The following is a 144,179-nucleotide window of genomic DNA, read 5'->3' as shown; positions in this document are numbered from 1 at the left end:
CCATGGCAAATGTAATGCATGCCATCCCTGATGGAATCAAAATTATATATGATTTAAATGATAAGTTTACAGAAGGCAGATTCTTTGTCATACTTTTGGCCCATAATGAACACTTTAATCTTGCTCCATACTACAGCATATCAAAACATTAGCCTTTTGCATGATGTTCAATGACAAACTATTAGGTGCAGGAGTGGTAGTATAGTGTTCTATAGTCAGACTCTGCCTCAAACCACTGCCACAGGCACAACCTCACGCCCAGGCAAGACCTAACGTTTACTGTGAGCAGTTTGAATATAGATTGATTTTTACACAATAGGATTTGTTATCCTCTACCTCTCCTAACATGTCTGGCGTTTCAGCAGCTGATAGATATTAATCTTAATATCTTATTGATATAATAATTGATATAATATAATAATCTTATTGATCCAGTCTTGGCTCTAATGTAGCCTATGCAGTAGCAACGTGGATGTGAAATGCTGTCAGAAGAACCTCAGATACTTTATATGATCTGCTCAGCCCAGATAAGTTGCTATCAAGAGACCCAGGGAGTGCCATCACCACATAAATTCTTCAGCTTCACCATTTACAGGGTTTGAATAAATCTGAACATGTCAAATTTATAAATATACATCCATTCATTTTCAAATTGCTTTTTAATAAAGGTTTACAGGGAGAAGAACCCTCGCCTGGTAAGTAACAGGGTTATGGCAGAATACATCCTGGACAAGACAACGCATCAGTCTATGGCAGGGCGGATAGATGCAGGATCAATTTTCTTAGAAGACAATTTTCCTACTGGTATGTCTTTGGACTGTGGAAGGAAACTGAAGCACCCAAAGGCAGATAGCTTCCTAACTCTGGAATTGAACCCAGGGCTCTAGCACCATGAGGCAGCAATGTTAACCATTGTGCCACCGAGCTGTCCATATAACATGCGTAAATATTATATATTAAAAAAATATATAATTATCCTATATATTAACTATGAATAGTATTTTTTATCATGTTAATGTCCATATTTAAGTTTATTAGTAATGTACCAGTAAATCCTAGCAGAATTATGCATTTTTCAGATATTTATAAAAATAGAAAAACATACTGTATCATCTAGAGGAAAAAAAAATGCAGAACTTGTCATGGAGTTAATAATGAACTATAATGATGTGTGATTTATGATTCTTCTATGTGGTGGTTATGAGGTATTACGAATGAGATGAACTACAATAGATGATTATTTTTTTCCCCATTTCTCAAGAAAACATCTTCTGAGTATATTTAGATAGCGAATAAAAAACAATAAAAGACACAACAGTGCACATTACAAGTCCATTAAGTAAAGTGAAGCAGCTATGATTGTTGTCATGCATGAATGCACCAGCACACAGAGTTAATATAAACTAATTATTTTGCCACATCTGTTTCAGCTAGACGTTGCAATGTTTATGCATTGATTTTTTTTAAAAAGGGAATAAGGCTAATTTAACTGAGGAACTGAGGAAAGTAGAAAACTTAATAAAAACAAAATCTTTCCATTTTAAGATATTTGTGTTTATGATGTTTCCAGGGCAGTATGTAGTATTCCACTTACAGTTCACAGTACACCACTAAAAAAAATAGCAATTCTAAATAAATAATATATTAAATAATATGCACAATATATTGATTGGAATCCACCTGTTTGGTGGTAAGGATAAATAAACCTGTCTGTGTGAGTTCCAACTGTTGGACATTGCATACAAGGCAACAGGAAGACAAAGGAGCTTCTGCAACAACTAAGGAACCAAATCTAAATCTAAAAAGATTTCAAAGGCACTAAGTACACTGTTAAATCAGTTATCAGTAAGTAGGGGACAGAATGTTCAATGACCAGGTCGTCCTCCAAAACTTAGCAGCCAGGCAACCAGAAGTACAGTAGGATATTGGTCAGAAAAGCTGTCAAGAGGCCACACCAACCCTCAAAGACCTCTAATGACTCAAAACTGAGATGGGAGAAACTATGTGAATCAAGAATAGCTCAGGAATATGAGGTTGTCACACAGTAAAATGTGGTGGAGGTTCAAAGGTGGTCAATACTTTCTACATCCACTGTATATACGTATTGTAACGCTTCAGGGTTCTGGCAGGCACCCTTGCCTTCTGCCTACACAGGTCACACCATGGGGGACACAAACCTAAGCCTCTGGCATCACTCAACAGGGACCCAACTTGTTGAGCTGAAGAGAGATCTCTCCACAGCCTAGGGGCTGTGGTCCTGCTATTACAGGGAAGGGCGGTGACGTCACCGCTCTGGTAAGCCGGCTCTTACACACCACTGATGGCTGTATGCGTGACAATATATTTTCTTGACACACACTAAAAACTCCAATACTATTAAACTATTTTCCAATTATTTTGAGGATACATAAAGAATTACTTTTAGATCAGTTACAGGAAAATAAGCACTTAAGTACAACACTATTAGGCTTGTGCGTAATGTTATCTTACATTGATTTCCAGTGCTGTATCTTTATTATTTACAAAGAGAAAGTAGCTTTTTTCTCCTTTGTTCTCTCAGTCTTATTACTTATCAAACACATTTGGTTTCTCAGGTGTCAATCACTAATTTAGCCAAAAATTAATTCATGCAAATATAAATGAAGTAATGTTGCATTGTAGATTCTTTTCAAAACAGTATAATATTGTAAATGCAATGAATTTGACTGAACCACTGAATAATTCCTCACAAAACGTAATATACAGTATGTGTGAAATCAAAGTCTAGTGTGTTGGTAGCAAAAAAAATTTTCTAGTAGTTGGTAGCAACATTTTACGACATCATGGCATGAGATTTTGAAAACATAACCATATCCATAAATATTTCTAGATTCGTATGGAATTTTATATTTTATATTTTGATTGGTAAAATACATGCTCCAACTATTCAAAGCATAGGAGGAGTGTGTTTTCCCGGGGGATTATAAGGTTGCCTGAATGTCACTACAATGTACAGTGAGGAAAACTTTCTGTTGTGTGTGCTTATGTGCCTAACAGCTGTTCAGAGTATTCTTAAAGACAGTGGGTGCAGTGGTTGATTGCTAGGAATGGCCTTCCCTGATGTGGACCTGAGTGAATCTGGTGGATCTCAGGAGGCAGTACCAGAAGTCACTGGTGGGATTAAATCCATTGTTGTGGCTGAGGCCACTGTGGTGATTCAACAGATATGTACTGGTACGGCTGCAGGAGTGAATGATATCCAGTTAGAAATGCAGAAGGTGCTGAACATAGTTAAGGTATCTCTTCTATGTTACATGGATGGTGGGAGCAACGTCTCTAGTTTGGCAGATTGGGGTGGTGGCCCTCATTTTGAAAAAGGGGCATCAAAGGGTGGCAATCTGTTACTTAACACTTACTGTAACTACAATTATGTAGGGGCATAAAGAATAACATATATTTTAATAAGAACAGCAGGCCTTTTTTGCAATACTGTAATTAATTGATTTATTCAATGGCAAGGAAAGATCTGAATTGTTTGTCACTCCATCCTTTTTATTTTGGCAGTTTATTCTGTAATGGAATGGTCTTCCCACAAAACTTGCCACATCCAATATAGCTCTAAAACCGTGGCCACTATTTACCTTTATTTACAATGCAGACTATACAGTATGTGACAATAAATCACAGTATGCAGTATCACAGTATGCAGGAAATGAATAGCTGTAGCCCAGACCATTAGTAAATGAGGAAAAATATGGATATCTAGGATTTGTAATGAGAGTACATTTATTGCATTTTAAAATCTAAGATCAGATGCTAAACATAGATATTGTCAAATTTACTTCATTAATATGAATAATGAATTCTGAATATGATAAAGATGTTTTCATAGATTTCCCAATGAAAGTTCCATATTATTAATATGCTATTAAGCAATTTTGAAACAGTGTTAATATATTTTAAAACGATTTATAAGCCTTTTCATAAATATCTTTAATTTGCAGTATTCTATCTCAGAGTCCTAGACATGTTTGGTTGGTGAGAAAAAAAATCATTCTTCAGCAGGACTCTGCAGTAGCTGTGCTCTATAGTATAGTCATGATTCAACGAAATGTCAGTTTTACTCTTAATAATGTCCCTTATAAAACTATACTACTGTTTAATACTAAAATAAAAATAATGTAGTAAAGCACCGTAAAATCACTTTACATCATAATAGAATAAAGGAATGAAAGACACTACACACTATAGAGGAGCAGTGAAAACTGAGAAAATTATGTGTACTATTCCACTTTTATATAAGGTAATAAAAAAATAAAATGGTGAATGTAACATAACTTCAACAGAAGTCTCACCTATCCTGAATGGAGGTTAAAATAGTCTTTTTAAAACGCATACTCCTGAGACAATAAGAAGACACCATGGAAACTGGCTGATAGAATAATTGCTGATTCTATTCAGACACAGCATGAAGCCTGAGGGCGGCTTATAGCCCTGCACCTACAGAATGCAGCACATTAATGAAAGCTGAAACATTTCAAGTTTATTTTAAATCATATTTCTAGCTTTACAATATCAATGTATGTTAATGCTTTTACATCAAAAGTAAAACTAAAGACACTGCCACTGATTACGCAGAACATTATAGTTCTAAGATCACAGGAACCCCCCCCATGAAAAACATGCATCTTACTGTTATTTTGAATATCATGTCCTTGAAAAGTAACTATCCCATAAGTTTAAACAAAAAAGGGTATAGACTATGTCCAACAAGAGAATTCAGTGGCATATTGCTTTTATCCAGAACAATTTTTTTTATTATTCTTCGGCTGAGGGATTGATTTTTAACTAAATTGGTTAAAGTGGTAGGAGTGTGGACTAGTTGTTAAGGCTCAGGATTTTTAACTAGAGGGCTGTGTGATCAAATCCCAGGAGGGAACACTACTGCTGTACACTTCAACGTGGTTCTTTAGTAAGCCCAGCCCTATAAATGGGTATCACAAATTGTAAGTACAGAAATAGGTCATGGACATTTTTGTAAGCTGCTTTAAATAAAAGCATCAACCAAAGACAATATTTGTTAATCATAAAAAATAATGATCTGATCTTTCATATGCTGTGCCACATATAATATTAATCAAATATGAATTAATTAATCTTTTGTAGAACTTTTGTTCACATTTTTCATAAGTAATGCGTATGTTATTTACTTGTGAATCTAATTTTTTTAAATGCAAGTAAATTGTTATGTGGCTTCACAAAAGAAAGGAAAAACTATTTCCGTGACAGCTGATTGTCAGTCAGTACAATGAAAAGAGTATATTATTTCATTCACTAAGTAACAAGATCCCTTATCAGAGATAGAAAGCTACTTTGCATGAAAACAACTTAGTTATAGTATCATATAACCAGTACTGGTTATTGAAAGCAATGTGATGATGTGGTTTTCGAGTTTAGTGGCATAGTGGGTCCTTGGTATCAGTTTAGACCCAATGCCTTCTGTATGGTGTTTAAATGTTCACAATCCTGTTTTTTTCTACCTTCCAAACACATGCTGACTTGGTTAATTTGTCTGTAAAATGTGTGTGTGTTTTCTCTGAGGTGGATGGGCATCCTTTGCTGGAGTACAGTCCTGCCTTGTACCCTATGCATCTCGGTTATTATGATGTTCCCAAGAATAATTAGCTTTAGGATAATGGGTGATTATATTTTGAGATGATTTTTTTCTTTAGCTATTAAATCTAAAACATTGTCATCGTTTTGTATTCATGCACACTTAGATATAACAGAGTAACACAAATGACTGGTACAGTATGATATTTCTAAAACATAATGAATAGTGCCACTCAATGTCATCTGCAACATCTTTCCTTGAAAATATCTGTAAAGTGCATTAATGCATTTAAAGGTGAGAGTTGACCTTCTTCCTTGGATTTTTTTAATAAGGCTAATTGGTGTTCTTTGATTTTTGCACAATGTTTGCAGAAGTAATTAAAATTTAATTTATACTCCTTTCCGGTTTAACTGCAATTATAGGCCGTTTAAATTAGCTTGCTTAGAAAGAGCCTGATTTTACAAAGTCCATAGATACAAAGTTAGTTTAGCAACAAATATGTGTCTGTATATACATGGTATATGTTGACTGCTGTGAAAGGCAGTTCTTTGCACCTTTTTGTGGTCTTCTTAATTGGTTGCTGCCAAGCAGCCCTTAATCCTTAAAGAACAATGCTAATGTTTTGAACAGACAGAAATTGACACCAAGATTGAGTTCAGTGGATCCCCTGCAGACAGAAGCAAGACAGACAGCAAAATAGAAAGGTCAAACTGTATGGATGGTTAAAAGCAATAATGATATTACTGCCATAATTTTGTTATGGTCTTTTATTTGTTTTTCCTTATTTTCAAAGGCTTTCGGAAACCATCTGTTGGACCACAGCAGACTGCTTGTAAATGAGCGACTAGCACATAAACAAAGATCATGTTTTCTTTTTGTTATAGCAGAAAATTAATTTAAAAGGTTTGCTGGAAGTGGGGATTTGCTTCTCTTTTAATGGGATAGTGATCCAATTTTATAAAAAAAAACAGGAGTGGTGTAATGTATTGTACAAGAAAATATTTAATTGGAGGGTTCATAAAATATTTTGTGGTGCTTTAAATTATTAGAATTTGGAATTTGGATTGTTACCTTGTAATTTCCTTGTAAAAAATATTCAGTAAAGATATTATAATTTATTAATACAAATAAAAAGTTGAGAAAATCATTAATATTTAATATGGCAAACATAACTTTATTACTGAGTGCACTTTTATGGTTATTGTCGTCTATCTTTTTCTCAGTCTTTATTTAAATTAATGAATCTTGATTATATGAGTTTAAGAAAGTACTATCTTACTATATGAGAGCACACATAAAAATAAAAATAAATAAAAATGACACAGACTACCTGCTAATGCCAATGTTATGCATTATATTCCTGCCTACAGTGTATCTCTCAGTCAGTTCTGCAGAAAGTCCTGTGCAGCGTGTTAGGCATCATATTATGTTGTAAAGGCTTTTATAACATTGTGAAGTTTCATTGAAAATGTTAATTTTTGTGTGTGTCAGACAAGATCATTTGTATAAGCTCATGCAGATTGGTCGAAAAACTTTTGATGTCACAAAAGCACCTCATGTATTTTAATAGGATCCTTTCTGCAGGTCAATCATAGTACGGTCAGCTATTAAACATAGATTTGGATGACTTTTGCTTATTTGTTTTTAACACACCTTTATGTATCTTACTACATGGTACCATGGTAATATAATATACCAGATATATGGTATATACTGTACCTATACAATATATGTCATACACTGTATATCACACCATTTATGTATTTCTGTAGGGTAATATTAATTGGCTTGTTTCTGTGGTGTCAGTTCAAACAGTGAAAATGATTTTTCCTATGGTGTTTCATAGGTGTTTTTAAGGAATGGTTTGCTCATGGTTCAATATACTAATTACAGTAAGGCCATTACAGTAATTGAAACTCTAGGAAACAATATCTAAGGTTAGGTAAAGCCATGATAAGAGTGCATAAATACTTTAATAAAATCATTATTGCTTAACTTTCAAATGGGGGTTCATGGTAAATATCTTAGATAAGACATAAAGTATTTTCATACCTTAACTAAATTCTGTTTAATCAAATTCTAAATTCTTTAATTTTTAAAGAAGTAAAAATTATGAATGTGCATCTTGCCAAAATGTAGCATGGTTGCCATATTTTTTTATCTTTTGATAGAAGGGAAATTATTCTGATCATTCCACGCAAACCTATTTTTACCCGTGACTTGCCTGTCATACTGATTAACCTTTTCATTTAGTCCACACACCATGTGGAGCACCTTGCATGTCCTGCACATCTGTCAATCTTCCTTTGTGTATGGTGAGACTCTTTGCTCATTACACTGGAGCTAATCAGAAATTTCACAGACCCCTAAGTGTCATTTTAACTGCATTAGCTTTGAGGCACAGTCTTTATAAGCCTCCCATACACACAGCATTGAAAACAAAAATAACTAATTACTTGGATCCATGATAATGCTCTAGTCATCTGGTGGAGACTTCCATGGCAATTCTAGCATGATTAATATGTGACATCTGTGCACAGTAAACTGGGTAGTGCTCAGACCAGAAGCCCCATTCAGAATCAAAGTCAGTGAATTCACCAACAATGTGTTTCATTTGCAATAAAATAGAATGCAAATGCATCTAGACTTTAACAGCTTGTGAACTTTTGGGCGGTGCCATCACTCGTCCTTGACAACAACCTTCAATGGAGCAGATAGTCTGCAATCTGGTTTGCTTCAAAGGCATTCTGTATCCTTCAGTAAGAGTGATATGTATACCAAAATGGGAAATGCTTGCTCCTGGTAGCTAAACAATTCTGATAGACCTAGACAAACATATGGAAAACAGAATTAACTGTGACGGCTTGTGGACAACAATGCAGCTTTTGATTCCTTTTGTCACTAAGACACAAGTAATTATATTTGAAACCCATGCAGCACCAGGCTCATACAGCAAGTAGGAATATTAGAAGCCCTTATTTCAATCTTCAATTTCCCATGTTTAGGGTATCTACAATCTGTAAACATTCTTATAGAACTAGTTTCCTACAGATTTCAAGTTGATGTATTTCTGATTTGGAACAGCTGGATTTCTGTGTCAATTTAAATTTAATTTTAAATGTAATCTGAAAGATCTGAGCAAATCTGAGAAAACTGTTGAAGAAAAAAGGAGAGACATACCATAAATGAATAGCACAATAAAAATGAAAAAGGGTTAAAATTATTTTTAATTGTATTAAATTATTGTGGATTATGTATTATTTGTTTCTCGAAGTATTCATTACTGAGCTCTGTTGACACATGGCCAGTGTATAACAGTAATCCCATATTGGCAAACAAAATATTTAGCTTTCCTTATCTCATATGGAGATGAGCATTGCAACGTCACAAACATAACATTTTATTATGTTGTTCATTTATGTTGAATTTAGTTTAACAAGTAGAGTGTGGCAAATATAATGCTTGCAGTGAGATTGACATTAGCAATAACAAGCTTACTTTACCAAGTCTACCAAGCTCATAATAATGCCCCTCACCACACCACCATTTTACTCTACCAGAACAATATCTTTCCTTTGCACCGAAGTCTGGTTTGGTGGGTTCTCCTTCTACATGTGTTCAACCATCACCATGTTAGGCAGATTAGAGATTCATATGAAAACTGTATCCTTTGCAAATATTCAGGGGATGTAAACTGCATCACTTTCTGCTATTACTTCTTTGAGGTATTGGCATCACTGAGTCATGTTAGATGTAATTTGATTAATACTGTACATCTTCATCACACACAGTTGTGATTTTAGTTATAGCTCCTGTTGTGTAAAAGAGATTCTTCAGGTGGTTGTCCTGCAACTCACAACTCTTTGGTTGGAACTTCACACATGGGTGACCTGGTCTGAGTTGGTAAAGAGAGTCCTTGTTGGTTGGTAGTGTTGCTAGAGTCTAGTGAGGGAGGAATGATCTATTGTCTTCATATTGCTATTTTCCTGCAATATTCACAACACACATTCCCTGATTTGTTTAATTACCTCTGTGATTAAAATGAATAATCACCCTGGAATAGACGACCTTACTATCATCTTGTTCATCTAACGTCTGTTATTTCCTGTAATTTCCCACTCAGAACATAATAAGGTATATGAGCAGTTTTATCATTTAATATAATGAAAGCATTATGAAACAATTACATTGCATTTTTTGCAGTATTATACAGTTTGTTGAAAAACAGAGCGCAGTATACTGTAGAGATTTCATAAATAATATATTTCAATTTATAATTCAGAACATAAAAGCCACAATTGACAGACGACCATTTGCTAATTCCAACTAATTGTTACTAGAAAGTGATAAAATGTCATCCAGTTATTTCTTGGGGGTCGTCATCAGTAATGTGGCCGGGTTGCTTGCTCCAAATTCCCCTTGTATAAATCAATTTCAGTCTTAAACTTATGCTCTGTTTCACTCATGTCCTATGGTTCTTATTTAACTGTTGACCTTGAAAGAGTCTGTTAAATTGACTATGTGAATACTTTGAAAGTTGGAATAAACTGCTTTCACAGTCTTCTTTGTTTAAGACTAAAGGGATTCAATTATTTTCGTCTTCACAAAACAATCTCTTAAAATCAGGAACTAGCCTTTTTGTCCTTCTTTGGAGAGATTCCAGAATAGAAATGACCCTTTTGAAAAGAGGCAACCAAACTTGTACACAAACCGTCTTAACGTAATTTAATATACATATACCACTGTTTAAGAACTTTAGGTATACAAATTTTAGCTTATCTGAACATGAAGAATTTGTAACTTGTAATTCATTATAAGAACAAGTTTCCCTAATCCAAACTTTGAAGTTCGAAAGTGACTGATTTTATCCGAGAACCTTATGTGAACATTTGAATTCAGTGCCACCGAACAGCTGTTAGTTTCTGTGCATGTGACGGGCATTGTGGTCAAGGATGCCGTGAGGCAGCAGTGCTTTGATTATGATCACAGAGAAAGCTTCTGCTCTCATTTTCAAAGTGTTTTGATCTGTGTTTGTTTTGTAGTTGCTGTTCATTATGGGGTATTAAGGAAGAGAAAAAGATTATTTTGCACATCGTTTTAGCCTTTCCCTTGGATAGCAATCTATTACAAAGAATGACAAATGTAAATATATAATTAATTATTTTACAGCTATTGTTAGCTTATTAAAGTAAAATTGTATTGTTCACTAAACTTGCTATGATGGTCTGTTTGGCATTATATGTTAAGCGTGGTTTTTGAGTGAACTTGTTTTGAAAGGTACTGTACTTGAAGGATTGATCCATCAACAAGAAAGAAGAATAAAGTGGAAATATGAATGAATGATAACCTTAATTGTTCCACTTTTAAACCTTGGTACTGTACTGTAACAATAAAATAAACAGCTGTAAACAGGAACTTTCAAAAGATGTTTGTGGCCATGGATTTCTATTGAGTAAAGTGAATTGAACAGGTCAATGGTAAGGTTTATATTATAATGTGCAAAGAATGCATGTCTGCATGTGGAGCAGATTGTTTTTTATTTTGAACTTGTTGAACCTAAAATATTCAGAATGAGTCTCTTCTTGTTTTTTATCTGAGAGATCGTTTTTAAAAAAGAGCGTCAGATAGTCATTAGTGACAGGACTAATCAGCCCAGGGCTGTGTGCTCTCCTGGCTCCAGTGAGGAAGTCACTTAGTGGCTGAAAATAATCTGCACTCTAGGGAGGAAACTACTCAGAGACTTCCAAGGAAGCTCCTGGGATAAACACACTGGAGCACAGTGAAGGCATATGAATCCTTAGGCACAAAAAATATCATTTTTTTAAAAGAAAAATATAAAATGAACTAGAACTAAAAAGCCACCTCTGTGTAGCAGCCTTTATTATTCTCATAATTTCTGTCCTCTTTTACTTTTCATAGGATTTTTACAAATACCGTATTGTTCTGAATGTCCTAAAAATGTATGCACTCTTCAGGGTTTCAAAAACAGTAGTCTTTACTGGAAGCCCCATCATGCTCCAGGTTTCTGTGTTAAATTAGGTTTTTCTGTCAAGCTAGTGGCTCCACCAGCACCAGTGGGCTCTGACCTGGGCATATCTAGTTCCAGTCTGGGTATAGCATTAGCTGATCGTGACCAGGTTTTCTTTAGAAGCACACAATTAACCAATTACCTCCCAGGCTGGATTGGCAGGAGTATTTTTAGTTTATTTGAGCGGATTATCACTTTTTCACTCTGTGTTAAACCACTTGTAGGTACTATTGCGCACAATACTATACGTCAAATGGTGAATGGCTTGACAGCAGGTGTGTTGGGCTTGAGCATGTTCATTCTCTGGTAAGAGTGCATGAGCTGAAGCACTAAACCATGATTATAAACAATTTGAAATTTGAAATAAGTAGCATATACAGTATAGATAGAAAAAATCGATTATTTGTTTTGCACCTTTTATCTAAAAGCAGTTTATAATGAGTCATATTACTGCAGGGCATACAGTATTAAAAGCACAGTAGAAGAGTTCTCCCTGCCAGCTGTAGGGCTGGGATTGATTTGACCAGGCTCTTATGGCTCCAAGTGAAGCAGAGACTCCTACACCTTCCTGGGTGCCTGGAGGCTGGTGGTGACTCGACTCCAATTGGTGCCAATCCCCCTGTAGGTCCCTGCAAAGCTTGTGTGTCATGGTAAATGGATTGATAGCCGAAGAGGAGTCTATCTGCCCTTTTCTGTTTTCCCAGTGCAGCACAAGCTTTGCTGCTATAAGTCAAAGAAATAACAAGCAAGTATAAATTGTGTTGGTAAACAATAACCAATAAATGGAATAGCAATAATAATTAGAAAATACAAAACACCAAACCTTTTCTCTGTGCAATTTACATTTATTTTACATTATCATCTGGACATGAACCTTAATCATGTTATAGCAAAATGATAGCCAAACCCCTTGAGCTGCTTCAAAAATGTATTTGTTTCATACAAACGTGTCCTGTATACATTTAAAATTTATATTTTGAGATTTACTCTAAACACTTAAAAACAAGCAACCTATCTAAATATTTTAAAAATAAAGTATACATTTGCTTGGACAGCCTCAATTATACACTCAAAGGATGGAGATGCAATTCTGAAGAAACTACCATAACCTAGACAGTTACTGTAACTATGTCTAAAGCAGGGGTCTCCAACCTTGTTTCCTTGAGGGCCACATTTGCTTCGGTAGAAAGGCTGGAGGGCCAGACAGTGGGAGGGTAGGTAGACAGGGAGATTTTATGATGGAGGAATAAATAATAAACAACACAATTTACACTTACTGTATAATACATTTAATGAATATGCTGTAATATTTAAATGAAAAAATAGAACTAAAATAAATATTCACATACTGTACATGTGTACAAATTTAATGCGATATTTGGAATTGCTTCTGTGACAGAATGTCCTCAAATTCTGGTTCAAACTTTGTCACCCCAGAATAAAAAATCAGAGAGTGATGTTCGATATTTAGATTTTACATATTTCATATTTGAAAATGTTTGTTCACACAATTATATGGAGGCAAAAACAGAAAACATTCCACAAACAAATGTTTTTTAATGTTCTTAAAACTCTCTTGTGATTTATAGAAATTAACAAATCCTTTTCCTTAAACTGATCCCTATACAAGTCATTCACAGCAAGGTCAATTACTTTGATCTGCAGCTCAGGCTAAAGATCTTCATTTCACTTGCAAAAGGTTTCTGGAACAATCTTGTGTTCTCTGAGATACTGTCAAAATCTTAAACGATCCTGAAATTGCTGCTTCAAATGTGAAATCATGTTTAAAGCGAATGGAATAGGAAAAGGTTTGGTACATTGATTTATGTACTTTTCACAAGCTGTAAAATGAACAGAATTGTTAGCTGCCACCTGTTTTTCAAAAAGAATACATTTTGTCTGAAGGATTTTACATGTTAAAACAAATCTGAAATGATTTCACTGAATCCCTGAAGTTTCACATTCAGTTCACTTATATGTGCAGTCAAATCCACAAGACAGGCAAGCTTCCATAACCAAACACTGTCAGAGAAGGCATTAATAGGTCATTTCTTCTGAGTCATGAAAAATTGATTTCTGTGCGTAATTAAAAAAATATCTTTAGTACTTTAGCTTTGCTGATCCAGCAAACCTCACAGTGGTACGGAACATGCAAATATTCAATCTCAATTTCAGAAAGGAAGTTTTTAAACTGAGGATGATTAAGGGAGGACGATTGTATAAAATTTACTGCATTCACAACTATATCCACATTTTCTTCAACTGCAGAGAGATGTTATTTCCCAGGTCTTCTGTGTGATGAGCAATTGTATAAGCTGACAGACTTATTTCCTCAAACAAAGCAACTTTTCCTGGACAAAGTTCTTCAGCAGATTTCATAATACAATTTTTTATATACTGCCCATCAGTTACTGGTTTCCCTGACATTGAAACTCGCCCTTACAATGGATTCTGATTGTTGTGATTGTTTTGTGAATATTTCACACTGATAAATGTAGTTTTCTTTCAACATTTCTGTTTTATCTGAACGCATTTTGCCAGTCAAGTCTGAGTACTTCTGTGCTGTGTATCGAAATGCCTTCGGATAATATCCTCGTTGAGAACAGCAATGGTTTATCTGCATATTAAGCACAATGCTTTGTTATTGCTTTCAATCACGAAATAGTTTTCAGTCCGCTTCTCATTAAAACCATTGCATTCTTCGTCAACTTTTCTCCTCTTAGCTCCTGACATTTAAATGTAAAAAAAATAAACAAACAATGCAAGAAACAAACAAGTGAACCTGAGGTAAAGGTTATTTGACTTCTTTACCACTTGTGCGTAAGGATGCAGTGGTGGCACTATCCTCTGTTCTCGGGCTGGATAAAAATACATGCAGTTGGAGACCCTTGGTCTAAAGGATGCAAAAGGTGTTCAAAGCACAATTTATAAACACTGTGTGTTAAATCATTGATGATATCATGCTGTTAACTTGAACAGATTATTTCATTCTGCACAAAAGAGAGGAACTGAAGAACTGTTCTTTCACAAAAATGAAGTCTGCTTTTTCGGGTCCAGGCCTAGTTATCTGAGCATCTATAGATTTGCTGCTTGAGGAACAGAGAGCTGGATGGAGAATCCAGAGTGAAAGATTTTTTAAAATATAATGCACTATAAAGCAGATGAACAACAATGTGTAATCAAAGCAGAAACTGCTATTGCAAAAAAAAAAAATACACTTATGCTGTGTTTAAGCTGTTTAAGGTCTTCTTTATAGCAAGAAGTAATGCTGAAGTTAAGAAAATAGAAACTATTAATTTAGTTAAAATGTGACTTCAAACATAAAAATTGTTAGAAATGACAGATTAACCAAATTATTTGCTAAATTCAATCTTAAAATGTTGTGTTACTTATTCAGGAATGCAATGCATTTTGTGCTATCTTTGAAGTCTTTATTGATGTATCACAGGTTGCCAAACAGACTACAGACATTAAATTATCATCATGGATTTCAAGAAATGCTTACATTGAGATAGTATGCTGTTTTCTATAAAAAGCTGTTCTATTTTAGAAAGTGTCTAGAAATATTTTTATAACTTTAAAAGGGTTACTGGATAATCAACTAACACTGTCTGTCAACAATAGGGAAAAGGAATGCTCTTCCAGATTGCTAAAATTAAATATAATAATATATTATTGGGTTCCGCTCTGAAAGAAAATCAAAAGAATTGTGCTGGAAAGGGGAAAAGGGGGAATTTACTGAAATTCAGCACTAAATATGAAGATTTTTGAGAAGTATTCCCATATTTTGTAATTTTCAAACTTTCTGCTTTGGAATGCTTGGAGGCCTCAGCAGCTAAACAGTCCACTTCTCTTGGAATTTTTGTGTGATGGCTCAATGTAGACTCAAATGTTCAACTCACTTGAATGCAATTCAGCAACAGTAAAGTGTATATTAGTAGAATATTCTGCTGAAGAGGAGGAGACTAAGAGCATCATCTGCAATTATGTATTCAGGAGAACAGAAAACAATGCCACTGTAGCAGTCATTACAATGCAGAATTCCCTCTGTTTTGCATCATAGTTACTATATACAGTAGGATTGGTATATTTTCCAGTTCTTTGCATATATAATTATGTTTGTGTAAATTACTTCCAATATGTTAGTGAGATTTAAAAGACAACATACCGCAAACACATTGTTCACTCATACAAATTCCATATTGCTAATGGATAGAATACAAGAATTACAAGAGATTATATATGATTTGATGTTCATGAATTTGTATTATTTGTCTTTCTATAAATGCTCAAACTCTGCCACTTTTACTGCCATGATTTTACAAAATTTCATACATTTGTAAGTTTTTACAGAAACGTCTGAGTGAAAAGTGCATTGGAGGAAACAATAAGCAGTAGATTTTTTTTGTAAGAGATGGATCAATGGGCAGTCTTTGCTGGTAACTAGTATTCAAAACGATGACTCCATGAAATATTCCATAGCTGAATCTCTCATGGTTTCAGTTTCACAAGGATCTGAAAACAAAGCATTTGTTCTTGTTATTTTTCAGAGTTTTTCATATTTAACATTATAGGTAAAGTGCATACTACAGTATATACTGTATAACTAGCTTAATGACTGTAGTGATATTTTTTTTCAAAGACAAACAGTTTAATGAGATTGCTATGAAATACTGTTCCACTGGGTCTATTTTTATTCCCTTTACTGTGGTGCTTTATGGTTTCATTAATTAAAGGAAACTCCCGACAACTAAACTGCCATGTAAGAGTAAATACATTTGCTTTTACAGGCTCCCTGCACTGGCTGTAGGAAAGCCTATTGTTAGAGAGAGATGCTTCAGATTTGATTGTGTTTCTATTTTAGAAAGAAGTGCCAATGCACCTTTTTGGATCAAGCAATACAATTTGAATCCTCTTACACATCCTCTATTTTTTACTCTTTAATTAGATAAAGGGTTTGCAAAAGAGACCAGTGGTGTCATGACAAGAATGCCCAAAGTGCTGAGGCTCTAACTTTATGAGTTTAGGGTAACATAATTTTCCTAGATTCCGAAGAATGTTAAAATCCCCTCATAAAAGACAAGTCGTTGAGTAAGTTTAATGTTTGTTTGGCTTGTGCTGCTCAGGCATTTAACAATTTGATTTAAATGTTAGTGGTTGAAATCCAAATGATTGTGCAATATTACTGTTAAGAGGCAACCAACTCCCTCTTTCTTCTTGTGAAACTGTTAAATTCAATTGAATTTCCTTTAAGATCATTTAAAAATCACAGTCCTTGGCAAGTGTATCATTTAAAACCAAGTTAAAACCATTATTATGTCCTCTAGAAATCTCAGTCTCAAATGTAATTGTCATTTGTTATCATTTCACACTTCATTTAACAGTTTCTATTTGTACATTGTTCACTCTGGATGATATCATAGTTTTCCTAGTATCTTGATGATGCAAAGTCTATTTAACATAGAGTATTTGGAAGCATCCCTGGTCAATATGCATTTTCACAAGTAAGAGGGTTGGAATTACTTGAGGGACATCACAGCCTCAGATTTTTCTTGCAGATTTTACAATCACATGGATGCCCTGGCAGCTTTCATAAAGCTCTGTTTCCAGTTTTGCAGTCTTACTGTAAATTACGACCATTGTCAAACATCCATTCTTTACTGCAAGGTGATGTAAAACAACAATTACGTTTTAAATTTAAAATCCATCCATCCATTTTCTAACTGCTTTATCCAATATTGGGTCGCTGAGGAGCCGGTGCCAGTCAGGATACACCCTGGATGGAATGCCTATTCATCACAAAACATACATAGACACAAACATGCACATACTCAAACCAGGGCCAATTTCACAGTCTATGTAGGCAGAACCCCAGGTCCAACATAGATCCCAGGGATCCAGCACTGTGAGGCAGCTTACCTATAATCACCAATTATTTTTGTTATTCACTATTTTTTATTACTAATTGTGTTTTTCATGTCTCAGTACATGGCTTTGAACCTTAAAATCAGACACAAGATAGAATTATATTATTATTATTAGAGACAAGTATAGGCAGACACTTTAACCCACAAAACATTAATCATCTTTTAACACATTACAAGCATTTCTGAACTGAAGGTTTTTGGCCAACTGAAAGAGGGGCACCTTCCTCTCTGACATCACTGTAAGCCTGCAAGCATTAGGAAAGCCTCCAGGGGGTCATGCCATCCTTGTCTAATTAGCACCTCTTCACCCCTCGCAACATTCAACCAGTTCCTCTATATATCACTGCTTGGGAAGTTCAATCACACAATGCATGACCGGAACCTACAGGTATGTTACCAGGACCATAAAGCTCCTGTGAGCAGGCAAGCAGGCACCTTAACAGATTGAGCCATCCCAGAATCCATATGACAACAAATATAACTCAGAAATCTTGACAGAAATTGAGTCAGGACTTAATTACTCCATGTAGTACTGTAGTACAGATGTGAAGGACCTTTATATGATTTGAAAGTAAAGCAAATTTGCTTGTTCATATTCAATTATTGTTTTGCTTAACCATGTCCATCCACCCAGTGCTAGAAAGCTACTTTCTACCACTGGAGAAGATTATCAAAATCCAATGCTTATGCTAGAAGCTTAGGTGTCAACGATGTGAGATCATTACAGAGTCATGGAGACATAGAAAATGTAGAATGTCCAATGAAAACCAAATATGAACCTAGAGAGAACATGCAATTCCGAAGTAAAGAAGTTGCAGTCCACAATAGAACCCAAAACCTGAAGACTGCAAAGCTACAGTATGAAGCTGCAGCACTACTCATCACACCTTTTTCAGTGTCTTTTATTAAACTGATATACAGTATTGTATAATCAAACCATTTTACATTACATTACATTTAAAATCTATTTATAATTGATTGGGTTTGTAAATTGAAATAAGTATTAGTAAAAAAAACAAAAAGATACAACATAAGGATACTGATACTTTTTAATCATTTAGGTATTTGTGGAAGAGCTCACACAGCTTAATTATGATGAGTGTTTTTGCCTGTATCTCTGTCAGATTCTTGCTAATTCCATTTGGTAATGGCAACAAAACATATGGTTTCTTTTTTATTTTCTCCAAAACCAGTGCAGTTGGCAGTCTTTCTTCCTTTAGCTTTTCCTTCCAAGATTAAACTGCAAATTGACACTTGTGTAGTGTGTAGAGCTCAAGTCATCCACCTCCTCACAGCAGGAGAGGCAGGATATGGACGGTTTGCTTCAGGGACAGATTAATAAGCATCTGTGGTCAGGAAGTCAAAATATCTTTACAAAACTGTATTTTAAAAAAAACATACAGCAGTTAGGTACTGTAGATGACCTACAGACAATAACAGCATACAAAGCTTTCTCTTCACTGTTGGCACTCCAATCTGCTTAATGGTTATCATTTTCTAACAAGCTGTTTAAACATTACAGCTGATACACTGAGAGGCATTAAAACGTGACAAATCCTATTGGTTTCAATACCAACTTCTTGCATTTTAATGCCTCTCAGTATGCATGACAAATATCAAGACAGCCCGTTTCTGTGCAAGTCAAACACTGCTTAAGGTTTTAGTCCTGTATTCCCTAGTGCATTACGTCCATAGCAAAAAAGATTTGAGCCCTTCTTATCTGTTTATTTCAGTAAAGCCAGCAGTGTACAGTACTCCTCAGTGAACCTTAGTACAAGCATGTACCACAAGAGAAATTGTTTCATTCTACATCTAATTAATCAAGGAAAGCAGAAATATTTTTTTCTGAATGAAACCATGCATCTCGAACAATGTAATGTGCGAATGAAAAACTAAAATGAGGTTGCAAACTATTCATTCAAAATCAATGTTAGATTTTTTAAAACATTACATACAGAAAACATACATATTTGGACGATGGACATACCAATAGAATTACTATTAGGATTGAGAAAGCATTTAAAATAGCTTTTTTTTTTAGAAAAAGTAATATGTGTTCTGTTGTGTTGATAATGTTATCATTACGTCTTATGTTAATAATGTAAGATGTGGCTATCTTACAATATTTCTTAACTGTATTAAGTTTGAACCAATATTGCACCAGCTAGAAATACGACACAACTCTAGATATTTATGTTAACCAATGGTCACTGTTGACTTTTCATAGAAGATAATTGAGTTCACTTGTGTTTAAAAATGATTATTTCCTAATTGCATTGTTTCACAAGTTGTTTTCCATGTTCTGCTTTTATTCATGATGTCCGGCCAAATACAGTCTTGAAGGGCTACTTTCCATGGAAATTCTGATCAGTCTTCAGTGAGGAACAGAAAGTTTATATCTACAGTATCAAGAAAGTTCCCTGGAATTCACACTGTAGAATTCTAATTTCCTCCATTATGCATTTTTAAGCAATAGAGTATTAATCAGATACACAATTATATTTAAGAAAAATGTAATAAGGCTTTAGTACTGCATATTTTATTATATTAGGTTATATTTTTGATACCAGAAACATATTTAGGAAAAGGCCTCATTAATGAAATACAGTGAAAATACATCTATTTTTTATTTATTTTTTATTTTCATTGCATTTTCTTCCATCTTCTGAGTCTTTAAAAGGGAGATTTGGGTTTTACAATTATGTATGCTCCAGTGCCCCACCTGCTACCTCGCTGACTGACACTCGATAGAAACCTACAGTATCCAACAATGATGAAAACTTTTTCAAAACTATAAATGCTCTCAGAAATACAATTTTGAGAGATGACTATGTAACTGATGGAAGAACACAGGAATTAATTGTTTGCTCAGTGACAGAAAAGCTCCAACATGTTACTAGAGAATTCATTTATTGATAAAAATAATCATATTTGATTGGCTCTGGCTCACATACTAGATACAATGGATGGATATACTGTATATATATTTAAAGTCAATTATTGTACTTCTGGCTTTGAATTATATATATTTTTTTGTCTTGACAAAACAGAAAAAATACTGACCTTAATATCAGTAATGACATGTTTTATACTGGAGACTGCACCATATTGAAAGTTTTGGTGGAGAACAATAAATATTGAGGCAAAATGATAATAGACTAGTGTTACAACCAGTCCATATATTATTGTTATAAACATTTAACATTTTTGAAAACAGCTTGTATTTCCTGCATACATAATATACATTATCATGATTGATAAGAAGTTTGTGGCTGTTGGGAATCCCTGGTGGGAAGATACAAGGATCCTGTGCAGACGCAGGCACGGGTAATAGATGAGGCAGGCGAACAAACCAAAATGAGAGGCAAGGTCGTAGTCAAAAGACGAAAGGCAAATCGTAATCCAAGAAGATCTCTGGTAGCAAACAGTCCGAGGCGAGAGGCGAGGTGCAAAGTCGAAAAGGCAGAAGGGGAATCCAAAATCCAGAATAAACGAGGTACGGGGAAAACCGCCAGGTAGAGCTCCCAAGGAGTAGACTCAATACCGAGCAGCGGGAAGCAGGTGAAGATGGTATAAATACAGTGCCTTGCGAAAGTATTCGGCCCCCTTGAACTTTTCAACCTTTTGCCACATTTCAGGCTTCAAACATAAAGATATAATTTTTTTATTTTATGTGAAGAATCACCAACAAGTGGGACACAATTGTGAAGTGGAACGAAATCTATTGGATTTTTGAAACTTTTTTAACTAATAAAAAAATGAAAAGTGGGGCGTGCAAAATTATTCGGCCCCCTTGCGTTAATACTTTGTAGAGCCACCTTTTGCTGCGATTACAGCTGCAAGTCGCTTGGGGTATGTCTCTATCAGTTTTGCACATCGAGAGACTGAAATTCTTGCCCATTCTTCCTTGCAAAACAGCTCGAGCTCAGTGAGGTTGGATGGAGACCGTTTGTGAACAGCAGTTTTCAGCTCTTTCCACAGATTCTCGATTGGATTCAGGTCTGGACTTTGACTTGGCCATTCAAACACCTGGATACGTTTATTTGTGAACCATTCCTTTGTAGATTTTGCTGTATGTTTGGGATCATTGTCTTGTTGGAAGATAAATCTCCGTCCCAGTTTCAGGTCTTTTGCAGACTCCAACAGGTTTTCATCCAGAATGGTCCTGTATTTGGCTGCATCCATCTTCCCCTCAATTTTAACCATCTTCCCTGTCCCTGCTGAAGAAAAGCAGGCCCAAACCATGATGCTGCCACCACCATGTTTGACAGTGGGGATGGTGTGTTGAGGGTGATGAGCTGTGTTGCTTTTACGCCAAACATATCGTTTTGCATTGTGGCCAAAAAGTTCGATTTTGGTTTCATCTGACCAGAGCACCTTCTTCCACATGTTTGGGGTGTCTCCCAGGTGGCTTGTGGCAAACTTTAGACGAGACTTTTTATGGATATCTTTGAGAAATGGCTTTCTTCTTGCCACTCTTCCATAAAGGCCAGATTTGTGCAGTGTAAGACTGATTGTTGTCCTATGGACAGACTCTCCCACCTCAGCTGTAGTTCTCTGCAGTTCATCCAGACTGATCATGGGCCTCTTGGCTGCATCTCTGATCAGTCTTCTCCTTGTCTGAGCTGAAAGTTTAGAGGGACGGCCAGGTCTTGGTAGATTTGCAGTGGTCTGATACTCCTTCCATTTCAAGATGATCGCTTGAACAGTGCTCCTTGGGATGTTTGAAGCTTGGGAAATCTTTTTGTATCCAAATCCGGCTTTAAACTTCTCCACAACAGTATTACGGACCTGCCTGGTGTGTTCCTTGGTCTTCATGATGCTCTCTGCGCTTTCAACAGAACCTTGAGACTATCACAGAGCAGGTGCATTTATACAGAGACTTGATTACACACAGGTGGATTCTATTTATCACCATCAGTCATTTAGGACAACATTGGATCATTCAGAGATCCTCGCTGAACTTCTGGAGTGAGTTTGCTGCACTGAAAGTAAAGGGGCCGAATAATTTTGCACGCCCCACTTTTCATTTTTTTATTAGTTAAAAAAGTTTCAAAAATCCAATAGATTTCGTTCCACTTCACAATTGTGTCCCACTTGTTGGTGATTCTTCACATAAAATAAAAAATTTATATCTTTATGTTTGAAGCCTGAAATGTGGCAAAAGGTTGAAAAGTTCAAGGGGGCCGAATACTTTCGCAAGGCACTGTAGCTATGCGCACCGCACGGTGAGTGTGCGCAGGTGGTTTAACTCGTGCGGCGGCGTTTGTTAATAATCACCCGCTGCTGGGGCTGATTAGCTCGCTTACGAGTTGGTCTTGACTGCCTGGTGGTCGTGACAGCATCTCAACGTACTGTACACCATCTATGAGATCTCATAAGTTAACTAATTACCACAGCATTATTAATGATTAAATAAATCAAAATAACACAATATGCCTTTGTGATACCACATCTGTTTTCTTGTAAATTTAGTTGTGAGCCCTTTGCATTTATGTCCAACTTGTATCAATTGTTTGGTAGAATCTATACAAATTATCACATAGAGCTGAGCTTACTGAGTTTGGAGGATCAAGTATCCAGAACTCATTATTTTTTCATATTGTATTTTAACACTGAAGATGAAGGTAGTATAAGGACTGAACTTTGCATCGCAAAAGGTCTACCACTGGGAAAGACAGTAATTGGTTACTTTGTGCATGGGTGGAATACTAATAGAGGACACTCTGATTTGAAGGCCCTCCATCCCACATCTAACCCCATTGTATTGCTGGAGGGGAATATAGGCTCATTCAAGCCAGATTTGAATAACATGTGTAGCTACTGCAGATATTTCCAAAAAAGACCAAAAGAGGTGCCCAGCAAAGAATTAATTACTATAGGTGCTATGAATATCCTTGGAACTGTTCTAAGGGGCTAGCATGTCACAGTATATTTCTACAAAATAATTTTATATTTTACTTTGCTCATTCTTTACTCATGGTTGCATGTAAGTATGTACTCCATACATATCTCCACTGAGAATCTGGTAGCTTTTGAATACATTCCTCTTTTACAATGATATTTTAAATGGTTTTGATTATCATGTCATTGACATTTAACTAACAACACTATCTTCAGACTAAACAAATAAAAAAATCAATATTACGGTTCTCTAGCTGGTCCTTGTGCTGCAATAACTAAATATTTAGGTGTGTGTGTAATTCTTCAGATTCAAATTGACGAAGTAGGAAATGCTACAAGCTGATAGATTGCATGGCATAAAACCTTAGGCAACTACTGCACATAAACTGTAACTGCCTGTGATTCATTGTAAAATTCTGGTGATATTTCACAGTCAATGAAAAGAAATGTTGAGTGATTAAGGACAATATAGTACACGATTTAACATAAAAATGTAGTCAGATGATTAAGTCAGATAAAAACGGGTGTCCCCTCATACTGTAGCTATGCATGAAATCAAGTTATTTCAGACAGAACTGTCTTCCTATGGGTATAAAATGTGCAAAAACCCAGAACACCTCTAGAAAGGGAAGGAACATTACCTTCTTATGCAGCTTTTAATTCAGCAGACTGAACCGCTGGTCTTGTGTTCTTTATCTTTTCATGTACTCCTTTTTCTCAATTTCCATTGTAGACTGTTGCTTGATAAATATATTTGAGAAGCTTTACGCTCCATATAGCTGACAGCCACAAGACACACACACCCCAGGTGTATTGGATTCTTTTCTCACTAGTAATTCTGATTCCGGCAGAGCACAATTCCCTGCCTGGTGTCTTATCTCTTTGCAGGTATTGCTCTTTGCAAAAGAGTACAGTCTTATCTGAATAATCACTTGCTCTGACACTATCCCACTGTGCAGCTTCTGCCTCTGTACTGTAACTTTAGCCACTGAAGAATATCAATGAGCCTGCTGATTTGGATCACATCATACATTTTCCCCAAATTAGCATGCCATATCTACAGACCTTGCATAAACCTGTCTTTAGGCAAGGCATTAATACAAACCAGTCACAAAGTGTGAAAAACAAGCCTTATTTATGCAGCTGCTTGCTTAGATGGAAAGGGCTATGAGCAACTTTCAGCATAGATCATCCATACGACTTGATATGATCAGCAGCTTGTCAGTAATTTTTAATGGTCTTGTGTTTCCTTCACCCATGTCACATGTTGCCTTTATTGAACTGTCCTTGATGACTTTCACTTCATTTTTGCCCCTTGCCTTTGCTCACATTTGTCACAGATTCATGTAACATGAAAGCTTATACCCTTCCATGAATACAGCCCAAAAGCCTTTTATCAAAAGTTGTCTTTCACCCTTGCATCTCTCAAAAGAAATTTAGGATGAGTAATTTGCTGATCATAGTGAAATATATTTCAATGCTACAGGTATTTCTTATAAACTTCAGAAATTCTGAAAAGAATTTTAACATAATTCTACACGTTTTTGATAAAACAAATTGGTATCTTCCTTTGTTCATCTACATGACATAATGAAAATAAATATTTGGAAGTTTTTTGCTTCTTATTCTGGTTGTGAGGTATGAGAGAAAAATCGAATATTGAATACCATGATCATATCAAAGGCTGTGTACCAAATTAGCCCTCTGATACCTACTGTATATACTTCCTATTTGCATGAAATAGACACAATTTAAAATGTGGCCTTTCATTTAGCCAATTTTTTTTTTAAATATTTGTAATTAAAACATAACAAGACTTACAGATGAGATTAGGTATTTAACCCAACATGCTTATCTCACATTACACAATGAAAATTAAACATTTAACATGTCAAAAGCAGATTCTAGAAGTAAAACGAGGTGTTTGATATTGAGGCATATATTTATTGTCATTTTGAACAGAAACAATGCTCAGTAATTGTGAAGGGCTGAATTAACTGTTAAGGGTTGAATTGCTGTGATGAAACAAAAGATAGCTTTACTATCTTTTGTATCTTTTGTATATACACATTTACTTAAGGACTTAGGAGGCTGATTATGTGTTGTAACGGGAGAAAAAAAACAATTAAGACCTAAAAATCATCAATATGTTTTTGAAAAGGGGCTTGATGTTAAATGAGATAATTAAAAGAAAAGGAAACATGTCAGACAGTGTATACTTGTCTTCTCTGAAGTTTATTAATTCATTGGTTGTCACACGGTCCCCAGGGTATTGGAGGGATTGGGTGTATAATTTTTCTGCATGCTATCTTGCATTGTGAGAAACAGCCTCGACATCCCATGGGATCCTGTCAATCCTGCGACTGTTAGGACATCTGTGAAAGCAGACAGATACGTGTATGCATGCGCGTATGTGTGTATGTGTGCGCAAGAGAGGAACTGAGAGAGAGGTGGGGGAGAGAGTATATGGAAGACCCAGCTGCTAAGGGGAGAGGGTTGTTGGTTGCCGCCTTCCTCTGCTAAGCTGATTTACTTGTTTAAGGTCTGACCTCATCATCCTGTCAGTACGGTCCCCCACCTCCACAGTTAGAAGCAGCACAGCATCATCGCAGAGTGGAAACAGGCACACAGCTCTAGGAGCACTGCTTGTTCCTTTAGGCTTCTCTGTGTGCTGTGCATGTGTGTTAGCTGAGCTCTGAGAGAAGCTGAGAGCGAGAGGCAGAAGAATTGTGTTCGAGAGCAGCATAGGCAAAAGAGCAGAGACTGTTCTTTTCCCAACAGCACAGAGAGAGAGGAGAAACAGGAAAAGAGAGAGAGGCTCTTTGCCTTCTTTTTATTTTTTGGACTCCTTTTTTATTGCCTTCAGAAAAAAAAAACATGTCAGTGTCGGGGAAGAAAGAGTTTGATGTGAAACAGATCCTCAGACTGCGCTGGAGGTGGTTTAGTCATTCCTCACAGAGTTCGGCAAACAGTGGGAGCTACATCCAGCAGGAGGGGTTTGAGCACCGGGGCACACCAGTTCAGAACAGGTTAAAGAGTCATTCTCGGGACAGAAGCGGGCTTCGAAAGACTGGAAGCCCAGTGCACAGCATTCTGGCACCAACTCCAGGACCCATACCAGTCTACGCCAGACCTCCTAATCAGTCATGGCACCAGCAGAACATCATCGAGCACTTGCAGGTGAACGATGAACTGCCCAAAATCGGTTCGCCAGAAAATTACAGGAAAGAAGATGGAAAACTTGGGAAAGAGGATGTAAAGGCAACCTCTGAGGATCCTTCAGAAGAGGAGGCGAGAGAAAGGTATGGTTTCAGGGGCTTGTGCGAATTTAGAGATCCTAAGAAGCCATATGGGATTCCATGCAGCATTGCTATCTCTCTGGTATTCTCAAACTGAAGTGATGTTGATGGGGTTTAATTACAAGGGATGTTTTATAAAGTGTGTGCAATCTACATTTTTTAATGCTATTTTGCACCATTACATATGTGTTGCATAGTTTTAAGTGTGCTTTATATTAAATATTGTCCAAGAATATGAAATAAAGCATCTATGTTGATATGCAGCAGTGTACTGTCAAAATTGTATTTTCTCCTATTGGGAAGGTTGTTTTAGCTTATTAAATGATAAATAATAAAATTAGAGAGCATATGCTAATGCCATATAGTACAATTAATTGATTTATTTTCTTTGCAGTTATATTGAATGACACAGTTACATTGCATCATAACCAAGCTTCCAAATCAAGAAGAAAGGCATTAATTCACTTAACCTAATAATCTGATCTGATGTCTTTGTCATATTTTCGTATCAGGCATACTTTGTATACATGTCAAAAAGATAGAATCACATGAATGCTATATTACAGATTACAGTCTTCTAAAAATAATTTAGTAGAACTACTGACTTTTGGTAGCTTACTCCAACAGCTGAAAAACATAAAAGCTGTCAGCATTATCTTTCTGTAAAAACTAATTCTGTATTCAATTATCACACACAAAATATTTTTTTCTTAAATTTAAGTTTCTTTAATCATATCACATTTTCGGGTATCTAAGATATCTATTCCACATGTGCATTGTGAAGAAGGGATTTTGGTGCATATTCCCTGTGTTATAAATATGACACTAAGTACACTGGTATAGCAGAAAACTCTTTGCTACTGGAACTACAAAAAAGGCATTTAAATTAATTGTTTATTATACAGCTGACATTTAGAAACGTAGTTCAAATGAAGGAGGGAATGTTAATTTGTTCATCTGCAACAGCTCCAATTAATCAGGCTCATCCCCATTCTCATTAGAGGAGGCTAATTATAAAGTACTAGTTGGTTTATTGTGCTTGCAATTTGTTTCCTTATCTTTAGGGTCTCTAAAGGGATCTGAATAGCAAACTGTAAGCAGGAAAATGCTCAGTTTGTGTAATGTGTACTATTGTTTTCTATAGCGTCATCCTGTACTGCAGGAAGTAAACTGTGTCTGAAGGAAAGACAAAACCTGCATAAAGTGAAAATAACAGCTTTTTGAAATACTGTAGTTGTTTGAAGACATGATTTAATTCTAGAAGAAATCATTAAATAAACTCTTCATTACATGTAGTTTGTTGTGCTTACCGTTATTTTCAAATTATAGCATCCAGTTCATTAGCATTTTTCATTTGCATTGTGCTTTGGATTATATTTTTAGAACATTTGTATGCTTTAAAATGTGTACTTACAGCAGGTAGCTAGATGTCTAGAATTCTGTGTAATTGTAATCCTTGTGCTGAGTTTTGGAATATTTATTCCAAATAAATATTTATTTTTGAAAAACATTAGTATCTACTTCCTATTGCAAAATGCACAAAAGTAAAAATGGTATTTTCCCCCAAAACTTTTAAATGGCAATAAACATTCTAAAATTGCAAATTCAGCTAGTTTTTTTGTTTCTATTAAGAACAGAAAAAAACAAACAGTATATTTTCTATGACAAAATCTAGTTAAATCTTCTAATCATGTTACTCAAATATCAGTTTATCTATCTTATTGCAATAAAAAATAATCATACATTGTGTACCATAATTAAAAGTTTATTAATCACTAAGAAATGTTATAATACATTGAGTTTTATGGATATATGATTTACACACAGAGCAACATAAAACCACCAGAGGGAAAAAAAAGACTCCATTACAAAAAAATATTGCTGGTAGATAGCTTTGTGTTTTGATCAATACTTGATCAATAAAACTTTCGCATGATGCAGAAATGTAAGTAGTATGATAGAACAATTCAAGAGCTGCAGAGGACAGGTCTGTAACTTAATCCATCTTTTTTATGATACTTTTTATCCCTCTGTCACATAGACTGTCATTGATGATCTGTTTGCCTTTGAATCTACATTGTCTGTGAGGGTTGACCTTATAACTTTAGTGTTGGTCTCAAAAGGTGATATTACCGAGCTATTTTAAAATGCTTTTTGTGCATGGAAGAATATTTTAAAAAATATTTTACAATATCTCTCGGAACAACAACACAATTCCATTAATACAAATCTAGAAAGCTTTACACCCTGAGTTTGTTAGTGGTTAAAGTGATCTACTAGAGTTTTTTTATGAAATAGCTGTTGTGGTACACATGGTTATTTAACTCCTATCCCTATGTTTCAAACACCTTGATTCCATAATCAACAAGTGATTTTAGTAGGAAGTCCTTTTATATTTGCTATTTCCATTGTTTCACAGGCTTTTTTTATGATTCTGTAAAACTCACGACCTGTCTATGATGTTTATTGAATCAATAGACGATGATTCTGACAGGTGGTCAGGATTTATTTCACTAGCTTTTGTGTTTCAGATGAAGATTCTGAAAAGGAATAGGTATCAGTAAAGGGTACCTCTTTTCAAATAGATGTGGATGACCAGTGAAGTCCATCTGGATTTATGCATGGTCAGACAAACTAGAAATATAATACTTTTTATCTCTCTGTCACACAGACTGTCATTCATGTTCCTTGTTTGCCTTTGATTCCACATTGTGTGTGAGGGTTTGTAAGGTTACACCTTGTAACCTTAGTGTTGGTCCCAAAAGTTGATATTCCCAAGCTTTTTAAAATGATTTTTTTGCATAGTAGCGGGATCCAACCTTCCAAATGTTACACACCTTTTACTCTCAGTTTAGTAGGAATAATCTGAAAATGTAAAGCCATTTATTTAAAAAACTGATTGTGTAAATTTTAAATGAGTTATATATAAGCTAAATAATAATAAAGTTCCAATGTGTTCCATTTTGGTGAGTGAGTGTGCTTTAAAATATTCCACTGCAGCTTTATTATCTAAAAGCTACAAAATAAGCAGCATTGGTACCTTTTCAACATCTGCAATATAAATCTTCTTACATGGGTGTCTAAAGTGAAGGAACCTTTTGAATAAAAATTTACTGACTATGAGAAGCCCCTAATAAAAGTTCTGAATATCAAAAACACTTGAATATTTTTTGTATTGCAAAAATAGTGGTAGCATCGAAAGGGAAGCTCAAAACTGGATTATTGTTTTCTTGAAATACATGGTGTTTTAGTGTGGCTATCTAGGTCATGTTGTTTGAGGATGGAATTGATATCTCCAAGGTTCATTCCTATCCAATCTTGTGAGGAAGAGAACTGAGAATCCCACCAGTTTACTTGCCTCTGCAAAAAGTAAGCACAGCACCTAAACCTGTTACATGAACTGCTTAGGGAGGTGCTAATCTAACTCTAAACAATGGATTTGGATGTACATAGATCATATTTTAAATGTCAGCATTTGAAAGCAAATCCTGTTAGTCCTGCAGTCTGTCAATGTGTTCATTCTAGGTTGTGGTGGGCTTTCTAGAAATTGTTTGGTGAAGCCTTGTTGATCAGTACTTATTTACTTAAAAGAGTCCAACTTTTAATTTTAGTTTGCCATAGAGTTAGGACCAAGTGAACCATGACCTTTAGATCTTGTGAACAGTAGACTATTATTAAAACTGAACCAGAGGGAGTTTACTTAATGACAAGTTCTCCAAGTACTGTAGGTTCAATGCACAGTGGTTTAGTAGGTCCTCATCAATATTCAGAGATTGCTCTCTGACCTTTCTCAGCTCCTTTCTGTTCTAGGAGCCATTTACTAATCCACTAACTAGTAAAAATCGTACTAAGGTCACCTGTCACAGTCTGTAGTGATCTAAGTATCAATAATTCATTGGGATCTTGACCTGAATTTCCTTTAATGTGTCATGGGGCTCTTTGCCTTCACAGGGACAATTTAAGTGTTCCGGTGCTGTTCTAGCTAAGTCACATGCTTCAGAGAGTGAATGTGTCCTTCAGGAGCCAGAGGTTTAAAAGCTTCTATGTTTCTTCTTAATCAATAACTTTCACCGAACTTAGCACATAATAACAATCAGCTCAAAAAGGTCACTCCATATAATCAACTGAACTCTAACTCCTCATATTATTCTACCATTGCTGCACTTCTTTATCTTTGAGTCTCACCTTGCTTTTCTATAATGGTTTTTAGCACCTTGGTTTCTTCGGGTTCAATGGTTCCTTAAGCATGTAATATCAGTTTAAATGTAAGCAATGCTGTATTTAATTATTTGCTTAGCAGATGTTCTTATCCAGGGGATCTTACAGTGTTTACAAAGTTTTACATGTGAAAATATATTAAAAGGAGGTTCCTAAAGCTTGTCCGAGAGCAGTGATTTTTTAATCCTGGTCCTGGAGGAACACTGTGTTTACTGTTTTGTTTTTGCTGTAGCTTAAGTCTTAATCACAGGGTAATTGATTTCAGTGTTCTGTTTGAGGTATGTTTGTTAATTTACTTTTAGCTCTTGAAAGGTCAAATGGGATTTGTAATTAGTATCAATACTGTACTAATTTTTGTGTTTCAAAACTGCTCTCATTCAGGTGTGTTGCCTGACATGTAGCCAATTGTACCACTGCAGAAGGAAAATAAACACAGTCATCAAAACCACTCAGGAGTGTGTGGTATAGTGTCATTCCCTCATATGTCTGTTTGTCATAAAGCAGTTTAGACCAAATGACAAACAAAAAGAAGCTACACAAAGATCTGTATTTTATAGTACCTTTGAATTAAGTGTTTGAGTGTTTGTGACACTGAGGACCAAAGTACTGAAAAATAAGTTAACATGCTATCTCACAGGCGCAGTGTTCTTTTGGGAATAGGGTTGGGTACCAGAGTCCTAGAGGACCTCTGTCTTGCTGGTTTTCATTCCAGGACAGGTCTTGATGATCTCATTGAACTAATTATTTGCTTGCTTGGAGCAGTGATTTTAAAAAAACCTACAGGCTTTTTATTTTGTGTTACTGTTGTTTTATTGACTATCATTGTCTTTTGGATGTAATTCTGTCATGGTGTTGAATACAATGGCACTGCAGAATGGTTTCTGGTGGTATCATTCAAATTTAAGAGCAAGACAACATAAAAATGGTTTTAAAATATAGATTTTTCCCAGTTATGATGGATAACTATTAAGCCATTACTATGAATACCTCATTGACTATAATAGCCATGAGGATGGCACTAATAATTATAGTAGTCACTGTTTTTGAAATGGGTATAAAAGAAAAGTTTTGGAATTGATTGTTAAAAGTGAGCTGAATAAAATTTGATCTAGTAAACCAACAATTCACATCAGATAGATAAGACTTTATTGATCCTGAAAGGAAATTGATGTGTTACAGCAGCCCAAGAGAAGCAAAAAAAAAAAAAAACAGACATCAGGATAGACAAAAAAATAGAATACATACAGTAATACAAAATAAATATAAAATAAAATAAAAATAAATACATAGGTGTGTGCAAAATATGATCATAGTCACTGTTAAAACAATAAAATATGTGCATAGGTATATACAGATTGAGTGTCCAAAAAGTACAATGGAGCAACATGCTGTCCATAGACGAGCAAATGAAGGGCTAACAGTCCTAGCCTAGGGCAGCCTTATACACCCTGACAGCTGCCGGAAGGAAAGACCTGTGGAAACGTTCCCTTGAACACTGTAGTTGGAGCAGTCTGTTGCTAAAAGTGCTCCACTGCCCAATAGCAGTCCCATGAAGCAGATGAGAGGTGCTGTTCATGATGGCTGTGAGCTTGGTCAGCATTCTCCTCTCAGCCACCACCTCCAGGGGGTCAAGGTTCAGCCCCAATACAGAACCAGCCTTCTTGATAAGTTTATTGAGCCTATTAGCATCTCTTGTCATGATGTTGCTGCCCCAGCACACAACAGCGTAGATAATGGCCGCTGCCACCAGTGATTTCTAAAAAATGTGTAGCAGTGTTCCACACACACCAAAGGACCTGAGCCTCCTAAGTAAATAGAGTCGGCTCTGACCTTTCTTGTACAGGGCGTCAGAGTTACCAGACCACTCCACCTTATCATCCAGGTGTACCCCTAAGTACTTGTAGGACTGCACCTCCTTTATGTTCTCATCCTGGATGGAAACAGGGTTCAGCGGAGACATATTAAGTCACAACTATATTATTCTTTCTCTAATGTTTCAAGTCTGTCCAAATCTTTGTTATACATGGCATTTTTCTTTGAGAAGGAAATTACTGAGGAAAAGTAGATTAGTCAATACTTTATTGTTTCTTGAATACCCCTTATTTTAAATATGGATTTCTGAACTGAAGTATCCATGCTAAAACAAAATGATCTCTTTAAATCTTCCGACAAATATCTATTACATTGGACTAAAATAGAATTATTTATTTAATTATCACACCTGAAGAAGGCTCCACGGCCGAAACGTTGTGTTCTCTTTCTTCTTTTTTTCAGCATGGAATAAACCTATTACTTGTTCCTTTGCAGCCTACGCATGCTGACGCAGCTACCCACCTAAAATAAAATTAGGTTGGTTTGAATGTAAATGGTCACTATAATTTTATAAAAAGGTCTTTTGGCTCTGAAATAGAAGTTCACTCCTCTCAAAATGCCTGTAGATCCTTGTGTAAACATAAACCATGCCAAAATATTCTCACAGCACTCCAAATAAATAACAAATAAAATATTGTGATTGGTTTTACAAAAAGCTTAAAACGTTTACATCAAACTGTAAGATACTGTACAGTTTCTTTCATTAACAATGAAGAATATTTTGCCTTCAGTTTAGAAGAACAGAAAAAAAGAGTATCACTAAGGACTTTTAAATTATTCAGCGTGATATACACTACAACTCATGACACAAAGTTTAAATTCTTTCATAAGCTCAGAGTCAAAACAGGGAAATTTTTACCTAGTGAAGACCATGTTCCACCGAAATGCATTGCATGTGACTTGAGGAAGTCATTTCTATTAGAGTGTTGTAATATACATTTTTTTCTGTTTCATTGATACTTTTTACATCTTGAAGGGAGTTTAAAACTTGGCCAGAAATAATTGTACAGTATGTTGCCATTTGGACTGGGACTCTTTTTTTCTGTCATATGCAGTAAACCTGAAATTAAAACTTTTTTTTATGTTTTTCTGCTTTGGTTCTGAGCAACCTAATTTGTCCACTAGGGTTAAACATTTTGGATTGCAGTTTTGATTACATAAGTCTGTTAAAATTGTGTCAGTAGTGCAAGCAGATTTTATGTTTATGCTATGATCAGCTGTTCTCATCTAGGTATTTGATTCAATTTCCCACTAGTTGTGATTCATTAAAAAAAACTGTAATGCAGCCAAAACTGATTGTGCTAAGAAATGAATAAAATATTTTGGGAACTAAATTAATCTAGGTCTAGTTGAATAACTTGATCTCCATGGTAACTGTTAAAACATGGCAAGCTCTAAGTTTAGATCATTTCACATTACTTCAAGTGATATCACCGTAAAATTTGAAATGGTGTCCTCATGTGTAGTGCTACATTGTTTGATGAAAAAAGTCACAGTATCAGATTATTGGTTTTCTTTTGTTATTTATCACCTAACCAGAAATAGTGTTAATCTATGTGAATGTCAGTGCTTGGGTAGAGAAAAACAAACTAACAGTGGACATCAAAGCAAAATATTCCCAGTCTGAACGATTTTTTTTTTCACAGGAATTAATAATTCTCTTTTTCTCTCCATTGGACAGTGGTGTGCCTTTCCCTTCAGTATTAGAAAAAATAATTTTGTTTCTGCCTTGAGATGGAGATCAGTACATCAGTTCTATGGTGTTGATCTTAGCAGGTGGCACTGTATTGCAATATCACACCTTTGAGAGCAAGTTTAGAAAAGCACAGTAGCAAGGCAGGAAAGTGTTACATATATTCTATATATAAATACAAATAAATAAAATAGGAGGTACTGTACTTGTTAAGGATGGGTCCACCTTGAGCCCTGTGTTTTGTCTTATTTGCATTTAGAGATGTTGTGATAATGGATTGATAATATGAGTAGACAGCTATGGTTTGAAACAGAAAAATTGGAACTCTGTGTCTGAAAAAAAGCAGTGGATTGTATATGTGAAACTCATAGCCACTTAAATTCCTGTTTTTTTCTAACTGAGATTTCTGACCTGCGTATTCTGGATGTAGAATTCATGGTTTATTCAGTAATTTAAGGATTATTAATGTTGTTTGTTTGACATTGCATGATACCACATTCAACTTCTATCTGTGCTGCAACCATCCAGATATCTGTTGAATTTCAGACATCATTGATGGCACATTATGTTGTAACTGAACAATGTGTTTAATACAATGTGTTCAACAAAGCCATTTCAAGTGACCAAAAGTACTGGGACATATTCCATCCATCCATTTTCTACCCGCTTCTTCTACTGTAATTAAGGGCTGCAGGTGAACCAGACAAGCAAAGGACATAAGGAAGGGTTAGGGTTAGATACACAGCCAAATAAGCCAATTAATTTACCAGTTGGTTTTGGAATGTGGAAGGAAAATGTAGTACACAGAGGACATCCATGCAAACACAGGGTGATCGTACAAAGTCCATGCAGATAGTACCCCAGTTGCCCTAGCTCTACAAAGCTGAAATGCTAACCACTGTGCCACTAAGACATATTCATCTTAATCAAATTTCAGAGTTTAGAAGTCATTTTTTGTTGTATCTCTCTTTAAGGCAATAACTTCATGAAGTCTATAATCCACTGAGCTAACGACATCCATAGTGTAATTATTTGTGAAGCCTTTGATGTGGCCAGTTTGAGATGTTGCCTATTCTTGAATTTTTCCAGACTAAGATTAAAATTTTGTTTTCTTTGGATAAACTACTTGGTTGCATTGCCTTATGTATGAGATCTGTAAAAAACACTAAAAACAGTAGCTGCTGTACTGTTTGCTGTTTCCTTACTCTCAATTCCTTCTTCCCCACTCTTTGGCTCTTGTATTCTCAACCTGTCAGTGTCCATCCATCCAGAGGTCAAGTTAAAGCACAGGGTGTAGTGGAGACAAAACCTGTGTCATCTAGACTCTCTCAACTGTGGGGGGAAGAGCCAAGTGACACAGCACTCCTTTAAGAGTGAATGTCTTCTATCAGCCCAAGTTAGCATGCCAACCCTGTTTCTCAGTATCACCCAACAGCCTCATTGGGCCTGGTGAATGCGGCCTCCATGGGAGAACTTGTAATGCCACTGTAGTGTAGTGTCCGAAGGCACCAGTTCTGTAGGGTTTGGGCATTTACTGGGACAATTATTAATTGTAGCAGTAAATCACAAAATTGATTCTTTTGATGGCTTTAGAATCCAACCATGCGATATAACTCAAACAACGCATACACACAGGTACTAATACACGAGGATACATTTATTAATACATAGAATATGCATGTAAAACTAACAGATCTTATCGAGAGGGTTATCAGAATACAAAAAGTATATATTCAGTCAGTTACAAAGAGTTACATATATCAAGAGGACATATGTTCAGTATATCATTCATTTAGACCGTTTCATAAATGAACTTGGTTATAACTTCTACATTAGACAAACAAGTACATAACTCTTAGGAATTAAATTGATATCAACTGGTTTTGATAACAATTTAATTCTCGAGCTGTAATGCATTGAAGTTGAATACTCATCCAATCTCTGGGGATTCAGATCTCCTGTGGCCACAAAGAAACAGTTGCAGGCTTGTTGCTGTACAATCAGCACTCTCTGGCTCGGTGCCGTCTGTGCTGTGTGGCTTGCGACGGTGCGCTGCTGATGCTCACTGACCGGCTAGTTTGTATTGGTTTTAACTAGCAAAGTTTGCGCATAGGAGAAAAGATGACTGTGGGTCCCAGCAGATCAGGAAGAGGACCGGTTCGTTCCTGATGAAGAGCTAGTTCTGAATAGTGATTCAGCTGTCCACAGCTGACCTGTTCACGAGGATTGCTGCTGGTGCTAACCTCGGGTGGATCCTCTGGTTACTCTCTGGCAACCTCCGCTCTAGACTCTTAGAACAAAGGAAAGTTCTGGCACTCAGACACACTGGCCATTCCGTGGTTGTCCGGGCTAAGTCTCAGGATGGTCAGGAGGCGCGCTGTGAGAATGTCCTGCCCTTGGGAGCCTTCTGCTCCTGGGCCGTCCTGCCCTGGAATTCTCCTTTGAATTCCCTTTAGAAAAGTCCACAGAATTCTCTCCAGAATCCTACTGAATCACCCAGGCTCTCTGTGTTGCCTGTTTTTACTTGGAGGAACTTCAGCTCGTTGATTGGCTGAAAGTTCCATGGGCATCAGAGTCCCGCGTGGGTTACTCGGCCCTACCAGTCCCTGATTGGTTGATCAAGGTGAGATATGAGTCACTTACTCCTGACACTTAGGAATGCAGTCCAGATGTCCATTTGGCACTCCCTAGACAGATAGGCGCCAATGGATGACCATTGATCATGATAGCCAGGCTTAGCTAAGTGCATCCCCCTTTGGGAGGTGTCCCTTATCACAAGAACCCTTAAATCAGCCTGCATGAATAGTTTCTCTGTGGCTGCACCACAGAGATGAATAGAGAAATGGGGCCTCATTTGGGAAGGCTCAGAACACTTAATTATTTCTTATTAATAAGCCTCGCTGCTACACCACTCAGTACTGCTGAAGCTGACTTCCTCAATCTACTTCATATCTCATTGAGTCCCACAGGTCTGTAAACCAGCCCGGTCCATCACTAGCAAGAACACTCTTCTGGAGCTCACTCTCTCTCTTATAACAACTTATTATTTATTTTATTTTCTCAAACAATGATGGTCTGAGGATACAGATGCAGCCATTCAAAATGGGTGAGGTATTTCACGGCATACTGTGACACGCCCACCGGGGTATCACGCGGTATCACGTGTGTCACGTGTCTAGCTATCCGGCGTCGCCTTGTAAAACCGCCAGGGGGAGCTTAACCTCTCATGTACAGCATTCGAGCCTTTAATTTTGAACTGTGTATTACAGCATGTTAATCATCAGTCATTCAAATGTTGGTATATTTTATGAAAGCAAGATTGCTCAGTTGGACAAAAGTACACAACCTACCTTTATCAGAAATATTTATGCATCAAAGCCTTTACTGAAGATATTACTAATAGTATTAATAATGGATGACTTTGGACAAGCTGTATACTCAAAGTGTAATTTCTTTAGCACATTTGTACAAGCACTTGGAATCTGTCCAAGCCATACTTTGTCAGGCATTTTGTTTTACTTCAACGGGGCATAAAAACTTCCTTGCTTTTAACAGGGCGTTTCATAATTTCTAGCTACGAGAATGATTTAAAATGCGACACCTATCATTCAACTAGAGCTTAAAATATCACAAGGAAAAATACACACCGGTATTCCATTTCTCCCTAAACATTGTAAGCTTCGAAGTCTTTAACTAACGTGATACCGGATACGTCAACAAGCATACTTTTAGAATTTGATTAAAAGGGAATATAATATATTTAATCGCGTATCTCAAGAATTTAATAACGGTATGATTATATCCGTGTACTGCCGCAGAACTGTGTAGGGCTGTTTCGCCTACCTGATCATGCGAGCTGTCTTGTAGTCTACTGGTCTAGGTGCGTGACTACCAACTGGCAGGTTGTGTGTTTGAATCCAGCTGGTGCTGGACTTTTCATTTTTATTTATTTATTTTTTAATCCCGTAACATAAACATATTACCGTATGCAAACTGTACTGTATACAGTATGTATATGTATATTTAATGTCTTAACTGTGCCCGTTTAATTGAATTAAAAAAAAATATTTAACACGAACATTAAGCTGTTTACATCTTCCGCCTGAGAACAGTCACCCGTTGCTACCCAACGCAGAATGGTGATTGGCTGACACCCCTCTGATTGGAGAAAAAAGACGTGCTGGTGTGCTATACCAGGAAGAGGATTTCTTTCTATTCAAAACGTGTATTTTAAAAGTTTAAGAAGTAAAAACCTTACAGCGTACACAGATTTCTAAACTGATCAGGATCGTTATCTTTGTCTTATGCATAATAATGTTCACCGCTCTGTCCAGCAAATTAATAATAAACTTTATTTTATATAGCGTTTTAAACGAATAAGTAATTAGATTGCTCATAAACCTAATCACTTGCTTTTTCTTTTTATTTAGGCTCAGATTTCAACTATAGATCGTATTATTAAGAACCATAATAACAACCAACCAACAAAAACAACCATATAAACATAATGGTGGTGCTGGACCTTCCAGTTTTATTTATTTATTTTTTAATCGCGTAACATAAACATATTACCGTATGCAAACTGTACTGTATACAATATGTATATGTATATTTAATGTCTTAACTGTGCCCGTTTAAGTATTGAATATTCATATCTAATTTTACCACTGAAGGGAAATCTTAACATAAACATACAGTATACTGTATGGCTGGTCTCGGTACTTTAAAGAAAAAAATACACACCAGTATTCCATTTCTCCCTAAACATTGTAAGCTTCGAATGAAACCACTAAATAAAGACATAAATATAGAAATCTTAAGATTTGTTTTATTTAATGTTGGTAGCAGGATGAACTGTCAGAGTGTATATTTTGTCGCAAAGTTGCTACAAGATGTTAACAGTGAAAAAGGTATTTAGAAATGAGTTATTTCAAGATGAAAAAGAAAACATACACGAAACATGGTTTCATTACGACCAGAATCGGTCTTGAGATATTTTTAACTTGATTTACAGTATTTGAGAGGTATGTCTTAACACCGATACTACAGTGCTTAAGTACTGCTCACGTATATGTTTCTAGGTTTATATTATGCATTTCATACGGTCAAATTACTTTTGAGCAACTAATAAGAAGCGCTAAACAGTATGCGTTTTAGTTTCGTTTTGTGCTGGAACCCGTGGATTGATTAGAGATATCAAGTACATACAAGTCATTTTTTAAATGTTGTAGTTCGTCTTGAAAAAATGTTACGAGTACATCATCTATCAACAATTACACAGGTTCTGTTTCCATATTGCGGATTTTGGATAGGTACAGTATTATCAAATCCAGTGGCGCTGTGTGTTACTTTACTGAGTCCCAATCTGTGATTGAAACCTGTAAAACCGGTTTAATTCGTCACAGCCAGCACTCTTCAGGTGTGAGGGTCTTCTGCTCAGAATGAAACGCTAAAATGTTTGTGTATATTCTAATGGTAGTGGGGGCAGGGTGTGTGGGAACAGGTTTGTTCTTCACACCTGAAACATTTTCTCTGAAAGGATTTTCTTCGCAGTTAACCGATCTTGTTACAGCATGTTACAGTTTACTATTATTAACCATATTAATTTTAAGTGCTTAATGTAAAATCTTGTAAAAATATATTTTCATTGTTCAAATATACCTTAATATACATTAAGTCTGACTATCATATAATAAGTTAAATACAAAACTAAAGAAAAAATAGGGTTAAATATATTTCAAAACATTTTGCTAACAATGTGAACTGTTTATGAATAATAAAATGTATTAACTAAGGAGTAGGATGGCACAGTTGTTAGTATGTTTTTTGTTTTGTTTCTTTTTCATAAATACAACAGTAGTACCTGATGTCTCAGTGGCTTTCAAAATTAAATTATGCATGCAAACCTGTGAACTAGAAAGATAACTAAGATTTAATACTAATTAAATGACCGCGGGCACTTCCCACCCCCTCTACATTCTCAGAGTAGAACAGACTAACCTTCTAATGAAAGACGGTCCACCCCCCACGGACAGGAAAAGTGCCCACAGGCACTTAAACTTAATATGGTCAGTAACGGTAAACAGTAACATGGTAAGAAGGAGCACGTACAAACGTTTTCGAAATAACCACATGTAAGACTCTGATCCTAAAAATGTTTAGGGAGAAAGTGGAATACTGGTGTGTATTTTTTCTTTAAACTACCAATACCAGCCATATACAGTCTGTAACGTAGGGATTTCTATATGTCTTTATTTAGTGTTTACATTAGTGACAAAGGCTAAACTTTTAGCTTCAGTAACGTGTACATATCTCCCCTTTTTATAAAACGACTTGGTTGAAAACTGTTCCAGAGCCACTGTTGTTTCATCAGTGAAAAGTACATCATGAAATGCCTCTCCCTGTTCAATCCACTGGAAAAAAGAAAAGGAGCATAAAGCTTCTGATGGTCATAAACGATATTCATTTAGGAGCAGCATCAGAGGTATGTTTTTAACTGCACTGCATTGGAGAGAATACCATAGTGTGTTTTTTTTTTACTCCCTGGCGGAAACTGGCTTCCAGAAGAATCAGTATGGCTCAGAGATTAAATAAAACTTCACAGACATTAACGAAGAGCATAACGCGTGTACTGTATACACTGCAAGTACTGTACAACCCAACTCTCTGCAGGAGTGCTGGCTGTGACGAATTGAACCGGTTTCACGGGTATTTTCAAAGTAGGAGGCGAGATTTCCAGCGAAAGACACCCCCCCCCCCCCCTCAAAAACCCAGTAAATACAGTACTTACTAGTTAAAGGCTAGGCTCCCGACTACGGCGAAAGGAACCCTTCTTTCATTAGAAGACAATGAACATATTTTAGCCCTGAATGAATTAATAGCAAACATGGTTTACATAAAATACATTTTTCCAAGAAAGTTTAGCCTCTGTCACTAATGAAACCACTAAATAAAGACATAAATAGAAAAATCTTAAGATTTTTAAAATACATAACTTTGCTAAAATTTATTTGAAAATAAAAACAATTACAACCGCCAGGGGAGAGAGAGAACAGGGGAGGGATGTTGGTTTTGCATAAGGGGCGGGGCTATGGAAAGTAGGTATGTTTGGGAATGTGTAGATACATGTTCTGGCTGTTTGTGAATTATCGTTGTTGAGTATGGAGTGTTGAGGTATTGATTTTGTGTAATGCTTTATGTTGAAAATTGAGGTGGATTTTGTTTATGATAAACAGGATAAACTGGGATGGGAGGAAGGTTTGGTTTTGCATAAGGGGCGGGATTATGATAATTGGAGGACTTTGTGAGTGTAAAATGGTTTGATTATTTGATTTTGTATTGTGGTTGTTATCTATGTTTTTGGTTGGTATTATGTTTATATGGTTGTTTTTTTTGGTTGGTTGTTATTATGGTTATTAATAATACGATCTATAGTTGAAATCTGAGCCTAAATAAAAAGAAAAAGCAAGTGATTAGGTTTATGAGCAATCTAATTACTTATTCGTTTAAAAAGCTATATAAAATAAAGTTTATTATTAATTTGCTGGACAGAGCGGTGAACATTATTATGCATAAGACAAAGATAACGATCCTGATCAGTTTAGAAATCTGTGTACGCTGTAAGGTTTTTACTTCTTAAACTTTTAAAATACACGTTTTGAATAGAAAGAAATCCTCTTCCTGGTATAGCACACCAGCACGTCTTTTTTCTCCAATCAGAGGGGTGTCAGATGGTGTCAGCCAATCACCATTCTGCATTGGGTAGCAACGGGTGACTGTTCTCAGGCGGAAGATGTAAACAGCTTAATGTTCGTGTTAAATATTTTTTTTTAATTCAATTAAACGGGCACAGTTAAGACATTAAATATACATATACATACTGTATACAGTACAGTTTGCATACGGTAATATGTTTATGTTACGCGATTAAAAAATAAATAAATAAAAATGAAAAGTCCAGCACCAGCTGGATTCAAACACACAACCTGCCAGTTGGTAGTCACGCACCTAGACCAGTAGGCTACAAGACAGCTCGCATGAACAGGCAGGCGAAACAGCCCTACATAGCTCTGCCGCAGTACACGGATATAATCATACCGTTATTAAATTCTTTAGATACGCGATTCCATATTATATTCCCTTTTAATCAAATTCTAAAAGTATGCTTGTTGACTCCGGTATCACGTTAGTTAAAGACTTCGAAGCTTACAATGTTTAGGGAGAAATGGAATACTGGTGTGTATTTTTTTCTTTAAAGTACCAAGACCAGCTATATACTGTATGTTTACGTTCCAAAATTAATATCGTTTATGGCCTTCACACGCGTTACAGTATGCTCCTATTCTTTTTATGCTCAGCTACTAAGATTTCCCTTCAGTGGTAAAATTCAATATCTACAACGGGCACAGTAAAGACGTTTACAGTAAGTCTTTCTACGACAGACCAACGGACCACGAGTGCCCTTGTCGGTCAACCAATCACGCACCGCGGTATCGCGTGTCATCTTACCTGCGGTCGTGTCTGTACCGCTCACTTTGAATGGCTGCATCTGTAAGTCTTGTCTTTGCCCTCCTCATTGCAACAGTACACAAAACTAAAAACAGATTGCATCAAAAAAGTAAAATGTGACTGTTAAAACCATTCATTGTGCTACTTAGCAGATGTACTTCTGACAAAAAAGATTCATACTATTTTTTGCAAGAACGGGTGTTCCTATCAAATTTCAATAATAAATAAGAAATGTAGGATAGGCTAAAATACAATATAGAATCTATGGGTTCATAAATATTGCCACAAAATGCAGTTTTTAGGCTTTTTTAAGCTGGCATCACACTACATGACTCAACAGGTGGTGACTTATTACACGATTCCCTCATGACTTTTCATCATGGTTCCAAATCTTGTATTAAGCCTCGAAAGTACCAGGAGGTTGCCTCATTTTAGAAGCCAATCAGCATGGAGCACACCAGAATAACAGGAGGAGCACCACACGAAAGTAAACAAAACAACAAAGAGGAAAACGACAAACACGAAACATCGAACATACATGTGCTAGCTCCAAAGTTTGCAGTGCACAGTCCAAAACACTTGCTTTCCTTCTTTTCTTGAGCACTTATTGGCTGTTAAGTGTTGCAGCCACAAGAGCCCACCCTTACGACTTGTGACTCACAAGTCGCAGAGAGTCGTAAGGGCTGTTAAGAGTGCTATGACTGAGTCTACACAACTGATGGTAACGGGCACACGCTGCGACTCTTTATAACTCACTGTGATACATAGTCTACTTAGCTGCCATTTAAGGGCAGCTTTTGAGTTTCTCAAGGTACAGTACCTACAGTATACATTTTACTTTCATTTTAATTAACCCTTTGAAGAGGAATTAACATTACATTGGGTGCCTTATTTAGGAAAGAACGTTCTAAACAGGTACTGTTTTCCAATGAATTGTTCTGTAACCAACAATAATAATAAAAAATCAATAACTGTATTAAAATTTCAGTAGTCTCTCTCGGTTCTGGTCCTTTCTTCTCTTATATTGTTATTGTCTAGATTGTGTCATTGTGTTTTTTTACAAGACTGACAGAGCTCAGCAGCAATTGTACATGACAACACAAAAAACATTGAATGCTGTTTATACAAACAATGGACTGTATTATAATCAAGAGGTCAGATAATCAACAATAAATCACCCTAAAAAGAAAATATGCCTCCATTAACCATAATTAAAAACAGTTTCTTCTTGCAGGCTAATTAGATGTAAAAAAGCAGAAAGCCATGGCATTTTGTCTTTGTTTTAGCCAAGAAGCTTAACAGCTTAAGATAAGCATTGTAAAGTAAAAAACAATGACTGTGGATAAAATTGAGATAAAATCAACAGGAAACTGAAGAAATATTTTAATTCTGGTATGGCTGCAAAGAGAACGTTTACAGCACTTATTTTACTTTACTCTAAAAAATGTAATCTATATAAGTGGGAGATTATGAATTTTCCTATATAATATCTATTTATTAATATTCACTGTTAAGGTATTTATTATATCTATAGTCGTATAGTATTTGAGTATTTTATGTGTTGAATATGGCCGAGAAGTTCAAGGGATTATATTTCCCATAAATTAAAAAGTTTGCCTTTTATTTAGGATTTGGCATTCATTTTACTTAAAATGAAGTTAAAGAGATTATGGATTTGTTGTATTTAAAATGGAGCTTGGGGACATAGAATTTCATTACAGGGCCCATTAGATTCTGTATTCTCTAATTTTGTCATTTTGAATCACCCGCACATTGCTGATTTCAGCATAAAATGCATACGGGGCTATTTCATGAGTTGTCTACTAGCACTTCATTTAAAGGTGCATTTTTGCTTGAGAAATGTAAATTAACACTCTTCTGTAGTCACCTTCAGATAATCTGCTTACACCCTTTCCCAAGGTCTGGCACTCAACAAAGTTTTTTAAAACCTTCTCCTTATCAGCCACCAGACAACACATGTGAATATACAGTAGAGAGCTTCTTGTTTGTAGTTTATTAATTAATAACAACAATTTGAAGAAAATTGCTAAAGGGATTTCTAACAGGTCTGATGATCTATTTAAAACTGTGTTGTCAAAAATGTTGTCATTTTTGGACAAAAAAACAAAAAGGAAATCAAGCAAAACACATAGAGATAGAGATAACGTCTCTATCTCATTCTACACATTAAGTGTCTAATTCGAAAAATTGTACAGTAAAGCAGGTTTTCTAGACTGGCTTATCTGACAAAAGTCCCTGAATGGAGATAAGAAACTGCCAGGATCTACACTATAGCACAAGCCAGGTGTGTCACGTTCTGTGATAGGGTTAAGGTGGCTAGAGACAGCAGTGAAGCTCATAGCTTGGTGTGCATGAACAACTCCCGTTCATGGTTGGGTGCTTGTGAGTATGAGGACCAAAAGTAAATACTTTGTCCTCACCCCAAAAAAATCTTTAGTGTGGAACAAGGATTCAAAGAGGTTTAACTGAAGTATTCCAATATCAAATTGATAGTAATTTGACAAGTGATTGAGTCAACACTAATTAAAATTTGGACAAGAAAACATAAAAACAAACCTTGTTTGTAATTTTGAATCCACTAAGCTTTGAGAGACATACTGTACTTTGAATGTGAGCAGCACACCTACTATTTCTTACATTTAGAAATATATTTTCCCTGTTTTTTCCTAACACATCTACTGTTTGTAGATTAAAATACAAATATACAATGAGATTTTTTGATATAGTACAACATATAGTACTATTTTTCCATTGCTTTAGCCAGCCCATAACTAGTCCATTTGAGACCACGCAGAAAGGGATAGTTCCTTGTTTGGCACACTTTTATAGTGGAACAATGAATGTATTGGCGGTAAATGATGAGAGACTAACAATGTTGCTGAGTTTTGCTTAAGTGCTCTTAATTAGCAATAGTACCTTACATTATTTTAAATAGTGCACCATAAGCTATTGTTTTTCTTTTTCTCATATATGCATTGCTATTGTTTTCGGTTTGTAAATGTACAAAATACTGCAAAAGCTCCCTTAATTCTTGTGTAGTTAATGAATGTAAAGGATTGATATGTTCTGTGTATTTTATGTTCTTTATTTTAAACAGCAATAATTTTATTGTTATTAAAGTTAAATCAGAGTTTTCTAAGAGAAAGGTGTGTTTAACCACATTTATGTATGAAAGTATGAAAGCCTAAATTCAAGTGACACATACTTCAGTGATACAATGTTCTTCTTTACTTTCTATGAATTTTCTTCTCATTAGCTCAGTCTGTCATTGACTTTTTACATTATAACAATTACCTCTTGTCAAATTTCTGCTTTAGACATGCTCATTTTTTAAACTTTTTTTTCTTCTGGTAAGAGTAGCTGTATTCTTTTTCTTTTAAAGGTGGTATTATCATTATTTCTGTTTATAACCTCAAAATCTGGAATCAGTGATTAGCAACTACTGTAGCTCAGGTTTTCAGCAAAATAATTGAAGAGAATAATGGTAGTAACATGCCTTTCTCCAATACATACAATTTTGAGCAATTTGCCTTTTAACACATGTGTGAGCTGCATACAGTATTGCCTCAAAGAAGAGTTAATATACAGTAGGAGTGTTTGATTAAAGCGGTGATTCAGTTCTCACAATATTGCAGAATCACAGGTGCCTGGAAAATGAAAAAATGATGCTTGTACCTGGCAAGCTGGGGATGTCCTGGCCAACCAAAACCCATTCATCCCTCACTATTTGCTAAAGAGGTTGGAATGTCATTGTGCAATTTGTTGCAACATAATAATATCAATAGGACTTAATATGCTCAAAGGCACAACAGTTGCCTTTACTGGTTGAGCCAATTGGTAGCCCCCTTTTTACTGAATTCTCATATATTTAATCAAGACAATCTGAAAATGACTTTTTGTAGTAGGTCAATGTTGTGGTTCAACTGGATTCTGTTTTTTGGAAAAACCTTATGGTGTTATGTTCAGTGCTGAGGGGACTTCAATATGATGTGTTTGTACATTACCAATGATCAATGAAAATGCAATTTTTGATAATTTTTTGAAAATGTAACTGTGTTGCATCCAGAGGAAACCCACGTAAACCGAGGAGAACATACAAATTCCACATAGTGAGCACCCTGTCACGGACGTCCAAAGGGACTAACCGTGGGGAGCAGGAGGGCGGAAAAAGACCCATATGTGTAGCGGCGAGACGGGAAAAAGGCCCGGGCTCATTAGTGCAAAGAGTTCAGGAATGCCGTATAGAAACCTATGCCCTCAGGGAGCGGACGTGGGGCGCCCTGGTGCTAGGCGGGTCTCAGGACATCCGCACATCAATGCTGAGCGAGGACAGAGTGCAAGACCCGGAAATATATAGCCCAAGGGAAAGAGAGGGACAGGAAGGACAGCAGACCGGAAACTAGGGACAGGACAGAGAAGGAGCGCCCTCTGGCTGCAGAGGGCATGACACACCCCAGGAATTGAAACCTGGACCCTAGAGCTGCAAGGCAACCATGCTAACAACTGCACTGCCACTCTGCCATTACCTAAATGGCCTGCTAACTAATTCAAGCATCCTTTTAAAAGTTTTTTTTTTCAAAACACTATCAAGCTGACTTCACACTGTTGATTATTGGATTGTCATTGTCCTCTGTCTCAGCAACAGTGTAAAGAAACAGACCTGGTGAGCTTGTTAGATTTGTGTTCACAAGAGAATGGCATTCCCACATTAAGTGACTACACTGCAATATTTATTATTGAGCTTTGCAACAATATTGAAAGCAAACTAGGCCATAGTTTGGTCTTTAATAAACTGAAAATATAAATGATTACAGCTTGGCAGCAGAAATAACATCTTCAGGGACTACAGTATGTCTGCCAAAGAAATATGACCAGCTTTACAATCTGGTCTTATTTGATTGCTTCAACATTTATATTTTAAATATGTTACAAATTCTCAGTTGACAGCTCTTTAAAATCACTTCAGTTGCAATTAAAAACATTAAAATCTGAATATAGTAATTACTAGTGTAGCATGATTTTTTTGTATATTAAATACCATTTACATTGTCTCACCAATTTACTAACCAATGCAATGTACAAACAACTATCTACTGTATGCTTCAAAAAGGTGTAATTTGTGCATAAAAGCTGAGTAATGTATTTGTTTTATCCAATGATATTGCAGGTTAATGAAGAGCTATTCTTGTCCTTGGTATATACGGTATGAATACCCTTGCTTGCTTTGAATCCACTCTAAAAACATGACTTATATTGTGAAAAAAATAAAGTATTTACAACATCAAGACCAGCATTCAGGAGAAAATTAACTGGTTAGAAATAGTGCATGTCACACCTATTATGAAAACAAATGAATTCACCAAATCACCATGTAATATAAGATTTCACACAGCTTCTGGCAGCTTGATAACACACCAAAGATTAGAAAATAGTACATGTTAATTTTTCTGTGCCTAAGTGAAGACAAGATAGGCCAGTTGGCCTAGGGAAAAAACACAGAATTTTACCCTTCTAAAAGCCTTTTTACAAATTATAGACATGGTGTACTTTATATTTCTTTGGTTAATTTTTTTCTACATTTATACAAAGAGGATTTATATAAAAAGGAAAATACAGTGTAAAAGTATTCAAACCCTTCCTATGATGTCATATTTAGCAAAAGTACAAAATTCTGAATACACATTTTTTTAACTTGAATCAGAATGATCAAAATAAAAACTTCTAAGAACAAGGTACTGTACATGTCAGCAAAAAACTAAAGAGAAAAAAATGTTGTAATTGAATAACTATTAAGACCTGTGAACTGTTTGCTGCAATTATCTTTGTCAGCAACTACAAATCTTTTGGTTAACTCTTCAACAACTTTGCACACCAGCTTAGTGCAATTTTGCCCTTTCTACTTGACAGATTTGTTGAGACTTAAGTTGCTTAGAGATCACTTACAGGAGTTTTCAAATCTTTCCACAGATTCTCAATATGATTCAAGTCAGGACTTTGACTGGGCCATTCAAACACATTCACTTTCTTAATCTTAAACCACTCAAGTGTAGATTTGGATCTTTCTTATACTGAAAGATAATTTTTACCCCAGTTTAAAGTCTTTATCACACTGAAATGGGTTTTTAACATGACTGGTCAGCAATAATCAGAATAAAGGTTTAAGATTAAATTTACTACCAGATTAAGTTGCACACCAGTTTGTTAATTTTTTGTATATTATTCTTGACAGATTTCCATAAGATGTTTTAAGTTGCTTTGGAATCACTTATGTACAGCATGTACTGTATATGCCCTTATGAACAGCTAACTTGCTAAAGAAGTCTTAAGGCCTGTATTGTTTCTAAATAGGTTCAGCTACAGTATGGTACAGTAATTAATTGATTATCTACTTGGTGTTGGGGCTGAAAGCCACATTCTCACATAGAGTTTAATTTATAGTACTGTATGTAAAGTGAGTCGCAATGATAGGTGGTTTTGAGTAGGTTTTGTTTGGTGTATAGGAAAGATATTTGCTACATCTTTTTTCTAAGCACTTTGTGCAATACAGGGCTGTTGGTTAGGAGAAGCCTATCTTGTAAACAACAGGTGCAAGGCAGAATACATCCTGAATGGAACACCAGTACAGTACATCACAGGATACTCACACACTCAAACCAGGGCCAATTGACTCAAAAGCCAATTTGCCCTTCAGTAGGTCATTGGACTGTGGAAAGAAGCTACAGTAGAGTCCCTGGAGTAAACCCATACAAACCCATGTACAGTAGGAAGAACATATAAGCTCTATGCAGATAACACCCAGGGAATTAAACCCAGGATCCCACCTCTTAGAAGCAGCAATGTTAATCAATGTGTCACATTTGCTGCATAAAGTCCATTGTGAATTTTCATGTACTCAGGCCTTATTAACCACCTATATAGAAGTAGGCCTCTCACACTCTGGTACTTGCCAGTACTTTGTGTTTTCCTTCAACCCAAATAAGGTTTCCAGTCCAGATGAGAAAGTTTCATAACATAAGCTGCCACCAACAATGTAAGGATGGTGGCAGTGATGCCCTGTGCTGGGTATACACCAGATTAAATGCTTTACATTAGACCGAAAGGTTCCAATTCTGCCTTCTCAGACTGCAAATCCTTTTGCTAAATGTTTTCAGTACCGCATAAAAGCTTTGCTGCACACTACATGAGTTTGAAATGAATTTGCCATCCTAACATACACATTAATGTTGTGTAGAGCTCTGGATATTATTGACCAATGATTATTTTCTTCCCTCTCAGTCATTGAACTCTGACTCTAGCTGTTTCAAAGTTGTCGTTGGCTTCACAGTAGTATCTTTCATGTTGTCTCCTTGACAGTGTGGGTAGTGCAATGTACCTTCCATTTCGCGATAATTGAGTAGATTGTGCTCATGGTGATTAGTTATTTTTCTTCCTATTTTTTGTCCTGTGCCTTCCACGACTATTTGTGAAACATTTTGATATCTCCATAGTCTTCATGGTTGAGTTTTTCTGGAAATTCACTTCCTGGTAAATTTGTGCACCTGAATTAATTTAGATTTCTCACAGCAAAGGATCTGAATAATGAATACAATCATGACTTTTCCATTTTCTTTCATATTAAATATCTTCTTTCATTTATCATTTTGCTATGAATGTATGAAGTAGATTGTATATATTAATACTATTAATTTCTTTTTCAAAGTGTCATAACTGGAAGCTTTAGATAAACATTACTCTGAAAGAGAATTTGTTTTGCAAGGAACTGTGATTTTTATAAAGGAATGAAATACCCACACCTATACAGTGGGCATTAAAAGACAGTTATTGCCTCAAACTAGTATACTAGTACAATATTCATCTTTAATATTGTTGAAAAAGCAATCACAGCAATTGGTTTTGCATTGAAGTTGCATCCCTTCTACAAACATGAGAGACAAATCAAATTCAAATCATCACTTTTGGTCCTGCACTGTTTTTTTGGCACTTGTCCTTAAGATAAATTGCTCTAAATATAAAGTTATTTCCTGCAGTTACTTCCAATACTTTGACTCTGGTATTATTACCTTTAAAATAAGTTTGATAGCAAGACTACACTTCAAAATGTATGTTTCATCAGTTCTTGGGGAAATCTAAAAAAACACCACAACTCATTCCATTTCTTTTTCTTAGGATATTTAAAGCTAAAAAAATTGAAAGGATAAATATTCTTTTTGTCCTTCTTCACCCCTGAAAGTCTGCAGTTAAGGATAATGGTGTCACACCCTAGCTGGGAGTGGCTTGAAGTCTGTGGTTGCCATGGACAACAACATTTCCAGCAGTGCTCACCCTTCAGCACAGCCCGTGAGGACAAGATTGGGTGTCTGATCAATCAGACAGCCAATCTTCCGATTGAATCATCCTATTTACAACTTGGATCGCCACAGGATGGGGGCTCCGACATTGGCATTACTTTTCACTCCAGACGGTTTTCGGCACAAATTCTGACCAGCCTTGTTCAAGCTAATCCTAAAGCACACACTCCGAGAAGCTTTAGTCCAGCCATTTATTTGGCACACCTTCAGAAATGCCTTTCTAAAGCTAGTTATTTGGCACTTACTCATTCCAGTAAGCTCTGTGACACAAACCCCAAGCTGCCTTTCTCCAGCCATTTATTGTGCACCAACTCAGGGCAGCCTTGTTCCAGCCATTCCTATGGCTCCGACTCCAAGCTGCATCACTCCAGCCGGTCATTTGGCAACAGATCCCAAGAAGTCCCTCTTCCTCAGTCCTGCTAATTGCCTTTTCCTTTGAATTCTCTCGACTTCCCCCCAAAAGACCTGAAGGCCAACTCTCAGATCCCTGACTTTTCAGACTGCCAGCAGCACTGTGCTGTAGGTGACTGCAGCCTAAAAAATGGCAGACAGTTGAAAGTTCAAGTTCAAGTTCTTGAGCAAAAACTGGCAAGTATGGTCATAAATTGATACAAGAAAACCTATGAAGGACAGAGGCCTGTACCTTGAACACAATGATTCAGTAATCTCAAAATGAAAAATAACAGTTACGGCATTTATATACTATCACAAATCCAGAAGGCCTGCTTTTTTGATATTTTAATATGGTGTGATCTCTTTGTTATTGCATATGATTAAGGATTTGGTACTGTATCTATGAAGAAAATACAGATAAAAAAAAACGATTAAATGATTATTGGTGCAGTCTAATTTAAAACAGGCCGAATTTAGTCAAAGAAGTAAAACTGTCAGTAATGGTGGATTGTCTTTTGAAGTTACTGTAAGTATAGTGTTTGCTTACGAATCCTCAGCAAGTATCAACTTTAGTATTTATGAACAGAACACTATGTGTTACTCAGCTCTGATCTCCTGGGCTTCTTCCTGCCACTGATACCTAAGGGCAATTTGCAGAGTCTTTTTGTGTATGTACTGTCTGACTAGATTTTTTTTTCATTTGAAAGCCATAAATCAGATATAATATGAATTACCTGCAGTGTGCTGGTATTTAAAAAAAAGAAAAAGAAGTCTTTCAGTGCCTTCCTTTACACTGATCTGACAATTCAAAAGAAAAGGGTTTAAAACCCTGTAGATCCTCCTTTATTTAGTAAAGCTTTAATTATTTGTGTATGTCCAAAACATACAAGAATAACCTACAAATGAAATTCATGTTTGATGGGTGCTGAACTTACTGCTAACAGCTGCAATTAGTATAGCAGCTTATCATTGGGTGATTCTCTATGGACAGATCTGTGCTGTTTGATGTGAGGGCAGATCTACAGCATAATGAATAAAAATAGTAAGGTGCCCTACACTTTCCGTTAATATATATTTCTGTCAATGTAATATTGAAGAACTGCTCAGTAATAAAAAGCTCTCTATAGGTACATTTAAGTTAATTTGGGGGATCTTCCTTTCCTGAATGGGTTGCTATCAATGGCAGATGTAGACTTTTTTTTCCTTGACATAAATATGTTTATTTTAATATTTTTGTTATTCAAAGGGGAAAAAGTAATCCCTTTTAAAAGCTGCTGATTATTTTATTCAGTTGGTTTCCATGTTCATATTGTAACGCAACGGGGGCTCAGGCGGGCGCCCTTGCCGCATCTGGTCGGCCCCATCCCGACTGGAGGCTCGAACCCGGGACTTCCGCGTCTCTCTGCAGCGACCTAGCCCCGTGAGCTAAAGAGAGATCTCTCCACAGCCCAGTAGCTGTGGTCCTGCTATCACAGGGAAGGGCGGTGACGTCACCCACTCTGGTACGCCGGCTCTTACACACAGTGCTTGTCGGCCGTAAGCGTTACACTCGCCCCCGCTTAAATCGCCGTCCCTGGCGAAGGGCTATCCCGCCCCGCTTCTGACACCAATGTAACGCAACGGGGGCTCAGGCGGGTGCCCTTGCCGCATCTGGCCGGCCCCATCCCGACTGGAGGCTCGAACCCGGGACTTCCGCGTCTCTCTGCAGCGACCTAGCCCCGTAAGCTAAAAAGAGATCTCTCCACAGCCCAGTAGCTGTGGTCCTGCTATCACAGGAAAGGGCGGTGACGTCACCCGCTCCGGTATGCCGGCTCTTACACACAGTGCTTGTCGGCTGTAAGCGTTACACTATTACGAGCAGATTTCAACTTATCAAATGTCTGCTTGCTAGGATGAAAAAGAAGCATGAATATGTATGCAAAATATTCTCCACACACAAATGTTTAATGTCTTTTAAAAGCTAAGCATTCTTTTTCAATAATGTCGCCTATCAATACACAATTAAATATATACAATTTCTGTATTTAATATGCTGAAGGTCAGAGTAGGTGGAGTCATATTTTGTTGATTTAACAGGAAAATCCACATTTAATTATTTTGAAAAAGGGTGAAATTGTTATCTATATGTTCCCCTAGTGCCCATGTCAGACACTGAGGGAGCTTCACCATCTGCAATAGTTTTAACAGAGGGAACTAAACTATTAAATATAAAACCTCAAGGACCACAAGTTTGTTAAATTGAGTGGCTTGGAAATAGAAGCACACCACAACCAGAATTGAAGCAAAAAAAGTACAGTGCATTGTGGACAAAATATTTCTCATAATAAAACAAGTACAAGTCCAAAAGAACTTTAATTCACTCACAATTAAATATGAAGTGAGTTCATAAGTCAATATGTCAAGTTCAAGTTAAATGCCACAAAACATTTTCGATATTTAAATAGAACAAATTTTCACATTTGTACCATAAAAGAGTTGGTGATCACTTCTTGTAAAGAGTACAATCCATGAACAAGAGATGTTGACCATGAAGTGATCTCTGCCACTGTTGTCACGCCCTCTGTAGCCAGATGGCGCTCCTTCTCTGTCCTGTCCCTAGTTTCCGGTCTGCTGTCCTTCCTGTCCCTCTCTTTCCCTTGGGCTATATATTTCCGGGTCTTGCACTCTGTCCTCGCTCAGCATTGATGTTCGGATGTCCTGAGACCCGCCTAGCACCAGGGCGCCCCACGTCCGCTCCCTGAGGGCATAGGTTTCTATACGGCATTCCTGAACTCTTTGCACTAATGAGCCCGGGCCTTTTTCCCGTCTCGCCGCTACGCATATGGGTCTTTTTCCGCTCTCCTGCTCCCCACGGTTAGTCCCTTTGACGTCCGTGACAACTGTGGCTTGCAAAAAGCAAGTAATTTGTGCATTAATAGAAATTAACGGGGTATCCCTTACCCCAACCCTCAATCCAAATCCATTGAACAATGAATAGTATTCAGATATTATTCAATTAACAACAACTTTATACATTATGATACCCTCTACAATTTCAAACATCTTACCTTTTTTTTAGCCTAAACTTAAGTTAGTAATCATAAGAAAAACAATAAAGTCCACCTTGACATAGGTGAACACACATAGCATAGGCCATAAAATACTGTAACAATTAAAACTGAACTAAAAAAACAAGTGACAGATGTCCTGTCTCCTGAGTAACACTTAACACTAGAACACATCTCCTAAAATCTGTTAGATTTTAAATAGTTTAAAAATTTTAATAATAAAAGTCTTAAAACTAAATGGTTAAAAACAATCCTTGCTCCATGCTAAGAGAAAGTTACTGTGGAACAAAGTGTTTTTAATTTAAAGAGTTAAATGTTTACAATGAAAGGAAGATGATTATTTTTATCTCTTCTTTTTTTGTTAATGAAATGCTAGAATTAATTGGTAAGCCCCTGGGCTCATAACTGATCATTTATGGGTTCAAGCTCCTGCTGCAGGCACTGCTGTTATACCTTGAGCAAGGTACTTTACCCCAGTTCGTCTTTGCCAGATCCACAAAACAAGACATTAATGACAAAGTGAGAAAAATTTGATTGAACATTTTACATCACATTTACCTTTATTATAAGTCATATACAGTACAGTAAATGTACCTCTAATGTGTCACCCTTGTGATACTTTGTAAAAGAATCCATTATCCTGGCTCTGTGGCTAAGGATCTACGCCTGTGGCTGGAAGGTTGCTGCTTCAAATTCTGCAGCTGGCAGAAGAATTCTACTTGGGCCCCTGAGCAAGGCCCTTAACCACAACTGCTCCAGGGCCACTGTACAATAGCTGACCCTGTGCTCTGACCCCAGGTTCTCTCCTTATCTGTATGTCTCCTGGAGAGTAAGCTGTGGTATGCAAAAAGATGAATTCCTAATGCAAGAAATTGTATAGGGCTAATAAAGTGATGTTATGTTATTATACCTTTAATGCTCTTTTGTCAGAGAACTGTGGTCAGATGCCCTGCTATTTTTGTTCATTGGAAAGTAATATTATTGTTCTATAAATCATATATACAATGTACTCTTTTAAACATTATACCTAATATGAACTATATAATTTCATTCAAATGTTTTATCAATAATAATAATAATGGTTCTTTAGGGTAGCACAGTGGTTATACGTACCCTCTTGTTGTCTGCTATGGGATTTACTACTTCTGAACAGGGGAGGGAGGCAGTTTGACCAGGACAGTTGGTTGCAGTTTGTGAGTTTGAACTAGATTGGATTGAGGTCTGAAGATTGAGATGGACAGTCTCAAGAACGCTTATGTGCACTTAACCGTTTCCTTGCCAATTCTGATATTATCACTGGGTCATTGTAATGCTGAAGCTTTCATTTTAGGCAAAGCTTGTGTTTCTTGTGGGAACCATGTATATGTCCGAAATGTCTTGACACAAATTAGTGTTTCTGATTAAATCCAGCTGTTGCCTTGGATTTATGGTTACCTCCTAAGTCATTTGTCTCAAAGCTCATGGTTGCAAGATATGCTTGCATCCTTTTCCTGTAAAGGTTTCCACTATAGTAGAAGCCTTATATGTCTTAATAATGAACACTACAGTGGAAAAAGGTAGATTAATCTTTTGTGGATTCTTTTATAGCCATCCCTCAAGTTAAGAAGGTCAATGACCTTTTGCCTGCAGTATTTGAATAGCTTTCTGACCTTAATCATGATGAAGCATGCTATTAGTATGTATCTTTTTTTGTGTTACCTCCTCTTATACCCTTCTGAGACCTTTATGTCTTTTGGAATCCTATTGCATTTCCACTTTTGTTTCTGGATTTCTAATTAAAGTAATACTTGGATGTGTGAATTAATGTAACCTTCCTGATATATGACTTTCCTCTGTGTAATGCTGTTATGATCCTTGCATTCTGTTTTTGTTTACTTCATCATGGGTATGAATAAATCTGGAGAGCTCTGCATTAAACAAGTAAGAAATCTAAAATCAAATAGTCTCAATAAAACCAGGACCAGCATAAACAATATATATAATGAGCAAAAACTACCAATAACATTGTTACTCTATAATTTTACTTCTTTAAAGTAGAGCAGTAGTTCCACTATTGAACCTATCAATATTCCATAAGCATCCCTAGTAACTATTGTTTGTGTTATTGACCTTAGGGCACAGTCTCACTGACTTTAAGTCCTATGCTATTATAAGAAACAAAGAGATGTAAGTGAGTGTTTACTTCAAGCTCAGAGATCTACAGTATTAACTGTATCTGACATAATGCTTGCAGCACCTTATTACAAGTTGCACACTCAGCAGTCATGTCTAAAATTCAGCCTTTGAGAAATTTCACCTATTATATGTATTCTGCAGTCCTGTAACCACAGAAAAAGCTTATGGACAACAAGGATTTCAAATCCAAATCTGCTTTATGTGCAGTTCCATAGGTTCAGCTATTTTCCATAATTACTATACGAGAAAAACGCTACCTATCCAAATGACAGTGCTTCATTTCCAGCTAACTTTAATTTACAAATATTAAAACTGCATAAGTCATTTGTTTGCACTTTTACATATTGTTAATCATTTGAGGCTTCAGAATCAGCATTGAGACAGAAATCCAGAGGGCACAAATATAAACTAATGGGGAATTGCATTTAAAATGGAAAGAAATGCATAAAGTGCAGTGGTTTTCAGGAATAACCTACAGTACTGAAGCATCGTTTTGCTGAAACTGTGGCCTCATTCAAGAAATGGTTGGATAAGGAAATGGTTGTCTCTACTCTCTTTTTCACAACCTCTTTTTCTTCCTCTTAATGTGATTTTAAATTATGTGTTTCAGTACTGCTCCTTGAGCTCCTTGCTCCTTAACCCACAATTTACCACAAAAGACCTTAGCAAACATCCTATCTGCTTTGAAGCTAGAAGTTTCAAGTTTCTCTGCCAAGTGACAAACGTTAGCTAAAATCCAATAGACACTTCTTAGTCACCTTAAGCTGTAACAATATTGTACTGTGAGTTGTCATTATAAGTCTTGTATTGTATATTCTTATACAGTAAGTATTACAGCAATTTTTATTATGGCACGTTTACACTGGAAGGTTTCTGTTGAAAGTTATTCTGTATATTTTTAAAAGTTTCCCTTAGCAAAAAAATATTAATGCATGTGATTGATTGGAAAAGCCAACTGATATGATGGGTAACTTATTTTTACAGCATTCCTTCACTTTTCATATGATTTTTCCGTGCTTCTACAATTTAATTCTCTTCAACATTTTCTTTGTCTTCTATTGATTCTCTTTGTTTTTTCCACATGTTCTGTGCTTTATGTTTTAGCTATCATTCTTCATTACTTCAACAAAATATAGCATGTTTTTGCCATGGTATAAATAAATAACTTTTGTTAACAGCTTTTGTGTTGCTTCTCCAGTGAATAGGGCTAACTAAATTGAATCAATGCCATCTGTCCATTATGTGGAAACTCTTGCCCAATGTAGGCTAGTAACACATACTGGATTGTTCTTTGTTCATCACTAGGCAGATCCTTCTCTGCAGAATTTCACAGTAGAACCAGTCATATCTACAGCTCTGGATTTTGGGATTATAAAATTACCCTCACTTTTAGACAAATGCAATTCCCTACATTCAGATTGAAATTATGATAATGTCACTTGAGTTAATGACCACTGAAGGTCATGTATATTAAGAAGTATGAGCTGGTCATAAGGAGCACAAATCATTTACATTACCTTTCATTATCTCTTGTACACATGAGGCCTGTTAACAAGAAGTTGAAAGGTATAATTTGTGTCTAAAGGTGTAAAACAAAAGAAAAACATTCTCACAAATGGTCATATCTGTGGTGACTCTGGTCAATACAAGAAGAGTTAAAATTTTTCAGTCCTAAAACTGCTTTGTGATGAATTCATCACATGTATTCTATAGCTCCATAATTTGAATCTGGATTATGTTAGTTGCTTTCAACACAAAGGTAAGCGGTAAACATGAGTGGTGGAGCAAAGCCAAGGAAGAGTTTGTGAATTACTGAACACCAGTTACCACTAATACTGGCAAGGCACCATGCGAAGTGTACACATCCTTCAGGTGGAAATAAAGCTCAGATATTTGGCTATTTGATATTTGCTGGGATCACAGCAGCAAAAAAGATAATGACTTGACAATGCTGGTCTCTTTGAACGCATGTGTATTATCTTTAGTTCTTTAGTTGGTAAAATTGAAGTAGCAAACCAACTGGAATAGCAGTTGGATATCCCAAATAAAGGACAGAAAATGCAAACTAGATACAAGTCTTTAGTTTATTTAGCATCTTAAAACTGAATAGAATTCTTCTTGTGCCGTAAGTCTGAAATCTGAATTCCAAGAACATTGCCTTTAATGAATGCCAATAGAGTCCTTGAAGTATTGGAGTAGGACACCATAATGTTTGAGTGCTAATAAAAAAAATAAATGGAGGGGGTTGTACCTTTGTGAGAAAGCTTTTAACATAATCCATTATTCATTAATTTATAAAGGAACAGTGACAGACAACATGTGCATATATTTTCATAACACAGAGTTATAAATAATGCCTTCAGGGACACATGTTCTGTACAGTATATCCACAATAGCAACAGTAATTATCCCCATAACAAACTGTTCCTTTGATCACAGGAGTCAATGAAGTTCTTTAAAAGTGCTCACAGTACAGATTCTAATGTCAGTAAGAATACAGATGAGACTAAGAAAAGAAATGATTGAATCCTTCTGCAGTCAATACACTGGGATTTAAAGGGCAGTCAGAGTTGTATCTTGTGGAATTTTTGGACTCGTTAATCTTTCCTTGCCAGTTGGCCTGCTTTCTAAGATGAATGTTGACCAACAATGTGCCTTGGGGGATTGGAGAGTGCTAATCCATCTTGAGCTTGTGTTACCTTCAACTTTTCTCCTTCTTAAATCACTATTATTTTCCTGTCATGTCAGAACTACGAGGTAAGTTGAAAATACGTGCAACATTTCAACCTATTCTGAGTAGTAGGAATTACAGAATATATCCTACTTTATGAAATTCTGATTCTACAAGCAGTTTTGGAAATACATGTTCCATGCATGCACTGCTTTAAATCTCTCAGCAGTGCTGCAGGCTGGAGGGGAATCATGATGAGTTAACCTAAACTAAAAAGAAACAAGTTTCTAAGGCAACAGCAGTAAAATGATAAAGCAGAGCCAATGCTTCCTACAATTAATAATCTATTTAAGGTTTTAGAAACAGCACGTGACTTAGTTTTGGATTAAAAGTGATTTTTTCCTATTTCACCGTTTCCTTAATGATGACATTCATTATGAATATGTTTCCGTAATCAGCTGTTTAACAGGAATTGTTAATCGATTGTTAATTGATAAATCCTATCATTCTATAATCCTTTATTCTGTATTAAGTAATATGAATAACACACTATTGCACATTGTGTCTCAAAAGGGCATTTGGATTTGTTTGATTCTAAAATTCACATCGTCTCACTGCACTGATGGCATTTTGTTTTTAAAACTAGCTTTCATGTCAACACACCTACAGTACAGTATGTTCATGAGAGTGCCTTCTTTGGACTTCAAATATATAGATTTTTTCTATGAACATTAATAAAAATATCATGGCACTGCAGATGTATTCTTTTTCAAGAGACACAGACATTTGTACTCTAAGGTCAGTATGTATATCTGTAGTTAATGACTGTTACCGGGTGCTTTCATTTCAGTTTTTAAGTCATGTGAATGAAGGCATTATGTCTGCAGAAGAATCTGAATGCCATTTATTGAGCAGGAGGGCTGCAGGATGTGTAGGTGTAAATTATTTAAAGAGCTCTGTAACTAGGCAGTAGGATCCACAGCGTGTGTGTTCCCTGAATATTAAAAATGTCAAGACTAATTAAAACTATTCATGGGTAAAGTAATTACGGTTTAGTCAATCCATCATTTAATTGTTAATGTCCTAAATTTAAAGCAGTGGATTTTATAAAGTTGGCAAATTTTCTTATGAATTATAGATATGTATTTCAAAGTCGAGAGCAGTATTCAAGCTGTGGAGCCTATGTAAATTCTAGCTCCATGGTAAACTTACCTTAACAAATATACTGTAAAATTTGTATTTGTTAATGAGCTTAATAAGACAAATGTAGCAACTGTAATGCGTAACTACAGGGGGAGTGAGACATTTATTATTTGCATTTAAAACAAAGACAAAAAGTCCATACAGTGTTTAGGGACAACATACAGTATAGGGAAGTATCATAATGCACTAGTAAAATATTATGCCCTTTTGAAAGTGTTTCAGTGAACTAGTAAACAAGATATATTTTTACAATATTAAATTAAATATTGTGCACTATATATTATCCTTTAGCTGTGTATAGAATATTCCTCTAGTGTTGAATCCTGGAATTCCTGTAGGACATACTGTATTGAATCACACAATTGTAATTAACTAATATTACCTGGTATTAGTTGGTACTCTACCACAGGCCAGGCCTCAATTTGCTGATGAAGGAGGGTTCATTGAAGAGAAAGTATTAATGCTGAATGGTAGAACTTGTTTCAAATTTCAATTATTAAGGCAGACCACAAAGTTTGAGATCATTTTTAAGAGAAAAACATAATTCCAGGTTGCACCCCTGTATGGCAAAGGCAATCAGTCACATCTCCACATGCTCTGATTCATCCACTGGGGCCCTCGGTACCTGATATGGATGATTATCAGTTCACCCTGCTACTCACTAACAAGGTTATATACTTATAGCTGTTTTCTTGTAGTCTTATTAATTCGACAACATACTGTAAATTAATATCTTTCTGATTGAGTCAAGGTTACTTGTTAAGAACTTCCATTATTTTCCAAGAATTCTGTCTAGTGTGGGAGGTTATACCATGGAAAGACTGTCACTTTCAAGGCCCTGTCAGGAGAAGCTGCCTAATAACCCATCAAAGGCATACAATTAATTCACTGGGGTATAATCTCACTGCCCTGTATGCATTCTTACATAGGTCTGATATGGGAGAGTGTGCATTTTTATATGGGTTGAATTAGTGGGTGTATATAAATGTATCTCACTGAGCTTTTGGTTTCTTTCAACAGGCAAGGGAAGGTAAATGCCATTCTATTTAAACTTGTTCATGGTTGCCTTTTTAAAAAAAAGGTGTGCTGTATTTGTGATGTCCTTCATGTTAAAACTTTTTTTCTAATTAAAATGAAAATGCTGGGAAGTCTCCTGGCATTCAAAATAAAATTTATTTTATGTGTGAAGGTCCTCCGAGATATGCTACGAAAAGCAGGTATTTTCCACATAGTTTAGTTTATTTTTCAAAAGAGTATTCTGTCTCTCATCAACGTACCTAATGTGTTCTGTCATATTCCAACTACTGGTAGAATCCCTTATTCTGATATTCATTCCACCTGCCCCTGGCTTTTAGAAAATGTTTTCTGACTTCCTGGTTTCTTAAATTTTTTATTCATCTGCACTTATTAAACATTTATGGAAAATCCACTTGTTTTCTTTGCCAAATAAAATTGCTGTTATTGACATGGTTACTTTCCTTCACTAGTATAATTTTATATGTAAAAGTAAAGAAAATGTTACCTTTTGATTGGTTTTACTTTTTCAATAATGGTATGATCTCAGAAATATAGAGCTTCTAAACCTGACCTGCTTAAAAGGTAGAACAATAGAATGGTATAACTGAGTACAGTATAGTATGGCATAAAGTATGCATTATGAGCAGTATGACCTTGTCAGTTATGGCTTGGTTTTCATGTATTTACTCAGTATCATGACTGAAAACCACTTTAAAATAGTGCTAAGCAATAAAAGGTGCAATAAAATTTCATTAACATTTGATAGCTGTTTTTCGTTGACCAGCTTAAGATGAGACCATCACTGTTTATCTGTTCAAGTCAAATTTATACTATACTTATACAAATTGATATAGTTAAATTATATAATTTATAATTTATTTTTTTCTATTTCTGATTAATAATGCACTTCTTGTAGCAGAATTGGGGCTTTGAAAATGATACTGTTACATTAACTTAGATCGCAAATGCAAGATGTCTGATTGCCTTTACTGAGCTTTTCACTCTGTTTCAAAATAATGCAGCATATTGATACTTAGTAGTTTATGCTGCATGATATTCAAGCAAGGTGTGGATATATGTAATGATGGTATGATTGAAAACTACAGCACTTCTCATTTTTTGTTTCTTAGGTCAGAAAAATTAGAAGCTACTACTAATATCACTTTGACTAGACTTGAATGTCACTTGAATGACTAGATTTCCCTGCTATATTTTGTTGACTCTACGTTTGTGTGTTGTAGAAATGCAATTATTAATAGATCTAGTTTGTTTCAAATTGCATTTAGTGACGTAATGAAGACCAGCAAGTAAGATATGAGTGTGCTGTTTTATTGAAAATGTAACCATTGTGTCATGCTTGGCAAGCAGGAGCTCTCAGCCATCAGTTTCCTTGGAAACCAGGTGCATTCCCACAAGGGACCTTGTACAGTACCATTCAGTGGAATTAGAACTCCCTTGGCCTGATTATCTTAGCCCACTTCATCCAATTAATGGTGTTTCAATGATCATTCATCAGTATTTAAACCTAGTCATGCCACTGGTGCTCTGTTATTGAGCTGCTGTCAGACAAATAGCAGTACACTCTCAGTACTGACCCGCATCTCCAAAATGTATTCGCTGCCTAAAGCAAAGTCCCAAACATGATCTACCTGAGTACTTAAGCCTATTGTTCAACACCAAACCAGTGGTTTCTTTTCCGTGGCCCTTTTTTTGCCTCACAGCATTGCAGTCTCACAGTCCATTCCTGCCCTGACGACAGCTTTCGCCTTCCACTCAGTCCTTCCCTTCACCATCTCCATCCTTTTTCACCATCCACCTCTTCGGCAATCTCTGCCAGCCTCCGGAGGTCTGATCTTTTGCTTTTGGATTACTAGCCTGTCAGTAAAACATGGCTGTCAGTTTTAGACAGCCACAGCAACCAAGTAACATTGCTTTTAAAAATGTTACACACTGTGTGAGCATCTGTATGAGACCTAAAGCCCTACAAGAAAGGCCAAGAGTGTGACCCTCCAGATTGCAAATATGTTTTTATGACTCCTTCACACATCCTTCCATTTTCGATCTGCTTTATCTACAGTACTTCAGGATTACAGGGGAGCGAAAGCCCTTCCCAGCAAAACAAGAACAAGGCAGGACACTCCTTTAATGGGATGCCAGTCCTATGTGTCGTAACAGACAAATAAGTTCTGGAACCCCAGATGAAGTTTAAACAACTGAGTTTATTGCATGCAAGGAACAATAAGACCAAAGTATTGTTCGAAATATAGGTACAAAAATTCCAGTTTATATAGCAAATTTCAGCCACTTCTGACGCAAACTATTACCATGGTAATGGGGGGGGGGGCACCTGTGTTTGGACATTCCCAAGACCTTGAACACTTTTAATGGTAGGTTTTATCTTTCCTTAGTTAGGGGGTCTTTATCTTGCACTTGGAATTTCATATCAATTAATTCCCATCCCTGCCATAACTCAAAGGTGCCTAAGCATGGAATGTCTTGAGTTACAAGAAGTCTTTGTGCAGAAAGAATCAGTTAACCCCCTTTTCACATCTTATATCTTTCTTCATATGCAAGGCATACATAGACACTAACATGGACACATTCACATGAGGGCCAATATTCTAAGATGCCAATTAACCTACCAATATGACTGTAGGAGAAAACCAGAGCACACAAAGGAAGAACATACAAATTCCATATACAGTAGCACCCCAGGTCTGGAATTGAACCCACAGCCACAGAAATTTGAGGCAGCAATGCTAAACACTGCAACACCATCCTTCCATAGTTTACACGTAATATCTTAAAATTTGTGTGTATATAAACTTAACTGCTTTCCAAATTATAAATCCCATGTGTTTGATACAGGCCTGGGACATTTTCAGTAGTGGAGTTTTGACATTTTTTCACTGCCCACCTGTCCATTTCCTCTCATTGCTCCAGTACAAACGTGTGCCTGGTCACTGGTCTCTAAGCCTTAAATGGCATATAAAACCCCAGTTCATCTCACAGTGTTGAACTGTGCTTAAGTCTGATGAGTATGGCATCCCTACCACAACTGTCAACCTCTGGTCTTACAGAGATGTATAAGGAAGTTTGTTGTCCTGTTGGAATGTTGTCAAGTCAGAGTGAGTCTGCACAAAGGGTAGAAAGTGAGATCCCTGTATCTGATCAATGTAGTGCTGTGCAGTCAGATTCCCATCAAACCTTACAAGAGGAGTTCTGTAGTGACTAAACACTCCTGAAATGGCCATCACTCTTGACACCTCCATTGATCATTTGTGGTGTGTAATGACTTGTGAGTGACTGTGTTTGGCTGTAATGTCTTGCCAGTATAGAAACTGCTTGTTGTGAATTCCCCAGAAGGTGGGCCACAGTGTATTGACTTAATCTGGCATACAACATATAGATGATGCAAAGGTTTTGTTCTCTTGACAAGTGGAACATACTGGTTCCTTTCTGTGTTTTTCTTGTTTTTTGCTAGGATTGATATTCATCACCTTAAAGGGGAACTGCAATCCCGATTTCTCAGACTGGCAATTAAATATTGGTAGCAAAATAAATTAATTGACAGTATCACAAAATTTTACAAATTGTGAATTAAGATGTAAAATTATCAACTTTGCGAAAGAACTGCATATTTGTCAAGGGCAAATCTCACTAATTGCTATAATCAAATAAGAAACATGGTCTCCTAACAACATTAATCCTTTTTTTGTCTTTTTGAATCCATGTATTGTGACATGCACAGCCCCGGTAAGGATCAAATTCCACAGATTCCTCTGGGGAATGAGTTTCTGCTCAGTCACTTGACCAGTTGCCAGAAGCCAATTGGTCAGATGACTCTTTAAAAGTCAGGAAGTGGAAGCTTCCAGAGTCAGTCTAGGGGGAGTGGAAGTCTGCTGCTGGAGGGGCTCAGAAGGCAAAACCCCTGTGTGCACTACTTGCCAGAGGAGAAGAACTGACCAAGGAACTCTTAATTTGTGTTAAGGGTCTTGGAGCTAGAGACTCTAGTGCTGAAAATAGAGAAGAGTTTGAGAGACTGTTTTGGGGAAAAAGACTTTGTGATTTGTTTTGTGGCTGGTGAACAGTGTAGCTGCTTAGCCACTAGGTAGAGATCTGCAAGGAGTTTAGGCAGGAGCTCAAAGAAGAGCTAGGTTTTTCTTTTGGACATTGGTTTTGGTGTTTTGTGTTCCTTGCACTGCAGATAAACTGCATTTGGGTGTTTCAAAACCTTACAGCTGTATTTTTAGTGTGTTTGTCGGTCCAGACCCATATATATGCTATGATCCTGTTATGACATGCCAGGGGTATGTCACAGTATATATGTGGCTGTTCAGAAAATAGTAGTCAAACACAAAACAGAAGATCAGATCAACAGAAAGGGTTTCCTGTAAACGGTTTACTTTTTGAAAGGAGATTGGTAATAAACAATACCCATTGGCACTGATGTTGGTCTCAATGATAAGTTTCTCGAGATTCAGTGTTTAAAATAAGTATAAGTTGTGCAGCAGACATTTTACCCCAGAAATGTTTAAACATGATCTGCTTTCTGAATTAAGAAGTAAGTAGTAGTTGCTGGCAAAACGGACTCAAAGTCCATATAGTTAATTCAATCCAGTTACATTCATTCAAATCAGCTGTTCAGGCAATGCCACAAGTTATGGTGCAGCAAATCCTCCAATTTTAGGTGTGAGTTACCATAAAGTCACCAATATAAATGACAGAGCAACTTTGCAAAACTTAAAAATTAATATGAGTGTAATTTAGTCGGTTGGCAAGTTTTTGCAATACTTACAGTGTCTTGCAAAAGTATTCACCCCCCTTTGACTTTTTCACATTTTATTGTGTTACAGCATGGAACGATTATGTATTTAACTGAGAATTTTTCCAACTCATCAGCACAAAGTACTCTATAATGCAAAAGTGAAAAACAAAATCCAGACATTTTAGTAAATTAATTAATTGATTTAATTAATGTGTTGATGAGTGGCAAAAATTCTGTTAAACACATCATGGTTCCATGTACTGTAGGCAAAGTCTCTAAAAATATGCATTCTTGTATGTGTTGGTTTCATTAAAAAAATTACTATTAATATAGTAGCAAAAGTTGCTTGGTCTTAAGTATTTTTACAATGTAATTGAGCTGCTTTCGCATTACCATAACTTTTGTTGCCTTGTTCTGAATTGCAGACAATGACGGCAATATGGCACTACACATACAGTACATTGAAACTTTCCTCTCTTTTGTGACTTAAATATGAAGTTGTACACATTACCGTGTACTTGGTAGTTTCAAAACTTTACAGATACAAAACTTTACTGTTCAATTTCTGACTGGAAAATATGCCAATTATAGAGAATTGAGGCAAATGAGGATCAATAATGCTGCTGAGGTATTCAAACAAAACTCAAAAAGAGTGGGGGGGGGGGAGCACAGAGGAAATTATAGAACACTTTTCCTTCAATACTATTTATACAAATATACAGTAAGACAAAGAGTCATAAGTTTGCAAATCATTCTGGTTTTGAAATTACATAAACCCCAAATTCATTTTAGTTAGGTTGAAATATCTTTTTTTATGTGTTTTAAGGTGTTTCGTGAAAGGTAATGATTTAATGTTAACCTTGTAATTATGCTGTAAAAGGAACACCTTTGCCCATTTTTATTAACCTGTAAAATGCTCAAAAAGCCACTTTTAATAATGCTTGTCATTTTTATTATTATATTTTCCTTCAGATTTAAATTCAAAATACATTCAAAACATCCAATGGGCAGTACAGTATATTGCTTTTTAAACCACTCACACATTTAGGAATAATCAGTTGCTGCAAACTACAGTATTCAAATTAATATTAATTTATTGGTCTTATAATTTTAAACTGGTTCTACCCCACTCACCATTGTGAAACTGCAAATGCGATTTAATATTAATTCCCATAATTCATAAACTGTATTATAGATTTTAATGGATTTATGCAAACGTATTTAAACAAAATATGGATTTTTTTAACAGTTTATAAACAATAAACTATGTCTGATATCAAGGTGCATTCAGTATATTAACAGTATTGTTAACATATGGTAAATGTTCAGTACATACTGTAGTTTAAATGCAGCTAGCCATTTTAATTTCTAAATTCTCATTATTCTAAAGAATTTATAAACTGTAAAATATGGATTTTCTGATATGTCGTCTTTGAAAATGTCCTCACTTTTTAATTAAAGAAGTACAGTGTGTTATTTAGTTATGCAGTTCTTAAAATTTCATAAGGCTTTCTGATAAGCTGGACCAGAAATTTAAATTTTACATTCAGTCCTTTGGGGACTGGCTTTTAGTCACAAGAATAAGACCCTCTGCAATTTAGCCAGCTGCAACTGACAGATATAAGCCTGCAGGAATATATTTTATGATTCATAGTACATAAAACAGTGACATTTACTGCCTTTCCCAAAGGAAGCCATGGACCCTCTGAACTATGAAGCTCTCGTCTGTTTTCACCACTGCAGGTTTTAAGTGAGGATGGCTGTATTCAAAGGGACCAACATCAACCTGTTTATACTGATAGATATTATCAAGGTCAGTCTCTCAACCTGAATTGTAAACTAACAAAATAATCCTTCTCATAAACCACAAGGACTTTAAACATTTATATTCTTCTGCCCTTCATTCCTGGAGAGAACATAATGAAAACGATATGCATGAGCTAAACACGGACTGAAATATCCAGTACTGTATTTTTAAATCTCATATATTTAAAATTCCTTTTTATTTCTAAACCTAGCAATAGAGTAATTTAACATGCAATTCTGTGTGCACATATTAATCTTTTCTTGAGTTCAAGAATAAAATTATAAAGTGACTAATGCATCTTCTTTGTTGGAAACAATCACATATACAGTATATATAGTACAGGGGTTGAACATATAAAGGAAACACCAGGCAATATATAAATATTTATTAACTAATAAGATGTTGGGCTGATTTTGGATCATTATTCAAGAAGGAAAGCCTCTATTTCTTTGAGAGATGAAGGAGTGAATGATTTACAAGCTGTTACATTTTGGCTGCCCTACCATAAATGTCAGCTTTGGCAAAGCTGGATCAAAGAAGTGTAGATTCAGTTCTGTGGTAATTTTTGTGGGTTGTAACAACTATCGTGGTACTGTAAGTATCTCTTTGAGTTGTGACCACTGTTACTCTATTCTAATACTGTTTTTCATGATTGGCATATGCCATCATGATTTTTAATTATGGTCCCCTAAATACATTAAATACTTTTAACATTTGACCTCTGTTAGATCTCTCATGTTGCTTTAGAAACTCACATATTAAAGTGTTGATCTTAAGATGTCTTTTATAGCAGATACATATTGACAATTAGTATTAAGATTAACACAAAGCACGTGTAGAATTCTTTTTAATAGCAATGTATTACTCTTTATTATTAGTTCAAAATAAGAGTCCCTTTTTCATTAGGTGGTTCCATTATTTGTCTAACCACTGTACAAACATAAAAATTGTAATGTATAAATATAAAAAGGCAGCATAGTGGTGCAGTACTTAGCATTGCTGCCTCTGCATGTGCTGGAGCCATGGGGTGCTATCTGCGTGAAGTTTGTATGTTCTCCCTTTGTTCGTGTTGGGTTTTCTCCAGATCCTCTGGTTTCCTCTATAGTCGTGAGACATACTGGTACAGTATGTTAATTGGCTTCTGTGAAAAAATATCTTGGTGTAAGTGTCTTTCTCTGTCTGGACTGGCCTCCTGCAAAGGGAATTGCATCCATTGTTTGCCGATATACCCCACTTCCCTGTATTGAATAAGGTGGTTAGAAAATGGGTGGATGTGTAAAGCCCCAAAAAATCTATAATAAATAATAAAATATCTATTTAAAATCGAATTTAATTAACTAAATACATTTTAAGCGCTGGTGACAATAGAATTCTATAGATCAATATGTAGTCATAGTAAGGTTCTATAATTCTATAGATCAATATGTAGTCATAGTAAGGCAGGGAGTACACAACAGATTTCTTTCCCATATAATGTACGTGACTTTATTTCACTTTAATACTGTTCAATGTACGGTATGTCCAAATCAAACAGATTAACAGAATAGTAATTAGGAGAGCAAGCTGAAATGACAAAATAATCACACCCTTGGGTATTTAGCAAAGGTCTTAAACCTGGACTCAGTTACAAGATAGAATACAGAGAGGTGTTATTCTCATTTGTCACAAACAAGCATGAGTAATACTAAAAATCATATTAGGGGTTTTTTTTTACACTGCAATAGTTTACAGTTATCTTCAAATATGATAATGATAAGAAACTTTTAACACACACTCATGTTGACTTCTAGCATTTCGTTAGATATAAAACCAATTTCAGAACTGCTTCATTTTTAGCACACAACCAAAATCACCAACATTTGGTGAAATTCACCAGATTCTAATTTGTAATCAGAATTCAAACTGAAATCACTCATCTTATAACATACACTTATTCTTGTTTATATTGGTAATGTTTCTTTGTGAAACTCGTGTGTGTACACACCGTGGATTTAATGAGTAAAAAGGTATATGGACTTCATCGTTGCAGTTCAGATACACAATGGAGTTTGCTTAAATTATAACTCAAATGCTTGTTTAGCTTATATTACTGTAGATAGTATTTACTAATGCATACATCCATATGAATTAGTATTGGCATTATCTTTCTCCAACAGTAAACTAGACTTGGAAGCCATAGGTTTTTGAACACTCATTAACACGTTTCTGTCAAGATTTTTAGGGAATTATGTAATTGAAAACATTCATATTAACATTAACATCTCCTTAGGCTTCAATAAATCTAAAGGATATTTCAGTAGTTTGGTTAGATCCTAATACATGTAAGAGAAAGATGAGATATGCAGAGACCCCTCTCCTCTGCTCAGTATTGTGAGGATTGAGCCAGTGAGTTGCTGAAGGGATGTAGATGTGTTGTTGGAAGGGGTACGAGAGAGAAGCACTATGTGAAGTCCAGGGTGCGAGACAAAACACATGGAAGTGTGCAAAATTAGGATCTATCCTTCCTAGAGAATTTCTTTTATAAATTCCACTTGTCTTATTCAAAGTTTTTACATAATCTTATACTACTACTATTTGAAAAACATATGTCTGTGACTAAGAAATGTAAATTACAATATTAAAGCACCATTAAATATTTAATAAAATTATTTGTAATGTAAAAAAAGAATTGACTAAAGTACAATTGTTGATATATTACTGTAATTTTATTCCAATATAATATGGGCTAACCCAATTAATACAGATGGGCTTGATTTCAATAAGCAATGAAGCCACTGACATTTCCTACAAACATAATACTGGCAGAGGGTTAGTTTTATGGTACACTTCTTTTTGGATCTTTTGGAATTTTCTAGTCTCTGTAGAAAAAGATTAAAAAATTAAACAAAACAAAATTTAAATAAAAATTAAAAAGAGTTCATAACACAGCTTTCATTATTCAACCAAAAACAACACATAAATGCTCTACAGACACATTTCCCAAAATGTCCCTGCTTTGTGAAGTGAAAAGACAGCTGCATGAGCAGTTATTTAGATAAAGCTACATAGTCAGTTTATCTTCCTCATGCAAGAAATAGACTTGCTGCAGTAGTCTGAGGTTACCCTTGATTTCTGGGTAATGCTCATAAACTAAATCCAATCACAAGCAATAACCTAATTTCTTGGCTTTTTTCCATGGGGACTTTCCAACAGAGCTTAGAAAACAACCCGGCCCTTGCTTCACATGAATAATTACAAGCTTTTTCATTGTCAAATATCTGGGGATGTATGAGAATGTTACTCATTCTTCTGTTGCTGGGTGTCTTTTTCTTTTTAACTCCAAGAGAACATTGTACTTAGAGGAGTATTTATTATTTAGGGATTTATAAATAGGAAGGTGACTGACCTAACAAAAGGCTTGTGTCTTTACTTAACCCCAGAGAACCATAATTTGCCAGATTATTTAACTGCAGTCACTGAGATTTGTTTTATCTTTACTAACATGCATTCAAACATGAATCCAAGCACGAAGCATTGTAGCTGGTGAGTAACACTGTTTAGTTAAATGATTTCTCTTTTAAATGTCAAAGTAGAAAGTGATATGGTTACATAATAACAGAACTGGTAATACTCTCTGATTTATTTTGTGCCATTACAGTTTACAATCCACTTACTCTATGCAAACAGTGTAAATCATGCCTTTTCTGCATTCAGAGTTCTCTTTCAGAAATTGTTGACTGCCTTAACTTGTATTCAGCCCAAGTGCAATAAAAATCAATACTAAATATCACATAAAACAAGAACACTGGGTATATTTCATATTACACTGGTATAGGAAGCATTTTACCAAAGTAAATGTATAAAATAAACAGCTGGGATTTAGCAATGAAGCTTTTTTGTTTATATTGGTGCTTCATTTTATAATGTCAAACACTATAAGCCAATGCCACACTTAGTAAGACCAATTTACATCAAGCTTATGCAATTATACAGAGTGTGTAGGCATGTGGGGAACAATTTAATTTAAACAATTTAATCAATATCTACAATTAGAGTATGTATTAATTTTCCCAAAGCATAATATTACTTTAAATACTTTATTATCTGTATAGTCTGTGTATGTTTTCCCTGTGTCTGCATTATTTCCAGGTGCTTTGGTTTCCAATTCCTCCCACATCCCGAATAGGTTAATTTTGTTTTTACATTGTCTCTGTGTTGTGTGGGTGCCCTTTGATGGACTGCTGTAGCATCTTATCTATGGTGCAATAATGTCTTGTGCTTCCCGCTGCCAGAATAGACTCCTGGTTGCTGTAACCACTGCCAGGAATAAATGGCTTTCTAATTAAGAAAAGATGGATCCTTTATGAATTTCTATAATTAGGGAGTTTCTTCCTAAACTTAAGCTGAAAAAATCAATTTTCCATTTACTTAATCAAAATGCCTTTTCAGATATATATGACTTAACACTTTTAAATATGTGTTTTACAATTTTAAACACCTTTGTGTTATTTTTCAGAAGATACTGAAAATGTGAGTTAACTTTTGCTAATTGAATTTTGGTTGCACACACTGATCTGTAATAACGCACAAAAGTGCTGATAACCTTTGCTAATGCTATTAAAGATCAAACTGCATTCACACAGCTTTAAAATCTATGTCAAGGAGACGATTACCTTTTCAGGAAGACACAAAGCCTGCCTAAAGTACATAAATCAATCAAAACCTTGAAATTAAGTAAACCTCAGGGAGAGAAGCTCTCCCTGGCACTGGCATGCAGTAAATATCTGAATTACTTTAAGCAAAAAGGTTTTAGCAAAACATGCATTTTAAAAGATATATGAGGCCAAAAAAAAACACATTTAGGAACTTATTTTGATTTGTGTAATTATTGTTGTTCATTAGTCCATGACAAGTATTTCAGGTCCTTAATAATAATTTTTAACACATTTTCATAAAATCCCTCAACTTAATTTGAGTAGCCATTAAATGTGTAATGGCTCGAATAAAAGAACAGCAGTGAGCATCTAATTGGTATGAACACAACAAAGTAAGTTCTTAGATTTTGTGTTTGCGCAACATACCTGAACATTCATGCAGAATAAAGCAATCTTAAGTGAATTAATTTATTCCAGTAAGAAACAAAATCATTATTTTAAATAATAAGGCACTTTATGAAATTTATATAACCCTTTATTAGGTGAAACCAAAAAACAGTAAAATTTGAATAATATGTACAGGTTCCTAAAGCTCATGCATGGGAGACAAGCATTGCTATTGTTAACAAACCATACATTTTGTTACCCACATTTCTATTTTATTCCCTTTTAAATAAAAATAAAATCTATTTAGCAAAAGACTTTTAATAATGTTGTCATTTCATCTGACAAGCCAAATATCAAAATTCATTACATTTCCTTCATCTGTTATACTGACTGGTCGTTGTTATTGAACGCGTCACTGCATTTATTTATTATTTATGGGATAATGGTTTTCTGTACTGTTAGCATGCAGTGGATGTGATCAGTTATGAGCAGTACACAGCAAATTCAAGCAGACTCAACAGTGCATTGCTGCTGTGCAGAAACATCTTGCACAGTAACAGAGCTTGTGTGCCCATGAATTTATTTTATTATGTAAGAAATAGTCTGAATCTCTTTTTACTTTATTATCTGTTCTTTTGTCCCTTCCCTTTATGGTGTACCAAGACAATTTTAATTCTGCAAAAACAATATCTGAAGACTGATGCTCATGTCACATTATAATTTTTGACTTTTTAAATTAATTTTAATTTTAAATTAAAATTGAAATTTTTATTTCAACCTTCCTTGTATTTGAGGAGAGAGTGACTACATCTTTGATCAAGTTAGCTAATTATTACAACTTAATGGACTGTGTGGAAAACATCACAATGAGCTTTTTGGCACACTGGAAAACACTTGAAAACAAATTACCTTCTTTCAATTATCTTTTGACAGCTATTTTTGTCTATGTATGAGTAGACAAAATCACAAAATTTGTACATGGGAAACATACTGGCATTTGCCAATCAAACAGATTGAATGTAAAATTATGTTGCACAAGGAACATGTTCAGTGAATAAAATTCTGTATTTATTTTACATGAAAAATTACTGTAGATGATCCACATGTCTAAAAAATCAGGTATTGTAAAAATTGTTAAATGACCTGGCTCAGTAAGGGTATAACAAAAATAAAATTACAAAAGGTAATGTTACTCATGTGTTCTAGAGTAGTTACCTTACTTCTTTTGATAATATGGCATTCATGTCCTTTATCTTTGTGGTGAAGTACAATGAGGGTCCTATTTGATTATAGACTTTATAATTATACTGTATAGGCTATATAATTTCATTATAGACATTATAGATAATGGAAACAGCCCTCATCTTACAGTGTTACATCTCAAGCTTTGGCTGTAATGGAACATTTTTGCAAAAAAAAACAGTGTCATAATTTAAGCATCATAAAAAGCAAAATATTGTTTTTGCATCAGGATATGATTGTGATTTACAGTTGTTGTTCAAGATGACCTTTGCACAATAACTAAGAATGTCTTCTCTATCTTTGAAAGGCTCTTCAAAAGTCTCAGGATCATTCTTTGGCTGACACCACATTCATTCACAACACCCATCTTTGAGAGTAATCTCTCTCTGATGAAAATTAATGTGTAGACTGCAGGAGTGGAAACGTGCTTTTTTTCCTGAAATACTGAATGTAAATGTCTGCTTAAACCTTCAGTCCAGCTTATAATGTGTTATTAGTTATATTAGTTACACTATGACCCTACATTTTTAGATTTCAACTGAATGTACATACAGTGGCTATAAAATGTATTCACCCCCTTTGGCATTTTTCACATTTTATTTTCTTACTGTAATTGCAGCATCTAAAAACAATTAAAACAAGGGGTGTGAATACTTATGTAATCAATTATTGTCTGTTTTTTATTTGTAATTAATGAAAATCTTTAAAGTTATTTTTTATTTGACACCACTGAATATTTTATGTTGATCAATGGTAAGAATTCCTAAATAAATCGATTTTGGTTCCATGATGCAAGAAAACAAAATAATTTCAAACACTTTTCTGTTGTAAGAATTCATCACTTTTAATTGTTTTATTAATGTTATTTCATTTATAGCTGATAGGTAGAACGTATTCATGGAGTATTATATATCGTATACAGATAATATATATGTTGTAATAAGTCACATTTTTCCGCAAATATTACACTTTGAGATGGAGTAATCAAGAATTAATTCAACATATGAACCCAGTTAACACAAATGCTGTAATAATATTCCTAGAAGATTGTACTTTGATTATGACTGGGAAAATGTTTCAGCAAGGTTTTCACAACATTACTGGAAGAGCTTAGGGGTGAGTTTCCCGAAAGCATCGTAGCACTAAGAACATCGTAAACTCGCTCTTAAGATCGATCGGGAATTTATGAGTGTTTCCCAAAACCTATCGTAACTAAAGTAGAACGTTAAATCCTTCGTAATCTACTCGACCCACTCGTTAATCACTAAGTGCTTCTTAAACTGGCTACCTCTTGCGCCAACCTTAGCGACAGAGATCGTCAGACAGAGCACATTCAATTCACGTCATGGGAATTCCCTGGAAATATAGAATACTAAGATTTTATATCAAGGATTTTGATATTTTGTTGTACTATGTAAGAGGAAAATCGAAAAAAGAACATTTATTTCTACAGTAATGAATGTATTAGTCATCTTGGGTAAATTTCATATTCATAAGTCAAATGTTTTAATAATACTCCCTCTTTTAGAACTTTTGGGGTGGGGTTTAAATTGTATTTAAATTCCATAAAGAACGTGAAACATGTAACGTATTACAATGTAGCGCCACGCAGGACGGGCTGAGAATAGCACTTGGGGACTACCGGACTGTATATAGTGGGACGGAAGCTGAGATACAGTCTCTTCCCTTCGTGTGTATGTATGTTAGTGTAGGTGCAGCGCTGTAACCCCTGTCCCTGTGTGTGTACCTTTCCCAATTCGAGTTAATAAATGTGTTGTTCAGCCCCATTCCCTGAGTCCTACAGACCAATCTCTAATTTACCATTTATATCTAAGTTTTTAGAATATGTGGTTGCACATCAATTACAGGTTCATATAATAGTTAATGGCTTGTTTGAGTTATTTCAGTCTGGCTTCCACTCAAATCATAGTACTGCTCATGATAGGGTTGTGAACGATATACTTATTGCCTTTGACTTGGAGGCTATAAGTAATCCTTATGCTCCTTGATAATGGTGCTGCTCTTGATACATTAAATCATTATGTGTTGCTAAATTGCATGCAAACATTTTTGTCTATCAGTGGTACTGTCTTTAACTGGTTTTGCTCTTATCTGACTGGCAGGTGGCATTTAGTCTCCCTTAGTCCCCATGGCACCAAGTCAATCATGGTGTTCCTCAGGATTCAGTCTTGAGCCCTTTGCTTTTTATTATTTATATGCTACCGCTCAGCCAAATTATATGCAAACATGGTCTTCAGTTTCACTGCCACACAGATGATGCTCAGATTTATGTTAAAACTTCTTCCCCCTCTGTCACTTATCACTTGTTTGTGTGATGTCAAACTCTAAATAGTGATTTAACAGAAAGTTTACTGTTGGGTAGAAAATCTCAGTTGGAAAATCTCAGTTTTTCCACAATAATGGTTGATAGATTCCCTATTTACTCATCTGCTATAGTCAGGAATCTGGGAGACACACTTGAACCTCTTCTGTCTTTTGAGTCTCATGAAAAATGTGATTAAGACATCTTCCTTTCATGTTAGAAATATTTGCCAGCATTAGGCAATTTTATTCAATGTGCCACGCTGAATGCCAGATTCATGCATTTATAACATCAAGGCTTGAGGTCTCCAACTATTTTCTCTTAGGGTGGAGCAGTGGCTCTGTGGCTAAGGATCTGTGCCTGTGGCTGGCAGAGGAATCCTACTCCATTGGGCTCCTGAGCAAGGCTCAGCTGCTCCAGGGCTGCTGTACAATGGTGGACCCTATGTTTTGACCCAAAGCTTCTCTCCCTGTCTGGATGTCTCATGGAAAGCAAGCTGGGATATGTGAAAAGATGAATCCCTAATGCAAGAAATTGTATATGGCTAATAAAGTACTTATCTTATTCATACACTTATCTAGCTAAGCTGGGAATATATCATGTTTAATATTTCTTTATAACATCTTTACTACTCATTTATCTACGGTCATGAGACACTCCACTCAAGTCATATGCTGCGTTGATTGTGTGCTGTCAGTAGCAAAGGAATAATTCAAACATGGCTGTATGCTTCTGCAGTCATTATAATTTTGTTTGTTTATTACTGTTATATATTCAACATTTAAAATGCATTATACTTACATGTTTTGAATACCACAGATTATAACCAGTTCAAAAATGCAGACTTGGCAAGAAGTAGGATTTGTACACAAGTATTTTTTTGTCTCTTTACAGATGAAACTAAATTTCCAGTAAAAGTACACTATGGGAGGGGGTACTCAATGGAACTGAGAACTATCTGAAATATTACTACTACATTATTCATAAGCACTTATCAGTTAACATCATGTGCACACAAAGAAAATGAAAAAATGAGGGGGAAACTGACTTCAGTAAATGAAGAGTATGACTAATGTACACATTTAAAGCTTTAGTTAAAAGATAGGTCTTCAAGTGAGTTTTGAAATTGTTGACTGTTGCAGACTCTGTAATGGAACTGAACAGTTCCACAGACATTGTGCTGCAATTAAAAAAGCTCTGTCTTCCATTGAAGGAAGCCTGGTTTTGGCAGATAAAGAATTCCAGAATCAATGCATCTCACTTAAGAGCTGGACGAAACATACTTATGCAGTAAATCCTTAAAATGATCTGGAACTAGACCATTCAGTGTTTTAATCTTTATACATGAGCAGGAGAATGAGCAGAAGGACGTTCTCCTTTCATGTCTTGGAGTTGTACATACACAATTGTATCTTAAAAGAAACATTAGTTGATGGTTTGAAAACTAGCAAAGAGGATCCCCAAATCCACTGTTCAAGGGCCACAGTCATGCAGATATACTGTACAAGGTATTGCTAAGTCATTAACACATGAAGATCTGAGTAAAACATATAACTGATGCTATTCACTTCACCAAAGATCTGAAACTTTTGAAGATGTAAAGGAATATAGAAAATCCACTGACTTTTGATCCTGAAGAAGGAGTAAGAGAACTCTACCTATGAGTGATGTCCAATTGTTAACAAATAATAATCTTAAAAGCTCAGTAATTAATATAGCTGAAGTCTTGTCAAAGTTGTCTATATTTATAGAAATAAAAACTTATTTCATCTATAGACATTATTTTTATATCATACAATAATTAGATATTATCAAGAAACAAGTTGCTTCCAAAATGAATTAACATTGTTAAAAACAGTTTTTAACATGTTTTGACAGGTGATTTAAAAGCTTCAAGCAGTTTTTCTCCATGAAGGGCATGGAAAGAAACATTCTGTCATATTTGCCAACATTATAAAGGATTATTTAGATTCTGCAAAATACCATGTAATCTACTAATCTGTAGGGAGAGAGGCTTAGCACTGGCACTTTTGCAATATTAGAGGCGTTGAACAGCCAGGTCCCAAAGGAAAGTAGCTGTCCATCAAAAACATATATTTTAATTAGAGAACTGCAATTGCAGAGATTGTATCCAGCCTCAAAGGAATGGCTGTTATTTTTATTTTTTATTGGAACTGCAGTGCATATAGTTTGTTTTCCTTAGTGTTACGACCCAAGTGTCTAGGGGTAAACGGGTGTAATATTTAGGATAATTTTTGGAAGCAGGTGGGTTCTGGTGAGGGCCTAGGAAGCGTGATAACAAGGGTTGGTGCAAAAGTGATGATATAAAGTTGAATAAGTGACTGGTTTGTAATTGGACACAATAACACACAGGGTAAGGGAACTAGAGTGGTGCCAAAGAAAAGAAAATAACAAACAAAATGGAGCAGGCTAGAAAAGTGAGGGAAAGCTAACCTGACTACAAAAGAAAACCCGAAACACACGGTCTTCGGCACCTTCAACACCCTAGCTAACCTCTACTGACTACCCAAAACCATACAAAACAAACACACCACCCGTATTAAACTAGTGTGACTCATACAAGAATCAACTACGTGTGTGCAAAATATACCCAACAACCTAAACTAACTCTATACACAAAAGTTCACACAAATACACAAGTGAACTACGAATACAAACGAGAGCAGACAAGTAACAAGGTACAAAACAACACAGAGGTTGATACAATAACAAGTTTGGGCAAGGTAATGGCGAAACAAGGATAACACAAACAAACGAAAGTACAAAGAGATGAACAGAAACCAACAAAATAACAAAGCCAAAGATATCAGAAACCAACAAAATAACAAAGCCAAAGATATCAGAAAATGCACACACACAAAGCAAAACAACAAACTAACAAAGAAAAGCAGAACCAAAAGTGAAACAAAAGCCAGAAGCCAAGCGAAGCCAAGCAGGACAGAAGTCAAACAAAAGGCCTCTTCCTTCTGAAAGCCTCCATGTTTTATACTGAATAAGATGAGTTGTGATTGGTCGAGAAGCTAATTGAAGACAATGTCATATGGAGACAGTGGTGTAATGACGGACCAATGGGGGAGGGAGAACAATCAAAGTCAGAAGTGTGGAACATAACAACAAAAACACACATAGACCACACACTGGGACATAACACTTGGAGAAAGAAAAGAAAAGCACAGCTTCTAGCTCCATTACAATTCATGTTCTGCAAGGTACTAGTGATTCAAGATGGTTTTCCACAGAGGACCTGTTTAAAGTTTCTATATTCTGAACAGTAAGAAATAGAAACTGTGGACTCAAAAGTAAAGTGTGCTGTGTTAAAAGGAAACTACAATAAGCCACAATAAGTCACACAATATGTCACAATAAGTGACAACTATATCTGTGCTCAGAAACAACAGAATCATATTCAAGAAATCTTACAGTTACAGACTACATTCCTGTAAGACCATGTTGTTTCTCCCCGCCATTTCTGTCATGATCGTAAACCCCTCCTCTTAAGGACGCTCCAGCCCTTCCTCATTTACCTGATCTCCTGCACCTGCCTCCTATTCCAGTCTCCCTTTAAAAGCCAGATGCTCCCATTATTCCAGGCTCAGCTTTGGAAGATGGATTCCTGGAAGCACGCCTACCAGTACGCTGGGCAAACGTTCCGAGGTCAAATTCTTCCAGCACGGGGGTACCTTTAAAGCGGAGACGACGGCACCGAAATTTTTTGGTGCGCCTTCTCTTTAAAGCCCTGGCCAAATATGAAGACAGTACGTACAGTTATAATTCAAACGGAATTAAAAACTACACATCCCAGTAACCATGGTGGTGCTTGTGATCATTGCGTTTAACCAACGAAAGAGGGCGAAAAATCAGTCACATGACTTTGGGGGAGAGTTTCGAAAGCTTAACCTATCAGCAACAAAGCGAAATTTACACGATAGGCTACCTCAAACTGTCAGTTACACGACTGTGTATGTCGCTTAAGCCACTCCTATTTGGCATTTTAGTTATGGAGGCGAGAAGACGCCCCCCCTCTCTGGGTGCCTGATTTGCCGCCATCTTTAACCGCTTCGTGTCCAAATCGCTGTAGCTACGCGTATGAAATAAAGTTAATCCCAGCTACAAAACATATATATTTTTGTGGTAAGAGGGAGCAAAACATCAGTATTTACTGCTATTAATTAGTGTACGATTTATACTTAAAATCTGAGCCTAAATATAAAGTTAAAATCTCGACAAAGCAATGTAGGAAATACAAAGAAAATAAATCCTTTCTGACATCTAAAATCAGAAATGTCAGCTGCAAAAGATCGCACCAGAAACAGCACTCTCTCTGCCTGTCATAGACGTTCAGGAAAGGCTGAAAGAAGTCATGGTGATCAATAACAACAGTTGTAGGACAAGAAACAAAAGATAGTGAAAACTTAAGATTTTTAAGGCTAAAACTCAAATTCATTCTACAAATTAAGGCTAATGAAAATTCAGGACGTTAAAGTGCTAGAGGTGTAAAAAAATACAAAAATGCACATGAGCAATAAGTTTTAGAAATGGAGCAAACAGAATAAAAGCCATGCCTATAGTGCAGAAGAGGGATGCAGGAACACTTGCTTGGATATACAAAAAAATCACAAAAAGGTGTATGTTACAAAAGAACATGTAAACATGTACATCAATTTCCCTTCGCGATCAATAGTCTTATCTATAAAACTGAAACAGAGTGAGGAATCAGAAATTAGCATGCATAAAAAACAGCAATTCTGTCAGTGAGCCCTAAATGAATTAAAAGCAACTATGGTTTCATGGAGGGCTTCTCAGATAGTTGGGCATTTAGGTAAACTGCCAGGTGAAAGGACTTGTAAACATATTTTGTTAAAGCTAGTCAGTTTTTTCCGCAACACATAAAATACATTTTTCCAAGAAAGTTTAGCCTTTGTCACTAATGAAACCACTAAATAAAGACATAAATATAGAAATCTTAAGATTTGTTTTATTTAATGTTGGTAGCAGGATGAACTGTCAGGTTTATATAAGTGTATATTTTGTCGCAGAGTTGCTGCAAGATGTTAACAGTGAAAAGGGTATTTAGAAATGAGTTATTTCAAGATGAAAATTTTCAGAATAATTGCAAATCTAGCAGGATAGAGAAAGCACAGAAAACTGGCAGTTAGATTGATCAGATTAGTATGAAAAGTCATTTAGCAAAGGGAATGAGAAGAGTGACAAACTAGTATACTTTAGATCTTTTTTTCTGAACCAGGGAAAATCTGATCATGTTTCCCTATAACAATAATAAAAAACTTTATTTTATATATTACCATTAAAGGTGGCATCTCAAAGCAATACAGTAGATGTAAACACAGATAAAAGGACCACAGATTACGAATTAAATACATATAAGAAAGACAAACAGTTAGAGGTGCTACCAAAATTAGAAAAAGAAGCAGATACAGACACTAAGTCTTCTGAAAAGAAAGGTTCTGAGGTTAGATTTAAATGCACTCAGGGTACGTGACTGATATCACTGGGAATACAAATTGAGAGCTCTGGGGTGCAACTAGAGAAGACCCTGTCACCCACAGAATGTAGATGTTCTTGAGGACAGCTAGAAGACCAGAGTCAGACGGACAAAGGTGGGGGAGTAGACAGATAAGCCATATACTGTAGGTACAGAATGAGGATGAGGAATTTGAAGTTGACTCAAAACCTGATAGGTAACCAGTGCAAGGACTTGAAAACAGGTGTAATGCATCCCTGATAGGATTCTCGCTGTCATATTCTGAACATATTGAAGATTGCTCAGTGTGGATTTAATTTCCCCAGTGAACAGGATGTGCATTTATTAATTCTAGGAAAAAAAAGCCTTTCTTAATTTCTCTTGTTCTTAGTTTCTCTAGTTCCCTTTAAAATAAACTATTATCCCACAATGCAGAGTATTAAATGGCCAGTATTTACACATGATATTTGTGATTTAAAGAAATTAACACAAGCAGCTTTTGGGGATTTAAGTGTTGGCTGAGTTATTGCAGGATAAAAGACTAGAGATGTTGGTAAGAAGAAGATAATTTTGGGAAAGCTAAAGAATACACTGATAACAAGAACACTTCTTAATGGGGTTAGGCATACTTTTGATGAAGATGATGAAGTTAACAGACTGTATGTTTACATAGATACTGAAATGAGGATTGTATTTTAGATTTTGTGAAGTTACTAGTATTGAACTGTGTGTTGGATGCACATGAATTGAAGGAATGGGCAAACATAGCTGATGCGGATCCACAGAGCCAGCATATTAAGATGTTTATAATTAGAGATAATTTGTTTAAATAACTAGGTATGGATACTGATGTGCAAGAGAGGTGGAAAGGCCAGCACTATAAAATATTTTATTCTCAGTGAGATGCTGCCATTTCATAGTGGGTTTCTAACACTGTGTATAGTTCCATCTATTTCTAATCTCTTTATCCAGTACAGAGGATTTGGAGCCTATCCCAGTAAGCAACGGAGAATACACCCTGGACATAGTGCCAGTCCATCACAGGACAGACAGACACAAACACACACACACCAGGGCCAGTTTTCCCATAAACCAATTAACTTACCAGTATGTTTTGGAGTGCGAGAGGGAGTCATATCACACATATGGAGAAAAACCATGTAACCCAGAGAGAACATGCAAACCCCACACACACAGGATGGCAGGAATTAGATCTAGGACCCCAGTGCTCCAAGATAGCAATGCTAACCACTTTGCCACCATTATAAATGGATGGATATCTTAGTTATCTTTCTAGTTCACAGGTTTGCATGCATAATTTAATTTTGAAAGGCGCTGAGACATCAGGTACTACTGTTGTATTTATGAAAAAGAAACAAAACAAAAAGCATGCTAACAACTGTGCCATCCTACTCTTTAGTTAATACAATTTATTATTTATAAACAGTTAACATTGTAAGCAAAATATTTTGAATTATATTTAACCCTATTTCTTCTTTAGTTTTGTATTTAACTTATTATATGATAGTCAGATTTAATGTATATTTGAACAATGAAAATATATTTTTACAAGGGGGAAAGTGCAACAACTTATTACAGTGCTAAATTTAATATTGATTGCTAATAGTTTATGCTAACACCTAACTTTCTTAATTAGGTGTAATTAAAACAGTGAACTAAGTGTAACATACCATTCAGAAATACAATCGAGAATAGTTTTGTGGTGTTTGTATGGATGAAACATTTCTAAAATGTATAACGTAACAAAATTAAAGACGATTAAATTCTGTAATCTTTCCACTTGTAATGTCATAAGACAGAACAAGAAGTTTCTGCTTTGTCTAAGGATGGTATCAAAAAGTAGTCTAGGTGATGAGAAAGCTGTGCTTAATGATAATTAAGTGACTTAAAAGTAAAAAGAGATGCTTCATATTGCTTGATTAATTTTAAAAACTAAGTTATAAATGCAGACGCGATCGCTGCCATAAGCGCTCCAGGCAGTAGAACGTTCGTTCTGTACTGCTGAGCTCCGCGCCTTCTCCCTCTCTCGGTGCGCAGTGGGCGGTACGCTATTTTCAGAGCCTCTGATTGGGAAAAAAAGACTTGCTGATGAGTTTCACACAACAGGAAGAGAAAAGAATGGGATTTTTTCTCTTCGAAACGTGTGTTGTCTTTATGAAATTCGTGTATTTTAAATGTTTAATTAAGAAGTAAAAACCTTACAGCGTACACAGAGATTCTGAGCTGATCACGAGGAAGAAAAATCACCCGTTTTTCGCGCATAAAAAGTGGTTTTTAACTCTCGAAACCCATTTCGAGATATAGGTTTTAAAGTCGTGCAATGTCTAAGTTAAGCAGGAACACATTATTATATCTCATTTTTTATTTCTTTTAAAAAAAATTAAAAAATCGTTTGCCCAGCCTACTACCAGCGAGTCCAGGAGGGACTCGACGGTAAAGGCTTCACAACAGCGTTCTGACCATCTGGGTCCAGGGCTGGGAATGCCTGGCCCCGTTACCCCCTTTTATTCCCCTGACCCTTCGCCGGATCCCGCTCCAGCTTTTAACTCTTGTCTGGTCTATCAGGATGGATCACCCAGCTTTGGTTTTCTCAGGATATTCTCACGGACTCCTTTGGACATGTTGGCCTTGGAACACACACCCCCGAACACTAGCGCACCTTGGACATGCCCCCTGTTCTTCTTCCAGCTCCTATCCTAGTCTTTTTCCCCATGTTTCCTTACTCCCCTTTGGATTTTGCCATCTGCATAGGGTCCTGAAAGACGCTTCGTGAAATTTTCCCCTTACACTGTACACTGAAGACTATTGGACCAACTACGAAAATCATTATATCTTCAAATTTGCTGATGACAGTGTGTTTTAGTCTCTCTTCTCTCAGTGCCTGGACAAACACATGGATCCATTCTGGTCTTATTGGTCAACAGGTGTGATAGTATAGTTTGAATTTACAAATATCTGGGCACTGTGTTTTACAATACACTTAAGTTCACTAAGAACACTGATGTCATTGAGAAGAAATCCCAGCAGCACTTATATATAGCTGAGTCCCTTTGGAAAAAGAATCCAAAAATGAATTATATCAATATTGTAAACCTCTTTTATATAAAGTATTTTAACTTTTTCTTTTATCTGTTGGTTCTCTTAACTCAAACTCAAACTCTAAAGTCAAAACCAAAATGTTGTAAACCTCAGTTGTAAAGTCATTGGTGAGCCTTTAAGACCCCTGGCACAGCTTTATGTCCAGCAGATCCCGAGGAAGACCTAAGTAATCATTAAATCATCTTCAGGAAGATGTTTTCACTGTTCATAGTACAAGACAAATAAAAGGAAATTTAGTGTCACTTTTGGAAATTTAGTCTACATATGTGCATATACTTTAATATCTTCTTACTTATTACATACTGTTACTTTCAATCATTTGTATACTCTGTTTGTTGTTTTTGTATGTATACAATTGTTTTCTTAGTAAAGTTTTTTTTTATTTCTCATGTTTTGTATGTTGCACCACTTGCTGCTTACATTTCCCTGGTGATGAATTACAGTATTTTGAAATTAATTGAAAACAGAAAGTGGAATTAGAAATAAAAAAATAATTCACAGGATTTCAGTTTTTTTTTCTATAAAGTAACTGATAATAGTTAACTTCACTTAGCCATTGTATTTTCTGCTTTGCAGATTATCACTAAGCAACTACTCCAGGATGAACTCCAACTGCTCTGATGAATTTTTCCAGGCTATGAATCATGCTGAGCAAACATTCCGCAAGATGGAGAACTACCTTCAACATAAGCAGCTGTGTGATGTTCTCTTGATTGCAGGGAACCACAAGATACCAGCCCATAGGTATGGAGAGTATATGAAACTCCATCCTACAATATACAGCAGGCAATCCTACAGTGTGAAGAGGGGTATATATTTTAAAAAGCAAATAGTGTATAAATCATATATAGTAAACACACATACTGTATCACACACCTTAAAATATGATTATACTGTACTCTCATCTTCATACAGTACACCCACATGTGTTGTTTTCTAAACGGGAATGGGAAAAAAACCCTTATATTTGATCAGTTCAAGTCTGTAATCCAACTAATGCGATAACAGGATAAGAACAAGAATAATTTGGAAGTGGAAAATTAACCTTGGTTTGTTATGTGTTTAAAAGTTATTCAAATTAAGCATTTAGATTTCTTTTACAGTAGAGTCCTGAAAACAAAATGTGCACATCAAAGTAAAGGTTCTGAGACCAGCATTCAGTTCCTTTCATTCCCTGGAGTAATATGTAAAGAGCTATAGAATTAATTTCCCTAATTCTTGAAATTTCCAGCTTACATGTCTCTTGAGAATAGGCATGCTTAATCAAAACGAATTTCTAACCTTTTATCTGTGAATGTTTATCTTTGTTCCCTTTTGATCCTAAAATTGACATAGACAGTACATGCAAATGATACATTCTGTAGTTGATACTAAAGTCAGAGACTTCCTAATGCATTAGAAATCAATGAATTAACACCATGTACATCTGAATATCGATGTTCTTTTGAATCTTATACAAAAATATTTTACTGTGGTGCAAAAACATGATACCTGACACCCACACCATAATCCACTCAAAACAGAGAAAATGGACATCGAGGCAGATCACAAAATAATAAAATGTATGATGTTTCACACCATAGAAATCATTGGCAGTTGCAAATGTTAATTAAGGAATGTTGTCATAATGCATACACATTTTTACGTACAATGCAATTTTAATATCTACACCAAATTTAAAGGCACTTTTTAAGAAGAAATATTGAAAGCAAACTGTATCGACTACTACCACTGCTACTGATTAATAATAATAATAATAATAATAATAATAATAATAATAATAGATTTATTACCAAATTAGTTGATTTGTCATTCATAAACATCAGGTTTCAAAAAAGAGGGATTCATAATAATGATAATCCTTATATTTATAGAGCACCTTTCTGGATACTCCAATCAAAGCACTCTACAGGAAATGAGGACCTCTATATACCACTAATGTAAAGAACCCACCTGCAACTGTAGCCTACTGTATGTGTACCCTTATCACACATCAGTTATCAATAGGGAGGAGAACAGGATTATGAAGCCAATTCATAGAGATTTGTTGAGTAATTCATAGGGATTATTAGGAGCCCATAATTGGTAAAGACCAGATGGGAAATTTGGTCAGAACACCGGAGTTAACATTTCTACACATTTCAAGACATTCCCTGGGATTTTCAATGACCAGAGAGAGTCATGACATTGATTTTATATCTCATTCACTATACTCATTTTTTACAGTGTAGTGTCCCCATCACTAGACTGGGGCATTAGAACCCACACAGACTGCAGGGTGTGTGCCCCCTCATTAGCGGCAACCTTAGCTTTCCCGGGAGGTACAGATGCAGCCATTCAAAATGGGTGGGGTATTTCGCGCCATACCCCGGTGGGCGTGTCGTGGTATCACGCAGTATCACACAGTATCACACAGTATCACACGGTTAATCGCGTCATTTGACGTCATGCTGGAAAGTATCCGGCATCACCTTGTAAAACCGCCAGGGGGAGCTTAACCTCTCATTTACAGCATTTGAGCCTTTAATTTTGAACTGTGTATTACAGCATGTTAATCATCAGTCATTAAAATGTTGGTATATTTTATGAAAGCAAGATTGCTCAGTTGGACAAAAGTACACAACCTACCTTTATCAGAAATATTTATGCATCAAAGCCTTTACTGAAGATATTACTAATAGTATTAATAATGGATGACTTTGGACAAGCTGTATACTCAAAGTATAATTTCTTTAGCACATTTGTACAAGCACTTGGAATCTGTCCAAGCCATACTTTGTCAGGCATTTTGTTTTACTTCAACGGGCTTAAAAACTCCCTTGCTTTTAACAGGGCATTTCATAATTTCTAACTACGAAAATGATTTAAAATGCGACACTTATCATTCAACTAGAGCTCAAATTATCACAAGGATCCTCAAGAGCACAGCAAAGACTGTATTAAAAGATACTTGTATGAGATACATGAGAATCCAGGCTTTTTTATCAACGCTTTCTTTTCCGTATACCAGATATTATGGAACCACTTCAGAAGGGTGTCAGCCAGTCAGATTCCAGGAATCGGCACTTTAAAGGAAAAATACCGGTATTCCATTTCTCTCTAAACATTTTAAGCATCGAAGTATTTAACTAAGATGTGAAATAGCGTGTGAAAAAGTGGTCGTTTTAAGCTTTTCTGCTAATATAATATGGAATCGCGTATCTAAAGAATTTAATAACAATATGATTATATTCGTGTACTGTGACAGGGCTGTGTAGGGCTGTTTCACCTTTCACTTCATGTGACTTCCATTGTAGCCCACTGGTCTACATGCCCAATTACTAACTCACGGGTTGTGTGTTCAAATCCAGCTGGTGCTGGACTTTTTTTAACAAACATTTCTTCGAAAAAATAGAATAGCAATATTATGGACAATCAATTGACTTTTATATTTCAAAATATCACAACATGATCAATTCTAAGTCATTTTTGATAACAATGAATAGTCCCCTTTTTCCCTTCTGACAACAGTCCCTGCTTCTGCTTCCTGCTTCTATTGTGTGTGTGTGTAATATAGTAAATTTTTATAGAGAAATGGAGGCTGGACAGTATGCGTTACAATATAAACATTTATATTGATTTAAATCGTGTTTTGATTTAAATCGCAAATGCGTGTTTAATTATATGGTTTTTTTTAATCATAATCAGACTAATGAAACATAAATTGATACAGTATCTTTGTCTTCTAAATATCTTAATAAACTTTCAGCATAGCTTTCAATTGTTTAGATTTATTTTTCTTGGGATTTTGGGATCAAACGTAGAAGGATTAGATTGTAATCGTTTTTATTTTTCAAATACGTTTTAGAAAAGTGTAATCTATACCTGCCCAGACTGTACGCCTTCCTAAACCCTGCCCTGACCGCTTTTACTCCTGTCCTGCTCTTCCCCGCGCACCCCAGCCCGGCACTCTTTGGCCTCTGCCCGGGACGAATGTATATTTTTATATTTACACCCGGCGCGGCACCGAGGGAGCGTCTGCATTTATAACTTAGTTTTTAAAATTAGTCAAGCAATATGAATCATCTCCTTTTACTTTTAAGTCCCTTAAATACATTGAGCACAGCTTTCTCACCACTTAAGATTACTTTTTGATACCATCCTTACACAAAGCAGAAACTTCTTGTATTTTCCGATGACATACAGTACAAGTGGAAAGACTAGATTTTAATCGTCTTTAATTTTGTTACGTTATACGTTTTAGGAACGTTTCATCTAAACAAACACCACAAAACTATTCTCGATTGTATTTCTGAATGTTATGTTACACCTACAGTAGTTCACTGCTTTAAAAACATCGAATTAAGAAAGTTAGGTGTAGCACTTCAGATCTTTTTTTCTGAACCAGGGAAAATCTGATCATGTTTCTCTATAACAATAATAAAAAACTTCATTTTACATATCACCTTTAAAAGTGGCATCTCAAAGCAATACAGTAGATGGAAAAACAGTTAAAAGGGACCAAAGTAAATACCAGACAAACGCAAACGCGTTTCTAATAAAATGCTTTGATTCATTCAGCAGAGAGTGAGAGGGACATCCAGCAGAGAGAGACACACACACCGGTTTCCATTGACAAAAGTAATTGTTTTTTTTCAATTCCTCTTGTCTAACAGGAATGTTTTGTTTGTGGACAGACTGTTAGACTAGAGGAAAAGAGCGCCTCCTTCTACGAAGCATTTCGTTGATCTGATCACAAATTCTTTTCCACTCGCACGAAGTAAGGGTTGAGAATCTCAGATTCACCATGCTCCTAATGGTTTCCCGGAGATTGCAAGGCAAGGCACTTTTGCCTCTGGACCCATCGAAATTTACAGACATGGTCCACCCCCAGGAAATTTCAAAAGTCACAAGATTTCGAAACACGAGGGCGGCGTAGCGGTCGGCTCTTGCTTAGGTGTAACATACAATATAATTATATCTTATTATATTCTTTAGATACGCGATTCTTTTAATACAGTCTTTGCTGTGCTCTTGAGGGTCCTTGTGATATTTCGAGCTCTGGTTGAATGATAAGTGTCGCAGTTTAAAGTGTTGCACTTTATTTATGGGTTGCAATTTAGAAAAAGTCAAAAACCGCACTCAAAATGCAATTTAGAGCTTTCTGGCAAGAGGAGACACCCAAATTAATAATGTAACATGCCACTGTTTGTGCATGAACAAAGTTATACTGAGATTTCCTTAGATATGCGATTAAAAAAATTTTTGAATCCCAGGCGGAACACATTCCATAAGAATCAGCGCTTTTACAGTATATATCGCCTTTAAAGGTGGCTTCTCAAAACGCTTTACAGGATAAAAACAACAAGAACAGCAACAACAACAAATATTGTATTTCATTGCACTTTGAAAACCAAGTAATAACTTAACTATATGTGCAAACATTTCATATGTCGCTGTTGTGAATGTCTGTGTATCTTATTTGCCTTACGTCCTGGTTATCTTGCTCGCCCTCCCCCCCTCTCTCCCTCAATTCAGTTCAATTCAAGGTGTTTTATTAGCATGACAGATGGGTACAATCAGTGTTGGGTATTTACTTTGCTTTGAGATTTCACTTTTAAAGGTGATATATAAAATTTTAACTAAAATAAATTGATATCTTTGTCTTCTATGTATCTTAATAAACTTTCAGCTTAGCTTTCTCCCCATTTAGATTTATTTTTCTTAATTAGTATACTTTAGAACTTTTTTTCTGAACCGGGGAAAATCTGATCATGTTTCTTTATAACAATAATAAAAAAACATTATTTTACATATCACTTTTATGTGATATCACCTTAAGGACAGCACATACAAGGGTTAATTGCACAGTGGGCTGCGCAAAGAAATTTAAAATAGTCTTCTTTAGGTGTGAGGGTAGGAGTGGATCGCAGCAGGCATAATCGGCAAATTAGGAAAACAAAGAACAGGACAGGCGAGACGTTTATCCAGAGAGCGAGTGATCAGAAAAAGGAACAGCTGTTACACCCAGGTTTTACGCTCTCTCTGCTGAATGAATGAAAGCATTTTATTAAAAACGCGTTTGTGTTTGTCTGGGTATTTACTTTGTAATCTGTGGTTTACATCTTATGTATTGCTTTGAGATGCCACTTTTAAAGCTGATATGTAAAATAAAGTTTTTTATTATTGTTATAGAGAAACATGATCAGATTTTCCCTGGTTCAGAAAAAAGACAATTAAAATCTGTAATCTTTCCACTTGTATGTCATCGGAAAATACAAGAATTTTCTGCTTTGTGCTAAGACGTCAACGAGTTCAACCACCCTCTCTGCGGTAGTGCTGGCTGTGATGAATTAAACCGGTTTCACAGGTATTTTCAAAGTAGGAAGTACAGTACTTACTAGTTAAGAAAGCTAGGCTCCTCAATTAAATCGCTTTAACATGCTAATGCAGTGATGTAACAGTCCGGGCGTCGCAAGCTTCTAATGTCAACTCGACTCGATTGGAAGACAATGAACATATTCTAGCCCTAAATGAATTAATAGCAAACATGGTTTACATAAAATACATTTTTCCAAAAAAGTTTATAATAATACGATCTATAGTTGAAATCTGAACCTAAATATAAAGAAAAAGCATTTTCAGAGAGCAATCACGCTGTGTTTATGTAGAAAAAGCGATTAGGTTTATGAGCAATCTAATTACTTATTTGTTTAAAACGCTATATAAAATAAAGTTTATTTAAAGTTGAATGATAAGTGTCGCAGTTTAAATAAATTTCGTAGTTGGCAATTATGAAACGCTCTGTTAAAAGCAAGGGAGTTTTTATGTCCGTTGCAGTTTTTTTTAAACTGAACTTGTTTGAATTGACTGAGCTCCGTGCTGTACCACACAATGTTTTTTTTTTTTGGCAAAACAAGGCTCACCAGATAATGTGAATCGAAACCTGTTTTTCTAGCTTTTAAAGTCGTGCGATGTGTAAGCGGGATGCAAAATGCAATTTAGAGCTTTCTGGCAAGAGGAGACACGCAAATTAATAATGTAACATGCCACTGTTTGTGCATGAACAAAGTTATACTGCAATTTTCCTTAGATACGCGATTAAAAAAAACAATTTTTTTGAATCCCCGGCGGAACACATTCCATAAGAATCAGTGCTTTTATATATCGCCTTTAAACACATATATTTAAACACGCGTTTACGATTTAAATCAAAACGCGATTCAAATCAATATAAATGTTTATTTTGTAACGCATAGGTGACTATTAATTGTTATTAAAAAGACTTAAATTCGATCATGTTGTGATATTTAGAAATATAAATTTGTTTGGTGCGAGGTTTTATTTAATCTCTGACCAAGGGAAACGTTTCATTTTTTCAAAGAAATGTTTGTTAAAAAAAAGTGATAGTTCCAGTGGGATTCGATCACAGACTGTGCGACATGGGAGGAACCTAACCCACGGCGCCACCGGCACGGTCACATGCAAAGTACTGAAAAAGCACTACAGAAACATTATTGACAGACAATGTACAGCGTATACTTTTCTTGTGTTGTTGTACATGAATATAATTATATCGTTATTAATTTCTTTAGATACGCGATTCCATATTATATTCCCTTTTAATCAAATTCTAAAAGTATGCTTGTTGACTCCGGTATCTCTTTAGTTAAAGACTTCGTTGCTTAAAATGTTTAGGAAGAAATGGAATACTGGTGTGTATTTTTTCTTTAAAGTACCAAGACCAGCCTTATACTGTTTATTTATGTTCCAAAATTAATATTGTTTATGGCCTTCACACGCGTTACAGTATGCTCCTATTCTTTTTATGCTCAGCTACTAAGATTTCCCTTCAGTGGTAAAATTCCACATGAATATTCAATACTACAACGGGCACAGTAAAGACGTTTACAGTAAATCTTTCTACGACAGACCAACGGACCACGAGTGCCCCTGTCGGTCAACCAATCACGTACCGCAGTACCGCGCTTCATCTTGCGTCAAAATGCACGACACCGTAGCCAATTTCCTCCGGTACGTGTCTGTACCGCGCACTTTGAATGGCTGCATCTGTATCCCATCTAGGTACTGGCCAGCCTCACACCTGCATAGCTTCAGTGGGTTGTATAGCTTCTGTGCTTCTATAACCAATTTTAGTTCAGGAAAATATAACACTTTATATATTAGGAATGATTTGACTCAAGGATTTTGTGAGCACTTAAAAAAAATGGATGCTTTTGCTTTTATTGCAGTACTGTACATTTGTGCAAAGTGTAGAGATCACAGATATTGTACTAGAACCCATCTTAAAAAGAGCAGACCACACACCCTACACTCCTTCCCCACATCAACTCTGTTACTATACACAAAAAAACAAGACAAGCATAGACACAGTCTGCAAAATATGGAGAAAAGCAAAAAAAAAAGCACAACATAGAAAAAACTGCCCAGCAACCAATTTTAATTGACTGTACAGTTTAAAAGCACATTAAAATAGTTACAGTATAATTTTCAGACTATAGTTTTTATTCCCTTGTAAATTTACAGACTTGTTCTGAGTGCAGTGTCCGATTACTTTGCTGCCATGTTCACCAATGATGTTCGAGAAGCTAAACAGGAGGAGATTAAGATGGAAGGTGTGGATCCTGATGCTCTGAAATCTTTGGTTCATTACGCATACACTGGTGAGTGCTCATAAAATGCTCATTCCCTTTATACAGTTAATCTAAGCAATATCATAAATCAACATTTTACCATTAATAAATGCTTGCTTTCTATAGCACTTCTCACCCAATTGATCCCAAAGGACTTGGGTGAGAAGATATTGGAGGAAGCCTATCTGACCCATTACTAAAATGCAACTGGGTGGCACACAGCAGCCACCATGTGACCGCAGCCCCACTGCACAGTGAATTCACTCGAGAAGGGAGAGACCAGCTTGTGCAATCCAAAGCAGGACTGAAACAAGACACTTATTTAACACCCCTACACTTAGGAACAGTGATATTTTCTCTCTAATACCAAGCAGCCAGAGCCTTAGTTAATTGTCTTATACCAGAGGTGGCATTTCCTAGAGCACTGTTACAATACTGTCAAATTGGTGTATTGGTTTGGAAATTCTGGTCCAAAGCTTAAAAGTGTTAGATCCATAAACAGTCATATATTTCACTAGTGGAGAAGAAGGACTGATTTATCCATATTGCTATTTAACAAATGCAAGTAAGAGACTGAGGCTTAATGAAAAAACAGCTTCCTATGCCTCACAAATAATTTATTAGTTCTTGTAGAAAATATTATTTATTACTGGACAAATATTAATATTAATTTTAATATTATTAATTTTCTTTATTACAGCTGAATTTATTTTAAAATGTATTTTTACTTGAAGAATAAAAATTAAAATAATTGTTGTGTGCCCTATTAAATTTGTTGCATCTGATTGTGAGTATGTTTAGCCCAGTATAAAAGGGTGCTATAAGGATACGGCACAATAAAGCAAGTCTAAACAATAAATACAATTTCTCGTGACAAAAAACAATGAAATAAGATAAGATTAGATCAAATAAGATTAATGATGGCAGTTATACAAAGGCTATGGCAGATTAATACAAATTAATTGTCAGAGCCTGATGGCATTTTCCCAGTTGTACCTAAGAAAATCTTATGGATGCTATTCATACTTAGCTTACTGTATGTAATAGCAAGGATACATGAACTCTCACAAAGATGGGAGCTACAACTTCAGGAGAACTACAAATGTGAATGCAATCCATACAAAGGGAGAGAAAACTAAGTTTCTGTTACTGGTGAACCATTGGAAATGGTAGAGATGAACTACTGTAGAAGAAAGGGATTAGTTCCTTCATAAAAGATTAATCTGCAATGGAAATCCAAGGTAATGTATGCATATGTATGAACTGGTTGAAAAACAAGAAATGGCAGATCATCTTAAATTTTCACAGATTGTGCCATTTTGTTCTTTTAATGCAGGTACTAAAATGCTTTGTACTGTACAAAGAACTATCAGTGCCAGAAACAGATCACTTAAATTACCAAAAGATGCTGGGATCTCACAATCTTTCTAAATGAATTTAGATGCTGTAACTCAGTGCAGGAACATGTGAAGTTGAGATAGGCCTGTTTTCGCCATTAACGTTTCAGTACATCAGCGTGAATAGTATCCACACATTTTTATCATAAACAATTTGATTAATTCAAAATGTTTTACTTGTTTTATTTGCTCAAGTATAGTAAAAATCCATTTGAATGACATACTGTATTGATTTAGAGTGGGTTCCATTTTACATACAGTATCCATATCTTGGCTTTGACCTTTCTACAATAATAATTATATATTTTCTACCATGTCATTATTGCCATTATTTTCTATCATTTATTTTACTTTTTAAATAGCTTTGTATCCTGAGTAATAGAATCACTATAATGGTAAATTAATATGTATTTTATAGATAAACTAATACTGTATGCAGTTACTATACATTACACTGTATTACTGTATGTTCTGATATAGTATAGCTTTAGATGGCATATTTGCCTAAAACAGGTATGTCTTGTGGTGAACTTGCACATTTATCATTTGATTGAACAGAATTTCTACAGATGACAAGCACGGAAAATGATATTTTTTTCTTTGGTTTGAATATGTAGGTGTTCTGGAGCTAAAAGAAGAGACAATTGAAAGTCTCCTGGCTGCTGCCTGCCTTCTTCAACTTTCTCAAGTGATTGAAGTGTGCTGCAACTTTCTCATGAAACAACTACACCCCTCCAACTGTTTAGGAATCCGGTCATTTGCTGATGCACAGGGGTGCATGGACCTCCTAAATGTTGCTCACAGTTACACAATGGTAAGAGGAGCAGTAACAGTACTAATAACATTATCAGTAAGGGTTTAGTAGCACCAATACTAATGTTTTATTATAATTGTTTCTGTTTCTGGAATTGGTAATACACACCTAAAAATATATGATGAAAACCAAAGAATTTCCCATCCTGCATGAGCTATGCAAAGAGAGAACCATGGCTGCTCCATCTCCCTTTCCCCTGTTCTCTCTTCTCTTAATTCCACTCACTCGACTCTCTCCATCCACCCTCTTTTTTCTGCCCGATTCGGGTCAAAAATCCATCCCACCACACCTTCTGTCCAGCCTACGTTTGTTTCGTCTCTTCCATTTTCCCAGTGCTCCTTTTTACTGTCCTTGAAGGTGCCTCTCCCCCTGGTAGCTGGTATGCAGTCTGCACTCACTCCATCTTCAAAATCTGTGTCTATCTTTTGGGCATCTTTCTGGGGGGTTGTGACAGGTTTGACCTTTGGAAAATGCTATCATTTTGTCAGCCAGGTTAAAAGCAAAGTATTAAGTATGCTATCTCTTTATATGCATACTGTAAGTTATTTTCATTTTACTACTGAACTACTGAAATCGTGGTATTAACAGAAAATTGGGAGGAGGTCAAATTCTAATGTCACACTTCCATACTGTATATATAAATATATACAGTATATAAATACTACCTGGCTCCCCACAACTCTGTGTTCATCTTTTCTAGCACCCCTCCCTCCATCCCAGCTTCACTGTTGCAGCATCCTCCCTGGTTCAGTCCTTTTAAATGAGGAGGGTTGTGGAAGTGTTTATCTATGCCAAATTATTAAGTATACTATTCCTTAATATCCTTTGGCTCATTTAATTGTTATTAAAATTTCACTGAATTACAAACTTGATATGAATGTTATATCAGCCTCATACTACAGTACGTTTCTATGAAGTGTTATAGTGGATATATAAGACTTCACATTAAATGTGTCTGAAAATAGTAAATACAAAAACTATAAGAGATGGAAAAAAATGATTTTCTACTTCATATTGAAGTTTATGAGGGATTCTCCTCCACATTTTCAGGAAAACAACCAGACTGGGAAAGTTCTAAGATAACTTTTCTGAGACATGACCATGCATAATGGCGGTTCTTTCACCTCTACAGATGACGTCATACTGCCTGGCTATAAAGAAATACAACACTGTTTATGCAGTTTTGAATCAATCCTTGCACAGTTAATTCCTGATTGTTTGTATGGAAACCAAAACTTCCAGCTTTTATGAGGTCATAGTTTAAGTTACTCATCATAATCACAATTCATAGGTCAACTTAGAAAATAATGCTAAATATGTTTTTACTTGTCTACAGTTAATAACAACATGCTCATCTTTTTGTCTTTTCAATTCTGTGCAGTTTTAAAAAAACAAATAATGTAAAACTGAAAATTTAATTTGATTAAAGATGATATTTTATATTGTAAGAGCAAAAAAACACGGTGAATGTGGAGCACACTGACTCAACATTTAAACTTAAGATCAAATTTTTTATCCAGATACATTCTCTGGCTCAATAGATTGTCCTAAACTCAGAGGCAAAAAACACTTTTTTTGAAAAAAAGAAGAGGTCACATGTCTATCTTTGTTATATATAGACAGAACAGAAAGGAAATAGTGGAAAAGGTTTCAGACTAAAAGCAAGTGCAAATTCAAAAGATGACACAGTAGAAATGAGGAAAAACGCTGTAAGGCTCACTGTTATCTCTTAAAGAACATCTGGACAGACTGTTTACATTGGATAACAGTGGTCCTCCAGAGTGCAAAGGTTGATCCAATCACAGGACGCACGCAGGAGAACCTCCTGTTCAATGATTTCAATCTTGCACACAGAGGCTTAAAGATTTCCTGTCCCATTATTGGCTGTATTTACATTAAACATGCTATTTTGAAACCCTTCTATTTTTTTCTTTAGAAACAAAGCTATTGTGGCATCCTGTTCCTCTTTCTTCAGGAATGGATAGTTGTTTTTTCGACAAATAGCAAATCTTGCTATTTGTAATTAACAATATTAGTCTTAAAAAGCAAGATTAGTATGATGAAATTACATCTGGAGTAACATAAATGAATTTAATTCACACTATTTGTCTAGGATTTAGTACATATAATATTCTTTATATGAATCTTTAATATGAATCTTTATATATTGTATAGAAGACTAAATAAAACAAATATAATGAAATCAGTTACAGATCCTCAATGAATATGAGAAGTTTTAAAAAAGTCTTAAAGAATAATTAAATGAATTAATGTTATTAGAAATTTAATTTAACATACAATATAAATAATGCTGTTACAAGAGCACACAGCAAGCCTTTAAGTACCAAACTTTACATTCTTAGTTCTGTCCTCGTTTGCTCTGTTCTCAGGAAAAAAAAAGTATATGTTTTTCCAAATGGAAATGAAAGTCTGAAAATTAGAATTATGAGTCTTTGGGTCAGGCTACAATGGTCAGGCTACAATGTTTATTCTCAAGGCCAGTAAGGGAGCTACTTGGTTTGGTCAAATATCCACAATTTATATTCAAGCCTTTCTATGCATTTTTGCATCTGTACCATTCCATTTTCCTTTGCTATCACTAATTTTAGATATGACACTAGTGAGATTGCTGCAAATAAATTGACTTTTTTGTTTTTGAAAAAGACTTTTCATTTCAATATATAAATCCATGAATCCATTTGATGCAGAAAGCTGATACTGTGGTAGTTCATTCTAAACTGAAAAAATACTTTTCAATTCATACACTGTTAAACTCAGTTTTATAATGTGTTTTATTATCCTTAGAAAAATTATGTTGCACTCCACCTTTAATATGTTTAGAAAACATAACCAGTGAAAAAATAGGCAAATGGACAAACTTCAATTAACTACTCTTAACAAAATGCTAAATTGTCTTAATTAATACATAATGATGTTGTATAATACTGTTTTTTTTGGGATTACATATTGCTTAAGTGAAAGTCGAATAGATCAATATATGGAAGCTAATTCATTAAATGTTCCTTGGTGAGATCATGATAGATTTCTTATAGGCACAGTAATTTGGTACAGGCTGAAGTGATCAATAACTTCTGTGCATTTCTTAGTTGTAGGGTAGTGTGTTCCAACATTTAATCTTGAATGCATTACATGCATCACAGAGATCTATTCTCTGCAATAAATCAGGGAACAAGCTTGTGTGAAGGGAACAAGGTAAAGTCTCCCTGTCAAGTTAATGTCAATGCCATTTGTAATTGTGTTCACAGAAAAGCAATTCTTAAAAGTAAATGATGTGTCTTCGAATGTGAACATTATGATGTTAACATTATTATGATTCCTTAAATAGGTGACAGCTTAATTTTAATATAGAAACTGGACATAATTTAACAAGACCTAAAATGTTTTAGATGTTTATATATTTTACTGGGTTGCAAAGTAGTGTGGTTAGCAATGGTGCTGTAGGGAAAACCGGCTCAGGGACGCCAAATATGTAATCATTGCCATAGCAAAATTAAATGTAGTGGCTCTCTGAAGGCACCAGTTCTGTAGGGCTTGGGCATTTACTGAGACAATTATTAATTGTAGCAGTAAATCACAAAGTTGATTCTTTTGATGGCTTTAGAATCCAACCATGCGACATAACTCAAACAACGCACACACACAGGTACTAATACACAAGGATACATTTATTAATACATAGAATATGCATATAAACCTAACAGATCTTATCGAGAGGGTTATCAGAATACAAAAGGTATATTCGGTCAGTTACAAAGAGTTACATATATCAAGAGGACATACGTTCAGTATATCATTCATTAAGACCGTTTCGTAAAGTGAACTTGGTTACAACTTCTACATTAGATACTCAAAACAAGTACATAACTCTTAGGAATTAAATTGATATCAACTGGTTTGGATAACAATTGAATTCTCGAGCTATAATGCATTGAAGTTGAATACTCATCCAATCTTTGGGGATTCAGATCTCCTGCGGACACAAAGAAACAGTTGCAGGCTTGTTGCGGTCCAATCCGCGCTCTCTGGCTCCGTGCCAGGCTGTGCTGTGCGGCTTTAACTAGCAAAGTTTGTGCACAGGAGAAAAGATGACTGTGGGTCCCAGCAAGTCAGGAAGAGGACCGGTTCGTTCCTGATGAAGAGCTAGTTCTGAATAGTGATTCAGCTGTCCACAGTTCCGACCTGTTCACGAGGCCTGCTGCTGGTTACTCTCTGGCAACCTCCACTCTAGAATCTTAGAACAAAGGAAAGTTCTGGCACTCGGACACACTGGCCTTTCCGTGGTTGTCCGGGCTGAGTCTCAGGATGGTCAGGAGGCGCGCTGCGAGAATGTCCTGCCCTTGGGAGCCTTCTGCTCCTGGACCGTCCTGCCCTGGAATTCTCCTTTGAATTCCCTTTAGAACAGTCCACAGAATCCTCTCCAGAATCTTACTGAATCTTACTGAATCCCTTCTGAATCTTGTTGAATCTGAATCTCTCAGGCTTTCTGTGTTGCCTGTTTTTACCTGGAGGAACTTCAGCTCATTGATTGGCTGAAAGTTCCATGGGCATCAGAGTCCCACGTGGGTTACTCGGCCCTACCAGTCCCTGATTGGTTGATCAAGGTGAGATATGAGTCACTTAGTCCTGACACTTAGTAATCCAGTCCAGATGTCCAACTGGCACTCCCTAGACAGATAGGCGCCAATGGATGACCATTGATCATGATAGCCAGGCTTAGCCTTATACTATAGCGTTCAAGTTATTGTTTTGATTATGGTCTCAAGCATCTGTTTTAGAGGACTTTTCATGTTCTTCACAAGTTTTTGTGGGGTTTTGCCCAGTGTTATTGCTTTCAGATGTTTGATTTTGTCCCTTTTCTCAAACATGGCCCATTTAATTGTAATCAAATATCCTAAATTGTCCCTTTTCTATGAGGATACAAGATACTGCATAGGTGTGTTGAGGTATCAGATTCTACTTGCTTATTTTGATATTTTCAAGATCTAAGAATGCTAGGATCCTAAGAATGACAGTGAACAAAATATTTGTACGTTTGCATGTATTGGACTTGCAAAATATGAACAGATGTATATTGACTGTTTTTCGATAAGGATAAGCATACTCTGAATGGAGAAGAGCTTTTATTTACTGGGTTTCTCTATATTAAAACAGTGCTGTAAAGGAAAGGGCTGTCTTCCTTAGGGAAGGTGATACCTGCTTTATATATAAACCATCCTAGTATCAGGACTGTTGAAATGCTATGCCCTAAAATCATTAAGGATTTGCAGTCAAACACCACACATGAAGAGAATGCAAGTGATTCATGTTTGTCTATTTATATGTAATATATTTATTTTTTAAGAATGGTGTATATTCCCTTGTAAAGTTGACCTATTTGACAGTTTAACTATCTACAGTATTCAATAACAATAAAAGGTCTACAGTATTTCAGTGTTTCAATTGCCTTTTAACCTGAATATTAATAGTATTCATGCTGGAGTATTTAAATTATTTTTATAGCTAATTGAATACATTTGTCAAACAAATGTCTTAATTAGTGTTTATTTCCCCTTTTCCATGCTTTGTATACTAGGAACACTTTCTAGAGGTTATACAAAACCAGGAGTTCCTCCTGCTACCAAGTGCTGAAATTGTGAAGCTCCTGGCCAGTGATGACATTAATGTACCAGATGAAGAAACAATATTCCAGGCTCTAATGATGTGGGTAAGACATGATGTACAAAGCCGACAGCAGGACCTTGGACTTCTGCTGTCTTACATCCGGCTACCACTTCTCCCTCCACAGGTATAAACCATATTTAATCAAGCTCCTCTTTATCCAAGGATCCATAAAATAAAATATTTTACATTAAGGGGGTTATGAGAATAGAGAAATACTTAAATGGACAGAATTAATCAATAATTAAAATAAATAATCATAATTCCCATATTGTAAAGACTGCCACAAATATACAGGAGTGGTTGGTACATATGCAGTCATCTTTAATGCATGAGGTGTCAGTCAGTATACTGTAGTAGGTCAGCGCTACCCTGAACAGCACTACATTATACTATTTTTTAATAATTTAAGTTTCCCGAAAGCATCGTAGCGCTAAGAACATCGTAAACTCGCTCTTAAGATAGATCGTTAATTTACGAGTGTTTCCCAAAACCTATCGTGACTAAAGTAGAACGTTAAATCCTTCGTAATCTACGTGCTCCCCGACCCACTTGTTAATTACTAAGTGCTTCTTAAACTGGCTACCTCTTGTGCCAACCTTAATGACAGAGATCGCCAGATAGAGCACATTCAATTCACGTCATGGGAATTCTCTGGAAATATAGAATACTAAGTTTATATTAAGGATTTTGATATTTTGTTGTACTATGTAAGAGGAAATTCGAAAAAATAACATTTATTTCTACAGTAATTAATTTATTAGTCATCTTGGGTAAATTTCATATTCATAAGTCAAATGTTTTAATAATACTCCCTCTTTTAGTACTTTTGGGGTGGGGTTTAAATGGTATTTAAATTCCATAAAGAACGTGAAACATGTAACATGTATTACAATGTAGCGCCACGCAGGGCTGGCTCAGAACAGCACCTGGGGACTACCGGACTATATAGTGGGACGGAGTCTGGGATACAGTCTCTTCCTTTCGTGTGTGTGTAGGTGTGTTAGTGTAGGTGCAGCGCTGTAACCCCTGTCCCTGTGTGTGTACCTTTCCCGATTCGAGTTAATAAATGTGTTGTTCAGCCCCATTCCCTGAGTCCCATGCCTGCTCCATTCCGTACCAAAACCTGTGGTCGATACAATATTTAAAGTTCGAATACCGTTTTATGTTAAAAAATAACAACATTTTTTTCCTCATGAAACACTGTGATTCTTAACAATGGCAGCGCACCAAAAACTATGGCTTTAAATCAAAGATGTCGTGCAGGACGCATACACTGTCCACGCAGTTAAACTTGATTTTCTTTTACGGTCATTTATTTTCTTTTCTCTTAGAAACAATAAGGTTCCCATTTTGTGCCTATCTATACGCTTTCGCTTAAATTGTTGTTAAATTATGATGTCATGTTTGCTTCATATTCCTTTTCACAACTTTATTTCATCCCACTGAAGGACCAAAACCGACACCATATAATGAAAGTATTGTCAATCGATTGTTTTTCAATCGACTTGTGATGCTTTTTGCTAAGCGACTTCAGGGGAGGGGTTAACAAAGAGGTACTTTATAGTCGCTCGTTAAATGATCGATTAAGAGGGGTTTTGGGAAACCCACGAAAAAGTAGTTCATACGTTACGTACGTACATCGTAAAGTTGCGCATTAGTCTCTAAGATTCATCGTTTTCGGGAAACTCACCCCTGTAGAGTAAGATATAACATATAACATTAAATGTTTATTAACCCATTAGTGCTTTCCTCTGCTAATAATAATGTATGCATAATCTAATACAGAAAATAATTTCATTAAATATAATTACAATTACACACAGCTCCAACAACATACAGCTTCTGTATACTTAATGTCAAAATATGGTGGAACATTAACAAAATTATTGTTTTTTGAATTACAGTTTGTATGGAGAATTATTAGAAATGGTAAAAATATAAAACATAAATTTAAGATTTCAAAGTTTGAAAATATATCACACATTGTGACTTTAAAGACGTATTGTTTTTAAAAGCAAATCAACACACAAAAACAAAAAAAGACTTAAATATGTTTTGAATAGTGATTTGAATGACTTTGTCAGCATGGAAGTACTCTCTCCTCCAATATCATGAATATTCCTTTGACACATTTTTATTTTAGGTTTGTTTTTTAGCTAAAGAGAAATTATGATTAGATGTTTAATCATATTTAATTGCTTAAAAAATTATTAAATATGAAAATACAATCACAAAAAAACACTTTGGTACTAATACAAGTTTCCTTTTTTAATTTAATTTTCAATTGAATTTCAATTTAAGCCAATTGGATAATATTCCTGTTTTTTGTGTAACAGAAACAAAATAGCTGTAATTAAAATCCTATGTATTTGAGATGTGTTAACCTTGTTAACTTCATATCAACTTTGGTAATTTTTAACGTATATGAGAGTAAGATAGTTAACAACAGTAATAATTTATTTCAAATTAATATAATTAAATTCTAAAATGTTTAAAACACTTTTGAGGAAAAAAAATATATTAAGGAAATTATTCCAAATTAGTTGATAAGAGAAAAAACAGATAATTCCAAAATAACAAGGTTTTTGAAATGTTTCAAACTTATTGGGAATCTGCCAACAAAAACTACTTCTCCAAGAAATCCAAGGTTCTGCTTCCTTGGGTCCTGCAAGACATGCAAATCCTTGGTATTTTATAATTACTTACTGTACATAACATTTTTGTTCAAGTGTATGTTGTTTATTGTTTTTAATTTGAGTCTTGCAAGTTGTAATAGGAAATGAGCATGTAAAATGTTTCCAAAAATAACAACAGCAAGTGTTCATGGAAAAAGTATTTTTTTATTTTCAGCTACCACTACCGTCTGTATAAATATACTATAATACCCTTAATGATATTAAGAAACATTATTAAACTTCTGTTATCTTTTTCAGCTGACAACATTTCCCTTTGGTTACTTCAGTTATTAATATTAGTATTCTATTTTAAATGCATTTAAAGAAGTTGTACAACATTAAATTAAGCTACTGTTTCACTAGCACCTAATGCACCACAAGTGACACTTATCAATCGTCTTTGAGCAGTGAAAAGCTGAATTCACCATGTGGAATAATACTGCGGTACAGCAGTTATTATTTTCCTCTGTTCTACACAATCATTAACACTATCGAAGCAGCAGGATGTTGCTCATGACAGGCATAAATTTAAAAGCATTAGCAATAACTGTTTATTGATCATAAACCCCAGGTACCAGATGGATATTTTACAATCCAACTCTCTTTCAACTGCCACTCCAGCCCAAAGCTTTTTGACACTTACAGCTTTTAGACGTCCTCAGCTGGATCTTGCTTTATTTACCAGTTCCTCTCAATCTTCTTCTTTTTTCTTGGATGACTTTCTCACTTTGATGTTCTCCACACTTAAAATTTGTCAACCTTAACAGAATTTTCAGATTCCTCAGAATTCATCCAGCACAGAGAATACTTTTACATTTTTCCTCCTTTGGGTCTCTACGGATCATCCTCGTTTTTTTTTGTGCCACCTTGTCACAAGCATTGGCTGCATTTGCGTCTACTTAAAGTACAATATGCACATCATACCTTGGGGTCCGTTGTCTCTTATCTTCTTGACGTCTTGCTTCATCTTTGCATCTCTGCTATCCTTGACATCAACTGCACCTTCATTGAATGCTGTGGCTCATACCGAGCAGTGGATTGGCATCACTATCTATAATGACCACCCTCTGTCTTCCAAAAACCTCCAAACTTTCACCTGCCATGCATTGTCCAAAGACTTTTACAGTATCTTTACTGAGGAAAATAATGAGGCCAGCTAATTCATTGTATTACGTGTAGATTCCCCTCCCTTTTCAGAAATTCAGGACCTCTGATGCCATTACTACATATTTTCAGAAGTCATATTCCAGCATTTCTTTCTTTTTACACTGTGCCATCTTGTATCACTTTTCCAAAACATCACACTTTGAACTTGCCACTCATTCATTACTTCTAATCAGTCTCCAGAAACAGTCATTTCAATCATCTCTATTTCTACTACCAGTTAAATTCCTCTTGGACAGCCAACCTTTCTGACACAATGAGTTGCCACAGCTTCCTACAGAAAATCCTGAATATCGTAACCAAGCCGACTTCAGTACTGAATGCTTGCCAGCCAACCCTTAGATTGGTGCTGTGTTCTTCATCTAGAAATCGTATTTGCCGTGCTTGAACCCTTAGAAGCTCCTCAGACGTTATGGAGGACGTTTGTCAAATCTGAACTAAATTAACTCTTAGCATGCTCACCATGTCCTGTATTTAAGGATTCTACTTTGGTGTCACAGGGTTCTCATATGTTCCCCTTCTTCATCCTTAAATAGGAAACAGAAAAATATCTCAGACTTAAAAAATATAAGGTCTTGACACATGGTGTAATAGAATTGTTCATGAGTCCATGACACACTTTTGAAATATCTTTAAATATGCTTAGCTTTATCAACAGGTTCTGAGCATTTAGTCTGTGAATGACACTTTCATCTAAGAGTTGTATAATACAGTTATTCACTGTTCATGATATTTGTATCTTCTTTATATTTGTATCTTCCTTCTGTCTAATGCCCTGAGTCTACTGGTTATGAAACTATCCTTTCTAAACATTGCATTCTGTTTTCAGCACTTAATTTATAGTTTACTGAAGAATCACAGCCTGATTATAGCACTTGTATTTTAAGAAATAATGGTACCATGTATGGGACATTCACAAATAAATATAACTATCTATATCCAAGAGCAATCAATATGAAGTTTTATTTCAATATACCAAAACTATTGGTAGTTTCTTAAAGAAGCCTGAGAAGTATTGGAGTAGAAATTGCACAGATTGAAAAAAATCACAAATTGGAGTGTGACCTATGTCAAAAGTACATATAGATGAAGTTAATGTTCAATGTTAGTAGATGTACTGTATAGTCTTATTATTACTTTTCAACTTAGCTTCTAGCTGACTTGGAAAACAATAAGATGTTTGCTGATGATCTGGAGTGCCAGAAGCTGCTTATGGAGGCTATGAAATACCACCTGTTACCTGAACGGAGACCAATGCTACAAAGTCCAAGGACGAAGCCTCGGAAGTCCACAGTAGGAGCACTATATGCAGTGGGGGGCATGGATGCCACTAAAGGTAAATGCAGCTTGAAGAAACTTAAACAAACTGTGCAGATCGCAGTGTACACAATTTTATTATTAGATTACCTACTCTGTGGTAGTTACAAGTAGTTGATTTATATACATTGTTTCATAATATAGCTTGAATGAAATGGATAACTGCAAATGGAGTAAAGCAATGTATTACAGAGTTAAGCAAAGGAGTATTAGAACCAATAGAATATATTTTCTTTTAATAATATTATGTATTAATTTGCAACCTGGCAAATACATAGTGCTTCAAAGTGTGAAAATACACAGCTTACAAAGTTATGTCAGTGTAATAAAAAATCAGAAATCAAAAAAGCGTGTTTTATAAAAAGAAAAAACAGAACTCAAAATAAAGATTTGCACCCAAACCTTATTGAAAGCATATGATTAGAGTATGGGATTGTTAAAGTGTGGAATTGGTTCTTGTGATCCAAGTTGTACCTGAGCACTTAGAAAATATTGATTGTCATACCCACATCAATCTTTACTTATATATCTGTTACATATAAGTGTCTGTTGGATTCAATTTTTTTATGTAACCATGCTGTTCAAAGTCCTCTGTAAATATTTTTCATAGGAAGAAAACCTCACAGAGATACTCTTACTAGTCCTATTTCTGAATATCATCCAGATGACCTAATCAGTTTCAGGCAAAATAATTTTCACTTCCATAGTCACACATCCACTTAAAATATTCTGTGTGTATCACACACTGTGAGCAGAGCAAGAGTACATGACATAAATGAAACATGAGGCATTATAGTCCTGGAAAAAAGTTCTGGAGAGGGCTAAAATTATAACATGACACTTGCCAAGCAATTAAAAACGAGAAAACTTTCTGCTGGTGACATTCCAACTCAATGTTTTAAAAAAGAGCTATTCCCTGGTCCACAAAATGATAATGAAGTCTGTTTACAAAGAAAGAAATTTAAAAGATGACAAGGATTCTTAATTTTTCTGCTTGAGCTTTTTACAGGCAGAGAAAAAACATGACCAGGAGGCTCAACAGATTATATCTTTTGGGAAATTTCTTATTCTCAGCATTGAATACCATTTCTTAAGAACTCAGTGTTTTGGTTAGTTTAAACTAAGCTTATGCTATATAATTTTCTTAAAATCTCATTTCTTTATTAAACTTTGAAAATGAATGTGAATTCCTAAATTGTGATATATTTTTGTCATTTTTCAGGAAATCATTATTCCAAAGAAAGCTTAGCATAGCATGTACAGTATATTATTATGATGGAACAAGTAATAGTTTTATTCCATGCTGAAAAAAAGGAAGAAACAAAACACAACATTTCGGCTATGGAGCCTTCTTCAGGTGTGAGAGAGACAAGGCAGTAGGCAAAGGTAATGTAGCGGGAGAACAAAGGCTGGGAGGGAGGAGGAGTGAGAGGCGGGAGCAGGGGACAGAAAGAGAGGCCAATCAAGAGGTGTGAAGTCCGAATAGGTGTAGAAAGGTGTGAAATGAAACTACCAATGAATGGAGAAAATCGTTCTTAAAAGTCGTTAAGAGAAGGGGGAATGTGTGATCCTATCTGCAGGATAAAGTTTGGTTTTCGATAGTTTTTTGTGATGTATGTGGAAAACCGTCTTTGAGAACACAGATTGAGAGATTACAGTGGTCGTGGCCGTCAGAGGTGAAATGAGAAACAATGGCCTTAGAAAGATCTTTAATCTTCACAGCCCTGACATGTTCCCTGATGCAGTCTCCGAGTCTCCTTCCTGTTTCTCCAATGTAGATGGCTGGGCATTTACTGCAAGAGATACAGTAAATAAGGTTGCTGGAGGTACAAGATGCCTCAGGTGCTTCTTCAGACTCACACCTGAAGAAGGTTCCACGGCTGAAATGTGTTTTCTTTCTTCCTTTTTGTCAGCATGGAATAAAACTATTACTTGTTCCTTTGCAGCCTACGCATGCTGACGCAGCTACCCACCTGAACTACTATATTATTATGATGATGTTAATCATCATCATCATCATTATTATTATTTACCGACACTACCCATATTTTGTTAATTATCTTGACACTCTGTTCTAGCCTTCTATAACCATCTAGGAGAGAAAGCGTGTTACACCCACATGCTCAATTGCACAGCCATTCATCATTTGACATGTTGCAAGCTCACTGTGTCTGACAGGAGAAGTAGCACTACCTGGAGGAGTGGCCTTTTTCTCACTGAAAACAAACTGCAGGAACTGCTGTTTGCTAGAAAACAGAGTCCTTGTTAACTAATGCCATGCCCCAGGCTTGAACACTCAAGCCACCAAGTATAATCTGCGATTCAAGCCAGCAATTTTACTGCTTGAGCCACTTAGGACCCGTGACAATTTTCATTCATTTTAAAATTAATTGAATTATTGAAAAATACAATAATAGTCTTTATACATGTTGTGGGAAAATAAGACCTCTCTGAAATGAAAATCATGTAACTGGAAAAAAATACTATATAACCCACTACAAAGTTTAACTTGCTCTCCTTGTTTTGTTTTGTAGGTGCTACAACAATTGAAAAATATGACCTACGTACTAACACTTGGATCCAAGTTGGTACCATGAATGGAAGGCGGCTGCAGTTTGGGGTGTCAGTAATTGATAATAAGCTCTATGTTGTTGGTGGCAGAGATGGATTAAAGACATCTAACATGGTGGAGTGTTACAACCCAATAACAAAAGTATGGACCACAATGCCACCAATGTCAACTCACAGACATGGATTAGGTAGGATGAAGACACTCCTTATTAGTTCTTAATATAGACACCAAAAGTTGCTATTAACCACCGTGACGTGAAGTACTGTACATTAATTATATCTTTTTTGCAGAATTACCTTTTTCTTAGTTCCATAATTTGTTTGAAAAGGATTCTAAGACTTTGGGTTTCGCCTCACATATAAATTTGAGCTATATAAAATGAAATGATGGTGACAGTGATAATGTACAGATCAGATCAAATCTGATTCCCAGCAGAGATGTATAGCAATAGAAAGCTTACTGGCAGAAACTAGTATGCGATGTTTCCTGAAAATTCAGTGGTAGAACAAATGATTCTCTTTAATTACACCTTCTACTCTCTGAAGCCCTTACAGAGTACATTGTTCCTTTAATACTAATTTATTTCTTACTGGAGAAGAAAATGTAATGTGTTTTGGAAATTGTTTTTATTGCCTTCCTTTTAAAATTTATGCTGCTCAGGATAACCTTTGTTTCCTGTTTAAAGAAAATGCACATATTAAGAGGTGATTTAGAAAGTGCATTACTTTTGAAAAAAAACTTTTTTAATTGCAATATTTGGATAGATTAAACAAATATTACTTTGGCATTTTTATTTGCTCAATTGAAAAGCATCTGTAATTGCAAAAATGACAATATAGTGGGAATTTACTGAGAATTGGAAGAAAGAAATACTACACCGATCTTCTTTGTCCTTCATCCCTATGTTTCCCAAGTCTGTTCCGTAGTCCGTTGCCAGTATCCTTAAACGATCCAAATTTCCGAGCCCGTATGTCCACACTAATCCGCACCGTATCCAAGTCGTAATCCATAAATCTTTGTCATATACCGTATCCAATGGTCCGTTATTCTTTAATTCCTACCAGCACAATCCTAAACCTCTCCTTCCTCCAAAATGCTTTCACCTTATCGGCTTCCGTGCTGGCTCACTGTTTCTGGGGCATTTATATTCTGTTTCCTGATGCAGCTCATCTGTGTCTCATAGTTTCGCCGCATAGATCTTTTCCAACAGCAGGTCAGCTGGATATCCTTGGCGGCCATCTTGCCTAGGTCTATATCCAGTATATCCAGTGTTTTGTTACAGAAACACCGGTTATAACTTACCCTTCCCCTGGTCCTCTTACATTCCCTCCCCCTGAGATCAGCCCTGTCCTCGGGCGGTCTAGAAAAAAATAAACAGTGCATTCGGGAGAGGGCGTCTACATTCCCTTATTTCCTTCCGGGTCTATATACTGTTTGGAATTGAAACCTTTGAAGACTAAGTCCCCATCGTGTAATTCTATCATTTTTATCCATATTTTGTAACATCCAGGTTAATGGTGCATGATCTGTGTACAATATAAACCGTCTTCCTAATAAATAATACCTCAAACAGTCCAGGGCCCATTTTATTGCTAGACATTCTTTCTCTATGGTAGAATAGTGTTTTTCAGCAGGATTTAACTTGTGACTAATATATAGAATAGGATGCTCCAGTCCATCAATTTCTTGCGAGAGTATGGCTCCAATTCCAGTGTCAGAAGCATCAGTTTGTACCATGAAAGGTTTATTAAAGTCCGGTACCTGTATGATGGGTTGAGAAGAGAGAGATGTTTTTAAGTCTTGAAAGGCCCTCTCTTCCAAGTTGGTCCATTTTATTTTTTCCAGAGAACTCGTCTTTGTTAAATCGTGCAAAGGTGCGGCAATGGAGGTAAACCCTGGAATGAAACGTCGATAACTTGCAAGTCCCAAAAATGTTCGGATTTGCTTCTTTGTAGCAGGTTTGGACCAGCTTTTAATTAACCGCACCTTCTGCTCTTGGGGCATGATCAATCCTCTCCCGAACGTATAACCAAGATAACCAAGAGCCCCCAGACAACATTTATTTGGGTTGGCTGTTAATCCTGCTGCTCGCAAAGCTCCAGTCACTGCTTCCAGGTGTTGTAGATGTTTTTCCCATGTCGTGCTATGGATCACAACGGCATCCAAGTAGGCAGCTGCAAAATCACAATATGGGATATGGCCTCAGTATTCAGTCCATTCATCTTTGGAATGTTGCGGGAGCGCCATGCAAACCAAAGGGTAGGACCCTATACTGATATAGCCCCTCAGGTGTGGCAAAAGTGGTCTTGGCTTTGTCTTCTTCGGCCAGTGGCACTTGCCAATATCCCTTTGTAAGGTCAAGGGTACTGATGTATTGGACGTTGCCTATTCGCTCAATTAGTTCATCAATACGGGGCATGGGGTATGCATCGAACAGCGAGATCGCATTTAACCATTTGAAATTGTTACAAAATCGAATAGTTCCATCTGACTTGGGGATCAGAACTATCGGGCTCGCCGACTCGCTATGGGATTCTTCTATTATGCCCATTTCTAGCATCTTTTCCACATCTTCTTAAATCAATTTTCTTTTAGCTTCAGGTACTCGATACGGAGGTAGACTTACCTTCTTCCCTGGTTCCATGGTAATCTTATGTCATATAAGATGGGTCCAACCAGGTGTCTGGGAAAAAACATCTTTGTTTTGGGACAGGAATTCTTATAGTTCCTGTTTCTGAGCTGGAGCCAGGTCTCCCATGGCTACAGCTCCCGTTTTTTCTTCCAAAGGGTCAGGGGAGAAGTGGGAGAACAGAACTTCGGTCCCATGCCATTTCTTCAATAAATTGATGTGGTAGATTTGATGCTGCCGTCTTCTGTCATGTTGCTTGACCTTAGAGTTGACCGGTCCCACCTTTTCCACCACCTCATAAGAATTTACATTCTGGGGTCGGAACTTCTAATAGGCCCCGTGGTATCCGAGAGTATAGCAATTCAAATGGGGAAAAAACGGTCGAGGCCTGTAGCACTTCTCATACCGCGAACATGAGTTACGGGAGCAGCTGATCCCAATTTTTCCCATCCTTTTGCATAGCCTTCCTCAGCATGCTTTTCAGGGTCTTACTAAAACGTTCGACTAGCCCGTCGGTTTGAGGGTGATAGACCGAGGTTCGGATCTGATGTATTCCCAGTAGCTTAGATAAGTCTCGCATGATTTTAGACATGAAAGGAGTTCCTTGATCAGTTAAGATCTCTTTAGGAATTCCGACCGAGCAAACAGTTGTACCAGCTTCCTAGCTATATTTTTGGCAGTGGCAGCTCTCAACGGAATGGCTTCGGGGTACCTTGTAGCATAGTCCACTATCACTAAAATATACTGGTGACCTTTGGTGGTTCTGATCAGGGGCCCCACCAAATCCATCCCAATCCGGTCAAAGGGGGTTTCAATAATTGGGAGGGGAATCAAAGGGTTTCTATAATAAGGTTGTGGAGCCATTTTCTGACACTCCGGACATTCCCGACAGTACTTCTCAATGGCTTTATAGATCCCTGGCCAAAAGAACCTAGAGAGTAGTCTCTCGGACGTCTTCTTCACCCCCAGGTGTCCACCCAGGAGGTGGCTATGGGCCAAGATAAGGAGCTTCGTCTGGTAGGCCTGGGGAATCAGGAGTTGTTCCACGTCTTCCTGTCCCTTCTGCTGCACCTGATAAAGTAGATTATTTTTTATCATGAAATATGGGTAACTCAATGTACTAGGATCAGTACGCCACTTCCCATCGATTTTTCTGACATGTCTCCACGCATGCTTCAAATTTCCATCTTCTAATTGGGCCGTCCCAAACCTACCACGATGTTCTGGTGGCTCCAAGTCCGGTAAATCCATATTTACGAATTAATCTCCAAGTCCAGTTCCTCCTTCTTGTGGGTCCGTCTCATCTGGGACATCGTTAGGGGCGTCACCTCAGCGTTCTGGTCAGGGAATTGGTCTTCGCCTAGCTGTTTGGACAGTGTTCCAAATTTGGAGGAAGTTGGGACAGTCTCGTCCCAGTACCACAGGGTTAGGATCCTGCTCAACCACTCCGACAGTTGAACGGTAGGTCATCCGTTCCTTAGAGATGCTAATTTCTACCGTCGGATAGACCTTGGTATACCCATGAATGCAAGTAATGGGTATCCCCTCTGTTCCCCGGATCTCCAGTTCTCCAGGAAGTATTGTAGGGGTCACCAGGGTCACAGTACTGCCGGAGTCAAACAAGACCTTGACGGGTTCTCCCCATCTCGATTTTCGTAAGATGGGGATCTTCGCAGGTTGGGACCCGTGCTGTAAGGCAGTTACACTTGGCTTCATCACTAGGGTCTACTTGCATGGGTTTGGACAGGCCAGGGCAATGGTTGGCTAAATGCCTTTCTTCCTGACAATTAAAACATCGTCGGGTATCTTTCCATGGTCGGGGCCTTGAGTCTGATCTGTCCCGAAGGGGTTTCTTAAACTGTATGTCCTCGATAATCACTGTACTTTATTGGCCGATACTTCATTTCGGTTTCCAGACTCTTGGGGCTTCTTCTCTCCTCTTTGCAAAAGTCCCCCTTTTTTCTCCCTAAACAAGACCTCTGTGGCATGGTGTCTGTCCACTAAGTTCACTGCCTGATCTAGTGTCTGGGGATCCCCATCACTCACTTTCCTTTTCAGATGAACAGGCAGACTCCTCACAAAGTGATCCAACACCACCCTTTCTACCACCTGTCCTGGGTTTAATTCTTCTAGCATTTCTTTGCCAGATGTACCAGGTCAAACATCTGAGACCTCGTAGGCTTGTCCATTTGGTATCTCCAATTGTGAAACCGGACCGCCCGTATTTCCAGGGTTACCCCTAGTCTTGCCAAAATCTCCTTTTTCAGTCTCATAATTCTCTGCATCTTCTTCTTTTCAATCATAATAGGTCTTTTGGGCTTCTCCAGGCCCATTGCTCCTAGGGCCATGCATTTCGAGATGCAGTTATTTCAAATGTGGTTAAATAAGCATCCACATCATCAAGTTCTGTCATCTTTTGTAGCCCAATTTGTTCAGCCTAACGGGGTCTCTCCCTGTTACTGGGGTCTGCCTGAATTCTTCCCCTAATCTTTGCAGTTCTTCCAGTACTAATTTTTTAATTCGTTCGTTAGTTTAGGTTTGAATTTGATTTGCCTCCCGTTGCGCTTGGATAGCTTCTTGCTGTCCTTTTAAAGCCTGAAACTGGGCGAGGGTGGCTTGGGACAATTGCTGTATAAGCCGTATGTCCACATGAATCCGCACCGTATCCAAGTCGTAATCCGTAAATCTTTGTCATATACTGTATCCAATAGTCCATTATTATTTAATTCCTTCCAGCACAGTCCTAAACCTCTCCTTCCTCCAAAATGCTTTCACCTTATCAGCTTCCGCTGATTTATACATCCTTTTCACAACAGACGGCAAATCTTGTCATTATCAAACATGCAGTACTATTGCTACATTTTGCTTTTATTGATAAGTATGATATGATTACATTTTAGTGCATCAAAGTCTGGTGTGGAAACCTTATTTTTTAGTTTTGTTGAAAGATATTGAACTAAGAGAAAAAAAAATAATTAAGTGGTTTACTAACAGAAGCATAACCACCTGCAGTATTTTATACTGCAAAACTAAACCATTCTGTTTACTCCTTTCAGGACTTGCTGTTCTTGAAGGACCAATGTATGCTGTTGGAGGACATGATGGATGGAGTTATCTAAATACGGTTGAAAGGTGGGATCCCCAGGCACGACAATGGAATTATGTTGCAAGCATGTCGACTCCAAGAAGTACTGTAGGAGTCAGTGCGCTAAATGGCAAGTAAGTAATCACACTGGGTGGATGAATTAAAATGTAAGTGTTTAAACATGTCAAAAACAAGTTTCAATTAGTATTACTGACACATTTGCATATACACTTAAAATCAACTTGGTCAAAAACTGTATTCATAAACAAAACAAACATGATATGTATGATAGGTATTGCAGGTACACATATAACTGATCTTCTGAATTCACATTTTCTTTTTTATTTGTTTTTCTTAATATTTAGGTGCTGTACAGTTTTAGACACATTTCATTACTATGCCTGATTCATTTATATATATAAATATATACATTTATATTTATATTCATTTAACTATTACATGATTGATAAGCAATGTAGGATCATAACAAATAATAATGATAAAATAATTTAAATTTCACATTGTCTTGCAAGATACTGTAGATTTTATTGATCAATTCTCTATGAATCTTTGGCTATAAGAAAGCATACAATATGAGCTAGAAGTTAGATTTGTATATGCCACACATCATTTCAGACAAAGCAATATTTGTTTAATTACAGTATGTTATTCTCAAAGTCTTAGCAGTGTTTTCATCTGTTACCATTAAACAATAAGCACAGACAAGATCAATGAAGTTGAGAGGGCTGGTAAGACCTTGAAGATGGGCAACTGATTATGAAGGCTTGAGCTGACCCCAGTTTTTTAATTTTGTATAATAAATTGTACTATAGGCATTACTTGCAAAGACAAAAAAGCTTCAATTTCTGAGGCCCCTTTTTCTTCTAACCTAAGCTCTTAACTTGATAGCATCAGCTACTGTATGGTTACATTCTCACTCCTTTCTAGCTGTGCCCTTGCAGCCTCTAAGTTGTAATTTCTGAATTAAATGCCACTTCTATTTCTTTTCCTGTGGATTCCCTTTGGCAAAAGGAAATAGGCTGGGAGAACAGCAGGTCTCACATGTCTTTTAGTTGAAAGTGACTTTAAAAGGCTGGTGTCCATTGTTGTCCCACAAACTGAAGATTACTTTTTTTCTTGTTTTGTCTAGAAATCTGAAAATAGAGTCCTGCTATTGTTATAAAAGAGACAACAGGGACTTAAATTCTTTGACTGATAACTATGAATGCTTTTCGCTTCCAGGGTTCATGTACAAGATGTTTCCTGTTTTCTGTTCTCTGGCACTGTTCAACAACACACCTTGCTCCAAAAGAGTGTATTGCAATTAATACATGGATGCATAGACATTATAATAACATTATAATGACTTTTTAACACTTTAAATGGTAAAAACATACTAATAGAGAGGGGGTCTGAGAAAGGTGTCATTTTACAATATGTGGGGGATGTCTTATATTGGAGGATATGATTTCATACATCAAAAGTTTTAATCTTCAAGGATCATATAAAACATAAAATATATAAAATAATATAAACAGTATTGTAACTATTTTTCCTTTGATTATTGCTATTATTAGTAGTATTATTAGTATCAGTTAGCCACTACTGTAAATTATTATACTGTATACACATTTTTACTATTTCAATGTGAATGGGTAATTACTCACTGCAGTAATATAAATTAGACATTAAGTTTATTAGTACCATGCATAATAATTTTTTTTTGTTGGGATATGTGTAGTTACTATGTAATTTTTGTGTATACACGGTATACTGTTTTTAATATTCACTTAATGTAAATTATTATGTGAAGAATGCTGATTGTAAGAGTTAGCGTGTGGTGCTAAATTCTTAAGAGAAACAATGATAAATGCAAGAAGAAAAGCCAACTATTTTTGAATGGCTGGTTTCATAGCCTGTGTAAGCAAGATACATTTTCATCCTCTTCCTGGCAGAGAGGATGTATTAGTAAATGTATTACTAATGGGCATTACAGTGCAAAGTGGTAGATTCGGCTTTTTATGGATTATTTTATAGCCATCCTTCTACTTGTGAAGGTCAATGACCGTTTGTCTGTGAAGTTTTCTCTGACCTTAACCATTATAATACATGTTATTACAAAGTTTTCTGTTTTACCTCATTGAATACCCCATATAACCAGAAAACCTCTGGAGGCCTCCATATACTGTACATCTAAATGCATCTATTCCACTTCCAAAGAACAGAATTAGTTCTATTTACTCAGAAGTGTAAATAAATACGACCCTCTTGTTTTCTTGTTTTTATCTAATTCTTTCAGGCTGTTTGCTGTTGGGGGGCGTGATGGCAGTTCTTGTTTGAGGTCAATGGAATGTTTTGACCCTCACACCAACAAGTGGAGCATGTGTGCACCCATGACTAAGCGAAGAGGAGGGGTCGGTGTAGCAACTTACAATGGTTTCTTGTATGCAGTTGGAGGTCACGATGCTCCTGCTTCAAATCACTGCTCTCGGCTTTCGGACTGCGTGGAAAGGTAATGGGCCAAGGTTTATCATGCTGAACATAAGTGTAGTTTGTTAATACTTCTAAATTACAATAATCCTGACTTATTACTTATTACTGCATATTCGCATCTTAAATCCATAGCTTCTGTATAGAAAACTGATCACATGATCTGATAAAATGCTTTTCTAAAAATTGTAGCTGAAACACTTAGATATCAATGCTCTTGGTATAATGCAATTTGAGTTGTATGATGCATTGGTATATCACTTTGCATAACAAAGGATTCTAAATCACTTCACATACAGGAGGGGAACTACAGATGCAGCCATTCAAAGTGCGCGGTACAGACACGTACCGGAGGTAATTGGCTACGGCGTCGCGCATTGTGACGCAAGATGACGCACGGTACCGCGGTACGTGATTGGTTGACTGACAGGGGCACTCGTGGTCCGTTGGTCTGTCGTAGAAAGATTTACAGTAAACGTCTTTACTGTGCCCGTTGTTGTATTGAATATTCATATGGAATTTTACCACTGAAGGGCAATCTTAGTAGCTGAGCATGAAAAGAATAGGAGCATACCGTAACGCGTGTGAAGGCCATAAACAATATTAATTTTGGAACATAAACATACAGTACATGGCTGGTCTTGGTACTTTAAAGAAGAAATACACACCAGTATTCCATTTCTCCTTAAACATTTTAAGCATCGAAGTCTTTAACTAAAGAGATACCAGAGTCAACAAACATACTTTTAGAATTTGATTAAAAGGGAATATAATATGGAATCGCGTATCTAAAGAAATTAATAGCGATATAATTATATTCATGTACCGCAACACAAGAATAGTACACACTGTACATTGTCTGTCGATAATGTTTCTGTAGTGCTTTTTCAGCACTCTACATGTGACCTTGCCGGTGGCGCTGTGGGTTAGGTTCCTGACTCGCATGTCACACAGTCTGTGATCGAATCTCCCTGGAACTATGACTTTTTTTTTTCCCTTGGTCAGAGATTAAATAAAACCTCACTCGCACCAAACAAATTTATATTTCTAAATATCACAACATGATCGAATTTAAGTCTTTTTAATAACAATGAATAGTCACCTATGCGTTACAAAATAAACATTTATATTGATTTGAATCGTGTTTTGATTTAAATCATAAACGCGTGTTTAAATATTTGTGTTTAAAGGCGATATATAAAAGCACTGATTCTTATGGAATGTGTTCCGCTGGGGATTCAAAAAAAATATTTTTTCTAATCGCATATCTAAGGAAAAAAGCAGTATAACTTTGTTCATGCACATCATTATATCTCATTTTGTATTTCTATAAAAAAATAGTTTGCCCAGCCACTATTGTTGTTATTGTTTTTATCCTGTAAAGCGCTTTGAGGAGCACAGCTTTCTCACCACTCAGATTACTTTTTGATACCATCCTTACACAAAGCAGAAACTTCTTGTATTTTCCGATGATATACAAGTGGAAAGATTACAGATTTTAATCGTCTTTTTTCTGAACCAGGGAAAATCTGATCATGTTTCTCTATAACAATAATAAAAAACTTTATTTTACATATCACCTTTAAAAGTGGCATCTCAAAACAATACAGTAGATGTAAACCACAGATTACAAAGTAAATACCCAGACAAACGCAAACACATTTTTAATAAAATGCTTTCATTCATTCAGCAGAGAGAGAGCGTAAAACCTGGATGTAACAGCTGTTCCTTTTTCTGCTCACTCTCTGGATAAACGTCTCGCCTGTCCTGTTCTTTGTTTTCCTAATTTGCCGATTATGCCTGCAGCGATCCACTCCTACCCTCACACCTAATTTTAAATTTCTTTGCGCGGTCCATTGTGCAATTAACCCTTGTTTGTGCTGTCCTTAAGGTGATATCACATAAAGGTGATATGTAAAATAATGTTTTTTTATTATTGTTATAGAGAAACATGATCAGATTTTCCCCGGTTCAGAAAAAAGATCTAAAGTATACTAGTTAAGAAAAATAAATCTAAACGGGGAGAAAGCTAAGCTGAAAGTTTATTAAGATACTTAGAAGACAAAGATATCAATTTATTTTAGTTAAATTTTATATATCACCTTTAAAAGTGGAATCTCAAAGCAAAGTAAATACCCAACACTGATTGTACCCATCTGTCATGCTAATAAAACACCTTGAATTGAATTGAATTGGGGGGGGGGCGAGCGAGATAATCAGGACGTAAGGCAAATAAAATACACTCCACAGACATATCATAAAACGTTTGCACATATAGTTAAGTTATTACTTGGTTTTCAAAATGCAATGAAATACAATATTGTTGTTGTTGCTGTTCTTGTTGTTTTTATCCTGTAAAGCGTTTTGAGAAGCCACCTTTAAAGGCGATATATACTGTAAAAGCGCTGATTCTTAATTTGGGTGTCTCCTCTTGCCGGAAAGCTCTAAATTGCATTTTGAGTGTCGGAGTTTAAATAATTTTCGGTGTTGGAAATTATGAAACGCTCTGTTAAAAGCAAGGGCGTTTTTGTGTCCGTTACAGTAAAAGAAAATGCCTGACAGAGTAGGGCTTGGACAGATTCCAAGTGCATTTTTGCAATCAGCCTTATTTATGGGTTACAATTTAAAAAAAGTCAAACACCGCGCTCAAAATGCAATTTAGAGCTTTCTGGCAAGAGGAGACACCCAAATTAATAATGTAAAATGCCACTGTTTGTGCATGAACAGGGTTATACTGCTATTCCCTTAGATACCCGATTAAAAAAAATATAAAAAATTTACTGAATCAAGTAACAGGTTTATTCCATACTGAAAAAAAAGAAGAAAGAAAAACACATTCCATAAGAATTGACTGAACTCCGCTCTGTACCACGTAATGATCCCCCCAGAGTCTCTGGGTTATTTGGGTTTTTTGACAGAGGGTAAAAAACTCTCTCTCTCCCTGTGTATTGACTGTTTTTTTGTGCTGTCCTTTGACAAAACAAGGTTCGATGTGAATCGAGACCTGTTTTTCTAGCTTTTAAAGTCGTGCGATGTGTAAGCCACAATTCAAATAGAGAAAAAAGAGCTGACTGACAAGATTTAAGATGTGGCTGTCAATGTTGGATTAAAAAAAACACATTACCCGACGTTTGTTGCATTGCTTGAAAAATAACTTTATTTCGAGAGACTGGATAAGTAATTCAAGTGTTTTTTTTAACTTCCTGAAAAACAACTAATAATTTAACTATATGTGCAAACATTTTATGATATGTCGCCGTTGTGAATGTCTGTGGACGTGTGCTGGCTAGACAGGAGGCTCTACTGTACACAGAGAGGGGCGGGAGGAGGGGACAAGCCGATACATACTCTCAGAGTTTGATTAATAGGGAATATAATACAAAAATATAGTACTAAAAATAAGATACACTCTACAGACATTCACAACGGCGACTGTCAGAAGATAGGACACAGCGGCCCAGACACCCGATGAATGGAAAAGGGGCACTTTACTGTTCTGTATGGCTAATACTAAAGCCAATACTTCAATACTTTAATATTCTTTTCTGTATGTTTAACAATAGTGGGTACTGGCCTAATTCATCCCTGCTCCCGTTGTTAGGTGTTAATGTGTTGTTAAGTGTGAATTTGTACCTGTTTTGCTGAGGTCTGTCTTTTTTTCTGGAAAACCATAATCCATGTCCAGATTGACTGTCAGCGCCCAGGTCTGACAGTGCTGCTCCAGCAGTGCCAGGTTCTGGCACAGCCTCAGCTCTGTGGGCGACAGCAGGACCAGGTCGTCTGCAAAGAGCAGGAACTCGATTTCCATAATTAATGCAGATCAGTAAATCAAGGGACAAAACAATTATTGCGGCCGGGTCCTCAATGGGCTTTGACGTGCTAATGCGTTGGTTTAACACGGGTTTGGCAAGCCTCTAATGTCTCCCAACTTCGGCAAAGGCACCTGTGTGGAGACTTTTCGGCAGCAGCGGGAGCAGTACGACGCATTACTGGGGAAGATTGGGAGGCTAGAGACACTCCTGAAAATGCAGACTTTTGTCAATGGAAACCGGTGTGTGTGTCTCTCTCTGCTGGATGTATAAAAGCATTTTATTAAAAACGCGTTTGCATTTGTCTGGTATTTACTTTGGTCCCTTTTAACTGTTTTTCCATCTTCTTTATTGCTTTGAGATGCCACTTTTAAAGGTGATATGTAAAATAATGTCTTTTATTATTGTTATAGAGAAACATGATTAGATTTTCCCCGGTTCAGAAAAAAAAGATCTAAAGTGCTACACCTAACTTTCTAAATTCGATGTATTTAAAGCAGTGAACTACTGTAGGTGTAACATAACATTCAGAAATACAATCGAGAATAGTTTTGTGGTGTTTGTATAGATGAAACATTCCTAAAACGTATAACGTAACAAAATTAAAGACGATTAAAATCTGTAATCTTTCCACTTGTACTGTATGTCATTGGAAAATACAAGAAGTTTCTGCTTTGTGTAAGGATGGTATCAAAAAGTAATCTAAGTGGTGAGAAAGCTGTGCTCAATGTATTTAAGGGACTTAAAAGGGACTTAAAAGTAAAAGGAGGTGCTTCATATTGCTTGACTAATTTTAAAAACTAAGTTATAAATGCAGACGCTCCCTCAGTGCCACGCCGGGTGTAAATATCTAAATATACATTCGTCCCGGGCAGAGGCCGAAGAGTGCCCGGCTGGGGTGCGCGGGGAAGAGCATGACAGGAGTGAAAGTGGTCAGGGCGGGGTTTAGGAAGGCGTACAGTCTGGGAGGTATAGATTACACTTTTCTAAAACGTATTTGAAAAATAAAAACGATCACAATCTAATCCTTCCACTTTTGATCCCAAAATCCCATGAAAAATAAATCTAAACGGGTAGAAAGCTATGATGAAAGTTTATTAAGATACTTAGAAGACAAAGATACTGTATCAATTTATGTTGCATTAGTCTGATTATGATAAAAAAAACACATATAATTAAACACGCGTTTGCGATTTAAATCAAAACACGATTTAAATCAATATAAATGTTTATATTGTAACGCATACTGCCCATCCTCCATTTCTCTATAAAAATTTACTCTATTACAAATTTACAATTTGTTGATAATAGAAATGTTAGGTTCTTTAAAGCTCTGTGATATTTGACCCACCCAGGCAGCAAAAAATCAGCTGCACTGGTAAGATGCGACACCGAAGATATGATTAATAACCTTTTAAATCTGAAGGGAGATCTGAAGGGATCCCCCCCCACACACACACACAATAGAAGCAGGAAGTGGACGCAGGGACAGTTATCAGAAGGGAAGAAGGCAACTATTCATTGCTATCAAAAATGACTTAGAATCGATCATGTTGTGATATTTTGAAATATAAAAGTCAATTGATTGTCCATAATATTGCTATTCTATTTTTTCGAAGAAATGTTTGTTAAAAGAAAAGTCCAGCATCAGCTGGATTTAAACACACAACCCGTGAGTTGGTAATCGGGCACGTAGACCAGTGGGCTACAAGGGAAGTCGCATGAAGAGAGAGGCGAAACAGCCCTACACAGCCCTGTCGCAGTACACGAATATAAGCATATCGTTATTAATTTCTTTAGATACGCAATTCCATATTATATTCCCTTTTAATCAAATTCTAAAAGTATGCTTGTTGACTCTGGTATCACGTTAGTTAAAGACTTTGATGCTTAAAATGTTTAGGGAGAAATGGAATACTGGTGTGTATGTTTTCTTTAAAGTACCAAGACCAGCCATGGCCTTCACACGCGTTGCAGTATGCTCCTATTCTTTTTATGCTCAGGCACTAAGATTTCCCTTCAGTGGTAAAATTCCATTTAAATATTCAATACTTAAACGGGCACAGTTAAGACATTAAATATACATATACATACTGTAAACAGTACAGTTTGCATACGGTAATATGTTTATGTTCCTAAATCAATCTCTTTTATGAGCATGTGAAAGGCATGGTGAATTGATTCTCAAAAATTACTGTACTTTGCATGATTGGAAACAAATGCGTGATTGCGAAATGCTGTGGTGTTACTTTTACAAAGACGGTCAATGAAAAAAATAATGTGGACCAGGGCAATACTTTGAGTTTACACTTACAGCTTGTCCAAGGTCATTCATTATTAATACTATTAGTAATATCTTCGTTAAAGACTTTGATGGCGACAGCTCAAACATGATAGGTTGAACTTTATAAGCTCCACCTTGCGGAAATTCCGGATACTATTATTTTGCTTGCCGTATTATAGGAGAATTTACGGTAACTAGCAGTATTTACTGGTAACTCGCGGTAGACTGCGTACAGCGCACCGGAAAATAATGCGGTATCGCCCACGCATTTTGAATGGCTGCATCTGTACGTCATCCACCACTAAAGCATCCACATAAAGATCCAGCCGTTAGAATGCACGATGAATAATGCAGTATAAATGCTTTATACATACAGATACCACATTGCAATGCAGTTTTTAAAAATATTCTGTTGCAGGATTGCATTACTTTGTAAATACCGCCAGATGGCACAGTAAATGCTAATGTGGCATGTGGAGGTATTTGAGGTGTCACCTGAAAACATGTGGATTCAAATCCTGGTCAATGCTCAGCTCAATATTTCCAATTATAGATTTTAAGTTGTGTACTGTTTCTACTTTGATTAATTTTATACTGTATATTACTGAATGGTGATTATTAAAAAGAAAGTAGGTCTGTTTTCTAGAAACAAAAATTAGTCATCCAGATCTATAAAAAATAGTTTGTTATGATAGCTTGTTGTGAATGCAATGTTTTTTTCAGGTTAACATCCTCATTAAAATTATCTGTATTTATCTATATTTTTCTATGTAATCTATATTTAATGTTTAATATTTAACATTTCCAGACATTTCTAACATACCTACAGTGTATATATATATAGTACTGTTTATACTGTATACAGTATATTTTATACAATAGATAAAACTTTCAACATTATTGACAGGTGCACTGTCTGTTCTTCAGGCTGTTACAGGAAATACACACTATATTATTATTATTATTATTATTATTATTATTATTATTATTATTGTTGTTGTTGTTGTGAGATTGTAAGACAGTTTCTACAGAGAGAAAGACACTGCCCTGCTTTTTATCTATCACTTAAAAAGAACACGTGTAATTCAATATTTATTTTAGCATGAGAGTGTATTCTCCCCAAGGGGTGAAAAGGTGAGAAAATGCTGTAATGTACAGTGTTATACAGTACAGTGTCATATTAATGTTAACAATCTAATATCTATTAGATTTTTTTAATAATGTTGCACTCCCCTCTTGAGTTAAATTGTTTTACAATTTGACAATTTAAGACAGAACAAACATATTTGTGAAATTACATTCCTGAATGTGCCCCACTGTGTTCTATAATCTCCAGGAGAATGAAAAAGTCTATTAAAAAATAATTACAACTTTGATCAGTCAGCCCCTCCTCCCAGAACCTGTTAATTGCTATGAGTTCTTGCTCTGTGTTATGTTTTGATGTCTTCTGAATACATGATATAATATACAAATATAGAAATATACAAATATACAAATATATGTCATGATTGTTACACTAGAGTGAAACTTGACATAATTTGTTGCAGTTATGATTTTATACAGTTTATTTTTTATTTTTTACTTGTGGTATTGGACTCATGGCTGTGAAGTTCATAGCCTCACCTTATCTTGTAAATGTGCTCATCTGTGCGACACTGCACCCTTTGTAATAACTGCAAAGTTAATGCCTACAGGTTCCTTTCTCAATCTGTCCAGTGGTTGGGAAATTGGGGCTGAAGTTACTGTCTCTCCCTTCCTCAGTTTAATATCAGATGGGTCCCCAGTACCAGTGAGTATTGGGAATGTGTACTGAAGACAGAGTGAAAATAAAAGCCCACACCCTGTCCCCCCCACTATGAGGAAATAATTCGCCACCAAGTCACAAATCACTCACTCCATTGCTACAGTGCAATAGAAAAGTTAGAATGAAATCTTGTTTTGTTGTTCTTGCGTAATGTACACTCGCAAATCAGGTAAAACTGATGTAATTTAATTGTATTAACCACTAAGAAGAAACAAAGGTCAGCAAACATGTAAAATGTAAAATGTAGAATATTAATTTAATAATTTTAAAATTTACATAGTAGCATTAAAATGTTGTATTCAAAACTAAATGCGTATACACATTCAGTAAACAATTCAATCTGTTCTGGACAGATTTAAATTCCCTTGCTCCTTCTTTGCATCCTGGAGATCGTGAGAGAAATTCTTTATTATGTCCAGGGCACAAACTGTTAAAAAGGTAACTGTGATCAAACCCAGACGCTATTCTGTGATATTGCTCTAACACTGAGCCACCAATGCCTTATAATTATTCTTAAATTAATATTATCGGTGATGTTATGACATTATTACAGTATACTTTGGCTATTTTTATTTTTACCTACCAAAATCACCCTTTAGTTACAGTACATGATCATATTCCCTATTAAGTGGATTTTAAAAAGTACTACAGCTTTTCATACAACAATCAAAACAGCAGGTATTCTTAGAAAAGGTTAAAATATAATACCTTTTTTTATAAAGTATATATACTCTATATACTGTATTTACCAAATGTATTTCAAAAGTTTGCTGACATAACTGTAGTAAGTAGTATACAAGTAGCCATATCACCCCGCAGCTCTCAACTGGCTACTCACTGAAGCAAAGCAGGGTTGAGCCTGGTCACTACGTCGATGGGAGACCTCCTGGGAAACTATGGTTGCTGCTATAAGTGGTGTTAGTGGGACCAGTGGGGGGTTCCCACCCTGCCCACCCTCCAGTCTGTGTGGACCCTAATGCTCTGGTATCGTGGTGGGGACACAATATTGTAGTGTCCCCACCACGATGAAACTCATCTTTCAGATGAGACGTTAAACCGAGATCCTGACTCTCCGTGGTCATTAAAGACTCCGGGCATTTCTCGATAAGAGTAGGGAGTTTCTCTGTGTCCAGGTCAAATTTCCCCCCTTGGCCTTTACCGTGGCCTCCAAATGCAAATGCATGATTGGCTTGCTTTTGCACAGCAATGGACTGGCGCACCATCCTGGGTGTACCCTGTCTTGCGCTTGTTGCTTGCCAGGTAGGCTCCGGCTTCCCATGACACCGTACGGTATAAAGCGGTTAGTCAAATGACATGGCAAGTAGTATACAGTAAGTGACAGAGTTAAAGAATTTGACGAATGAAGAAGGTAGAATACTATTGTGTACTTTATTTTTAAATTTTTTAGCTACCACAACCAGCTACTGTATGTACTGTGCATTAAGTATAATATATTTAAATTAATAAATTAATATTTTTATGATGTTCAGAGATTTTATACTGCATTTCTGTTGTTTTTATTTTTAGCTACCAAAATTTCCCTTTAGTTACATAATTCCATTTTACCATGCCATATTAAGTGGATTTAAAGTTTTATAGTAGAGAAACATTAAATGAAGAAATAATTTCACTTATACTGTATCTAAAGCACCACAAGTGCCATCTATCGATTGTCTTTGACCACTGAACCACATAGGGAAGCATACTGCATTCATAATGCAGTACGTCTAACGCAGCAATGAAAGTTAGCAGTTGTTCTGAGTGGCTGCATCTGTAGGTGAAATGTAACAGCCATTATGCACCAACAGATCCATGTCACAGTAGATCCAAGGGAGACGTGAAGCATTACTTCACCAACTGAATTGAGGTGGAACTTTAGGGAATACAGATTGTGCATAATTTGAGTGTACTGTAATTCACCAAGCCCAACACTTTTGTTCACTGCTATGTGATCCTTATTGACCAAGTAGTCAGCACCTTGATTAAGTCCTGATTTAAATATTGTAAAAGCAATTACAACATTAATAATAAAATGGAGAGTAAATTTTAATTGGTCACCATTCTCTCTTTATTAACCATTTTTTACATACAATAGTCCCACTATTCTTTCTAATGTCTTGTATTGCAACTCTGCATCACCCCAAATATTGAATTTCACATTATATTTGTGTTACAGTTTTGGTAGCCTAATGACCAGAGACACACATTCATTCATAATTGAACATTCTTTACTTTTAATTTTGATTAATTAGGAAAAAATAGTTATTAAAATTACTATTTTACATTTGTTTTCAATTAAAAGTGCTTTGAGCACTTAGCTCAAAATAAACTTGTGATACATTACTTAAGTTTATCAGTATAATTTAAGTCATGAATTCACAACTGATTTACTTAGAAGAAGAAGACAATTTAAGAAGAACAATATTTCTATGTTAATGCAAGCATCTTTTCTCAATCAAGTCTCCATGCTGGCAGACATGGAAGCCTTATCCTTTCTGATGTTCAGATGGCAACTTTAGATATCAGTTTTTTGTTGTCTGCTGCCAGCAAAATTGATAAATAATTAGATTTTATTATTATAGTTTCCAGGATAATAACATACTGCAATACGTTCTCTCTGATATCACACAGACTTGTTACATTTGCTCAACAGTGTAATCACAGTCTTTCGTTAGAATGTTTTTTATATTTTTTATTGCATAGTAATAACATCAAAGATAATTTCAGTTGTTTTTGCTTTTTTTGCAGTTGAGAAACTATTTTAACAAAATATAATGAGTTATGTTTGAATCAAAGATCTAAATCTAAAGTCTTGAATCTATCCCTACAACATTTCAGTATTGCAGAAACCATTGTAGAATTCCCATCTGGTAGTAAAATTTTAAAACAGAAGATTATTAGTGCTATGGGAAAATAATTATTGCCTTATCTCAGTGTATGTCCAACTGCTTCAAAAATTATCCTAATCAATGTTTCCTTTTAGTTGCCAACCTTTGCAACGTGGACTTTTCACAATCTTTTACATTACTTGATCAATTCACAATTCTTAAGAATGCTGGAAGTATAAAGATGCCTGTTTTTATTGTCTATTTCCTTGTAGTTAAAGTGCAATTAGTATTTTTTCATATTCATACATGTATATTTCAGTTATTTTTAACTAGTATATAACTGATATACAGTATATATCAATACTTGTTTTTTTATTTTTGTTAACATACCATTATATATCTGTATTTACAGATAAGAGGTCAATTGACTATACATTTTTTTTAATTGAAAATAACAAAATATCTGATCTTTAACTAACTTAAATCCCCATGTATTCCTATTAACATTGCTGCTAATACAATTTTTCTAAATGAACAAAACGTGCCTTGCAAAAGTACTCAGACCCTTCCTACCGTGTTCTATTTTGTGAATTTACAAAATTATGCTTACACATTTTTTAAACTTATTTTGATACTTTTTCTATTCCTGAATGCTCAAACTGAAGACTTAGGGTAAGATAAGTTACACTAAATGTCAACAAAAAAGGAAAATGCAAATGGCATACAGCATTCAGACCTAATTTTCAGTATTTGGTGAAAGCACCTTTCACAGCAATTAGATTTGCAAGTCCTTGATTTAGTACACATTTTTCCCATTTGTCTTGTCAGATTTGCTCAGGGTTTCTTGGGGATTGCTGATGAACAACAGTTTTCAAGTCTTTTTGCTGATTCTCAATAGGATTCAAGACAGTACTGGGGTCATTCAAGGATATTCACTTTCTTATTCTTAAGCCACTCCAGTGTAGTTTTAGACTTGTGCTTTGGGTCATTGTCATGCTGAAAGGTGAAATACTGTATATTTCTTTTGGTATTTTTCTAGTACTTTTCTCTGTCCATTTCAGCTTCACTCCTGACATCCTTTCAGTCCTTGCTGATAAGAAGCTGGCCAATAAAAAAATGCTGCCTGGGACATGATATTATTTTCTACCCTTCTCTTAATGTGTGCTTTTTAGTTACTTTATTCCTTAATTGCTTTGAAGGCTCCTTAACCTTCATGGTTTAGTCTTTGTTTGAAATTCACTATATGATCAAAAATCCACACAGAGATAGCATTTTCTTATGAAATCATGGGATTCACTGCTATTTCACACTATTGTTGTCAAGTGCCATGACTGCAAGCTTTAAAGCACAAAATGTGAAATCTGACTTACTGTACGAAATGTGAAACATGATGTATATCGCCATAACTGACTCTGATGTATTTTCTGTTGGACCAGAGAATACATTCTTACCATATGCAATGCAAGGCAACATTTTGATCCTGTACTTTTTGTTATATTATTTGATTATCCTGCTTGACATCTGTCTATGCTTTATATTTATATATCTTGATATACAGAATGACACTACCATCCTTCATAGATCCTGAACTCTACCTGTGTAAAGCATACCCTCTGCTGGAATAAAAGCCACATGAAAAAAAAAAAAATTGTGTTGTGAGAAGCCATCTAGTGGCAGAGTTGTGAAGCTGAAACAGTGGAACAGTGGTTAGCATTGTTGCCCACAGCTCTGCGAACCTGGGTTAATTTCCTGGGGTGCTATCTGTGAGGAGTTTGTACAGTATGTTATCCCTGTGTTCTATTGGGTATCCACTTTGTGCTTTAATTTCCTCCCATGGTCCAAACACATACTGATAAATTAATTGTCTTCTAGGAAAATTGGTACTGGTGTGTGTGTGTTTGTGTGCCTTGCGATGGACTGGCATTCCATCCAGATGTATACTGTCTTGCTTCCATTGCCTGCTGGAAGGGGCATCTTTTAAAGGGAGTGAATACTTTTGCAAAGCACTGTAAATCAGTTACAGAGGAAACTTTGACAATGTAATGAAACAAGTTAAAAGGCTGAAGGTATTAATTATCCTAGTTCTACTTTTGTTTAGAAATATGATTTTGTTAGGCAAGTTGAATTGGAATGAAGCAGTTCTATTTAGGAAACTTTGATTTGTAGCTTTTCTACTGAGCCTTCATATTTGTATCATGAACATCTGCAATTGTCCTGACAAAGTACAGGTGTACACATCTTTAAAGAGACATGTACTCTAATGACTTAAAATTAATAGCTCTATCTGAATGTCTTAAGTATTTGTATAAAAGTGTGAAGTCATAACAGAATCTTGAATTATTATTTTAGGTATGATCCTAAAACAGATGCGTGGACTACTGTGGCACCGTTAAGTGTCCCAAGAGATGCTGTGGGTGTATGCCTATTGGGGGACCGTCTGTATGCAGTTGGTGGATACGATGGACAAACCTATTTGAACACTGTAGAGTCCTATGATGCACAAAATAATGAATGGAATGAGGTACAAAACACAATCAATATCGTTTTTAAATGAATGTTTTAGAAATATAATTGATGATGTTGTTAATACTCTGTTACTCTTTGTAATTCAGCTGATGGAAAGGCCTTTTATTCACATCATGTGTGAAAGAAAATTTTATCCCGATTATAGATTTTATGGTTCCACTGAATCAACATTGTAATTAATTTAGAATTAATATTTAATAGTATAGAGTTTCTTATTTTTGTTTCTGCAAAAATAAAAATATGTAAATGTTCATTATCTATACTCTCACATTAATTTTATTATTTTCAATATTCTTATGCACTTACAGTATACTATGTGTAAATTAGAAACAGTATTTACCACAAATTGATAGTTTATAATATCTTTTCATTTGTCCTGGGAGTGCAAAACTTTAAATATGCAAACATATTACTTGCAAAATAATTTCTGTATGAAATGTAATGTATGTGGTTATCATTAGTAGTGTCGAAGAAAGTTCTGCATTACATACACTGTTCATATTATTGGAATCATTGCAAATATAGCAATCACAGTGTAATTACACAGCTTTTAGGGAGCCTTAATGTAAAGCTTTACTTTCTTTAAATCATGTTTTTATTCCAGGAGGTGCCTCTTAAGATTGGAAGGGCTGGTGCATGCATTGTTGTTGTCAAGCTGCCTTGAGAAATGGAGATTTCTGAAGCAGAAGATTCTTTACGTGATGTGAAGTACCAACACCACTGATGCCATGACCAAGTACAAATTACAGCATTCTGTGCATCTCAAGTAGTCTGATACCTAACTGAGCCACTGTCAAGGGGATTATTTTGATTACATTCTACCATAGAAAACCCAGCTTCTCAGAGCCCTGGAAACCTGACTTAATCAATTTGGTTCTTAGTTTAGATGAATACCTCATAACCTTTCTCAAAGCCAGAATGCCAAGCTTGTACATTCAAAATGTATTTTGTTTGGGGATGAATTTTTTAAAACATTGTATTAAACAAATATTAAACAACTTGAAACAAGTATTTTTCACCTGGCAACAAAAAATACAACAGACACAGCCTTCAAGAAATTCATATGAATTAAGCTTATTTTCAAATGTAGTATATTTTTTAAATGTGTGGCTAGTAGAACTGGTCTCTGATTTAACTAAATAATTATCATAATTTTTTTTTTTTAAATTCAGGAAACAAACATAGCACCTGCAGATAGTAAGTGGGGTTCATAGTGCTCTGAAGGGTCAGTCGTGGTGTGTAATGTTTTGAGGAGTTATCCTGTCCTGTAGGATTTTAGTTGGCTCCTGGTACAGCATCTCTATGTGAAGACATATAGGCTGACCGAAGATAGCTTACATGCACTTTATGTTCATTCTTATTTATGAGGTAATGGCATACCTGTGATGCCCTATTTCTTTTTCTTCATTTCTGTGGTATTATTGCTCTCTTTGGAAAGATAACCAATGGCATAATGTACAGAACCTCCTCCAGGTGTATTTTCATGGTTTATTCATGAACTGTTCCATTGTGGGCTATGACTTGTAGCTGATTGCCCACAATGACCCCAAACCACAAAGAGCCAGGGCAACACTACTGTATATTTACAAACATAACAGAATAACAAAACATTCTGGGTGCATCACAAACATACACAATAGAAAGTAGCATTTTAAGCTATTTCTACAGTACCAGTACTTTAAATGTAATTCAGAAGCTTCATCACATTGCTCCTACAGGCCTCATTCACTGAATACAAAATTCAAATATAAAGTCATACAGTATATATCATATTCATATATATGCAGTATAGGTTACCTCACAATTCCCATACTTGACAGTTTGCTCACTTTAGAAATTTGAGAAATGGTATCACATCTTATTTCTAAGGAAAGATCAAGATCAAGCTGGTCTAAAACTAAATTGCCTAGGTGAGACAATGAAGCAATTAACATTTTTGTAAAGATATGATTACACCTTTATTTTTTTATTAAAAATTATTAAAATATCATTTTGAGGATCTGCATAGATTCATAGACACAAATTTACAGTACATATATTTACATATTATATGGTGACGTGCAAAATTATTAATTTCCCTTGCAATTGTTATCCCAATTAGTTGAATAAATAATGATTTATATATAGTTAATACTACAGTATGTCTATTCACAAAATACTCAATTTAGCAAATACACATTAGTATATAAAAACAATTAAAAGTCAGCTTAAACTGCAAAGAAAAATCAAAAATTAAAATGTAATTGACTCACTGTAAATATAAATACTTTGCTAAATGAAACACTTAGTTGTGTGGATTCTGTCTATGTGCAATGATAGTGGTCCACATGATTTCAGAATAAAGACACTTGTCTCTACACTTGTAAAGTCCGTCAGTCACGTAGTGAACATCAGGGAAAGATTCAACCAAGACTACAAAACTTTCTAAACAACTCAATGATAAAGTTGTAGAACTGCACAGATCTGGAGAAGGAGCATGGTGAGCACATCATAAAGATCACCCAGCCACTGCCTAGATCAGGACATACCTCCAAAACAAACAAACAGGCAATGAGGACAGTGGTTATGTTGTTAGTTGTTACTGCAATGACAACAGTGACTTTTAAAGAGCTTCTGTGTTCTGTTGTTGAGATGGGAGAAAATAAGTCAGCAATATTCCAATACTAAAAACAAGTTCCCGAATTTGCATATAGTTTGCAATGAAAAAATTTCGTGTTGAAGTAAAGGTATTTACAAAGCACAGCACATCACCCATTTCTTACTCTCAGCCACCCCAATGTGAAAAATTGGCAGAGAAGTATCCAAAATGACTTTTTTGCTGTTTTAATGACATTTGACTTTAACTTAATTCACAAACAAAAGTGTTTATATTGAGCATTCAAGTATTGATTAAAAAAAATAAAGTTTACAAATGTGTACACATCATTAGTTACTGAACAATATAGGGCACTGCTGGAAGAGTGTTAATACTTTTAAAAGGCACTGTATTGAAGCATTTTAACCATATAGTGGTACATTATTCTGTAAAGGAAAATGCAGTGCTTTATTATGCAGAGGAAAAAATACAGATATACAGGATTTTGGTCACTTTTGTTACTTTATTGCCATTTTGAGTTTCTGTCACTTAATTTTGAAGTATTATAATTAATTAATACAAAAAGTCCTAAAACAGTTATTAAATAAATTAGTTCCTGTTTTATTTTTTCATTGTGTGGAGGTTTACATAATGTTTTCTCTTGCCTTTTTTATGCTTTTCTGCTTCTCAACATGTTCTTATAATACTTAAGTTTCACAAAATAATATAACAATAAATTAAGAAGAAAATATTAATAGCAGCCATATTAAGGACATATTAATAGCAGCCATTTAGTGCTATATCTTGACTAGCATATGTATAACATGTTTAAAAACTATTCCAGAATGATATTCTCAAAAGCTGATCTGGAATCTTAAGACAACTGCGGAAACTAAGACTTAGGCAATTAAGTTTTGCGATTTGTGATTGGGCAATTGCAAGACTCTTGATGTGTAATAAGAATTAACAGAATTATCTCAAATGGGAAATGGAGGTACACTAGGCTGTCTTAAATATGTCAACTGTACCAAAGAGTTACTGAAGAGTGGTGTTTGTATGTGAAGGGAGAAAGGCTGTAGAATTTGAGGAGGGACCTATATTCTTCTCTGCAGTATATTTAGAATTGAAATAATTTTAACAAAAGGTTATTAGGTTTTCCTTTTTCTTCTAACTACATATGAAGTTTACAGTAATTAGCTGCACTGAAATGTGTTAAATGGGTTTTTATTACTGAACAACACAATTTCAATAAACACTGTGAATATTTGTATGAGCTTACCACAGACATAATGGTAATGGGATTCTTGTATAACAGAGTATTACTTGATTTCACTTTTAACAATGTAACAAAACCATAACAAGAAGAAGTTCATGTGCAAACTACTTTTGAAAACAGTTTCTTTTTTTTGAAAGAAAGTTACTTATATGACATAACAGAAAACCTTTTAAAATAGACAAAATAATATGACTGTTTTTAAATTATTAATTCTAATATTTTTTAATTATTGAAATATTACATTGAAGCTGTTTTCAAATTTTCATCACACAGCTGGTTGCTGAGTTACACCAAAGTCATTAGCACATAAGGTGTTAGGATATTAGTCTTGTATTTCATAGCTAGACAACATTTACTCAATGGTGAATATACAAATATATCATATTGATATTTTGCATTATTGTAAAGTTCTTTCCAAGTCTGCCAACAACCGCAGTCATGTATATAATCTCATTCTTAAATTGCTTGAAAACTTTGTATGTGTATTATAATATTGATATTTGTTTTATTACGCATGCTACAATGGTTTACATTCATTTATATTTGTATCATATTTTGCTAAATTCACTGCTCATCACTCAAAAATGTAATATTCTCATTCTGGGTATTACATATCAATGCGCCAACATTTAACTGCAAGGATTAAAGTCTGTTTATGAAGAATTGACAGTAACAGATATGCATTGCAAGACTGGTCAAATGGAATGAATCCTGATTCATAAATAGATTTCATAATGTGTCATTAGTTTATGACTTTAAGAAGTTGTATCACTGCTTGTTTCAACATAAATTAAAATCATGTAAATCCATAAATTTGCAACATCCATTAAAGATTCAAGAATATTTATATTTGTAATGATAATTTTTCTTCTTTCAATATTCTATATGGCATGCAAATCAAGGAATAAATCTTCAACAGTATATTGTTGTTGCTTGTTAACAAATATTATTTTCTGGATTTTAATCCAGAGATGGCTGTTTGATTGTTGTCTCTAAAATTGTTTCTTAAAAGGTGGTTTTGCTTCATGTGACTACATCTAATGATTTATAACTGGCATGTTTGTTGACTATTTTCTAACAGAAGCAACACAGGGGTAGAGAACCTGCAGGTGTTGTGCTTGCACTACACTCATGGCCTGCCAATTTTTAGTGCAGAGGTAGATATTTGATTTCCACAGCACAGACAAAACATCATAGTGAAAGTTATGTTTGGATTTTGAAGGTCTGAAAACACAGGAGAGTAAAAGAACAGAAAGAAGGAACTCATGCAAAATGTGTCGAATATTTTCTACACTTTAAACAGCATCCACAGTTAAGTCTAATAAGGGAATGCATAAAGGCTGAACTAAGAGGCTGGAGTTTTTTTCTTTATAATGCTGTATCCCAGAGACACAGATCTACTCAATCCCTCTTTTCACAGATAAAAAAAACATTTTTTAGGTTTGCAGAAAGACAGAAAATCAAATGTGGCTGTACTCTGATCTATCAGATTCTATCAATATTCAACTTAAGATCATGTTTCTGCCTTGAAAGTTCTGCGGTATATATGTATTACATTTTACACACATGATTTACTTAATGAGGAAATTGAGTAATTTCAGTAGTTAAAGAAGATTTGAAGTATACTTATTATTGTAAAATCTTATCTTCTTGTAAAGATATTGTACAAATACTAAAGAACATTTCATAAAAAAATACTACATGAACTTACACCTGTCACGATTGTAGTCCTTCACCCTAAGGGCACTCCAGCTCTTTCACTTTGGACTTGATTTTGTGCACCTGCCCCCTGTTCCAGCCTCCTTCCAGCCCACCTTAAAAGCCAGACGCCCACTCTGTTCCAGGCTCTGCATTGTTTCCTGTACCAAGTGAGTCCGGTATCTGAGCGTCTGGTCCTGTTCCCCCTTTTTCCCTCCAACCCTCCACCGGATCCCGCTCCAGTTTTTAATCCTGTTTGTCCTCATCTCGGATAGACTGCCCGGTTTTGGAACTTTTGCCTTCATCTTGGATTTCCCATTGGACTCTGATTTAGATTGTTTGCCCTGGACTCACCCCCCAGAATACCTGCGCACCATGGACATGCCCCCTGTTTTCATTCCCAACTCCTGCATTCTTTTTTCCCCGTGTTTTCCTCACTCATCTCCGGACTGTGTCATCTGTATAGGGTCCCAAATGAAAGCTTTCGTTACAATACCCAAGTGATTTGTAATGTCATAGTTCTGATTTAGATAAGAACTGGAAATTCATAATACAAAATGAGTAAAATATATATGTCACGATCAGGATCTCTTCTCCTAAAGGTGACACTTTCATATTTTCGTTAATTATCTGCACCTGAATCCCATTATTGAAGCCTGGCACTCTCACTATTCCTGGCTCAGCACTGCAAGATGGACGCCCAGAAGCCCACCTACCAGCAGGTCCAGGAGAGACCTGATGGCATAGGCTTCATCACAGCATCCTGACCATCTGAGTCCAGGGCTCGGAGTGCCTGGCCTCGTTATCCTGGTTTTATTTTCTGTCCCTGTTCCAGGTCCCTTTCCGGATTTTAACCTTGTTTGGACTGTGCCCCGGATTCTCCCTTTGGACTGTCTGGATCTGTTTGCCTTGCCAAGTCCCCCGAGCACTGTATCACCGTCGTCACTCCTCCCGGTCTGTCAACCCATCCTAATCCTGTAGTACATTTCCCTGATGTAATTCTTCATTTACTCCTGGATTATACCGTCTGCACAGGGTCCTGAACTACGCTTCACTGGAGCCTGGACCAGGCTCCCATTACAATATATTTTATAACCAAAATCTAAAATAAAATTATCTGATTTCTAATGACTATTTATACACAATTACTAATACTTCTACAACTTGTGCATTGACCTGGAATCAAACCTGGGCTGGCAAGATGTGACAGGCACGATTTCTACTACTGAACTGCCAATGTGTCAATGTGTCGTCATTATAGACAGGAAAGTTAGAATGAAGGCTCTGGACCTTTGAAAGTAACTATCAGTTAGTTCACAGCTAACAGGCTATTTCACTTGGTTCCTTTGTCAGCACATTAGAACATCAGGATAACAGAATGTCAGTTTTGTAAAATAAATCATTAAAAATAGAGGTTCAGTATGTATGTATGGATTGAACATCTCTTTATTGATGCCCCTCTGGTTTTGTTACCTTTTAAACCATTGTTTAAAAGCCTTCTAATTATTATACTGTATCTTTCACAAATTGTATTTAAATAATACTGTTACATATACAGTATGTACAGTAGGTGTTACAAAAATAGTAAATATCAGAAACTGACCGAGTGGGTTTATCAATAAGTAAATTAAATAATCAGTGTTGCTCATACACACATTAGAAAGAAATATCCAGAACAAAAAAACAGAAAATCAACAAACAAATTATATTGTCTTTGTTCAAAAGTCGTTTTCTCAAGTTGTAGAACACCAAAGACATCAATTTTCTTTCTACTGTAGGCTTTCTCTAATACTGTATGTCTACTACCGTGTTAAAAAAAATGAGAGTAATTGAAAACATATAAACAAAATCGAAATTAATTTTTATGAAGACAGGACCTGCAATGCTTTTCTTACCGTTCCAGAAAACTGAAAAAAATAAAGAAAGGAATAAAAAAAATATTTTATTTCCATTGTTGCATTTAGTTACTGGTAGTGCTTGAAAGTGCATTCATGGTGTTTAGTCAATAGAAAAATGTGTTTTTTTGCACTTTTTTGCTCACTTCATGTGTGTACTAATATGGACAAGAAGCTATATTCTCTCATGAACCAGCAGAAAACTTTTTTACAACCATAATAACAGCAAGCATTTATAGAAAAGCTTAAAAACATTATAATGTTTCTTTAAAGTATTTAAAGGTTATATAGTTAAAACAAGTATGTCAAGACCTTTCCAAAATAACCACGGTAAGTGACCAAGTTAAAGACTTTGATGCAGAAAATGTCTATAAGATGGGATACTGTTGTGTACTTTATGCTATATTTTTAGCTACCACTACCATGTACAGTATACACAGCACATATAATATATATATTTCTAAATTAATATCATTATACATATGTAATTTTTATTTTTAGCTATCAAAATATTCCTTTAATAATAATTGCATACACTTATATAGAGCTTTTCTCAACACTCAAAGCGCTTTACAGATAAGGGGGACTCCCCTCCACCATCACCAATGTGCTGCATCCACTTGGATGATGCGACAACAGCCATAGTGCACCAGTACGCTCTCCACACAACAGCTATCAGTTTTGAGGAGAAAAGGGGTTACACCCCTACTCTTTTTGAGACATGCCCTGGGATTTCTAATGACCACAGAGAATCAGGACCCTGGTTTTATGTCTCATCCTAATATTGGCTATTTTACAGTGTCCCCATCACTATACTGGGGCATTAGGACCTACAAAGACCTCAGGATGAGCACCCCTTAGTTTTTCTCAGGTGTAACGAACAGTTCTTTCCGGACCCTATGCGGACGACACAATCCGACGAAGTGGGGAAACACTGGGGAAACGTCATGCAGGAATACAGGGCTGAAGACAGGGGGGCCTGTCCAAGGTGCGCTGGTGCACGGGGGAGGTGTGGCAGAGGCGAACAATCCCAAAGAGTAATCCTTAGAGTATCCAAAAACACACGAGAAAGTCCAAAACCAGGAGATCCATCAAAACACGAAGTTAAAACCACGAAGGCCGGGTCGGAACCGGCGGAAAGGGAACAGGAACGGGAACGGGAACCGAGATTAAAACCTTAACGGGACCAGGCGCTTCCAGGTCCCGGACTCGCACGATATGGAAATCAGATCCAGAGCCCGGATGAGCGTCAGCGCCTGGCTTTTAAGGTGGGATGGGAATGGGAAACAGGTGCAGAGAATAAAGTCTTAAGTGAAAGGGCTGGAGCACCCTTAAGGAGGGGGGAACTATAATCGTGACAGTACGCCCCTCCTTTTCAGGGCGGCTCCGAAGCCCTAAAAAAAAAAAAGGGGAGAAAAAAAAAACGATGGAATCCAGGCTGCCAGGGTGCCGTCCGCGGGGTCCAGGTGTTGGCTCTGCATTCTGTAACGAACAGTTCTTTCCGGACCTTATGCGGACGACACAATCCGAAGGAGTGGGGAAACACTGGGGAAACGTCATGCAGGAATACGGGGCTGAAGACAGGGGGGCATGTCCAAGGTGCGCTGGTGCATGGGGGAGGTGTGGCCGAGGCGAACAATCCAAAAGAGTAGTCCTTAGGGAATATCCAAAAACACACGAGAAAGTCCAAAACCAGGAGATCCATCAAAACACGGAATTAAAAACACGAAGGCCGGGTCGGAACCGGCAGACAAGGAACAGGAACAAGGATTAAAACCTTAATGGGACCAGGCGCTTCCAGGTCCCGGACTCGCACGATACGGAAATCAGATGCAGAGCCCGGATGAGCATCAGCGCCTGGCTTTTAAGGTGGGCTGGGAATGGGAAACAGGTGCACAGAATAAAGTCTTAAGTGAAAGGGCTGGAGCACCCTTCAGGAGGGGGGACTATAATCGTGACATCAGGAGTATCCCATCTAGGTACTGACCAAGCTCACACCTGCTTAGCTTCAGTGGGTTGCGTTTGTGAGCTGCAGGTTGATATGGCTTCTGGCTTTAGTTATATAATTCCATACTAAGTGGTTTAAAGATTTACAAGAGGGGAATGAAGCAATGGTTTCACTAACATCTAACGCAAGTGTCACCAATTGATCATCGATCGCGAATCACACAATCACTACAAGTACACTGCACGGTGTTGTAGAGCATCTATCAAAGGAATGAGTGTTAACAAGAGTTCTGAGTGACTGCATCTGTACGACCATATGAAGCAGCATACCAATAGATTAAAAATAGGCTGCTCATTTTTTTGAAGGTGACACTTTCTGTTATATTTTAAATAGACTCTTTAAAAAATAAAATTACTTTATTATTATAAAATGAATAAATACAACTCACGAAATCCAAAATAATTTTAATCATTTGTCATTTGTCTTGTTAAACAGAGGAAATGGGAAAAATTAGTGTCTATGTGAAACGCTATGTACTAATTTCTTAAATTCAGAAAAATGTCCCTGTTACTAGCTGCTCTGAAAAACCAATACACCATAATTGATTAGGGGCTGCCCAGATCATGGAAGCGTTACACACTATTGTGCATCACTATTTGTATTGGAAACGTATCAGATATTAAACTGTTTTATTAAACAATTAAAAAAAACCACCACATATCTACTCCACAATGCATTGCAAGGCGTGAACTTAGTATGCTAACACAGTAAAATGTCCTGATACACATATTTATATTAAAGAGCCAGGAAGTAGGAGGGAGAAGAGGCAGAACATATGAACTTAACACAGACACTCACGCCCATGAACTTCTGTGCTTTAAAAGAGCATTAGATTTTTTTCTCTCTAGCTGGCCTAGTGGTTGTTTTATTGACAATTTATTTAGGTTTCCATTATACCTTAAATGTGGCATTATAAAGACAATAAACAGCAAAGATTAACAATGATTGATGTAATGAAAACAAATAAAAATGTTTGCATCCCCCACTTTGAGACAAACTGTTAGAAAACACATAATAATCAGTTTCAACGTTATTTTTTCTAGTCTGATAATGTATCTGCACTTTGATTTAAGGGCGATCACCTTTTAATGAAATGCTCATTGTCTGCGCAGGTGATCACAGCTGGATCTGGCAGTAATTAACTAATGTATACAGTGTGTTCTGCGGGTGTCTGCTCTTTTTTATTTTTCTTTCAAATACAAAATATTCATATATGAAAAAAGCATTGCATCTATGGAAATACATGGAAATTCATTTATGGAATTTACTGTTGGCACTAAATGTTTTAAGTATTCAAACTGCACTCAAGATCCACCATTTTTCATATATTTTTGTTCGGGTGTTTTAGTGTTAAAAAAACACAGTCCCCTATACCCTTACCTTGCTTTTAAGAACCTTACCTTTTCTGTATTCAAATTATTGCAGGATAGAATACGATGGAATCGTGGTGTATATCAGTTCACTAAGCTAGAGCTACTGACTGAAAACAATTGAAACAATTGAATTTTAGTGAAAAGAGATGTGACTAGTGTAGCACCAATGCTTGCTAATAAGCTACAGAATTACAGTAAATGTTGTTGTGGATTCCTTATTGAGCCATTTTTCTGTGGTCCCAGCCACAGAAGAGCTATAGTCGTATCTACAGTATGATGGAAAGGCTATGATCTATTATCCAAAAGGATGACGTTTTGCACTTGTACTTAGACCAATCAACTCAATTACATTTTAAACAATCACAAGCTAATTATTCCCCAGTTAAAAAGCGGTACAAATCACTTCAAGCTCTATTTCTCTCCTATGAACCAAGTAAGCTGACAACTACAATTATCTGAATCAAGCCTTACCCTTGCAACAGATTCTGATCAACTTACAAAAACTATTAACACCTGTAAAAAACCTTCATGCTTCCTAGGTCCCATCCCTATATCTTTATTGTAAGCTTGCCTCCCAGACATCTGCCTGTTGATTGTCAACATCATCAACAATTCCCTTTCCCTTGGTGTGGCTCCCGCTGATTTAAAGACTGAATCTATCTGCTATACTGAAGAAACCTGACTTGGATTCTTATATAATAATGAACTACAGACCAATCTCTAATTTGCCATTTATATATAGCTTTTAGAACTTGTGGTTGCACATTAATTACAGGCTCACATGATAGCTAATGACTTGTTTGAGCCATTTCAGCCTGTTTTTCACTCAAATCATAACACTGAGACTGCTCTTGTCAGGGTTGGGAATGATTACCTTATTGCCTCTGACTCAAGTCCTATAAGTATCCTTAAGCTCCTTGATCTTAGTGCTGATTTTGATACAGTAAATCATTCTGTGTTGCTAATCGAGAGGAAACATTCTTGTTGATTAGTGGTACTGCCTTTAACTGGTTTTGACTGGCAGGCATAATTTTATTTCCCTTGATCCTCATAAATCCTCCATTTCTTCAGTCAATAACATTGTGTCTCAGGGTTTAGTCTTGGGCCCTTTACTTTTTATTATTTCTATGCTACTGTACAATAGCTCTGGGCAAAATTATATGCAAGCATAACAGTTCCACAGTTATACAGATGATTCTCAGATTGATTTTAAAACTTCTTCCTTCTTTGGCCTTCTCCCTCCATCATTTATCTCTTGTTTGCATAACATCAAACTCTAGTTTATATCAAACTCCCTCAAGCTAAACAGTGACAAAATAATTTTATTGGTGGGTAGCAAACTCAGGTGGATAAACTAGAGTGTTTCACAGTTAACGTGGCTGGCTTCCCCACTCACATGCCAGCCATAGTCAGGAATCTGGGAGTCACACTTGATCCTCCCTTGTCTTTTGAGCCACATGAAAAATCTGATAAAAACATATTTCTTTCACCTTACAAACTTTATGAATACTGGAGAAAACTGAGACTATCAACATGAGGCTACAGCAGCATCATTGTTTCTTGTCTCTCTCCTTTCTCCCCTTTCCTCTTATACCTTGAGCTGCCTCAGGAATGGAGTGACATGGATCCAGCAGAGCACAGATTATACTATTCTGCGATGGATCCCAAGAACTGGATTCTTTATCCTTTTTCACAGGAGTTACAAATCCATGGTGGATAAGTATTATTTAATATTCAACATTTCTGATCTCGAGAATTAATTTGCTATCCTAAAATGTTGATATCAATTTAATTCAATTAAGAAGCAGTATGTGCTTATGAGTATCTGAATGTTCATTATGCTAATGAGACTCATTAATGAGTTTATGTAACTGATGGTATTGTTACAACCCCAAGTGTCTAGTGGTAAAGGGGTGTAATATTTATGATAATTTTTGGATGCAG

General features: G+C 36.0%; 1 protein-coding gene across 1 annotated transcript; it reads left to right on the top strand.

Annotated features, from left to right (window-relative positions):
* Positions 1 to 25,916: 25,916 nt before the first annotated feature.
* klhl4 (kelch-like family member 4) lies at positions 25,917 to 136,104 on the top strand. Its single transcript, XM_006632632.3, has 11 exons — positions 25,917 to 26,754; positions 86,278 to 86,445; positions 94,228 to 94,364; positions 96,349 to 96,545; positions 102,139 to 102,351; positions 107,216 to 107,402; positions 109,918 to 110,142; positions 115,641 to 115,803; positions 117,969 to 118,181; positions 131,234 to 131,405; positions 132,015 to 136,104. The coding sequence occupies exons 1-11, from the start codon at positions 26,330 to 26,332 to the stop codon at positions 132,072 to 132,074; spliced, it is 2,160 nt and encodes a 719-aa protein (XP_006632695.1). The 5' UTR covers positions 25,917 to 26,329; the 3' UTR covers positions 132,075 to 136,104.
* Positions 136,105 to 144,179: the final 8,075 nt, after the last annotated feature.

This window comes from Lepisosteus oculatus, chromosome 8 (assembly GCF_040954835.1).
Source record: "Lepisosteus oculatus isolate fLepOcu1 chromosome 8, fLepOcu1.hap2, whole genome shotgun sequence".
Classification (NCBI taxonomy): Eukaryota; Metazoa; Chordata; class Actinopteri; order Semionotiformes; family Lepisosteidae; genus Lepisosteus; species Lepisosteus oculatus.
Note: the sequence above shows the minus strand (reverse complement) of the source record. Positions and strands in the feature narration are given on the sequence as shown.

Excerpts from the sequence above, each read along its gene's own strand:
- klhl4 (XM_006632632.3), top strand. The coding sequence starts at position 26,330 with ATGTCAGTGTCGGGGAAGAAAGAGTTTGATGTGAAACAGATCCTCAGA. Across the intron at positions 107,403-109,917 it reads GGGCATGGATGCCACTAAAG|GTGCTACAACAATTGAAAAA; the intron begins GTAAATGCAGCT and ends TTTGTTTTGTAG. Across the intron at positions 131,406-132,014 it reads AAAATAATGAATGGAATGAG|GAGGTGCCTCTTAAGATTGG; the intron begins GTACAAAACACA and ends TTTTTATTCCAG.